Source organism: Manihot esculenta, chromosome 9, assembly GCF_001659605.2.
Source record: "Manihot esculenta cultivar AM560-2 chromosome 9, M.esculenta_v8, whole genome shotgun sequence".
In the NCBI taxonomy this organism is placed as follows: Eukaryota; Viridiplantae; Streptophyta; class Magnoliopsida; order Malpighiales; family Euphorbiaceae; genus Manihot; species Manihot esculenta.
The window spans coordinates 2,822,539-2,944,434 of NC_035169.2; the positions used below are offsets into that span (position 1 = coordinate 2,822,539).

The window sequence follows — 121,896 nt, forward strand, 5'->3', positions numbered from 1 at the left end:
GCTCCTCAGAATCCACCTCCTCATCTCACTAGACCGCTCCATGGGCAAAGGAGAATAAACACTATCCTCATCTCTCAAAGGTGAAACTCCCGCCCAACCTGAGTCCGTAGGAGGACGGCTACCACTCATCTCTACTCTACTCTACAAGCTGAAAAGAACACATAAAACACACACTTAGCACATAGCATATCAAGCATAACAATAATGCACATGCTTAAAATCATGGCATTCCACATCATCCTCAAAACTGGACTTGTACTTCCTATCTTAGTGGACATGTTTTTCCTATTGTGCTTGACCTCTCTATGACAACCTCTTTCCGATGTGAGATACCCTGCTCAACACACCGTACTCAAGAGGCCCTATGCTCTGATACCATTCTGAAGGTCCGATCACAACCTAGGGCTCCCATACCCTATAGGTCCGATCATATGAACCAACTGCTCTGATACCACTCTGTAACAGCCCGAAAACCGGCCTGGAATTCGGACCGCTACCGGCGCTAGGATCCAGTTCGGCTTAAGGCCGCCGGGACCCGTAGCAAGCCAAAAGACATGCTAAACCTGCTGAACCCATGGAATAATCCCAAACATGGTCAAAACGTACATGCATAAAACTGACTGTAAAACTTTTATTTCTTTTCTTGACTTAACTGTACTCACTCAAGGAGTGGATACCTGCTGTGGTATCGTACAGTAAACTGTAAACATGCTCATAAAACATACATCCTTAAAACAAAACCATGCACTTTGGGATAATCCATACTCTATACTCTAGGTCAAGCACATTACTATCATCCATAAGACAACTCATCATATGCATAACTTTTATACTTTACAATAGATTTACATGTCCACTACTAATCTCTATTACAATCACAACCTAACTATGCTATTACATTAACAATACCTTCATCTACCCATGACATCTCCTGGAAACTTCTAACCTGCAAAACTGTGAGGGGGAGAGGGGTGAGCTACTAGAGCCCAGTGAGTAGGAGCATAAAACAGTTCATAAATCATATGCTCTCATGAAATGCAACACATCACAAGTATTGCACAACACATGCCTCCCCGCTAAGGATATACCTCCTGTGGTATAGTGCTAGCAATGATCTCCTGTGATCTCTTTCCTTAGCGGGCCTTTTAGAGGGATCGTGCTTATCCTTTTCCCTCAGGGAGGACATGACCCCAAAAATACCCTCTGTCAATACAGTGCTCCCCAAAGAAGCATACTCAAGGCTTTCCGATATGTACTCGCCCATCTGACCTGACGCATTGACAGGCACCGAAGTGAGGCTAATGGGGTCGCCTGGGTCCACCCAATCTCTGATGTCATGATCACATAATCAACAAACTATGCAATGCGTCATCTTCGTGCTCTCTAGTGCAAACATCCTATCAATATCATGATGCATGAAGTATGCTGAAACATTTATTTAAAAATGTAAGGTTAGTCCCACTCACCTGTGGCTGCTGCTCAAAAGACTCTGACTCTGGCTCTGCTCAGAACCTCGGGTCCAAATCTACACAAATGGACACGAGTAAGGGTCTAAACTAGCTCATTAACATTCCTAAGAACTCCCCATAAACCCCCTAAAACATCCTAAAAATATCACATAAAGCATGCAAAGAAAGGCTGGACAGGGCACCTTCGGCGGCAGGTTCGGCGGCCGAAAGGCAGGTCCAGAGACGAAACTCGCCTACTTTCGGCGGCCGAACTTCATACCTTCGGCGGCCGAAAGTCCTTTCGGGGCAAGGTTCGGGGGCAAGCTTAGGCAGCCGAAACTGCCTATTTAGCAGGTTCGGCGGCCGAATCATCCTTCGGCAGCCGAACCTGGTTTCTGCCCTCGGGCAGAAACTAGGTCACTTGCACCAAAACCCTCCCAAAATCCTTCCTAACATGCAACACACACAACCAAACTTGCATATATGCCAATATATGCACCAAGGGGTCCAAATCTAACCTATAACCCCAACAAAACACACTCATATCATCAAATAGCACATAATCATCACAAAACCCTCAAAAACATAAACTTGCCAACTTTGCATAAAACCTCCAAGAATCCTTCAAAAACCATGAAAAGTTGTTAGGAATCTTCATAAACCTCATGTAAACAAAAGGATTGAAGTTCCTAACGTGAAGAACTTGGAGAAAAACTCTCCAAAACATCAAGTTTAGAAAAATTCAACCTTTTGCTTAAAACCATCAAAAACTAGCTTAAAACTCATCAAAAACTTGAAAAATTTGAAAAACAAGCATGAAAATCACATGGAGAGGGGGAGAGGCGTACCTGGAGTGGCTGAGGGTCGAGAAACTTCTAATTTTTCCCGACCTTCGGCCCCCTTAAATAGAAGCTGTCCAGACCACCTTCGGCAGCCGAACGAGCCCCCTAAACCATGCAATGTTCGGCGGCCGAAAGTCTAGTTTCGGCGGCCGAACCTGCAATTTTCCTCCATGCATTTTCTTGCCAAAACTCAAGTCCTTTAACCATTTAAATCATTTTAAAATACTATAAAATCTTTGAAAACATTTTAGAAAATTCTCTATACCCTTCCAGAGAAAACCGGCACCTGAGATTCCGTCGGACCACCGGAATTCCAGGCCCTATTCTGGCCGGGTATTACACTGTAAATCTTCTTTTTCTTCGAATGAAATTTTATTTTCGTTTACTTTGCCTGTTAAGCCCATCAGAACTAAAATTCTATCAACTGACTGGACTTTGGCTTATAAATTTATCTATTTTATTAAGGCATTCTTACTTGTAAGCTCTTTTAATTACTATGAGCTCAGGCACACAGCCTTTACTTATTAACAATAAGTCAGATCATGTACCTTTAAAGGTGATGGGCAGGGCTGGCCTTTTTGCTTTTGAGTTCTGTTTTGACAGGAACTGAAGCTAGGGTTTTATCTGCTTACGCCATTGGATTTCTTCTCGAGTTGCCCCTTTACCTCCTTAGTATTTATTACATGAGTGGTGAGGGGGTAAATCCTTATACTTTATTTGCAACAGCGCGACTTTATTTTAGATGATTTTACCTCTCTTGCTGGTTATAAGCTTGGATATCTGGTACCTCTAGAAGTGGCCCTTTGTCAGTCAGTGCGGTCTAGGCTGTATGCTCCACTGGGATGAGGAGTTCAGCTGTATTGTCGTTTTCCTCTCCCAGGGTCAGTTTTGCTAAGTATTTGTTTATTATGAGTTAATCTGAGCTGTGGGCGGGATCGTTTGCTTTTGTCGTGAGTTCGTCCCTTTAGCGGATTAAGGAGCTCGGATTTTTGTTCTTTGCTTGGGCTTTTGCCTTATAGCTTTTGCGCTGTCTGTGTGACGGGCTCGGGAGTTCAGAAATTCACCTTCCTCATTGTGGAGTCAATACTTAATTTCTTGCTTTCTTGGCGAGCCGTATACGGGCTGTGCTTCAGGGATCCTAGTCATTTTTACCCCGGGGAGGTCTTGGAGATCCTGCCGGCCGTTTTTGCTCCAGGAGATCTGACGAGATCCTGGCCGTTTTTGCTCCAGGAGATCCGACGAGATCCTGGCCGTTTTTGCTCCAGGAGATCCGACGAGATCCTGGCCGTTTTTGCTCCACAAGATTCAGGCTCATTGACCTTACTGTCGCTTCGTCATCTCAGCTGGTTTTGTGGTGCCGGGGGCCTTTTGGGAGCCGGCCACCTACCTGACTGAGGTCTTGGGCAAGATTCAGGCTCGTTGGCCTTACTGTCGCTTCGTCATCTCAGCCGGTTTTGTGGTGCCGAGGGCCTTTTGGGAGCCAGGCCACCTACCTGACTGAGGTCTTGGGCATTTATGCCTATTTCATTTTTCTTTTTTGTTTCTTTCATGAAAGCAATGTGAATAGAGACAAATAATGAATTAGGACGATAAGCACCGCCTATTTTATTATCATGCTTTAAGATACAATAGGTCTTTTACATTTGACGATACCTCAGGGGAAGTACCTTTTCAAGTGCTAGATATTCCAGGCATGGGGCTCAGGGTTTCCCTGCATATCTTCAATTCGGTATACTCCTGGGCTGACCACTTTTGCTATTCTGAAGGGACCCTCCCAGGTTGGTGCCAACTTGCCTACTGCCACTCTTTTTCCCGTAGCCTCCAAGTTCCTTAGGGCTAGGTCTCCCACCTTTAGGCTTCTTTCCCTGATCTTTTGGTTGTAGTAGAGGGCTGCCCGTTGTTGGTAAGCGGCAGTTCAGATTTGGGCTTCCTCCCTAACCTCTTCGAGAGCATCCAGGTTGCTCCTTAACTTGTCATCGTTAGTGCTCTCGTTAGCAAATTGGACTCGATGAGTGGGGATTTGCAGCTCGACTGGGACTACGGCCTCTGTGCCAAAAGCGAGTGCAAAGGGCGTTTCTTTAATGGACGTTCTGGGGGTAGTTCGGAATGCCCACAGGATGCTGTTGAGCTCTTCCGCCCAGTTTGCCTTTGCCCCATCTAGCCGTTTCTTCAATCCCTGGAGGATAGCTCTGTTTGGCCGTTGGTCTGAGGATGGGCCACCGAGGAGAACTTATGCCATATGCACATGTTGGCCGTAAATGCTCTGAAGGCGTTGCAGTCAAATTGCCTGCCGTTGTCTGAAATGAGCACCCTTGGTATGCCAAATCTGCAGATGATGTGCCCCCATATGAAATCTATCATCGGGCGGACTGTGATTGTGGGAATTGCCTCCGCCTCTGGCCATTTTGAGAAGTACTCCACAGCCACCACCACGAATTTCCTCTGCCCCGTGGTCTTGAGAAAGGGCCCCAGGATGTCTATTCCCCATTGTGAGAATGGCCACGGGCTGGACATGCTAGATTGAGGAGTGGCTGGGATATTGATGGCGTTGGCAAACCTCTGACATACATCGCATTTCCGGACGAACTCTTCGGCCTCTCTTTTAACAGTGGGCCAGTAGTACCCTTGCCTGAATATTTTATTGGCCAGTATTCCTGCTCCTTCGTGAGCTCCGCATATGCCCCTGTGTATCTCTTCCATCACCTTTATTGCCTCCTCTGGACTTACACACTGGAGCCATGGGCTGGACTTCCCCCTTCTGTTCAATGTCCCCCTTACTGCTTGGTAATTAGCAGCACGAGCTGCTATCTTTCTTGCTTCGTCCTTGTCTTCAGGGAGCTTTTCTTTTTCCAAATATTCTAGGTATGGGGTCATCCAGGTCTGGTCTTGTTCTACCTGCAACACAACGGCAGTTTTATTAAAAGCAGGTGTGTTGACATGCTGTATGTATACTTCATCAGGGAGCTGTTCTAATTCTTCCTTGGACAACCGACTAAGCAGGTCTGCTTCCTCATTTTCCTCTCGAGGTATTCTTTGGTATCTGATGGTGACTCCCCGACCATTGAGCTCAGCTTCTATGGCTTTTACCTTTGCCAGGTAATTCTGCATGGTTGGGTCTCTGGCTTGATATATCCCAGTTACCTGATTGATTACCAGCTGAGAGTCACTATTCACTTCGAGGTTGGTTGCCCCTACCTCCATTGCTATCAGCATTCCGTTTATTAAGGCTTCATACTCTGCCACGTTATTGGAGGCCTTGAATTCTAGTCATAGAGCGTAGCAGACCTTGAATTCTCCAGGTCCCCTAAGCATTATTCCAGCGCCACTCCCCCCGACGCCTGATGTCCCGTCTACATATAACTTCCAGTTGAATTCTTGGAGGGGTTCTCCTTTTCTCTTGCCCACCGACGCTTTTGAAGATGACTCTTCCCGCTCTTTATTGAATGAGCACTCTACTATGAAGTCAGTAAGGGCCTGAGATTTTATAGCAGTCCGAGATCGATACTCTAGGCAGTAAGGACTAATTTCAACGGACCAAGCAAGCATCCGAACTGAGGTTTCTGGTCTGTGCAGAATTTTCTTCAGAGGTTGGTCTGTCATCACCACACCCTGATGGCTTTTCAAGTAGATCCTAAACTTTTGGACTGCTAGCAACAGAGCATATGCCACCTTAAGCACCTTGTTGACGTAAAACACCAGCTTTTGTTCTCCTTCATCTACTCTCACCAATACTGCACTGATCGCTTGTTCAGAGGCTGCCAAGTATATCAGAAGTTCTTCTCCTTCCAAGGGGCTACTGAGCACATGGGGCGAGCTGAGGTAGCCTTTAAGCTCTTTGAAAGCTTCTCGGCAGTCTTCCGTCCATTCGAAGTTTGGTACTTTCCTCAACTTCTTGAAGAATGGCAAACATTTCTCTGCCGACCTGGACATGAAGCGGTTTAACGCTACCACTCTCCCTGCCAGTCTCTGGACATCCCTTACACAGGCCGGTTCTGGCATATTCAGTATAGCTTCCACTTTCTCTGGGTTGGGCTCGATGCCCTTTCCACTCACCATGTATCCCAGGAACTTTCCTCCTCTGATGAAAAAGGCACACTTTGCTGGGTTCAGCCTCATTCTGTACTGTTCTAACACCCCGAATACCTCCCTCAGATCTTCCATGTGCTGCTGGAAAGTTGGGCTTTTGACCACCATATCATCTACATAAACTTCTACATTTCTGCCGATCTGATTTTTGAAGATTTTGTTCATCAGTCTTTGGTATGTTGCTTCGGCGTTTTTTAACCCGAAGGGCATAGCTTTATAGCAGTAGGTCCCATATTCTGTTATGAACGAGGTCTTTTTTTCGTCTGACCTGTCCATTGGGATTTGATGATAACCAAACATAGCATCCAAAGAAGACATGTAATTGAAACCGGCCGTAGAGTCGACCATTTTATTAATATCAGGGAGGGGATAACAATCTTTAGGACAGACTTGATTCAGATTAGGGATGTCAGGCGGGCGGGTTTTCACGGGTACCCGATCCGCCCAAATCCTATTAGAACGGATTTGGGTTTTTATAAAACGGATTTGGGCGGATTCGGGTTTAAAAAATTTTACTCGTCTCGGTGTAACGCCCCGGAAATCCGGACCGCTACCGGCGCTAGGATCCAGATCGGCGTAAGGCCGCCGGGACCCGTAGCAAGCCTAACATACATCCTGTAAACATGTGTAATCCCATACATGATCAAACATAAGCATAACCTGTACACTTTTCTCATATATCAACCAAGCTCAACCTGTGCATACTCATAATCATGAACATATCTATACATTAATCCTCTAGGGATCTCGTCATTGTCCCAATGGACAACATACATGCGTTGAGCTGGTTTACATTCATATCATGAAACATTTAAGATCATGTAATAAAAGGGGATATAAATCTCATATGGTCAAGCACAATCTCTAATCCTCCATACATAATACATACCATGTCTAAACCTAACGTTACATCATTAATCAAATTATCATGTCCACATTCTATCTATTACATAGACTTGACTTTACTCTTGCTGGTCTCCTGGTCTACCCTGTACCTGCATACCTGGGGGTTAAGGGAGTGGGGTGAGCTAAAGAGCCCAGTGAGCAGAATAGTAAAAACAGTTCATTTTACTTCATGCTTTCATGAAATGCAACATAACACAAACAAGTCACATCAAGGATGGTATTGTCACCAATAGTCCTCAACATATCCAATAGTGCCAGGGGCGTAGAATGGGCCTCGACCTGGTCTTTCTCTTACCATAACATAACATACATAACATTCCAATAGTGCCAGGGGCGTAGAATGGGCCTCGACCTGGACTTTCTCTTACATAATGCCAGGGGCGTAGAATGGGCCTCGACCTGGACTTCCATACCATACCATACCATAATCATATCATACCATGGCATCATACATATCATGTCATAAGAGGACTATGAGATCATCCAATATCCATCCACATCATCATCATAAAATGCAATGCAACATATTCGTGATTTCTAATGCAAGCAACCTATTATATCTCATGGCATTTATGATGCATGATTCATGCTCAAAATTCTTATTTCATTTATTTAAAAACATAAGGTTTATTCCACTCACCTCTGGCTGAAGCTCTATAAACTCTGAAGCAGTTATCTCACTGCTGGGGTCCTCGGTTCCTCGGGTCCGAACCTACACAGGTGGACTTAAATGAGGGACCAAACATACATAAACATGACTCTATAACACTCCCCAAAAGCCCCCTAAAACATCATGAAAACATCACATAAAAATATGCATGAAATGGCTGAACAGGGCACTTTCGGCGGCACCTTCGGCGGCCGAAAGTCCTGGACAGATCCGAAAGTCAGGCACTTTCGGCGGCACCTTCGGCGGCCGAAAGTCCCAGACAGAGACGAAAGTCTCTTTTCGGGGGCAACTTCGGCAGCCGAATGCTGCCTCCACAAAGGGGGTTCGACGGCCGAAACTTCCTTCGGCTGCCGAACCTGGTTTCTCCCAAATGGGCAGAAACTTGGTTCAAACGAACCTCTTGCCTCCCAAAGCCTCAAATCATGCATAAACTTGGTTTACAACATGCATACTTCACATACATTACACCTAGGGGTCTCAAACTAGCATATACCCCAACTACAACACTTCAAACACACAGAAATCAATATACATTGCTCAAAGTTCATCAAAAACCCATAAACTCAACTTAAGCTTACTCATGCATTCTACCCCATAGATCTTGCATAAAACTTACTTAAAATACATAATGAGCTCAAGATCGGCTCTTACCTCTTGAAGATCGAGAGGAAAACGTCCTTAGCTCGGAAATGGGGGAGATTGAGTTCTTGAACCTCAAAACTCCAAACTTGCTCAAAACTCAAAAATCTTCAAAACCAAAGTTATAAACGTGTAAAAATCATGGAAAAATGGAGGAAAAACTCAAGATTGATGAAGGATGGCGGAATGCTCACCTTGGCCGAAATGGGGAGAAAAAGCTCGCCCGTTTTCGGCTAAGGGACCCTTTTATAGTGGCTGGCCAGGCCACGTTCGGGGGCCGAATGTGCCTCCGCATCCATGCAATGTTCGGCGGCCAAACATGAGCTTCGGCGGCCGAACCTGAACTTCCCTCACTCATGCTTTCGGGGGCCTAACGTGCCTCCAAAACGCATGCATGTTTGGCGGCCGAACTTGACTTTCGGCGGCCGAACCTGGGTTTTCCTCCAAGGACTTTTCATGTAAAACTCATTTAAAAATCATACTTAAAATCATTTAAAACCATGAAAACATTTCATAAAAACATACTTTTACTCTTCTAGAGGTCTCCGTCGTCGGGGATTCCACCGGACGGTAGGAATTTCGATACCGGAGTCTAGTCGGGTATTACACTCGGATTCGGGTAGATTCGGAATTAAGTGATCGGATACCCATTACCCGAACCCGATTGCCTATATTAACAAACTAACCCTAATTCCTCATTCCATTTTCCATTTTACTGATTCCATTTTTCATTTTACCTCTCTCTCTCCGTCGGCGGCGCCTCTCTCCCCTGCTTCCCTTCCCTCTCTCCCCACTTCACTGACTGCCGGCACCCCAATCGGCATCGGCACCGGCGACATTTCCTTACTCTCCTCGGCGACGTCTCCTTTCTCTCCAGTCAGCGATATCTCCTCTCTCCGGTCGGTGACATCTCCCACAGTCCCACTTTCCACGGGTCCCTCTCTCCCCACTTCACTGACTGCTAGCACGCCAATCGGCATCGGCACCGGCGACGTCTCCTTTCTCTCCCCGGCGACATCTCCTTTCTCTCCAGTCAGCGATATCTCCTCTCTCCGGTCGGTGACATCTCCCACAGTCCCACTTTCCATGGGTAACCACATCTCCCACACATCTGACATCTCCCACAGTGTTCTCAAAAAGAAAAAGAAAAGAAAAAAAGAGTGGGTCTTATTATTTTCTACCCTGCTCCCCTGTGTCTGACGGGTGTCGAATCCGTCAATTTAAAATTTACTTCCCTTTTCTCAATTGACAAGAACTTGTAGATAGGGTAAGTGAGTATCGATCCCACAGAGACCTTAATCTTGTTTAATTTAGATGACCAATTTGAAATAGAAGAATAGTTTAATTCAAAAAGTGAGAAGAAGTGAATTTTTTGATGAGAGGGGTTTTACCTTGGGCAAGCCTGTAAAAATAAACTTAAAAGAAAAAATAAATAAATAATGTAATTGAAAATTGAGAAACAAATAATTAATTAAAACTTTCAGCTGAAGGTAATCAAATTGAGGTATTTTGCAGTTGATCATTGGTTAGAAAAAAAATATTTCATATTATTATCTATTGTTTGGTTATAGTGGTCAAACACGCGAATCCCACCAATTCTTCCTTATGAAAAAATTAATCCGCTTCGCGCTTAAATTAATTCCTAGTTAACTAACAATCCCAACACGCGTGTAGATTTAATTAGTCAATTGCATTAAGAGAGAAGAACCCAAACTTGATCAATAAAAACACGCGTTTTATTTAAATCAAATCTATTAATTTCTTAATATAAACTAATATATTAAGTGCTACTTATTATTAACCCAATTAAATAATTACGGATTTAATTAAATTAATTAGCAATATGTTGTCTTCCCAAGAGATTCAATGGGCCCTTGAATTCTCAAGAAAATAACAATGGAGGTGGTGTTCCTCGAATTCAGAAATTAAAAGAAAATAGAAATAAGATGAAGAGAATTAAAGTGCATAACCTCACAACTTGAACAAACCTCAAATTAATTTAACCTTCAACTGAAAAATAAATGTTTAACCACTCATGGCCATAATAAAATTATAAAAATTAAGTAAAAGAAGAGAAAAAGAAAATGGAGAAGAAGGTGGAGGACAACAAGAGAGGAAATGAGAGTGAGAGGTAGAATGTGCCTAGGTTGAATGCTAGGAGCCTTTATATAGGCACAAAAAGATAAAACTTAATAATTAAAATAAAATATATTATTCCTATATTATCTCTATCGTAATCTTATCTCTATCATCATCTTATCTCTATCCTCATCTGATTGAGTTTGTTTCAACTTGACCCATTTGAATCTGATCTTATCATTGCTTAGGTGGTAAAATCTATCTTTATCTTCCCATTGATTGTAGCTTCCCAGTATAAAAATTCTTTAATTTTCAGCCTTTTTTTTCTTCATTTTCTCAACTTCTGCTCACTAACTTGTTCAAAATCAAATTCAAATTAAAATTTAAATATTTATATCAAAATTACAGTAAAATCAAGAAATTAAATGAGGAAAAAAAATGTGAATTTTACAACTCATCAGTTGTAACAGCCCGGCCCTCCTCTGTGACCGGCACTGTTACCACTCACGGCCCAGGGCTATCCCTCGCCTGGCCTCTGCCACCTCGGGCTTTCCACTGGCGTCGTGAGCAGCTCTTAACATCCCTTCACCCTCACGGGTTCCAGGCAGGATTTGTCCCCTTGGGTTCTCGACAAACGCATCCTTCCCCAAGTGGATTTGGCCCAAATTTCCCTTTGGAAATTAGGTCGCCTCCCCCACTGCTCGAACCCTTGACCTCCCACTTTAAGGGAATAGTCTGGTGAGAGTGAGTGGGAGGTCAAGGGTTCGAGCAGTGGGGGAGGCGACCTAATTTCCAAAGGGAAATTTGGGCCAAATCCACTTGGGGAAGGATGCGTTTGACGAGAACCCAAGGGGACAAATCCTGCCCGGATCCCGTGAGGGTGAGGGGATGTTAAGAGCTGCTCACGACGCCAGTGGAAAGCCCGAGGTGGCAAGAGGCCAGGCGAGGGATAGCCCTGGGCCGTGAGTGGTAACAGTGCCGGTCACAGAGGAGGGCCGGGCTGTTACATCAGTGTCCGTCCTCTGATCCGTCGTCTCTTCTTTGCTTCCTTTCCTCCGGTAACCACATGAACATTGAAAATAATAATAATAATAATAAGCATTCATTTTTTTTTAAATATTCTGGTTGTTTTTCTTTTTCTTTCTTTCTTTTTTTTTCTTAATTTTTAGTATGAATTGCTATATTCTTCATTACTTTGGATTTTCAAATTTCTCTTGAATGTCAGTTGTGGGTTTTGGATATTGCTGATAACAGTTTTTGCTTCATTCTTTTTTAATATGTATAATGATGGTTGTGGAATTAAATTCATGTGGTGCATAAGAAAAGGAAGATGAGTATCCAGATCTTTAAATTTTTTATCATTGAATTGAATTAAAAAAAATCGGGTTCGGTTGGATTCGGGTATTATGCGGGTATTGTTAAACGGATTTGGAAGGGGTACGGGTAATAAAATTAAAATACTAAACGGATTTGGGACGGATTCGGAAATTTTATATATAATCAGGTTCGGATTTGGGTACCCTCAATTTCACGGGTACCCTACCCGTTTACATCCTTAATTCAGATCGGTAAAATCTATGCACATCCTATATTTGCCATTGGCTTTTTTTACTAATACAGGATTTGCTAACCACTGCGGGTACATAACTTCCCTGATAAAGCTTGCCTCTTCCAACTTCTGTACTTCCTCCCTGGTGGCCTGTTGCTTCTCTTTTCCTACCACCCTCTTTTTTTGCTGTACCGGTCTGGCACTAGGGAGGACGTTTAGCTTATGGGTCATCACCTCGGGGTCAATCCCAGGCATGTCAGCGGGCTTCTAGGCGAAGCTCGATGCGTGACCTCGGATCAGGGCCATGACTTCGGTTTTTTGTTCTTCAGTAAGGCCGGCATTGAGACTGAAGACCTTATCTGTCTCTGCCTCTGATAAAGGAAAAGTCCCCAATTCTCCGACCGGCTCTGTTCGGGCCTCTTTCTTCTCGTCCCTGACCTTTAGCACTTCTGAATCGAGCCTCTCTGCAGCCGAGCCCGGTTCCGCCACTGTGGCTAAATACACTGCCCTTGCCTCTTCTTGGCTTCCCTGGACTACTCCCACTCCTGCCTCTGTTGGGAACTTTAACGCCAAATATCTGATGCTGGTGACGGCCTCGAAGTCAAACAAGGCAGGTCTCCCCAGGATTGCGTTGTAGCTCAACGGGAGTTTGACCACTAAAAACATCGCATAATGGGTGCCAGTTCTCGGCGCTTCGCCTAAGGTGAGAGCAAGCTTCACTTTCCCCTCTACAGGCACTGGTATTCCTCCAATCCCCTTGACCGGTGCCTGATCCCGGACTAGCTATTCCTCGGGGATTCCCATCTGCTGGAAAACCCGGTAGGGTAATAGGTTCACCTTGCTCCCATCATCCACCAAAATCTTCTTGACTCGGTAGTTGTGAATGAAAGCTTCAATGACAAGGGCGTCGTCATGGGGCATCTGAACACCCTGGGCATCTTCCGGAGAGAAGGTTGTAATACCCGGCTAGACTCCGGTATCGGAATTCCAACCGTCCGGTGGAATCTCGGATGTCGGAAACCTCTAGAAGGGTAAAACCAGGTTTTTATAAAATGTTTTAATGTATTTTATGGTTTTAAGTATGAAATAAAATGAGGTTTTGCATGAAAACTTATTTGGAGGAAAACCCAGGTTCGGCCGCCGAAACACAAGTTCGGCCGCCGAACTTGCATGGCACTTCGGGAGTGCTTTAGGCCCCCGAAAGCATGAGTGAGGGAAGCCCAGGTTCGGCCGCCGAACCCTATGTTCGGCCGCCGAACTTGCATGTGTTGCGGAGGCACGTTCGGCCCCCAAATGTGGCCTGGCCAGCCACCTATAAAAGGGACCCTTAGCCGAAATGGGCGAGCTTTCTCCCATTTTCGGCCACAGCAAGCTTCCGACCTCCCTTTCACAAATCTTGTGTCCTTCCTCCAAATCCCCACCATTTTCTTGAGTTTTTAACCTTGCATTGAAGGTTTTGAGCATTTAAAACAAGTTTTGGAGCTTGGGATACTCAGGAGCTCATTTCCTTGGATCTCCAAGTTTAGGTCGTCTCTCTCTCGATCTTGAAGAGGTAAGAGCCGATCTTAAGCTCAATGTATGTTTTTAACAAGTTTTAAGTTGATTCATTGGGTAGAAATGTATGTTTAAGTTAGTTGAGCATTGTTAGGTTTTATGTGATTATATGAGCAATGTATGTTGTATGAGTATGTTTGAAGTGTTGTAGTTGGGGTATATGATAGTTTGAGACCCCTAGGTGTGATGTATGAATGTATGCATGTTTTGGTTGAGTAGAATGCATGATTTGAGGTTTTGGGAGGCAAGAGGTGCATGAGAGCCAAGTTTCTGTCACTTGGGAGAAACTCAGGTTTGGCAGCCGAAGGAACTTTCGGCCGCCGAACCCTCTTGTGGAGGCAGCTTTCGGCTGCCGAAGCCTGCCCCCGAAAGAAGACTTTCGTCTCTGTCTGGGAGTTTCGGCCGCCGAAGGTGCCGCCGAACCTGCCTGACTTTCGACTTTGGAGGGACTTTCGGCCGCCGAACCTGCCGCCGAAAGTGCCTTGTTCAGCCTTCCTTTGCATGTTTTTGCATGATTGTTTTGAGGTGTTTTAGGGGGTTTTTGGGGGATGTTTTTAGAGTTATGTTCTAGTTGTTTGGTCCCTCATTTGAGTCCACCTGTGTAGGTTCGGACCCGAGGAACCGAGGACCCCAGCAGTGAGACAGCTGCTTCAGTCATAGTCAGAGCTAGCCAGAGGTGAGTAGAATAAACTTTTAAATTTTCAATTTATGAAATATAAGTTTGAGCATGTTCATGCATCATGAATACCATGTGCTATATTAGGTTGTTTGCATTAGAATTCACGAATATGTTGCATTGCATTTGTGATGTTGATGTGGATTGGTTATTGGGTGATCCTTTAGTCCTCGTATGATAGGATGAGGTTACGGCATGATATGGTATGGAAGTCCAGGTTGTACCCATTCTACGTCCCTGGCACAATTGGACCATGTTATGATATGTTATGTTTAAGGGAAAGTCCGGTTGACCCACTCTACGTCCCGGCACAGTTGGACCATGTAGAGGACTATTGGTGACAATACCATCCTTGATGTGATATGTTTGTGATGTGTTGCATTTCATGAAAGCATGAACTAAAATATACTGTTTTTACTATTCTGCTCACTGGGCTCTAGTAGCTCACCCCTTTCCCTAATCCCCCAGGATTGCAGGTACGGGCTAGACAGAGGAGTCAAGAAGAGTAAAGTCATGGGTTTGTAATAGATAGAAAGTGGACATGATAAAATTGTAATATGATGTAAAGTTATGAATAGTCATGTAATGTAACGATATTGAGGATTAGAGATTGTGCTTGACCCTATGTGTAAGGTATCCCTTTTTATACATGATCCTAGTTCTTTTATGATGTTTTGTAAACCAACTCAACACATATATGTTGCCCCCTTTGGGGCATTGATGTGATCCCAAAGAGGGGTCCATGTTTATAGTTATGCTTATGTTCAGTGCATGCACAGGTTGAGTTGGTGTATGAGAGAATGTATGAAAGAAAGAGTTTTAATTTTTATGTATGTTGTTGATCATGTATGGGATTTGACAGGTTTACAGGAGGTATGTCAGGCTTGCTACGGGTCCCGGCGACCTTATGTCGATCTGGATCCTAGCGCCGGTAGCGGTCCGGATTTCCGGGTCGTTACAGAGTGGTATCAGAGCCCTAGGTTCATATGGTCGGACCTAGAGTGTAGGGCTCATAGGTGTTATAGAAGGTCAAGCACAATAGGAAAGATCATGTCCACTAGGATAGGATGTGCAGTCCTGTCTTGTATGATGATGTGAAATGCCATGATTATAAGCATGTGCATTAATGCTATGATATGATATGTGATGTATGTGATGCGGGTTCATATGTTCCCACATGAACCATATGATGCTAATGTTTGTGCTATGTGTGCTGTCTTTCAGAAAACAGGATGAGAGGAACTCGTCGATCTGCAAGATTGACTGGAGTGCCACCTGAGGATGAGGGCATGAGCGCCCGTCCTCCAGCATTGCCTAGGGCAATGTCTAGTAGGTCAAACAGAGAAAGAGCAGCAAGAGACCCTAGAAGGTCTCTGGATCTGGGTAGAAGCAGATCAGTGAGGGGAACAGTTCAGGGAGGAATGTCAGAAGGCATGGGGGATGATATGGATGTAGAGCAGAGAAGGGATGGCAGTTTGGGAGTTAGTATGTCAGAGGAAGGTGTGGGAGAGTCCCAAGGAGGCACTCAGGCCTCGGGATTTGTTCAGCCGCCCCACTACCCACACTTCTCACAACATCCCGGGTATTCGATGGGAGGTACATCGGATTACCCTAGCTTTACCCCTTATCCCACACATATGCCCTACCCACCTTACTACCCACCATACTCACAGTACCCGATGTATCCACCTCCTCCCTACCATCCAAATCCAGCACACCCTACCTCAGGGGATGCTGCACCTTCTCCTCCACCAACAGAACCCCCAATTCCAGAAAACCCAATACCTAAACCTAGCTCATCTGGAAGTAGTAAGGTCAAGATGACCGACTACATGAAGCTGGGTGCTCCCCAGTATGAAAAAGGGGATGACCCGTTTGTGTATCTTGAAAGGGTAAAGGTGATCACATATGAGATTGGGGCAGATGACAGTAGAGCCATTCAAATGGCTGGGTTCACACTCAAATGCAAGAAGGCCCGTGAGTGGTTTAAGAATTATGTGAACCCGAGGGTGGACAGTATGTCTTGGGAAGAGTTTGCAAACGAGTTTGCAGGATGGGCTTTTCCCGACAGTTCGAGGGAATTGAAAATGATTGAGTTTGAACAGTTGAGGCAGACAGATGAGATGAGTGTGGATGAGTATACAGACAGGTTCTTGGAGCTGTTGCCATTTGCAGGGCAAAACCTTGACACAGACCAGAAGAAGTCAAGGAGGTATATCATGAAACTCCATTCCAGGTATTCCTCCTTGATACAGTCAGCGGATAGGGAGAGCTTCCATGCCATAGTGGATATGGCCAGGAAAATGGAGGCCAGTGCCATCATTCAGGGGACAGTCAAACAGTCAGTGGCACAGTCTTCTGGTTCTAAGACCCCGGGTGGGGGAAGGCTAGATCCCTCATCCTTGAGTGCAGCAGCTTCAGGCAGCAAAAAGTGGAACAACACCACTAGAAAGTCAAAGAAGAACAAGTTTTGGAATAAAGTCAAGTCCAGTCTGGGATTAGGGAGTGGCTCAAGCTCTGGTGCGGAGAATACAGTATGTGCAAGGTGTGGTAGGCCACACAAGGGAGTTTGTCGGTTTGGGACGACAGCCTGTTACAGATGTGGTCAGGAGGGGCATATGTCTCGAGAATGTCCAAGAGCAGTCCCGATGGCTTAGTCCCAGCAGACAGCTTCAGGCAGTGTAGCGCAGCCAGTAGCTCCAGCCATGACACAGGCCAGTGGCAGAGGCAGAGGGAGAGGGACAGCCTCTTCTCCAGCGGGTTTCAGAGGTGAAGGTCCATCTGCACCAGCACGGATCTTCACAATGACACAGCAGGAGGCAGATGCATCTAACACCGTGGTGGCAGGTAACTTAGTCATTGGGTGTTCTGATGTGTATGCATTAATGGACCCTGGTGCATCTCATTCTTTTATTGCTCCGAGGGCCGTCCAGAGGTTGGGATTAATGGTCTCTGGGTTAGAGTGTCCCCTATGGGTCAGTGGACCCAAGTGTGACCCGTGAGTGGCAGAGTCAGTCTGCAAGTGTAGTCCAGTTTTTGTTGAGGGAAGATGCATGTCCGCCGACCTTGTGGTTCTAGAGTTGACCGATTTTGACGTCATTCTAGGGATGGACTGGCTATCTACCCATGGTGCTACCTTGGACTGCAGGGACAAGGTAGTCAGGTTCAGATGTCAGGATGGGTCAGAGATTGTCTTTAGAGGAGACAGGAGGGGTACACCTAGAGGTCTGATCTCAGCTCTTCAGGCTCATAGGTTGCTTAGGAGGGGATGTCAGGGGTATTTGGCTCATGTGAGAGAGCTAGACAGTCAGGTTAGAGAGCCCGCCTCAGTGCTAGTGGTCAGAGAGTTCTTAAATGTCTTTCCAGACGAGCTGCCAGGTTTACCACCTGCTAGGGAGATAGAGTTTGAAATAGAGCTGATGCCTGGAACTAGGCCTATCTCTATCCCTCCCTACAGGATGGCACCAGCAGAATTGAAAGAGTTGAAGGAACAGTTGCAAGAGTTGGTAGATAAGGGCTTCATCCGACCGAGTACCTCACCTTGGGGTGCTCCAGTGCTATTCGTGAAAAAGAAGGATGGATCCCTTAGACTTTGTATCGACTACAGGCAGTTGAACAAAGTCACTACCAAGAACAAGTATCCGTTGCCGAGGATCGATGATCTATTTGACCAGCTAGCAGGAGCAGGTTGTTTCTCCAAAATAGATCTGAGGTCCGGGTATCACCAGCTAAGGATAAGGGAAGAGGATGTACCGAAGACAACATTCAGGACCAGATATGGGCATTATGAGTTCCTTGTGATGCCATTCGGGTTAACAAACGCCCCTGCAGCATTCATGGATCTCATGAACAGGGTTTTCAGACAGTATCTAGATCACTTCATTATTGTCTTCATAGACGATATCCTAGTGTATTCCAGAAATGCAGAGGAGCATGCCCATCATCTGAGGATAGTTTTGCAGACCTTGAGGGAACATGGCTTGTATGCCAAGTTCTCCAAGTGTGAGTTCTGGTTAAGGAGCATCTCGTTCTTGGGGCATATTGTATCAGAAAATGGGATTGAGGTAGACCCCAAGAAGGTAGAAGCTGTAGCTAACTGGCCTAGACCCACCACAGTGACAGAGATCAGAAGCTTCTTGGGTTTGGCAGGTTACTACAGGAGGTTCGTTCAGGACTTCTCGAAAATAGCAGCTCCTATGACCAGACTGACTAGAAAGAATCAGAAGTTTGTATGGACAGACCAGTGCGAAGAGAGTTTCGAAGAGCTTAAGAAGATGTTGACGTCGGCACCAGTGTTAGCTCTGCCAACCAGCAATGAGGACTTCACAGTGTTCTATGATGCATCCAGAGTGGGTTTAGGTTGTGTGTTGATGCAGAACGGAAGGGTGATAGCTTATGCTTCTAGATAGCTGAAGAGGCATGAGTTGAATTACCCTACACACGGTCTTGAGATGGCAGCAGTTATCTTTGCTCTCAAGATGTGGAGGCATTACCTCTATGGGGTAAAATGTGAGATCTTCACAGATCATAAGAGCCTGCAGCATATCTTGAGTCAGAGAGAGCTGAATTTGAGACAGAGAAGGTGGGTGGAATTGCTCAGTGACTATGATTGCAAAATCCAGTACAATCCAGGTAAGGCGAATGTTGTGGCAGACGCCCTAAGCCGGAAATCACTAGGCAGTCTATCCCACATCACGGCAGAGAGAAGACCAGTGGTGAGAGAACTTTACAAACTCATTGATGAAGGTATACAGATGGAGTTGTCTGGTACAGGTGCTTTGATAGCCCAAATGAGAGTGACACCTGTGTTTCTAGAGCAGGTGGCTCAGAAACAGCACGAGGACCCAGAGTTAGTGAAGATTGCCAGGACTGTTCAGTCAGGCAAGAGTGAAGAGTTCAGATTTGATGATAAGGGGATCCTCCGCTATGGGAACAGATTATGTGTACCAGATGACGTGGGCTTGAAAGGAGACATTATGAGAGAGGCTCATAATGCCAGATACAGTGTTCACTCTGGAGCCACCAAGATGTATCAGAATCTGAAGAGAGAAGTGGCACAGTTTGTGTCAGCCTGCGAAGTATGTCAAAGGGTGAAGCTGGAACATCAGAAGCCGGCTGGAATGCTTAACCCACTGCCTATTCCAGAGTGGAAATGGGAGAACATAGCTATGGACTTCGTAGTGGGATTACCGGCAACATCCAACAGATTAGACTCCATATGGGTGATTGTGGATAGACTGACCAAATCTGCTCACTTCATCCCTGTTAGGAGCAACTACTCTGTGGATAAATTAGCGCAGGTGTATGTGGATGAAGTGGTCAAGCTGCATGGGGTTCCTGTTTCAATAGTGTCTGATAGAGGGCCCCAGTTCACCTCCAGGTTTTGGCGGAGTCTGCAGAGTGCTATGGGTACCAGGTTGGAGTTCAGTACTGCCTTCCACCCCCAGACTGATGGACAGTCAGAAAGGACCATCCAGACTATAGAAGATATGCTCAGAATGTGTGTACTAGATTTTGGCGGTTCTTGGAGGCAACATCTACCTTTAGTGGAGTTTGCCTACAATAACAGCCATCATGCTAGCATAGGGATGGCTCCTTATGAAGCTTTGTATGGGAGGAAGTGCAGATCACCCGTCTGTTGGGAAGAAGTTGGAGAGAGGTCCTTAGCAGGGCCTGAGCTTGTTGAGATCACCAGCAGGGTAGTACCCATTATCAGAGAGAGGATCAAGACTGCTATGAGTAGGCAGAAGAGTTATGCAGACATCCGCAGGAGGCAAGTAGAGTTCCAGGAGGGGGATCTGGTATTGCTCAAGGTGTCTCCTATGAAAGGAGTGGTTCGCTTCGGGAAGAAAGGTAAACTAGCCCCACGATACATCGGACCCTTCGAGATCATGCAAAAGATTGGGAATGTGTCGTATAAGCTGGATTTACCTGTTTCAATGGAAAGAATCCATCCGGTTTTCCATGTTTCCATGTTGAGGAAGTTTGTGTCAGATCCGGGCAAGGTTCTTAGTGAGCCTGATGTGGAGATCCTGGAGGATCTCACTTATGTTGAGCAGGCAGTGCGGATTCTTGACACTCAAATCAGAAAGCTAAGGAACAAGGAAATCCCAATGGTGAAAGTCCTTTGGAACCACCACAATATGGAAGAATGTACCTGGGAGACACGGGAGTCTATGCTCCAGCAGTACCCTCATCTCTTTTAAGGTTAGGTCCCTATGAGTTTATGTGCTATGTATGTACGTTATGTTGTTTTGCTATGCATGTGTTAGTTGAGGAACATTCGGGGACGAATGTTCTTAAGGGGGGGAGAATGTAATACCCGGCTAGACTCCGGTATCGGAATTCCAACCGTCCGGTGGAATCTCGGATGTCGGAAACCTCTAGAAGGGTAAAACCAGGTTTTTATAAAATGTTTTAATGTATTTTATGGTTTTAAGTATGAAATAAAATGAGTTTTTGCATGAAAACTTATTTGGAGGAAAACCCAGGTTCGGCCGCCGAAACACAAGTTCGGCTGCCGAACTTGCATGGCACTTCGGGAGTGCTTTAGGCCCCCGAAATCATGAGTGAGGGAAGCCCAGGTTCGGCCGCCGAACCCTATGTTCGGCCGCCGAACTTGCATGTGTTGCGGAGGCACGTTCGGCCCCGAATGTGGCCTGGCCAGCCACCTATAAAAGGGACCCTTAGCCGAAATGGGCGAGCTTTCTCCCATTTTCGGCCACAGCAAGCTTCCGACCTCCCTTTCACAAATCTTGTGTCCTTCCTCCAAATCCCCACCATTTTCTTGAGTTTTTAACCTTGCATTGAAGGTTTTGAGCATTTAAAACAAGTTTTGGAGCTTGGGATACTCAGGAGCTCATTTCCTTGGATCTCCAAGTTTAGGTCGTCTCTCTCTCGATCTTGAAGAGGTAAGAGCCGATCTTAATCTCAATGTATGTTTTTAACAAGTTTTAAGTTGATTAATGGGGTAGAAATGTATGTTTAAGTTAGTTGAGCATTGTTAGGTTTTATGTGATTATATGAGCAATGTATGTTGTATGAGTATGTTTGAAGTGTTGTAGTTGGGGTATATGATAGTTTGAGACCCCTAGGTGTGATGTATGAATGTATGCATGTTTTGGTTGAGTAGAATGCATGATTTGAGGTTTTGGGAGGCAAGAGGTGCATGAGAGCCAAGTTTCTGTCACTTGGGAGAAACTCAGGTTCGGCAGCCGAAGGAACTTTCGGCCGCCGAACCCTCTTGTGGAGGCAGCTTTCGGCTGCCGAAGCCTGCCCCCGAAAGAAGACTTTCGTCTCTGTCTGGGAGTTTCGGCCCCGAAGGTGCCGCCGAACCTGCCTGACTTTCGGCTCTGGAGGGACTTTCGGCCGCCGAACCTGCCGCCGAAAGTGCCCTGTTCAGCCTTCCTTTGCATGTTTTTGCATGATTGTTTTGAGGTGTTTTAGGGGGTTTTTGGGGGATGTTTTTAGAGTTATGTTCTAGTTGTTTGGTCCCTCATTTGAGTCCACCTGTGTAGGTTCAGACCCGAGGAACCGAGGACCCCAGCAGTGAGACAGCTGCTTCAGTCATAGTCAGAGCTAGCCAGAGGTGAGTAGAATAAACTTTTAAATTTTCAATTAATGAAATATAAGTTTTGAGCATGTTCATGCATCATGAATACCATGTGCTATATTAGGTTGTTTGCATTAGAATTCACGAATATGTTGCATTGCATTTGTGATGTTGATGTGGATTGGTTATTGGGTGATCCTTTAGTCCTCGTATGATATGATGAGGTTACGGCATGATATGGTATGGAAGTCCAGGTTGTACCCATTCTACGTCCCTGGCACAGAGTAAGAGGAAGTCCAGGTTGTACCCATTCTACGTCCCTGGCACAGTTGGACCATGTTATGATATGTTATGTTTAAGGGAAAGTCCGGTTGACCCATTCTACGTCCCGGCACAGTTGGACCATGTAGAGGACTATTGGTGACAATACCATCCTTAATGTGATATGTTTGTGATGTGTTGCATTTCATAAAAGCATGAACTAAAATATACTGTTTTTACTATTCTGCTCACTGGGCTCTAGTAGCTCACCCCTTTCCCTAATCCCCCAGGATTGCAGGTACGGGCTAGACAGAGGAGTCAAGAAGAGTAAAGTCATGGGTTTGTAATAGATAGAAAGTGGACATGATAAAATTGTAATATGATGTAAAGTTATGAATAGTCATGTAATGTAACGATATTGAGGATTAGAGATTGTGCTTGACCCTATGTGTAAGGTATCCCTTTTTATACATGATCCTAGTTCTTTTATGATGTTTTGTAAACCAACTCAACACATGTATGTTGCCCCCTTTGGGGCATTGATGTGATCCCAAAGAGGGGTCCATGTTTATAGTTATGCTTATGTTCAGTGCATGCACAGGTTGAGTTGGTGTATGAGAGAATGTATGAAAGAAAGAGTTTTAATTTTTATGTATGTTGTTGATCATGTATGGGATTTGACAGGTTTACAGGAGGTATGTCAGGCTTGCTACGGGTCCCGGCGACCTTATGTCGATCTGGATCCTAGCGCCGGTAGCGGTCCGGATTTCCGGGTCGTTACAAAGGTGATGGCCATTGGAGAGTTCTCGACGACCTGCATGACCTCGACGCTTGCTTTCCCGTTCTCGACTCCTCTTCTTCCCCCTACGGCTCATCCGACCTCCAGTCCCCCCAACAATCATGTTGATGGTTCCGCTGGACCCATCGTTCACTGGTCCAGCTCCCGCTCTTCCTGGCACATGGGCTGCCGGATTGAACTGAGGCCTCTGTCCTTTCGATTTCTTCACGAAGTTCTTGAGGTGCCCTCTTTTTATCAGCCTCTCAATCTTCGTGATCAACTGGAAGCAGTTATTGGTATCATGGCCGTGCGTGCGGTGGACTGAAAATATTTGTCAGGATCTCGCTGGCTTGCCTCCGTTTTCATAGGCCTGGGCCATTGGAGGAACTCCTTGTCTTAGATAGCCATGAGCACTTCGGCTCTAGAGGCATTGAGTGAGGTCGGCTTCTCAGGGACCCACGGAGGGAGTGGCCTTTGGTCTCTTCGTTCCCAGGTTTGTCTGTAAGGCTTCGGCCTCTTGCCATGCTTTTTCTCGTGCCTTTCCGACCTCCCTTCCTCTGGTGTTTTTCCCTTATCTGTCGCTCCCCTGGCGAACCTGCTTGTCACCAAAGCATCGTCCTGCCTTATGTATTTTTCAGCCCGCTTCATCAGCTCTGCTAGCGAGGTAGGAGGCTTCCTGCTCAACGAGCCGAAAAACTCGGGCGAGGTCGTCCCTTTCTGCATTGCCTCCACCGCTCTGCCCTCATCTGTTTGTGTCATTTAATTTTACTATTCGTCTATAAATTTATTTATAGCCATTTAATTTTAATCTCACATTATAAGATACGAAGGAAAGTTGAAGGTCTCTCCATCCTTCAATATTAGTACGATTTTTATTATATTATAATATTTTTATATAGGGCAATGAGAAAATTTAAATATTTTAATTTTAAAATATTTTTATTTAATTTTATTTTTAAACTATTTCTAAATGTTTAATTGATAATCGAATTTGAATACAAGTTCATCTAGTGCCACACTCGAATTAAGTTCAAGTTCTTTAAATATTTCATGAATCGAATTTAAATTTATAAATTTTTTTAAATAACAAATTTAAACTTTAGAAATGTTGGTTGGATTCGATTATCTCTAAATTAGTCATTTGTATCATTAATAAACTTATAAATTGATAAGTTATTTAAATTACAAACAAATTTTTATAAATAGATTAACTATTTGTACGATAAACAAATGTATTTATAAGATTTGTATTATAAATGGATTTACAAATAAATTATCCGTAAATTATCTGTTTATATGTGAAAATTTATTTTTAAATAATAGATAATATGCAAATAAAAATTATAGAAATACAAATAATAGAGAATATGCGAACGTAAAATACAAATGGATATCAAATTTATTTAGATTATAAAATGATAATTCTGTTTGTGAATTCATTTGTAACATTCGTTTATGTTACAAATGAATTATGTAAATTCATTCGTCACATAAACAAATTATTTTTCGTTTAGGATAAAAGTCTATTTGATTTGTTTGTAAATTTAATTTTTTTTTATAGTGCTTGAGGTTTAGTAAGTTGGAGAGAGCAGAGCTCACAGTAGCCTCACTCTCTTGTAACCATTCGAATACTGGATTCATATCAGCGGCCTTAATAGCATCTTGATATGTTACCTCCCTAGAAAATTTGAACCCATCCTACAAAAAAGAATACATTCAAGCAAACCACAGCCCCCTCAGTCGCCGGAAGAGTGATATCACATCTATGAGTTGGCGATCTTTAAAATACTCTCACCATGAAGCTCCAAATCTAGAACTGCCCCAGCCCTAGAGACAAGGAGAGTAAACCCATATCCAAGACTCGAGGAAGCCATCCCTTACTTAAAAGGGATAAGGAAAGACTGCAGTACTAAACCACCAGTAGAGAAACAAGGTTTGCCCTCAGAAGTAAACAGGTAGAGCTCTAACTTTCACTGCTCTTATTCAAAAATTTGATTTCAAATTATAAAAATATGCTTTTATATTAGGGCAATTCTTATTTAAACCGGCTTAAAATTAACTTATACTATTAGAAGATTTTTAAAAGCAGTAAACTTTACTTTTTTTTGATACATATTAAATAGAATATATTAATAAACTAATAAATAAATCATCATATACAAGTTCATATAATTTAACATTACACTGCTGATTGCAACTACTTAGCTCCATAACACCATTCTCAAAAACCCCAACTCTCACACCCAACCCTCAGCAATAAACACAGAAGCAAAACCTTATCTCTCTCTCTCCCCTCAAAAGAAAATCAATATATAATATGTAAGTAATCAAGTGATTGATTATGGACATCATAGATCTAACAGAAAATTATACATGGCAATTCACCCCACAAAAATATTTTCCAGGCAAAGAACGATCATTCGAGCCGCTGTGTATTCGAGCTCTCCAATGACCACAGCTTCATTGTAATTCACATTAATTATAGTTAAATAATATATTTAGTTTTAAAAATAATAATAATTCAACGATTAAATATGATGCCTTGATAGATTTTGTTTTGTATTGATAATTATGAAAATTTTATAATAGTTACATTATTTTTAATTATTTTATATATACAATTATTTTAAATTAAATAATATATTTATTATAAAATATTTTATAATTATTACTGTTTAAATCGTGAACTACATATTTAACTATTAAATTGTTTATTTTAATCGGTTAAAATTATATCTAAATATAAAAGTTAAATCAATTTATTTAAAATTTAAACGTTCGGATTAAAATGCAAATGATACAAATATTAATTTTTTTAAAATTAATTAACTAATGGAAAAATTTACAAATAAGATAAAATTACACCAAAATATAAAAATTAAGTTAATTAAATTAAAATTAAAAAGTATGTGTAAATGTTAAATATTTTTGAGTCAATTAACCTATAATTTATTTTATACATGTCTAAATAATAGTGTTAGAATTCAATATATATAAAATAATAAATAATTAAGAACCTATTTATTATTTAAATTCCCAAAACTACATTTTGCATAGATTTAATAACTATATGGTTATTTTATTTTATTGTTATTTAAAATATTAAATTTGATTGGTTAATTATAAATTAAGTAATTAATAATAAAAAAATTATACTAAAATAAAGTTCTAAATGAAGTAATTAATAATAAAAAATTATATAAAGTTACTCATTTTAAATTTCTAATTATATTAGAGTAAAATTAAACAATAAACTATTTATTTTTTCTGTAATACCCGGCTAGACTCCGGTATCGGAATTCCTACGTTCCGGCGGATTTTTCGTTGGAATCCGGGATTCGAGGATGTCGGAGTTTGCCCTAAGGGTATAAGAAAGGTTTTTAAGATGTTTTTAAAGTGTTTTTATCATGTTAGCATGTTTTGAGTTAAGAAAATTGAGTTTTGGCATGAAAAGACCAAGGGGACAAAAGCCAGGTTCGGCCGCCGAAGGTGAAGTTCGGCCGCCGAAAGTTGCATGGTTTCGCATGCACGTTAGGCCGCCGAAGGAGAGTCGGTTGGCCACTACAAAAGGGTCTTTGACCGAAAATTTGGGGGTAAAACACTCTGTTTTTGGGTCAAAGGTGAGTTCAAGTCCCCTTTGGCATGATTTCTCATGATTTCCTCAAATCTTGCATGTTTTAACATGATTTTAGTTTTGTTTTAGTGTTTTGAGCAAAAAGAAGCAAAGTTGAGCAACTTGGAGACTTTGATTAGTTTTCCACCACATCTCCAAGCTTGGACCATCAATCCTCTAGTTCTTCAAGAGGTAAGCATGGATCCTCACCTCCCCTTATGTTTAAAGTAAGTTTTAAGAGTTTTTTAGAGAGTTTTAAGTTATAGTTGTTGGTGGAGCTTTGAGTTGAGTATATGTTAATCATATGCTATTTGATGTTGTTTGTGGGGTTTGAGCTAGTTTATAGACCCTTTTATGCATGAGATATGTTATGTGTTAGTTGAGAAGTGTTGGTATGCATGTTATGGGTGTTTTATAGGTTTTTGGAGGCTGAGAGCATGAGTTGTGCTCGGATTCTGCCTTTCTGGAGAATCCAGGTTCGGCCGCCGAAGCAAGGTTCGGCCGCCGAACCCCTTGTGGAGGCAGTTTCGGCTGCCAAACCTTGCCCCCGAAAGATGGGACTTTCGTCTCTGGAGGGGAGGTTCGGCCGCCGAACATGCCGCCGAAAGTGCCCGAATTTCGTCTCTGGAGCTGACTTTCGGCCGCCGAAAGTGCCGCCGAAGGTGCCCTGTCCAGCCTTCTTTTGCCCATTTTTCCATGCATGCTTATGATGTTTTAGAGGGGTTTTGGGGAGATATTAAGAGTTATGTTTAAGTAAGTTTGGTCCTCATATTGAGTCCACCTGTGTAGGTGCGGACCCAAGAGACCAAGGAGGCCCACAGAGTTAGAGTTACAGCGACTGCCCAGCAGTGACAGAGGTGAGTGGAACAGAACTTTGTTTTTAAGTTAATGAATGTTTTAGCATGATTCACGCATCATTAATGCCATGATATGTAGGATGCTTTGCATTGCACTAGTATACACGAAGTTGATGCATTTGCATAATTTGATGTTTATGTGGATTGGACCGAGGCGACCCCAATAGCCCTATGGAAAGACCTGGCTGGGCCAGGCATAATGAAAGACCTGTGTGAGCTCCTTTAGGGGGGCCGGGCACTATACTTGGGTGAGTCCTGTGTGAGCCCTTTCAGGGTCGGGCACCATGAGCTTAGGGAGTTTTGGTGGTCATGTCCAATCTTTGATGTGATATGTTTGTGCTATGCCGCATTTCATGATAGCATATTTTAAATGTTTTTATGGTTTCCGCTCACTGGGCTTTAGAAGCTCATCCCTCTCCCTAACCCCATTTTTCAGGGCCTCAGAGAAGAGAAAGAGAAAGAGAAAGCAAGGGTAAAAGTATATGTAATAGCATAGAGTAGTGGACATGATGATTAGTATGATGATAATGTACAGTACCGAGTTTATGTTATGTGTAGAAATGATGTAATAGTAAGTTATGTATTTGAGATATAGAACTGTGCTTGACCCTAGTGTATGTTTATCCCTTTGCACATGATCATTGTATGTTTAAGTTTTATGTTTGAGATTATGTTGAGATAATGATGAGAGCTAGGCTTGGTGCATGGTAGTATAACCCATCTAGGGTATTTTTAAAGGACTCTAATAAGGGGTTTCTATCTCTGTAGTTACTGATTGGTACCACAGCAGGTATCACTCTCTGAGTGCATACAGACAGGGCATGCATAGTCCAAGCTTAGTGTATGAGAAAAGTTTCAAGTTTTATAGAAAAGCAAAGTATAAAAGAAAAAGAGTACAGTTTTAAGCTTAAGTATGATCATGTATGGGATTTATCAGGTACACAGTGTAACAGCCCGGTCACAGAGGAGGGCCGGGCTGTTACATAAAAAGGCGCCTTTTTATGTAACAGCCCGGCCCTCCTCTGTGACCGGCACTGTTACCACTCACGGCCCAGGGCTATCCCTCGCCTGGCCTCTTGCCACCTCGGGCTTTCCACTGGCCCCGTGAGCAGCTCTTAACATCCCCTCACCCTCACGGGTTCCGGGCAGGATTTGTCCCCTTGGGTTCTCGTCAAACGCATCCTTCCCCAAGTGGATTTGGCCCAAATTTCCCTTTGGAAATTAGGTCGCCTCCCCCACTGCTCGAACCCTGGGGAGGCGACCTAATTTCCAAATCCACATCCACTTGGGGAAGGATGCGTTTGACGAGAACCCAAGGGGACAAATCCTGCCCGGAACCCGTGAGGGTGAGGGGATGTTAAGAGCTGCTCACGACGCCAGTGGAAAGCCCGAGGTGGCAAGAGGCCAGGCGAGGGATAGCCCTGGGCCGTGAGTGGTAACAGTGCCGGTCACAGAGGAGGGCCGGGCTGTTACATAGAACAATTGGTACTCACTCTCACCAGACTATTCCCTTAAAGTGGGAGGTCAAGGGTTCGAGCAGTGGGGGAGGCGACCTAATTTCCAAAGGGAAATTTGGGCCAAATCCACTTGGGGAAGGATGCGTTTGTCGAGAACCCAAGGGGACAAATCCTGCCCGGATCCCGTGAGGGTGAGGGGATGTTAAGAGCTGCTCACGACGCCAGTGGAAAGCCCGAGGTGGCAAGAGGCCAGGCGAGGGATAGCCCTGGGCCGTGAGTGGTAACAGTGCCGGTCACAGAGGAGGGCCGGGCTGTTACACACAGAGTTTACAGTAGGCTTACTACGGGTCCCGGCGGCCTTAAGCCGATCTGGATCCTAGTGCCGGTGGCGGTCCGGTAAGCGGGCTGTTACAGATTGGTATCAGAGCATAGGGCCTCTAGAGTACGGTGTGCTGAGCTAAGATGCTCAGGGATTAGAGATATCTCACATCGGAAAGAGGTTGTCTTAGAGGGCAAGCACAATAGGAAAGATCATGTCCACTAGGATAGGATGTTGAGTCCTGTCTTGATAATGTGTAATGCCATGATTTTATACATGTGCATTTTATGTTATGATATGCTATGCTATGAGTTGAGGGTTCATGTTTTTACATGGATCATATGATGCTAAAGTTTATGTTTATGTTATGTTTTCAGAAGTTAAGATGAGAGGAACCCGTCGATCAGCTAGATTGACTGGAGCTCCGCCCGAGAATGAGGGTATGGAAGGGCGTCTCCCTGCTTTGCCAAGAGCTATGTCCCAAAGGGCAAGCAGAGAAAGATCATCAAGGGACCCTAGAAGGTCTTTTGATGAAGGCAGGAGGGAAACCGAACAGAGAAGAAGATCTAGTGATACAAGGGAAGAGATGGATGTGGATCCAAGAGCAAGAAGGGATGGAGGGTTAGGTGTTGGCACTACAGAGGAGGATGTGGGATCATCACAGGGAGGCAGTCAGGCCTCGGGGTATGGTTATCCACCCCACTATCAGCCCTACCCACAGGGCCCAGGATATTCGATGGGAGGTACATCGGAGTATCCTCGTTTTCACCCATATCCCACATATATGCCTTATCCACCTTATTATCCACCATATCCCATGTATCCACCCTCACCTTTTTACCCCAGTCCAGCATACCCTACACCAGGGAGTTCTGCACCTCCCCCACCACCAGTAGAAGAACCAGTAGCCCCAGTTGTCCAAACATCTCAACCTGGCCCATCTGAGAGGAGCAGGGTAAAGATGACTGATTACCTGAAGTTAGATGCTCCTAAGTACCAAACTGGAGATGATCCATTTGAGTACATCAAAGCAGTAAAGATGATAGCAGATGAGCTAGGGGCAGATGATACCAGAGCCATTCAGATGGCAGGGTTCACGTTAAAATGTAAGAAGGCAAAGGAGTGGTTTAGCGAGTATGTGGACCCCAGGTTGGATGACATGTCATGGGAGGAGTTTGCGAACGAGTTTGCCGGTTGGGCGTTTCCAGATAGCTCGAGAGAGCTAAAGATGATAGAGTTTGAGCAGCTCAGACAGACAGATGACATGAGTATAGATGAGTTTACTGACAGGTTTTTGGAGTTGCTGCGGCATGCAGGACAGGCCTATGATACTGATCGGAAAAAGGCTCGGAGGTATGCTATGAAACTTCATTCCAGGTATTCCTCCTTGATCCATGCAGCCGAGAGGGAAAGTTTCCACACAGTGGTGGATTTAGCACGGAAAATGGAGGCTAGTGCCATTATACAGGGTACAGTGAAACAGCAGACGGCACAGTCTTCTGGTTCTAAGACCCCAGGCAGGGGTAAATCAGATCCCTCTTCACAGGGTACAGCAACTTCCGGTGGTAAGAAGTGGAGTGGTTCCACTCAGAAGCAGAAGAAGAGTAAATTCTGGAACAAAGTTAAAGCAGGTCTGGGATTGGGCAGTGGCACGAGTTCAGGCTCAGAGTTTTCAGCACCAGTATGTATGAGGTGCGGTAAGGCGCACAGGGGAGTTTGTCGGGCTGGGATGACAGGATGTTATAGGTGTGGCCAGGAGGGACACATGGCTCGTGAGTGCCCTCAGGCATCTTTCACGGCACCATCCCATCAGACAGCTCCAGCTAGTATGCCACAGCCACCAGCTTCAGTTATGACACAGGGCAGAGGCAGAGGGAGAGGGTCAGCCTCTTCATCTGCGGGTCCCAGAGGTGGAGGTCTGTCAGCTCCGGCGCGGATTTTCACGATGACACAGCAGGAGGCAAACACTTCTAACACCGTGGTGTCAGGTAATCTCCTCATTGGGTGTTCTGAGGTGTATGCTTTGTTAGACCCTGGTGCTTCGCATTCCTTTATTGCTCCCAGAGCCATAGAGAGAGTGGGTTTGATGACGTCTGGGTTAGAGTGTCCCCTATGGGTCAGTGGCCCTAAGTGTGATCCATCGTTGGCAGAGACAGTCTGTCGACATAGTCCAGTGTTTATAGATGGCAGATGCCTTCCAGCTGACCTTGTGGTTCTAGAGTTGACAGATTTTGACGTCATTCTAGGGATGGATTGGCTATCTGCATATGGTGCTACCTTGGACTGCAGAGACAAGGTAGTCAGATTCAGAGATGAGGATGGATCTGAGTTTGTCTTCAGAGGAGACAGGAAGGGCACGCCTAGAGGTCTGATATCAGCCCTACAGGCTCGTAGGTTGCTCAGGAAGGGATGTCAGGGGTATCTGGCTCATGTGAGAGAGCTAGGTAGTCAGGTTAGGGACCCCAGTTCAGTGCCTGTTGTCAGAGAGTTCCCAGATGTGTTTCCAGATGAGCTTCCAGGACTACCACCTGATAGGGAAATAGAGTTCGAGATAGAGTTAGTGCCTGGTACCAGACCGATCTCTATTCCTCCCTACAGGATGGCACCAGCAGAGCTTAAAGAGTTGAAAGAGCAGCTACAGGAGTTGGTAGATAAGGGTTTCATCCGCCCGAGTACCTCACCCTGGGGTGCTCCAGTGCTGTTTGTTAGAAAGAAGGATGGATCCCTTAGACTTTGTATCGACTACAGGCAGTTGAACAAAGTCACTATTAAGAATAAGTATCCTCTACCCAGGATCGACGATCTATTCGACCAGCTAGCAGGAGCAGGTTGTTTTTCTAAGATAGATCTGAGATCGGGTTATCACCAGCTAAAAATCAGAGAAGAGGATGTACCTAAGACAGCTTTCAGGACCAGATATGGGCATTATGAGTTCTTAGTGATGCCGTTCGGGTTGACTAACGCCCCTGCAGCATTCATGGATCTCATGAATAGAGTTTTCAGAGAGTACCTAGATCACTTTGTTATTGTCTTCATAGACGATATCTTGGTGTATTCCAGGAATGCAGAGGAGCATGCCCATCATCTGAGGATAGTCCTGCAAACACTGAGAGAGCATCGCTTGTATGCTAAGTTCTCCAAGTGTGAGTTCTGGCTAAGGAGCATTTCATTCTTGGGGCATGTAGTGACAGATCAAGGTATAGCAGCAGACCCCAAGAAGATAGAAGCTGTAGCCAACTGGCCTAGACCCACTACAGTGACAGAGGTCAAGAGTTTCTTGGGTTTGGCAGGCTACTACAGGAGGTTCGTTCAGGACTTCTCTAAGATAGCGGCTCCTATGACCAGATTAACCAGAAAGAACCAGAGATTCACATGGTCTGACCAGTGTGAAGAGAGCTTTGAAGAGCTAAAGAGAAGATTAACTTCAGCACCGGTGTTAGCTCTGCCTAAGAGTAATGAAGATTTCACAGTGTTCTGTGATGCATCCCGAGTGGGATTAGGTTGTGTGTTAATGCAGAATGACAGAGTAATAGCTTATGCTTCTAGACAGCTGAAGAAGCACGAGCTGAACTATCCTACACACGATCTTGAGATGGCAGCTGTTATTTTTGCACTCAAGATGTGGAGGCATTACCTCTATGGGGTGAAATGTGAGATCTTTACAGATCATAAGAGCCTACAGCACATCCTGAGTCAGAGAGAGTTAAACTTGAGGCAGAGGCGGTGGGTAGAACTGCTCAGCGATTATGATTGTAAGATCCAGTATCATCCGGGAAAGGCAAATGTTGTAGCCGATGCTTTGAGCCGGAAATCACTAGGCAGTTTATCCCACATTACAGCAGAGAGAAGGCCGGTGGTGAGGGACTTCTACAGGTTAGTTGAAGAAGGACTACAGTTAGAATTATCTGGTACAGGTGCTCTGATTGCACAGATGAGAGTTACACCCGTGTTTCTGGAGCAAGTGGCTCAGAAACAGTATGAGGATCCAGAGTTGGTCAAGATTGCCAGGACTGTTCAGTCAGGCAAGAACGAAGAGTTCAGATTCGACGACCAAGGGATTCTCCACTACGGGAACAGATTATGTGTACCAGATGACATCAGTTTAAAGGGAGACATTATGAGGGAAGCTCATAATGCAAGATATAGCATTCACCCTGGAGCCACCAAGATGTATCAAGATTTGAAGAAAGTGTATTGGTGGCCAGCAATGAAGAGAGAAGTGGCACAGTTTGTGTCAGCCTGCGAGATATGTCAAAGGGTGAAACTAGAGCACCAGAAGCCGGCTGGAATGCTTAACCCACTGCCGATTCCAGAGTGGAAATGGGAGAACATAGCCATGGATTTTGTAGTGGGGTTACCGACGACGTCTAACAGACTAGACTCCATATGGGTGATAGTGGACAGATTGACTAAATCCGCTCATTTCATCCCTGTCAGGAGCAACTATTCTGTAGACAATTGGTACTCACTCTCAGCCAGACCGTCCCTTAAAGTGGGAGGTCAAGGGTTCGAGTAGTGGGGGAGGCGACTTATGGTGGAAAAGTGTCATAAGCCAAAACCCTTGGGCCAGGGTGGGCCGTAGTGGCTCCCCCGAGGGACAAATCCTGCCCCAAGAGCCCGTGAGGGTGAGGGGATGTTAAGAGCTGTAGCAGGGCCGGGAAAAAAGCCCGGACTGCTACGGTAACAGTGCCGGTGGAAAAGGGCCGGGCTGTTACATTTTCCTCATCTATATTATTTACAATTAGACTATAATAATATTTTTAAAAATATACATTGATAATTATTTATTAAATAAGGAATATTATTTAATAAAATAAAAAAATCAATATTCTACAATTATATTTATAATATTTTATTTAAAAAAATAAAATTAACAAAATTAATTAATTTTTAACTAAATTTAATTAAATATAAGGTACGGTTATAATAATTTAATATCATAATAATATAAAAGAAAATTTATTTAGTTATTCAAAATGATGTATAATTTTAATATGATATTGTATACAAAAATTCATTTTTATTTAGAGTCAAATAAATTCAATTTAAAATTTTAGGTTAATTAAACTATGTAATTTTATTGAGAGCTAAATAGATTCTAACTTAATATTATTTTTTAATTATAAAATATTGTTTTTATAATTTAAAACATTAAAAATTTAGTAGTTTAATTATCATAAAAAAATTTAAAAAATATATAAATATAATAAATAATTTTTAAAATTATAAAAATAAAGTTTCATCATATAAAAAATAATTTTATTATTAAAAAATAATATTATGTTAAATTATAACTTAATTGATTCAAAATTTTGAATTAAAATTATTTGACCCTTAAATAAAGGTAAAGACTTAATTGAATTTATATTTAAAAAATTATTATTATAAAATGATAAATTTAATTTGTTATTAAATAATATTCTTAGATGAAAAATTAATAAAAAAAAATTACAAAAAAATAACAACAAATAGAGAGAAAAGTCATATAAACAACTAGTAATGCATTTCCTTTCCCAATTTCCTTTTGTTATCCTTACCACTTTAACAGCTGGCAGAGAGCCTTCCTTTTCCGATTCTCTATTTCCTTTCCTCATTCCCAATCTCCGATCCATCCCTAAAAACAACTGACGAGAGATCCATGATGATGAAGATGCCTTGGAGGAGGAAGAGCAGGAGCTTCCATCTTCAGCTACAAGGGGCAATTGGTACCATTCAATCTCCATTCCTATTCTTATTTACCAATTATTGCCATTCTTCTACTTCCACACTTGAAGATGCACGCTTCTTGACAAATAACTTCAAATCTGCTGCTTTTACCCGCCTTGATGATGCCATTGCTTCCTTTAATCATGTAATTCATATGAATCCTCTGCCTTCTAGGGTTCATTTTAATAGATTCTTATCTGCCCTTGTGAAAATGAAACAATATCACACTGTCCTTTCCATGTCCAAAACAATTGCCTTTCCATGTCCAAAACAATTGAATTGCTAGGAATCTCTCACGATGTTTATTCTCTTAGCATTTTAATTAATTGCTTCTGCCACTTACACCTTGTGGATTTTGGTTTCTCTGTTTTTGGTAAGATGCTCAAATTGGGATTGGAGCCTGACATTGTGACATTTACTACCTTAATTAATGGGCTTTGTATGGAGAGTAAAATCGACAAAGCAGTGGAATTTTTCGATGATATGGTTGCACGTGGTTATCAACCTAACGTTCGAACTTTCAATGTGATAGTAAACGGATTGTGTAAATTTGGGAAAACAAATGTGGCTATTGGGCTACTAAAGGGAATGGCTGATAGAGGTTGTGAGCCAAATGTTGTGACATACAATGCAATCATTGACACCCTTTGCAAAGATGAGCTAGTTGGTGAGGCTTTAGAGCTCTTCTCTCAAATGAGGAATAAGGGCATTTCACCTCATGTCATCACTTACAATAGTTTAATTCACGGTGTTTGCAAATTAGGCCAAAAGAACCAAGCTTTGGCCTTGATGAATGAAATGGTGGAGCAGAACATATTACCAGATGTTTATACCTTCAATGTATTGATTGATGCTCTTTGTAAGGATGGAATGGTTTCAGAGGCTCAAAATACATTCAATGTAATGATTCAAAGAGGTGTAGAGCCTGATGTGGTCACCTACAGTTCCTTAATTGATGGTCTTTGCATTTCAGACCAATTCAAGGAAGCTTTGGCCTTGTTGAAAGAAATGGTGGGGAGGGACATATCCCCTGATGTTTTTACCTTCAATATATTGATCGACATTCTTTGTAAGAAAGGACTGGTTTCAAATGCACAGAATATAATCAAGATAATGATTCAAAGAGGTGTGGAACCTGATGTTGTCAATTATAATTCATTGATGGATGGATATTGTCTGTGCAAGCAAATTGATAAGGCTAGAAAGCTATTTGATCTGATGGTGACCAATGAAATAGCTGACTTTTTTAGCTACAGCATTTTGATCAATGGATATTGTAAGTGCAAAATGATAGATGATGCAAAGGAACTTTTTGATGAAATGTCTGATAAAGGTTTAGTTCCTGATGTTGTTACTTATTCTACTCTTATAGAGGGTATGTTTCAAGCAGGGAGGCCCCAAACTGCACAAGAGCTCTTTAAGAATATGTGCTCTCATGGTCAACTGCCAAATATAGTAACCTTCTCAATTATGATTGATGGCTTTTGTAGACGGGAATCTCGATGAGGCACTTACACTATTGAAAGAAATGGAGAAAAGTCAGTTGAAGCCTGATCTTGTGACCTATTGCATTCTGATCAATGGTTTGTGCAAAGCTGGCAAGATTAATGATGCCAAGGAACTGTTTTCTAGTCTTTTTGAAAATGGTTTACAACCTAATGTTCATATATATTGTGCAATTATGAAAGGACTCTGCCGAGAAGGCTTAATAGACGAAGCATATAAGATTTTTAGAGACATGGAAAAGGAAGGATGTTTACCGAATAATTGGTGTTATAATATCATCATTCAAGGGTTTCTCAAGCATAAGGATTTACCAAAAGCATCACAACTAATCAACGAAATGGTTGATAAGGGGTTCTCTGCTGATAATGCTACCACAAAATTGGTAGTACATTTATCACGGAATAATGATCTCATTCTGAGCCTTTTAAAGGTGCGCAATGAGGGATCAGCAAACTAAAGTTGTTATATCTTGACCATTCAAGTGTGTCTTGAAGCGCAACTTGGTAATTACCTTTTTCAAATGCAATAGATATGTAATTTAACTAACTTCTTCAAATATCATTTTTAATTTCAATCAGCTGTGATTCTCTTCCACAAAATGAAAATTTCTAACATTGCAAATGACCTGTGGTGGAAACCATGATATGTGTGTGCCTTTCGCTTGAATTCAGACATGGACTTGATCTCTTTGATATAAGATTTTTGATGAATGGAGGTCATGGATTTCTAATGATGAAGTTGCTTGTAAACCCACCATCTCCTTAGAAATTTTTTTTTGGCTGCTTCTACAGCCTTAACTGGAGAGCCCAGTCCTAAAATTGAGTTGAGAACTAAAACTAATTGGTTCCATGATACAATGCTTAAGAATCTTTATCTATTTTTATTTTGGTGCTCAATGACCTTTTAAAATGCTATCATTTCTCTTGTAGATATTTGCAAGGATATGATTTGAACTTCACCTTTCTAACAATAAAGGTATAGGCAATTCTTTTTTGCTTAATTATTAAATTTTTAATAATAATGAAAATAAGGATTATAAATCAGTGTGCTTTAATTGAGAATTGATTTAACAATTAGACTACACTATAAATGCAGGGTGCACGATATACAGTCTCAGAATACAAAGTAAGAAAATCACTAGATTTTTACAGCTGTTGGTTGGATGAAATGTAACTAAAATTATAGACAACAGAAAATGTTATGGGAATTTAGGGAAAAGCAAAAAAAGACTATGAAAATCAGACATATGCAGCCACTGAGACAAGCAACTGCAATTGGTCCTACTAGCGATTGGAATGCTAGTTTAGCTTCAGCTATTTAACAGGACTTTTTGTCCAAATTTATTTATGAACAAGTTCATAAAAGGCAGGTTAGCTCTATGTATAACACAGGTATAATCAAAGAAGGTGGCAGGAAAAAAGGCAGGAAAAATGTCAATACAAAGAAACTTCATCTGATTAAATGGAATACTCTTTCGTTGCCTAAAAAGAAAGGAGGCTTAGGCATGAAAGAGATCTCTCTTCAAATTCAAGCTCTTTCCTTCAAATGGCTTTGGAGATTTGAAAATCATAGGGATTCACTCTAAGTTCAACTTCTTCTGTCCAAATATTCTTTCAATTTGGAGAAGGATATCTCTCTTGCTCCAGGAAATTGCATTTCTTCCCTTCAGAAAGACATTCGAGGCTATGCTACTTTCGATGAACTCTTCCTTCTCTCCTTTAATTCATATCAGATTTGCTGTGGGGAATGAGATGAAAATGAAATTTTGGAATGAGAGAAGATCGGTTGGTAATATTGCTCTCAAATTCTCCTTTAGCAGACTATTAAATTTAGCAGCTAATCTAGATGTGTTGATGTTAAACATGAGCTGTTGGGTGAAGAACAAATGGGAATGGGAAATAATTGAATTGTCAAAATTATACTTAATCTTTTATATTATGATATATTTTATTATTTAAATTATTTTTATGAATTTAAAATTTTAAGTTCCATAAATAAATGTGGTAATATTTATGTGAGATTGTGAATTCATTATTTTTTAAAAAGGTAGTTTTAGAAAAAATAAAATCGATTTTGTAAACAACTTTTAAAAAATGGAAAACCCAATTGCTTTAAAAATATCCATTTCCATATAAATTTAATTAAAAAATAGATATTTGCTTTTTTTTTTTTTTTTTTAACTTTCATTCCCCATTATTATTTATAAATACTAATAGTTACGTCGTAAAATTTATAATTTATTTTTATTAATATAATTTATTTAATTAATTTATGATATAATATTTTAATTTGCATATAAAATCCACATGTTCACTACTATTTTAATGGATTAAAAAACTATATAAATATACATTATTTAAAATATTTGAATTTGATTTGTTCAATTAATTTATGTTCTATTAACAAATATAATACTAAAATTTTAATAGATTGAGTATTTTATTAAAACTATTACATGCTTTAATAATTTACTTATATTAAGACTATTATTAATTATTAAAATTCTAATACTATTAAAATAAAAATTTTTATTTTTTTTAATAAGAGTACAGTTTTGTGAATAATATTTTTTATGTATTAAAATCAAATTATAAATAAAATAATTAATAATAAATATTATACATGTTAAAAAATTAATAATTATTAAAATTTTAATAATTAATATTAAAATGATAATAAAAATAATAATATTAATATTTAAATAATAACAATAGTAATATAATATATATTATACACAACTCTCCATAAGAATATTTTATTATTTTATGTAGTTATTAATTATATAATTTTAATTAAAAAATAAATATAATTAATATATAAACTATATTATATTATTAATACGTAATTTACTCATATAATTAATATGTATTATATTAATAATACATAATTTTATTCTCTACTATAAGAATTTATTAAAATACAAATGGAATTTATAAAAAATTAATTAAGTGTGAATATTTCATATAATTTGTGATAATCTCTCCCATTTCAAACTCCTAACAAAAAATCTATTGACCTATAAACTAATTCTGCCATCTTAAGAAACTTAAAACCATAAAATCGAAGAAATTTTATTTATTCTCGAAATTATAAACTCAAGCATCACTTAATTACCATATTTACCAATTACCATTAATAAATTAAAATAAAATAATTAGATAATTAATAAATATTCTTCTTCACTGATTCAATTTACAGCTTTTTTTAAACCAATTTATAAATTAATCTAGTTAAAAAATTTTATTTAATACTGAAAATCTAAATTTTATTAGAAAAATTTACTCGTTATCCATATATATATAAATTAAATTTTCTTTCGAATTTTCTCACTCTCAAACATTTCCTTAATTTAGAAAAATTTAATCAATAATGCTATCGTGAAGATGTTCTAAATAGGGGTGAGCAGTATTCAGTTTAAACTGAAAAAACTGATCGAACCGAATCGATTTGAAAATTTGATTTGATTTTTTATATATTTTGGTTCGATTCGATTTTGATCAGAAAAAAATCGAAAAAATCGAACCGAATCGATTAGTGATAATAATATGTTTTTTTAATAATATAGAGAAATTAAATCATATTAAGATTAAAATATTTTAATTAAATTTTAAAATACTAAAAATAAAGTGTAAAAAATAAAAAAAATTATTAAAAATCAAAATCAATCAAACCAAATCGAATCAAACCGAATCAGACTGAAACTTTTAACGTTTGACATGTGAAACTTTAGAGAGTTTTAAATAATTATTTTTTATATATTTAAATTACTAATAAATTCTTATATTTTATCAAAATTAACTATTTAATCTCTATTTTCAAATCATTCAATTAAAATATTTTGAATTTTATAAAGTCAAACTCTTTGATATTCTTATCGAATAAAATATTAGTAAATATATTTTTAATTTTAATTAGAAAAATTAAATTATATATATATAATTAAAAAATAAATAAATAATATAAAAATTTATTTTAATGAAATAACATAAAAATAAAAAATTAAATAGTCAATTTTGATAAAATATAAGAACCAAATAATAATTCAGACCCTTCATGGCAATTTCTCAGTAATTTTACCGATTATATCTACCATTTATATACTTCCTTTTTCAAGTTTTATTTTTTCTATCATTCATTTTTATCAATTTTTTTATTATTTTATCCGATTTAAATAAGTATCTTCTATTTTATTAATTTTTTTATTATTATTTTAAAGTTATTGTTCACTTTCTTTCATTATAATAATATATAATTGACTATCATAATTCTATTTAATTTTATATTATTTTTAAATTAATCTATCATTAATTATTATTTTTTCAAATAAGTATTCAAAATATTTTTTAATATTTAATAAAATTTAATATTTTTAAGATAGTATAATTAAAAAATTAATAAAATAAATTATTTTTTAATATGTATAAAAAATTTATATTCAGAAAATAAATTTTTATAAAAAATAAATAAACTATTATAATTAAATCATTACTATTTTCATCTATTTTTCACTCATTAAAATATATTTTTAATAATATCATTATCAATATTTATAAATATATTTTTCGATATAAATTATCTATTAATTATTTATGATTTATTATTGTAGAGTTGATTTTTAATAATATTTACTGTAAAAAAAATCTTTTCACTATTGTTAAAACATGTAAATTTATAAAAAAATTATTAAAATAATATAATATTTTAATACAGGATTTACTATTAAAATTTATTTTTTTAAAAAAAAATTTAACTCATTAAAAATTATTTTTGTATAATTTTAATTTTATAAATAGATTAATAACAAAGTAAGATAAATAAAAAAAATTTACAACTTAATAATAAAAATAGTATTATAAAAATAAATTAAATAATGAGTAAATAACTTAAAAAAAATTTTAAGTGGAGATTTGAATTTAAAATCTTAAAAATGAAAAGTAAATTTTTTGAATTGAAAAATAATATAGAAGATGAGAGATTAAATAATAATTTTTTTTTGATAAATAGATTAAATAATTTAAAATTATAAAATATAATTATAATTTAATTAAATAATTATGAAATAAGGTTGAGTTTTGGTAAATTTTTTAAATATACAAAAATTTAATAATAATTTTTCATATTTTAAGAAAAATTATCTATACACCTTTGAAAAATTTCAAAAATTTCAGAAGACTCAGGAGTCTGTCAATGTGCACTGATATATATATATATATATATATATATATATATATATCTTGCTATTCGTTTGACACCAAACCCTTAAATAAAGATAATATAAAAATTAAGACTTTATTTATTTCATAAAAAATATTTTATAAAAAATATTACTCACTCCCAAATCTTTCATAAAAAATAAAAAATATTTTATAAAAAATATAAATATTTATTTTATAAAAAATAAAAATATTTCATAAAAAATATTTTATAAAAAATATTTTATAAAAAATATAAAAAATATTTTATAAAATATTTTATATATATATTTTATAAGAATTTCTCACTCCCAAATCTTTTATTAACTTAGAAAAATTTGATCAATAATATCAAGGTGGGAGCTTTTAACAGGAAAATGAAATCTCTTTTTTAAAATTTTAGATCAACATTATACAATTAAGTCATATTTTTTCAACAAATTACTCTCCAATTTGACTGATTAGAAAGCTAAAATTCCACAAATTTAAAGAGACTATGTAGCCATATACGTGAATGTCGAGAGCGAGAGATATCAAATTTCAGTAGTGAATCTGAAGTTTCCAGCATTACAATAACTGATTAAACAGTCTTAGAACAGTGATTTCGACTCCAAGATTGATGACCAATCGTATTTACTTGCACTACTGACAAATTTAATGAACTACTCAAATTTGTAGGAATTGTCATATGAAATTTTAGAGAGTTTTGAATAATTCTTTTTTATATGTTTAAATTATTAATAAGTCCTTATATTTTATTGAAATTAATCATTCAATCTCTATTTCTAAATTATTCAATTAAAATATTTTAAATTGTATAAACTCAAATTCTTTAATATTTTTATCGAATAAAATATAAGTAAATATATTTTTAGCATTAATTAGAAAAAATTAAATTATATATAATATAAAATTTTATTTTAACCGAATGACAAAATTAAAAAATTAAATGGTCAATTTTGACATAATATAAAAATTAAATAATAATCCATTATAAAGATTAAATAATAAAATATTTAATAATTACAATTAATAAAATTACTAATTAATATATCTTTTAAAATTTTTTGTTGATTTTTTATTTTATTTTTTAAAATTAAAAATCAATTAATAAATTTTTTTATGTTAAATAATATTTTTTATAATAATAAAATAAAAATATATTTTATAAATTAATTAAATAAATATTTATTTAATAATATGAATTTGACTGATGAAATAAAATTTTAAAATTTTTAACGATAATTTAATAAAAGTTATATTCTTAACTTTTCTCGTTAATGGCACGTATATAACTATTAATAATGTAAGTTATTAAAGTGAAAATACATATTTTCTCCAAATGTCGTATAGGAAAAAGAATAAATGAAATATCACTTAAAATTATTATAAATTAATAAATAATATAACTTATAAATTATATAAATTTACTGTGAGCAGAAATTGACCTTCTCATTTTTATTGAAAATGTTATGTATTTAATTATTATTAATATTTAATTATTATCATATTTTAAATTTATTATATAAGAAAGTAATAATTTTTTATTTAAATTATAATAATAACTTTTATTGTTATTAAAATTTTTTTATCACTATATTAATTGTTGTTAATAAAAAATAAATTTATCGATATTATTATTATTTTAACAATCAATTATAACGAGCAATGCATTTCCTTTACCAGCAGGCAGAGAGCCTTCCTTTTCCGTTTCTCTATTTCCTTTCCTCATTCCCAATCTCCGATCCATCCCTAAAAACAACTGACGAGAGATCGATGATGATGATGATGATGATGAAGATGCCTTGGAGGAGGAAGAGCAGGAGCTTCCATCTTCAGCTACAAGGGGCAATTGGTACCATTCAATCTCCATTCCTATTCTTATTTACCAATTATTGCCATTCTTCTACTTCCACACTTGAAGATGCACGCTTCTTCACAAATAACTTCAAATCTGCTTCTTTTACCCACCTTGATGATGCCATTGCTTCCTTCAATCATGTAATTCATAAGCATCCTCTGCCTTCTAGGTTTCCATTTAATAGATTCTTATCTGCCCTTGTGAAAATGAAACAATACCACACTGTCCTTTCCATGTCCAAAACAATTGAATTGCTAGGAATCTCTCACGATGTTTATTCTATTAACATCTTAATTAATTGCTTCTGCCTTTTACATCTTGTGGATTTTGGCTTCTCTGTTTTCGGGAAGATGTTCAAATTCGGATTGGAGCCTACCACTGTGACATTTACTACCTTAATTAATGGGCTTTGTATAGAGAGTAAAATGGACAAAGCAGTGGAATTTTTCGATGATATGGTTGCACGTGGTTATCAACCTGATGTTTATACTTACAGTACGATAATAAAGGGAATGTGTAAATTTGGGAAAACAAATGTGGCTATTGGGCTACTAAAGGGAATGGCTGATAGAGGTTGTGAGCCAAATGTTGTGACATACGGAGCAATCATTGACGCCCTTTGCAAGGATGAGCTAGTTGGTGAGGCTTTAGAGCTCTTCTCTCAAATGAGGAATAAGGGCATTTCACCTAATGTCATCACTTACAATAGTTTAATTCACGGTGTTTGCAAATTAGGCCAAAAGAACCAAGCTTTGGCCTTGATGAATGAAATGGTGGAGCAAAACATATCACCTAGTGTTTATACCTTCAGTGTATTGATTGATGCTCTTTGTAAGGATGGAATGGTTGCAGAGGCTCAAAATACATTCAATGTAATGATTCAAAGAGGTGTAGAGCCTGATGTGGTCACCTACAATTCCTTAATTGATGGTCTTTGCATTTCAGACCAATTCAAGGAAGCTTTGGCCTTGTTGAAAGAAATGGTGGGGAGGAACATATCCCCTAGTGTTTTTACCTTCAATATATTGATCGACACTCTTTGTAAGAAAGGACTGGTTTCAAATGCACAAAATATAATCAAAATAATGATTCAAAGAGGTGTGGAACCTACCATTGTCACTTATAGTTCATTGATGGATGGATATTGTCTAGGCAACCAAATTGGTAAGGCTAGAAAGCTATTTGATCTGATGGTGACCAATGAAACAGCTGACATTTTTAGCTACAACATTTTGATCAATGGATATTGTAAGTGCAACATGATAGATGATGCAAAGGAGCTTTTTGATGAAATGTCCCATAAAGGTTTAGTTCCTGATGCTGTTACTTATTCTACTCTTATAAAGGGTATGTTTCAAGCAGGGAGGCCCCAAAATGCAAAGGAGCTCTTTAAGGATATGTGCTCTCATGGTCAACAGCCAGATATAGTAACCTTCTCAACTATGATTGATGGCTTGTGCAGACAAGGGAATCTCGATGAGGCACTCACACTACTGAAAGCAATGGAGAAAAGTCAGTTGAAGCCTAATCTTGTGATCTATAGCAGTCTCATCAATGGTATGTGCAAAGTTGGGAAGCTTAATGATGCCAAGGAACTTTTTTCTAGTCTTTTTGAAATTGGTTTACAACCTGATGTTTATGTATATAGTGCAATTATGAAAGGACTCTGCCAACAAGGATTAATGGATGAAGCGTATAAGGTATTTAAAGACATGGAAAAGGTAGGATGTTTACCAAATAATTTTTGTTATAATATCATCATTCAAGGGTTTCTCAAGCATGAGGATTTACCAAAAGCATTAGAACTAATCAATGAAATGGTTAATAAGGGGTTCTCTGCTGATGCTACTACCACAGAATTGGTATTACATTTATCGCAGAATAATGATCTCATTCTAAGCAAACTACGAAATCGTTCTGAGGCTTCTAAAGCTGTGCAATGAGGGATCAGCAAACTAAAGTTGTTATATCTTGACCGTTCAATGGTGTCTTGGAGAGAAACTTGGTAATTACCTTCTTCAAATGTAGTAAATATGTAATTTAACTAACTTCAAATTTCATTTTTAATTTCAATCAGCTGTGATTATCTTCCACAAAACAAAAATTTCTAACACTGTAAATTACCTGTAGTGGAAACCATGATATGTGTGTGCCTTTCGCTTGAACTCAGACATGGACTAGATCTCTTTGGATATAAGATTGTTGATGAATGGAGGTCATAGATTTCAAATGATCAAGTTGCTGGTAAACCCACCATCTTCCTTACAACTTTTTTTTGGGCTGCTACTACAGCCTTAACTCGAGAGCTCAGTCAATGAGTTGAGAACTAAAACTAATTGATTCCATGCTACAATGCTTAAGAATCTTTATCTATTTTACTTTTGTACTCAATGACCTTTTAAGATGCTATCATTTTTCTTGTAGCTACTTGCCAGGATATGATTACAAGTTCACCTTTCTAACCATAAAGGCATAAGCAATTCATTTTTGCTTAATTATTATATTTTTAAGAATAATGAAAGTAATAATTATAAAGGGCTTTAGTTAAGAATTGATTTAGCAATTAGACTATGCTATAAATGCAGGGTGCAGGATATACAGCCCCAGGATACAAGTGTAGTGGTTGAGAAATCTAGCATTTTTCTTTTTCGATTTCTTGGTTGACAGAAATCTACCAATTTTAGTTGTTGAGATTGTTGAATCAACACGTGATCAGCAGGTACAAGAGAACTTTGTTATATTGCGAGTTATAATTACTTCAATCTGTTTCACATCCTGCAGTTAGTTGTCTTTGCTCTTTACAAGAAATGTTTTAGGGTTAGCACTAAACTCATGTTTCTAGGCTGTACAAGCAGCTTAACTTTGCTGAATCCGTTGCAATGTTACATTGGTCTGCAATAACTAAAATAAAAAAACTCCAGACTTCGGTTTTGTGTATACAATCAGAAAATGTTGGTTGTTCTTTTATGTATGCCAATTTTCTCCCACTTTGAAATTCAATTTTCTGGTATAACAATCTATAATTATATCTAGTTTTTTAAGTGTCAGATCATCTATTGTCACATGTGAAAAATATCTAAAGACAAGAGCAGCAATTTTTTTTCTTATTTTTGTGTATGCTCAACTTAAAAGGGCTTTTTTTTTTTTCATTATTGGTCTGGCTATGTGAAGTAAGTGTGCAACAAAATGGTAGAGGTGTCTTTACCACATTCTGGTTGTTATATCTTGACCATTCAAGGTGTCTTGGAGTGCAACTTGGTAATTACCTTCTTCAAATGTAGTAGATGTGTAATTTAATTAACTTATTCAAATGTCATGTTTAATTTCAGTCAGCTGTGATTCTCTGCCACAAAAAGAAAATTTCGAACACTTGGTAAATTGCTGGCAGTGGAAACCATGATATGTGTGTGCCTTTCGCTTGAACTCAGGTATGGACTAGATCTCCTGGATATAAGATCTCTTGAACTCAGATATTTGCTCAATGACCTTTTAAGATGCTATCAATTCTCTTGTAGGTACTTGCAAGGATATGATTACAACTTCACCTTTCTAACCATAAAGGTATAAGCAATTATTTTTTGCTTAATTATTATATTTTTAATAATAATGAAAATAATGATTATAAACAAGTGGGGCTATAATTGAGAATTGATTTAACAATTAGACTACACTATAAATGCAGGGTGCAGGATATACAGCCCCAGGATACAAGATAAGAGAATCACTAGACTTCTAGCTGTTGGTTGGATGAAAAGTCACTAAAATTGTAGACAACAAAAATTGTTATGAGAATTGAGGAAAAAGCAAAACATCCTCTTTGTCACCTTTTTTTTTTCCCCTAGTCATCCAGTTGGGTATATATATAGATATAGATCCTTAATTTCTTTTATTTTCCTACGAATCAAATTAGTGAAATCATTGCATTAGCATCTAATACTATGAAGTTCACAATCTTTTCCTTTAAAATCAATTTTTTAACTCATGGAAATTTGAATTTTAGAAATGCTTGTGGAAGGTATATATATTCTTCCCTTTGAGATTCTTTACTTTGGCGGAGTTGATGGCATGTGTAATTAGTCCATTTTAAGGATAGTTAATTGCAATAGCTATCAAATATAGTTAGTCCATTTTAAGGATATGAGTAAAATCACTGCCCTTGCTTTGGCCTAATGCAACTATTTTCCAACTGCTTCCTAAATTATAGATCCAGGATTATATATTATTCAAAGAAATATGATGTATATTGGGCCAAGGAGAAAAGGGTTTTGCCTGCTTCTTTTAAGTTATTTATGGGTACTGCTTCTTTCAACTTTATATCACAAGGTCACTTAACTTCACTTTTCTAATTTGATTATTCCATTGTGGATCTATCATTCTAAAAATTTGTTAGATTTTTATTAAGATTGCTTTATGTTCTCTTCATGCCTTTCTCTATGAATTAATGGAATCATCTACCAAACAATTCAAAACGTGAGTAGCTTATGTTCAGACAGTAAAACATTTTCAGCTAAATAGACTGCACTTCTTATATGGGAAGTTGATGCATGGAGATGGTTAAGGAAGATGTCATCCATGTTTTTCTTATTCTTCGTTATGCTAGCATATCACAGATCTTGGTTAAAAGCTAAAAAAAAAAAAACAAGTTTTGTCAATTGAAATTTGACACTGGCTATGCAACTAAATCTCTCTCTCTCTCTCTCTCTCTCTCTCCCCTTGAGAAATCGTATTACTTTATTTATTATAACACGTTAACACGCTTCATTGCTTCATCCATCGTATTAAAAGTACAGGAAAATTTTTCCATGCTATATTTGTCTAACACATTTAACCTGGGCCATAAACTATAACAAAAAGAATTATTGTATGATGCTATGCTTATATGACCATATCGTTGTTGGTTGGCCTACGAAATAGTACATTGAACTTATGTGGGACTAATGTCCAAAACAATAAAAATTTGTATTTTTTATTTTGAAGTATAGCCAGACTTAGACGTATTGTATTCCTGTGTACTCCAGTGAGTTTCCTTGTCCTAGCTTTCTGGTGGAAACCAACCGCTAGTCTTGAACATTCTCTGTGGGTATGCTAACCAATTTTTTTTAGTACACAAATTATTTGCACATGCAAGTTCATTTAGGAGTCTTCTACATCAATCATAAACGTGGGAAAATTAGTTTAATATAATGGTCATGCTTTTCCTTGTTCATGAAGGATAAAAATCATTTATTCATCGCTATTTTGTCGCTAATTTATAGTAATCAAAAAAGATTTTTGATCATTATATACGATTTGATTGCTAATTGTGGATGATTAGTCACTAATTGGCAGCTGATTATTGCAACTAAAGCTAATTTATTTCTTTTTTTCCTAATTCACAATTTTACAACTTAAAATATCAAAAACACTAATGTAATCGAACGCTAAAAGACATGAATACTAAAAATACATGATATATTTAAATAGTATTAATAAGCTCAAATACTTAAATAATAAATTTTTTTAGCATAATGTGATTCAAAAATTATATCAATAAGCATTCGCAATGCATTTAAGTAAATAGGTTTTAAATTTTATTCTCTAATTTTCAATCATGGATTTCAAAAAAAAAAAATACAACCGTACTAAAAGGGCAATTTATTATGTATAAAAAAATTTTCAAATATTTTTAACATTTTCTCTTTTTTGTCTTCGACCATTTAGTTCAAATTGTTTCTCATTTTTTCTCTTAAACTTTCCCCCAATCATTTACCACCCTTAGTAGAACCAGAACCACTTTCATGAGACAATATTAATATATATTTAATAACTATTCATAAATATAAAAAAATATCAAATATCAAATACATGAAAGATAAATATTTTTTTCATAACTAATATTTTAATTTTATCCTAACTCCATAATCCATACTAGCCTTTTCTTCATCCAAAATTGCTTTTCTTTTTAATTACTAACATCAATAAACAATTTGTAAAATTAATTAATACAAATGGCACCAAGTTTTAATCTATCTAAGCATATCAACAGAAGAATAAGAAGAAGCTGGAGTGGCTAGGTGATTTTTCAATTCTAAATTATTTATCACAGGTGTCTATAATATTTATTTCCTCAATCTCTTTAAAAAACCGTTCACAAAATTTCTATAACCTCTTGAGCTGAATCTATAAATAAATTTTTTCAAATTATTGATTCATCGCCAGAAATGGCTTAAAACCAATAGTCCATTATCTAATGGATTCTGTAAAAGAGAAATATTACTCTCTAAACTAATGGCACCAAAAACTTTTACAGCCTACAAAGAAACAACACAATTTGCATTTGGATCTTAAATACTTATTTATAAAAGAGAAAATAGAGACTAAAATTTAGTAAAAGAAATTTTAATAGAAGAAGAATGAAGACACATGTGTCAAATAGGCTGGAAGCAAATTCTAATGAGAGAATATTGCTTTGTTAGGATTAGGGTTTATAAGGTGAATATGTTATTAAGGGTATTTTTTATTTTTCTATATCAATTAACGGAATTCGTTAAGATAATTTAATAGAAGAACTAGATTATTGTATTTATAAATAATGAAAAGTATTTTACTTAGTTTTAAGAATTATAGAAATTAATTAATAAATTTTTTAAAAATTTAGAAATTAAATAATAATTTTCCTAATTTTTATATGAAAATTTAATAAAAAAATTAATGCAAATAAACAACGAGTAATGCATTTCCTTTCCCAATTTCCTTTCGTTATCCTTACCACTTTACCGGCAGGCAGAGAGCCTTTCTTTTCCGATTCTCTATTTCCTTTCCTCATTCCCAATCTCCGATCCATCCCTAAAAACAACTGACGAGAGATCCATGATGATGATGATGAAGATGCCTTGGGGGAGGAAGAGCAGGAGCTTCCATCTTCAGCTACAAGGGGCAATTGGTACCATTCAATCTCCATTCCTATTCTTATTTACCAATTATTGCCATTTTTCTACTTCCACACTTGAAGATGCACGCATCTTGACAAATAATTTCAAATCTGCTTCTTTTACCCACCTTGATGATGCCATTGCTTCCTTCAATCATGTAATTCATAAACATCCTCTGCCTTCTAGGGTTCCATTTAATAGATTCTTATATGCCCTTGTGAAAATGAAACAATATCATACTGTCCTTTCCATGTCCAAAACAATTGAATTGCTAGGAATTTCTCACAATATTTATTCTCTTAACATCTTAATTAATTGCTTTTGCCGTTTACATCTTGTGGATTTTGGCTTCTCTGTTTTCGGGAAGATTTTCAAATTCGGATTGGAGCCTGACGTTGTCACGTTTACTACCTTAATTAATGGGCTTTCTATAGAGAGTAAAATGGACAAAGCATTGGAATTTTTCAATGATATGCTTGCTGGAGGTTGTCAACCTAATGTTTATACTTTCAATGTGATAGTAAATGGATTGTGTAAATTTGGGAAAACAAATGTGGCTATTGAGCTACTAAAGGAAATGGCTGATAGAGGTTGTGAGCCAGATGTTGTGACATACAATGCAATCATTGACACACTTTGCAAAGATGAGCTAGTTGGTGAGGCTTTAGAGCTCTTCTATCAAATGAGGAATAAGGGCATTTCACCTAATGTCATCACTTACACTGGTTTAATTCATGGTTTTTGCAAATTAGGCCAAAAGAACCAAGCTTTGGCTTTGATGAATGAAATGGTGGAGCAAAACGTATTACCAAATGATTATACCTTCAATGTATTGATTGATGCTCTTTGTAAGGATGGAATGGTTTCAGAGGCTCAAAATACATTCAATGTAATGATTCAAAGAGGTGGAGAGCCTAATCTGATCACATACAATTCCTTAATTGATGGTCTTTGCATTTCAGACCAATTCAAGGAAGCTTTGGCCTTATTGAAAGAAATGGTGGGGAGGAACATATCCCCTGATGTTTTTACCTTCAATATATTGATTGACACTCTTTGTAAGAAAGGACTGGTTTCAAATGCACAAAATATATTCAGAATAATGATTCAAAGAGGTGTGGAACCTACCGTTGTCACTTATAGTTCATTGTTGGATGGATATTGTCTAGGCAACCAAATTGATAAGGCTAGAAAGCTATTTGATGTGATGGTGACCAATGAAATAGCTGACATTTTTAGCTACAACATTTTGATCAATGGATATTGTAAGTGCAACATGATAGATGATGCAAAGGAGCTTTTTGATGAAATGTCCCATAAAGGTTTAGTTCCTGATGCTGTTACTTATTCTACTCTTATAAAGGGTATGTTTCAAGCAGGGAGGCCCCAAAATGCAAAGGAGCTCTTTAAGGATATGTGCTCTCATGGTCAACAGCCAGATATAGTAACCTTCTCAACTATGATTGATGGCTTGTGCAGACAAGGGAATCTAGATGAGGCACTCACACTATTGAAAGCAATGGAGAAAAGTCAGTTGAAGCCTAATCTTGTGATATGTAGCAGTCTGATCAATGGTATGTGCAAAGTTGGGAAGATTAATGATGCCAAGGAACTTTTTTCTAGTCTTTTTGAAATTGGTTTACAACCTGATGTTTATGTATATAATGCAATTATGAAAGGACTCTGCCAACAAGGATTAATGGATGAAGCGTATAAGGTATTTAAAGACATGGAAAAGGTAGGATGTTTACCAAATAATTATTGTTATAATATCATCATTCAAGGGTTTCTCAAGCATGAGGATTTACCAAAAGCATCAAAACTAATCAACGAAATGGTTGATAAGGGGTTCTCTGCTGATGATGCTACCACAGAATTGGTAGTACATTTATCGCGGAATAATGATCTCATTCTAAGCAAACTACGAAATCGTTTTGAGTCTTCTAAAGCTGTGCAATGAGGGATCAGCAAACTAAAGTTGTTATATCTTGACCATTCAATGGTGTCTTGGAGAGAAACTTGGTAATTACCTTCTTCAAATGTAGTAAATATGTAATTTAACTAACTTCAAATTTCGTTTTTAATTTCAATCAGCTGTGATTCTCTTCCATAAAACAAAAATTTCTAACACTGTAAATTTGTAAATTACCTGCAGCGGAAACCATGATATGTGTGCGCCTTTCGCTTGAATCAGACATGGAATAGATCTCTTTGGATATATGATTGTTGATGAATGGAGGTCATAGATTTCTAATGATCAAGTAGCTGGTAAACCCACCATCTTCCTTACAATTCTTTTTTTGGGCTGCTACTACAGCCTTAACTCGAGAGCTCAGTCCTAAAAATGAGTTGAAAACTAAAACTAATTGATTCCATGCTATAATGCTCAAGAATCTTTATCTATTTTACTTTTGTGCTCAATGACCTTTTAAGATGCTATCATTTTTCTTATGGCTACTTGCCAGGATATGATTACAACTTGACTTTCTAACCATAAAGGTATATGCAATTTGTTTTTGGTTAATTATTATATTTTTAATAATAATGAAAATAATGATTGTAAACAAGTGGGGCTTTAATTAAGAATTGATTTAGCCATTAGACTACGCTATAAATGCAGGGTGCAGGATATACAGCCCCATAATACAAGTGTAGTGGTTGAGAAATCTACCATTTTTCTTTTTGGTTTCTTGGTTGACAGAAATCTACAATTTTAGTTGTTGAGATTGTTGAATCATATGATAGTAAATTAGTTACAATGGCTGTATATTAAGGAAAAATACTTAGGAAATCATCTCTGTATGATATATTTTTATTATATAATAATAATACAATCAAGTATGATCATTTTGTCAATATGGTATATAACAAATATGCAAAATGATTCAGATCCTTTGAGACTTCAAAACTCAAATAATCCAGGTATGATCTTTATATCTGCACCTTTAAGTGGACTAAATTATTTGAGTTGGAGTATATCTATGACACTTGCTTTAAGAGCAAAAGACAAGTTAGGATTTGTAAATTGTAGTGTGCAAATTCCTCCTGTTGGCTCCACTGGTTTTGAGAAGTGGATGAGAGTTGATAGCATGGTGAGTTAGATTTTGAATTCCATCTCTAAGGATCTAGTGGAAGTTTTTTGTATGCATATAGTGCAAAGGATTTATGGGAGGAAATTAGAAGTAAGATTTAAGCGACTTATTTACCAATTAAAGAAAGAATTTAAGTAGTTTCAGTCGAGGAACTATATTAGTTGTTTGTTTACAAAATTGAAGAAACTATGGGATAAACTTGGTATTTTAAAGCATCATCTAACTATTTGTGAATGTGGTGTTTTGATTCTAGGCAGGTTAGGTGAAATGGATTTCTTTGGTTTTGCAGGTAACTCTATACATAACACAAGTATAATCTTGTAATAGACTTAATTTGACAAAGTAAATATGAGTAAAATTTAATTTTTTTTAATATTATGATAACTAAATACAGAAATAAAAATTTTCTATCGGATTTTTACTTTAATAATACAAATATTATATAATTAGTAAACTTAAACATATTCATATTTTAATAATTTTATATTTTTATAATTAGGTCAACTAATTAATTCAAAATTTTTAATATAAAATTTACTATATATTCATATAAATAAAAATTCATAGTCATAACTCGACTTAATATCTTTCTTTTTACATTTTTATGAATTATATATATAAATATACACACAATATTTTTAAAAATAATTACTTATAAATGACGTATATTAAATACATAATAAAAAATTATATATTTTAATTTTTGTTCATAAATCATAAAATAAAAGAATAATTCAAATTAAAAATGCAAGACATATTTAGATAATTTAAGCATTTCAAATTAGTTTCAAGTAATTTTAATATATTAATTTTTTACTTATAATAATTAAATTTCTAATACTATTAATATAAAATATCAAAATAAAAAGTTTTAAACTTTTTAATAAGAGTACAATTTTGTATATAATATTTTGTATTATATTAAAATCAAATTATAAATAAAATAATTAACAATAAATGTTATATGTGCTAAAAATATTATTAGTATCTTTTAAATTATAAATGTCTAAATATAATTTATTATTAAATTTTCATAGTTTTATGTAAAATAAAAATATTAAAGTATTAAAACTTTAGTCATATCTTTCAAATTATAAATCACCAAATTTAATTTATTATTGAAAATTAATAATTTTAAATAAAATAAAAATATATTATATTAATTTTGCAATTGTTATTGTATTAGGATAATTTTTTTTTTACTTATGATTTATATATAATTGGGCTATAATAATTTTTTTTAATATATGTTATTGATAATTTCATTGAATATTAGATATCAGCAAATAAATAAATAAAAAATTAATATTTCATTTATAATAATAAAATCAACTAAAATAATGTATTTTTTTAATTTAATTTTATTACAATCTTTCTAGATAACTTTAATTAAATATTTTCATATAATAATGTAATATTATGATAATAAGGAACCAAATTTAATTCGTTATTTAAAATAATAATAATAACAATAATTGTTATTATTATATTATATATAAAAATTAAAAAATATAAAAAAATAATAATAAAATACTGTTTAGTCTTTGAAGTATACTAAAATCTCCACTTTAGTTCATGTATTTTGAATGTTCAGCTCTACATATTATGTGAAAGTCAATACAGTGAGAAACTTTAATACTCAGATTATTTATAGTAATCGAAGAGGGAAGTGAGAGCATTTTCCTTTATTATCTTTGTTCATATAAAATACATTATCACCTCTCCAAAGAGAGTGGGTCAAAGCAATGTCAGAAAACATCCATTTCTAAAGTGTTAAATTTGGTCGCACAAAGCTTTTGGATCTAGAAGAACCCATTTTTTTGGAGGGCAAAAGATATCTAAACGTTAATTAGACTAAGAGACCTATTAGAAGTTTTTATATTCTATTTCTGATTAGATTCGTAGAAGAAAGAGAAACAACTTCGCTTTAGGAGGTGGTTTGTTTAGAGATCACATAGCCAATTAGGTACAAGGTTTTCTGTCGCTTTTGTTAAATCGCTAGTTTTAGTAATCACATACATTTTCTCTATTGGTAATAGAGACCTTAAAAACTTTTAGATCCAATCGAGCTGCTCAACTTTTAATTTTAGTCTAATAACTCTATATTTAACAGTGTTAATTAAATCAAATAAATAAATAAAGTAAATCTTTAAGGAATTAAATGTTAGTTTTATATTTTAAGTAATTAAAATAAAACTATATAAATCATTTATAAAAAAAATAAATACATAAAATCTCACCCAATCAACTTCTTACTTTAATTAAAACTCACCCTATGATCAAAAGCTAAAGAAACAACCATATATTGAAGGAATTGAAGAAGAAAAGTTTAGGGTTCCATATGCACTAAGCTTGAAAATCAAAGGTGAGTTTAGAAATGTGTAGGAAATAACATCTTTTCATTTCTTCATGCATGAATTTGAATTATAAAGCTTTAATTTATAATTTATTTAATCATTTCCTAAAATATAAATTGACCTAGGTGAAGGAACATCAAAGGAAAAGGAGATAGCTAGAGAATAGAAGAGGAAAAGAAAGAGAAATTCAAGAAAGGTTTGGTGTTTCTATGATTTTCTATTTTCCTTTGATTTTCTCATGGATATGTGAAGTTAGGGATTGATTTTACTTGATGGAAATGTTTCTTTGATTGTATAAATATGTTATATGAAAGTTAAAATGGTGTTTGAAAGGCTTAAAGTAAAGAAACCTAATATGAGAGCTAAAAGTGCAAATCTGACTGAATAGGTTGTAACAGGGCAACTTGTGTTAACAACTTCATAACTTATTGTGAATTTATTGAAATTAGGCCTAAGATATACCAAATGAAAGCTGAAACAAAGAGCTAAAACTTTCATGAATTGACCAAATTCTGAATTTGTAGGTAAGATGATGTAAATTGCAAGTAAACCTAAACTGGACACAGAGATAGTGCATCCGGAACAGTGTGTATTGATTATACCATAACTAATTATGTACTCAGTGAAATTTGCTAAGACCATTGCCAAATGAATCTTAAGAAGTATACCTAAAACTTTGTAGAAGACACTTAAGCTTGAATATGTATGAAAATGCATGAATTTGATATGTTTTGTAATACTATAAACAAGTACCAATACTGGACTGATTAAGACTTTGTTGTACAACTTGTAAAGAAAAATTCATAACTTAAGCTAGAATGATCAGATTTGCATGAACTATACCTTGTTGGAAAGATAAGGCATAAATGTATATTTGTTATGAGGAAACTGAAGTCAAATTGTAACTCTAAACTGCTTGAAAAGTTTATGCAATATATGGTAGAGTGCAATTTTCTATATTGGAATACTAAGTCAATAAAGTTTTGCACTATTTGCCATGAGTTTCTCATCTTGTAAACCTTGGCATATGATATATGAACTTTGGAAATGAATTCAAATAGTTTCAAATGACATGCATTTCATTAATATATTGAATTAAAGATACTTGACCCTGATAAACTTAATAGGAGTCGAGGTTAGTTTAAGGGTATGACATACCATATAAACATACAGAGTTCGCAGTACTGCTACCGATACATAATCTATATTTGAGGTTACATATCAGATACCTCATAAGCACGGCCACAGAGCCTTGCTATCACAGTTTTGGCCTCTGAGCCTATCATTCGGCGCCCTGTGCCTACCGTTATAACTCCTTATCTACCTAGTTGACCTTACTATGTGTTTATAAGGGCTAAGAACTTAATTAAGATTGATACTCGATTTTGTGAAATCATTAGTGAATATTAACATGTCTGCATCTATTACATGCATTAAGCTATGGTGATTTACTATAAATGTAAAATGTGCAATAAAGGCAAAAGAATATGTTTTTATTGAATGTGAAGGAAATTCTTGTTATGCACAAGGATACATATGGCATTTATATTTTATACTAAGAAGATTGACAAGTATGTTTTGTATCATGTTATCAACATTTGACTAGCTTGTAATTGTTTACTTAATTATTTATATACATGAATATGTTTTCTCTATTTTGTTATTTGTTTGCAATCACCCACTGAGCATTAGCTCGTATTGATTTTTACCTCACGCAGGTTGTAGATAAAGTAAGCACCGCACAGGTCATCAGAGGTCTACATTAGATATCAAAGCCATTAAATAGAGTGAGTTATGAAGGTCATGTAAATCAAGGAATAGTAAGATGTCAAATGACAATTGATAATTTTACATGTGTTTTTTTATATATGTGTTACAGGTTGAAATGTTGATGAAACAGAGGAGATTCTGTCAAAATTTTGGTTTAAAATCTTACATTTACTTTAATCACTTTATAAAACTTATTTGGACTACTTAAAAACTTAATATTTACAGATAAAGGAAATTGTTTAATCTTGATATATCTAAAAAGATATAGTTTGTGACGTTCCTTGTTCTTTCTACACTTTGATAGGGTAAGGGGTGTTACAACTACTTTCATATTAATTGAAAATACTAATTATACTATGGTCAAGGATGTTGTGTGGGTTTGTGAATTTATGTTTGATGACGTTGTGGATCTTTCTTCCATGACAGTTCGTGGAGGTGAAATGATAAATATATGTGAAATAAGTATCAACTTCCAAGATGAATGGCATGAAAACATTACTTTTCAAAGTCATTGCTAATTAAGAAAATATGTTTAGATATTCATGTTTGGATATTTTAGGTTAGTTTTGGAGATAAGTGTTACTGCAGTTTTGGAGATAATATTCTTGATTTTTTAATTTTAGAAATTTAAAAATATTTTAATGGATGAATATTTAATAGAGTTATAGTTCAATTATTGATTTGGATTTCATTTGTTTAAAATTATAATATACAAGATAATTAGATCAAAATTGAAAGTTAAAGGGTTCGATTAGATTCAAAAAATCTTTAAGAACTTAATTGATATTGACTAATAGTTAAGGGGTTAAAATGAACTTTTTACCTTCAAAAAATTGAGCAGATTTGTTCTCTTAGAATTGGAGCAGGCATTTAGAGGGAGAATTACAATTTATTCCTCCAGCAATTATGAACAAACAAATGTGTAGAGTAAATATGTGAGATAGAGGAATGAATTGATAAGAAGTGTATTTGAAATGAATCATTGAGTTTAAAGGATTAAGAGTTTCGCTATGAGTAAATAGAAGAGGTATAATCTAAACTCTATTTTTTTTTATGAAAGATAATATTTATTAGTTTAACTTCCAACTTGAGGAGAATAAGAGGTGAGTTTTTGAGAATAGACGGTATATCTTTAATAAAAAACACCCTTAATTTTTATACAAGAAAAGCTGATGTTGAGAATAGATAGCACGATAAAAATTATAAAGTGGGTTATGCAACTCTCAGGATTGCCTTGGAAATTCTGAAATGTAGAGATACTGAGTAGAATAGGTAGCACGATGGAAACTGTGAAGAGAACAAAGTGGGTTATGCAAGAATGTTAGTAAAAATGGACTTGTTAAGGGGTGTTTCTTGAAGCTGTTATTCTAGAAGGTGAGAGTAGCCATCAATTCTCTCCGCATGTGATTTATGAATAGAGGCCTGCTAAATTCCAGGAGTGTAGAAACTTTGGACATCATGAAGATTCCAGGAGTGTAGAAACTTTGGATATCATGAATCTCAGTGTAAGAGAAGACAGAAGAGATAAATTTGACAACTTAAAGAATAAAAAAAAAGGATGGTAATAAGGGTGACAATGTTGAAGAGGTGGTAATGGTGGTAGGAAATATAAATGAAGGAAAATGGAAGAGGAGAGAGGTGGGAAGTGGGAAAGGAAAAGAGAAAATATACAGTGGCACGACAATTATGGAGATCGAAGAGTATTTTGGTTTCTTTTTTCCTTTATATATATAGTTATATAGTTTAAGCGAATTCTGTTTACATGTATTTATATTTTAATTTAAATACTTTAATTTTAATTTAATTGTTCAACTTTCACATTTTAATATAATTTTAATTAATTTATCAATTTTTTAATGGTCTATATATCAATTTAATAGTTTAGCAGATTAATTATTATTACTATTTTTTATATAAATTAATAATTAAATTATTAAAAAAATTTAATGTTTATATTTTAATTTAAATGTTTAAAATTTAATTTAATTGGTCCAACATTTATATTTTAATATAATTTTAATTAATTTTAAAAAATTAAAATATAAAAATTAGAATATCAAATATAACATTTTATTATTTTTTAAATATAAATTAACTCTATATATAAAAATAATATCAGCTTACACTTAACTATAATCAAATGATATATATAATTTTAAAAAAATAATAATCCACCGATTAAATATGCAGTCTACTGGTTCAATGATAGATAAATTTTATTTTGTATTATAATTAATAAAATTTTATAATAGATATATTATTTTTAATTATTTTACATATACTGTTATTTTATATTAAATAATATATCTACTATAAAATATTTATAATTATTACTTTAAAATAAAATTTATTACTATTGAATATGTGAACTATGTATTTAATGATTAAATTATTTAATTTTAATTTTAATTTTAATTTTAAAAATTAATTAAAATTATATCTAAATATAAATATAAATGTTAGAATTTAAATGTTTAGATTAAAATGTAAAATTATACAAATCGATAGATTTTTTTTTGTCAATTTACTAATTAAAAAAATAATTATAATAATATGTGTTGCTAAATAATTAAATTTAAAAATTTACAGATTAAATAAAATTACATTAAAATGTAAAAATTGAGGTAATTAAATTAATATTAAAAAATTTAAATTAAAATATAAAGAATTATTTTTAAGACAATTAACTTATAATTTATTTTATACATTTCTATAAATGATAGTGTTAGAATTCAAGATATATAAAATGATAAATAATTAAGAATCTATTTATTATTTAAATTGCCAAAACGATATTTTCTTAGATTTAATCATTACGTGGTTATTTTATTTTATTATATTATTATGTAAAATATTTAATTTAATTGATTAATTATATTAATTTTTTATTTAAATTCAAATTAAATTTTATTATAATATGATATAAAGAACTAACTAAAATTTAAAACTTCCTAATTAAATGATCATTAAAAGATCATCAAAAGTATGAATATTTTTAAAGCTGAATATTTGAATATTATATAATATATTGTATATTAAATACATAGAAATAATTTATATATTATAAATTTACGTTAATATTATTAATGATAAAATAAATTAACAAATAAAATTTAAAATGCAAAATGTAACAGCCCGCTTACCGGACCGCCACCGGCACTAGGATCCAGATCGGTTTAAGGCCGCCGGGACCCGTAGTAAGCCTACTGTAAACTCTGTGTACCTGATAAATCCCATACATGATCATACTTAAGCTTAAAACTGTACTTTTTTTTTTCTTTTATACTTTGCTTTTCTATTCTTTTCTTTTCTGTAAACCTTGAAAACTTTTCTCATACACTAAGCTTGGACTATGCATGCCCTGTCTGTATGCACTCAGAGAGTGATACCTGCTGTGGTACCATACAGTAACTACAGAGATAGAAACCCCTCACTAGAGTCCTCATCAAAACTCTACATGGGTTATCTACCATGCACCAAGCCTAGCTCTCATCATTATCTCAACATAATCTCATGCATAAAACTTAAACATAAATGATCATGTGCAAAGGGATAAACATACACTAGGGCCAAGCACAATTCTATAACTCATTACATAACTTACTATTACATCATTTCTATACATTACATAAACTCTATACTGTACAACATCATCATCATGTCCACTATTCTATGCTATTACATATACTTTTACCCTTGCTTACTCTTTCTCTTTCTCTTCTCTGAGGCCCTGAAAAATGGGGTTAGGGAGAGGGATGAGCTACTAAAGTCCAATGAGCGGAAACCATAAAAACATTTAAAACATGCTATCATGAAATGCGGCATAGCACAAACATATCATATCAAAGATTGGACATGACCACCAAAACTCCCTAAGCTCATGGTGCCCGACCCTGAAAGGGCTCACACAGGACTCACCCAAGTATAGTGCCCGGCCCCCCTAAAGGAGCTCACACAGGTCTTTCATTATGCCTGGCCCAGCCAGGTCTTTCCATAGGGCTATTGGGGTCGCCTCGGTCCAATCCACATAAACATCAAATTATGCAATGCATCAACTTCGTGTGTACTAGTGAAATGCAAAGCATCCTACATATCATGGCATTTATGATGCGTGAATCATGCTAAAACATTCATTAACTTAAAAACAAAGCTCTGTTCCACTCACCTCTGCCAACTGCTGACAGTCTCTGTAACTCTAACTCTGTGGGCCTTCTGGGTTCCTCGGGTCCGCACCTACACAGGTGGACACAAATGAGGACCAAACTTACTTAAACATAACTCTTAACATCTCCCCCAAACCCCCTAAAAACATCATAAGCATGCATGGAAAAATGGGCAAAAGAAGGCTGGACAGGGCACCTTCGGCGGCACTTTCGGCGGCCGAAAGTCGGCTCCAGAGACGAAACTCAGGCACTTTCGGCGGCACTTTCGGCTGCCGAAAGTCCTTCTCCAGAGACGAAACTCACCCTCTTTCGGCGGCATGTTCGGCGGCCGAACCTCCCCTCCAGAGACGAAAGTCCCAACTTTCGGGGGCAAGGTTTGGCAGCCGAAACTGCCTCCACAAGGGGTTCGGCGGCCGAACCTTACTTCGGCGGCCGAACCTGGGTCCTCCAGAAAGGCAGAACCCGAGCACAACTCATGCTCTCAGCCTCCAAAAACCTATAAAACACCCATAACATGCATACCAACACTTCTCAACTAACATATAACATATCTCATGCATAAAGGGGTCTATAAACTAACTCAAACCCCAAAAGCAACATCAAAACTCATATGATCAACATATGCTCAACTCCAAGCTCCACCAACAACTATAGCTTAAAACTCTCTAAAAACTCTTAAAACTTGCTTTAAACATAAGGAGAAGTGAGGATCCATGCTTACCTCTTGAAGAACTAGAGGACTGATGGTCCAAGCTTGGAGATGTGGTGGAAAAACTAATCAAAGTCTCCAAGTTGCTCAACTTGCTTCTTTTTGCTCAAAACACTAAAATAAAACTAAAATCATGTTAAAACATGCAAGATTTGAGGAAATCATGAGAAATCATGCCAAAGGGGACTTGAACTCACCTTTGACCCAAAACTGAGTGTTTTACCCCCAAATTTTCGGTCAAAGGGCTTTTGTAGTGGCCAACCGACTCTCCTTCGGCGGCCTAACGTGCATGCGAAACCATGCAACTTTCGGCGGCCGAACTTCACCTTCGGCGGCCGAACCTGGCTTTTGTTCCCTTGGTCTTTTCATGCCAAAACTCAATTTTCTTAGCTCAAAAACATGCAATATGATAAAAATATTTTAAAAACATCTTAAAAACCTTTCTTATACCCTTAGGGCCAACTCCGACATCCTTGAATCCCGGATTCCAACGAAAAATCCGCCGGAACGTTGGAATTCCGATACTGGGGTCTAGCCGGGTATTACATTCTCCCCCCCTTAAGAACATTCGTCCCCGAATGTTCCTCTCTAACTCATGCATACTAAAACATAACATAAAGCACATACAGAACAAAAACTAAAACTAACCTCAAAAGAGATGGGGGTACTGTTGGAGCATAGACTCCCGTGTTTCCCAGGTGCATTCTTCTAGGTTATGGTGGTTCCAGAGGACTTTCACCATCGGGATCTCCTTGTTCCTTAGCTTTCTGATCTGGGTGTCAATGATCCGCACTGGCTGCTCCACATAGGTGAGATCTCCTAGGATCTCCACATCTGGTTCACTAAGAACCTTACTCGGATCTGACACAAACTTCCTTAGCATAGAAACATGGAAGACCGGATGGATTCTTTCCATAGAAGTAGGCAAATCTAGCTTATACGACACATTTCCGACCTTCTGCAAAATCTCAAAAGGCCCTATGTACCGCGGAGCTAGCTTACCTTTCCTCCCAAAACGAACCACCCCTTTCATTGGAGACACCTTCAGCAAGACTAGATCCCCCTCCTCAAACTCTATGTGCTTCCTGCGAACGTCTGCATAGCTCTTCTGCCGGCTAACAGCAGTCTTGAGTCTCTCTCTGATGATGGGCACTACTCTATTGGTGATCTCTACTAACTCAGGCCCTGCTAGGGACCTCTCTCCAACCTCTTCCCAACAAACAGGTGACCTGCACTTCCTCCCATACAGAGCTTCGTATGGAGCCATCCCTATGCTAGCATGATGGCTGTTATTGTAGGCAAACTCCACTAAGGGTAGATGCTGCCTCCAAGAACCGCCAAAATCTAGCACATACATTCTGAGCATATCTTCTATGGTCTGGATGGTCCTCTCTGACTGTCCGTCAGTCTGTGGATGGAAAGCAGTGCTAAAGTCTAGCCTTGTTCCCATAGCCTCTTGCAGACTTCGCCAAAACCTGGAGGTAAACTGGGGTCCTCTGTCAGACACTATCGAAACAGGAGCCCCATGCAACCTCACAACTTCCTCAACATATACCTGCGCTAGCTTGCCCACAGAATAGCTACTCCTGACAGGAATGAAGTGAGCAGATTTCGTCAGTCTATCCACAATCACCCATATGGAGTCTAGTCTGTTGGACGTCACCGGTAACCCCACTACAAAATCCATGGCTATATTCTCCCATTTCCACTCTGGAATCGGCAGTGGGTTAAGCATTCCAGCCGGCTTCTGATGTTCTAGCTTCACCCTTTGACATATCTCGCAGGCTGACACAAACTGTGCCACTTCTCTCTTCATTGCTGGCCACCAATACACTTTCTTCAGATCTTGATACATCTTGGTGGCTCCAGGGTGAATGCTATATCTTGCATTATGAGCTTCTCTCATAATGTCTCCTTTCAAACTGATGTCATCTGGTACACATAGTCTATTCCCGTAGCGAAGAATCCCTTGGTCGTCGAATCTAAACTCTTCATTCTTGCCTGACTGAACAGTCCTGGCAATCTTGACCAACTCTGGATCCTCATGCTGTTTCTGAGCCACCTGCTCCAGAAACACGGGTGTAACTCTCATCTGTGCAATCAAAGCACCTGTACCAGATAACTCTAACTATAGCCCTTCTTCAACTAACTTGTAGAAGTCCTTCACCACCGGCCTCCTCTCTGCTGTAATGTGAGATAAACTGCCTAGTGATTTCCAGCTTAAGGCATCGGCTACAACATTTGCCTTGCCCGGATGATACTGGATCTTACAATCATAATCACTGAGCAGTTCTACCCACCGTCTCTGCCTCAAGTTTAACTCTCTCTGACTCAGGATGTGCTGTAGGCTCTTATGATCTGTAAAGATCTCACATTTCACCCCATAAAGGTAATGCCTCCACATCTTGAGTGCAAAGATAACAGCTGTAACAGCCCGGCCCTCCTCTGTGACCGGCACTGTTACCACTCACGGCCCAGGGCAAGGTTTGGCAGCCGAAACTGCCTCCACAAGGGGTTCGGCGGCCGAACCTTACTTCGGCGGCCGAACCTGGGTCCTCCAGAAAGGCAGAACCCGAGCACAACTCATGCTCTCAGCCTCCAAAAACCTATAAAACACCCATAACATGCATACCAACACTTCTCAACTAACATATAACATATCTCATGCATAAAGGGGTCTATAAACTAACTCAAACGCCAAAAGCAACATCAAAACTCATATGATCAACATATGCTCAACTCCAAGCTCCACCAACAACTATAGCTTAAAACTCTCTAAAAACTCTTAAAACTTGCTTTAAACATAAGGAGAAATGAGGATCCATGCTTACCTCTTGAAGAACTAGAGGATTGATGGTCCAAGCTTGGAGATGTGGTGGAAAAACTAATCAAAGTCTCCAAGTTGCTCAACTTGCTTCTTTTTGCTCAAAACACTAAAATAAAACTAAAATCATGTTAAAACATGCAAGATTTGAGGAAATCATGAGAAATCATGCCAAAGGGGACTTGAACTCACCTTTGACCCAAAACTGAGTGTTTTACCCCCAAATTTTCGGTCAAAGGGCTTTTGTAGTGGCCAACCGACTCTCCTTCGGCGGCCTAACGTGCATGCGAAACCATGCAACTTTCGGCGGCCGAACTTCACCTTCGGCGGCCGAACCTGGCTTTTGTCCCCTTGGTCTTTTCATGCCAAAACTCAATTTTCTTAGCTCAAAAACATGCAATATGATAAAAATATTTTAAAAACATCTTAAAAACCTTTCTTATACCCTTAGGGCCAACTCCGACATCCTTGAATCCCGGATTCCAACGGAAAATCCGCCAGAACGTTGGAATTCCGATACCGGGGTCTAGCCGGGTATTACACAAAATATATTTAGTGAGTTTAACATTTCAAAATTTTATTATTTTGAAATAATTTTATATATTAATTAAAATTAGACTATAATAATATTTTTAAAATTATATATTGATAATTATTTATTAAATAAAGTTAAGCTTTGTAAAAAAAATTAATTTTTATTATACTAAAATAAAGTTATAAATAAAGTAATTAATAATAAAAAATTATATAAAGTTACTCATTTTAAATTTCTAATTATATTAGAATAAAATTAAACAATAAACTATTTATTTTTCCCTCATCTATATTATATATAATTAGACTATAATAATATTTTTAAAAATATATTTTGATAATTATTTATTAAATAAGGAATATTATTTAATAAAATAAAAAATCAATATTCTACAATTATATTTATAATATTTTATTTAAAAAAATAAAATTAACAAAATTAATTAATTTTTAACTAAATTTAATTAAATATAAGGTACGGTTATAATAATTTAATATTATAATAATATGAAAGAAAATTTATTTAGTTATTCAAAATGAATTTAATACAATATATATATATATATATATATATATATATATATATATATATATATATATATATAGCATACACAATGTCTAGAAATATCAAGTAGGTTAAAAAAATTATGAAAATAAATTTTATTCGAGAGTCAAATAAATTTAATTTAAAATTTTTAAAATTTTAAGTTAATTAAACCCCGTATTTTTGTTGAAGCTCAAATAAATTTTTTATTTATTTTTTAATAAATAAAATATTATTTTTTAATAATAAAATATTAAAAATATTATTTTTAATTTAATATTATTTTTTATAATTTAAAATATTAAAAATTTAGTATTTTAATTATTATAAAATTTTAAAAATATAAAAATATAAAAAATAATTTTTAAAATTATAAAAATAAAATTTATCATATAAAAAATATCTTCATTATTAAAAATAATATTATACTTAAAAAATAATATTATATTATTAAAATGTAATATTATATTTAAAAAATAATATTATGTTAAATCAGAATTTATTTAAGCTTTTATGTAACAGTATAGAAATTTAATTAATCTAAAATTTTGAATTAAAATTATTTAGCCGTTGAGTAAAACTGAAGATTTATATTTAAAAAATTATTATATTATAAAATGATAAATTTAATTTGTTATTAAATAATATTTTTATATGAAAAATTAATTAAAAAATTACAAAATGTGGTGCATATAAACAACTAGTAATGCATTGCCTTTCCCAATTTCCTTTTGTTATCCTTACCACTTTACCAGCTGGCAGAGAGCCTTCCTTTTCCGATTCTCTATTTCCTTTCCTCATTCCCAATCTCCGATCCATCCCTAAAAACAACTGACGGGAGATCGATGATGATGAAGATGCCTTGGAGGAGGAAGAGCAGGAGCTTCCATCTTCAGCTACAAGGGGCAATTGGTACCATTCAATCTCCATTCCTATTCTTATTTACCAATTATTGCCATTCTTCTACTTCCACACTTGAAGATGCACGTTTCTTCACAAATAACTTCAAATCTGCTTCTTTTACCCGCCTTGATGATGCCATTGCTTCCTTTAATCATGTAATTCATAAGCATCCTCTGCCTTCTAGGTTTCATTTTAATAGATTCTTATCTGCCCTCGTGAAAATTAAACAATATCACACTGTCCTTTCCATGTCCAAAACAATTGAATTGCTAGGAATCTCTCACGATCTTTATTCTCTTAACATCTTAATTAATTGCTTCTGCCGCTTACACCTTGTGGATTTTGGCTTCTCTGTTTTTGGTAAGATGCTCAAATTCGGATTGGAGCCTGACGTTGTCACGTTTAATACCTTAATTAATGGGCTTTCTATAGAGAGTAAAATGGACAAAGCATTGGAATTTTTCGATGATATGGTTGCACGTGGTTATCAACCTGATGTTTATACTTACAATACCATAATAAACGGAATGTGTAAATTTGGGAAAACAAATGTGGCTATTGGGCTACTAAAGCGGATGGCTGATAGAGGTTGTGAGCCAAATGTTGTGACATACAGTGCAATCATTGATGCCCTTTGCAAGGATGAGCTAGTTGGTGAGGCTTTAGAGCTCTTCTCTCAAATGAGGAATAAGGGCATTTCACCTGATGTCATCACTTACACTGGTTTAATTCACGGCGTTTGCAAATTAGGCCAAAAGAACCAAGCTTTGGCCTTGATGAATGAAATGGTGGAGCAGAACATATCACCTGATGTTTATACCTTCAATGTATTGATTGACGCTCTTTGTAAGGATGGGATGGTTTCAGAGGCTCAAAATACATTCAATGTAATGATTCAAAGAGGTGTAGAGCCTGATGTGGTCACCTACAATTCCTTAATTGATGGTCTTTGCATTTCAGACCAATTCAAGGAAGCTTTGACCTTGTTGAAAGAAATGGTGGGGAGGAACATATCCCCTAGTGTTTTTACCTTCAATATATTGATCGACACTCTTTGTAAGAAAGGACTGGTTTCAAATGCACAGAAAATAATCAAGATAATGATTCAAAGAGGTGTGGAACCTGATGTTGTCACTTATAATTCATTGATGGATGGATATTGTCTGTGCAAGCAAATTGATAAGGCTAGAAAGGTATTTGATCTGATGGTGACCAATGAAATAGCTGACATTTTAGGCTACAACATTTTGATCAATGGATATTGTAAGTGCAAAATGATAGATGATGCAGAGGAACTTTTTGATGAAATGTCTCATAAAGGTTTAGTTCCTAATGTTGTTACTTATCATACTCTTATAAAGGGTATGTTTCAAGCAGGGAGGCCCCAAAATGCAAAAGAGCTTTTTAAGGATATGTGCTCTCATGGTCAACAGCCAGATATAGTAACCTTCTCAATTATGATTGATGGCTTGTGTAGACAGGGGAATCTCGATGAGGCACTCACACTATTGAAAGCAATGGAGAAAAGTCAGTTGAAGCCTAATGTTGTGATCTATAGCAGTCTGATCAATGGTATGTGCAAAGTTGGGAAGATTAATGATGCCAAGGAACTTTTTTCTAGTCTTTTTGAAATTGGTTTACAACCTGATGTTTATGTATATAACGCAATTATGAAAGGACTCTGCCAACAAGGATTAATGGATGAAGCGTATAAGGTATTTAAAGACATGGAAAAGGTAGGATGTTTACCAGATAATTGTTGTTATAATATCATCATTCAAGGGTTTCTCAAGCATGAGGATTTACCAAAAGCATCAGAACTAATCAACGAAATGGTTGATAAGGGGTTCTCTGCTGATGATGCTACCACAGAATTGGTAGTATATTTATCGCGGAATAATAATCTCATTCTGAGGCTTTTAAAGGTGCGCAATGAGGGATCAGCAAACTAAAGTTGTTATATCTTGACCATTCATGTGTATCTTGGAGCGCAACTTGGTAATTACCTTTTTCAAATATAATAGATATGTAATTTAACTAACTTCTTCAAATATCATTTTTAATTTCAATCAGCTGTGATTCTCTTCCACAAAACGAAAATTTCTAACACTGCAAATTACCTGTGGTGGAAACCATGATTTGTGTGTGCCTTTCGCTTGAATTCAGACATGGACTAGATCTCTTTGATATAAGATTGTTGATGAATGGAGGTCATGGATTTCTAATCATCAAGTTGCTGGTAAACCCACCATCTCCATTACAATTTTTTTCGGCTGCTGCTACAGCCTTTACTCGAGAGCTCAGTCCTAAAATTGAGTTGAGAACTAAAACTAATTGGTTCCATACTACAATGCCTAAGAATCTTTATCTATTTTTATTTTTGTGCTCAATGACCTTTCAAAATGCTATCATTTCTCTTGTAGGTACTTGCAAGGATATGACTACAACTTCACCTTTCTAACTATAAAGGTATAAGCAATTCATTTTTGCTTAGTTATTATAATTTTTAATAATAATGAAACTAATGATTATAAACCAGTGTGCTTTAATTGAGAATTGTTTTAACAATTATACTACACTATAAATGCAGGGCGCAGGATATACAGTCCCAGAATACAAGGTAAGAGAATCACTAGACTTCTACAGCTGTTGGTTGGATGAAATGTCACTAAAATTATAGACAACAGAAAATGTTATGGGAATTGAGGGAAAAGCAAACATCCTCTTTGTTACCTTTTTTTTTTCTAGTCATCAAATTGGGTATATATATATATATATATATATATATATATCCTTAATTTCTTTTATTTTCCTTCAAGTCAAATCAGTGAAATCATTGCATTAGCGTCTAATAATATGAAGTTCACAATCTTTTCCAATGAAATCAATTTTTTAACATGAAAATTTGAATTTTAGAAATGCTTGTGGAAGGTATATATATATTCTTCCCTTTGAGATTCTTTACTTTGTGCCAAGTTGATTGGATGTACTGTTTGAGACGTTAGTTAAGTTAGGCAAGAAAAGTTGTTTTGGTTGTTTCTTTTCTCCTTTCAGCAGTATATAATGAGACATCTTATGTTTTTTTACCACTTTCTAAACCTTGTAATATACTCAATAAAATTTTCTTTGGGCTCTTGTTTGTACATGGTATTTTTCTTTTTGCAAGATGCATCTTTCATGAAGTTTTTGTGACTGCTTCCATGGGAAATGGTTTGTTAGAGAAGGTGGGGCTGACAGGGTATATATTGAGAGGTAGGAAACCAATTGCAAAATGATTCAGATGCTTCTACTCTTCAAAACTCACATAATCCAAGTAGGATTCTCATATCTATCTGCACCGTTAAATTTAGTAAATTATTCAACTTGGAGTATGTCTATGACTATGACAGTTGCTTTAAAGAAAGATTTGGGCAACTTATACACCAATTAAAGAAAGAAATAGTAGTTTTCATTCAAGAATGTATATCAGTTGTTGTTTACTTTACAAAATTGAAGAAAGTATGGGATAAACTTGGTGTTTTAAAGCATCATTAAAGAGTAGGTTGAATATGAGTTTGTTTTTAGTATAATTCTATGTTCAGCCTCCTCATTCTTAAAAGAAAAGTTAGGAAGTTAGAAAGTTGGGAGTGGAGGAAAGAGTTTCATATAGATTTTGTGACTTTTGGAAAGCTTTTGGGCATGTTAGAGATACTTGCTGATTGGTTTAGAAATTATAAGCAAAAGAAGAGGATGAAAATCAGACATACGCAGCCGCTGAGACAAGCAACTGCAATTGGTCTGTTTTTCAAGTTTTATTTTTTCTATTTATGCATTGATTTTTATTTCTTATGAGAATTGCTGGCAAAATAATATTGTATTGTAGGATGCTTTATGAACGGTAGATGTTAAAAGTATAAAATAAAAACTAGTTTATTAATTGCTGATAAGCCTATTTAAAAATATCAATTTACCAATAAGCAAATTAATTTCTTAATTCACTTTCTACACAATTGCACTCACATATATATATATATATATATATATTTATTCGTTTGACACCAAATCCTTGAAATAAAGATAATATAAAAAATATTACACTAAGAAATATAGTTTAATAATATAAAATAAGGACTAATTTAGGGTACATTCAATATCACTTCATGATTTTTGTTTTTTATTTTCTCAAAAATTGATTATATAAAAATAAGTATAAATTTTTATATAATGGTAAGAAATAATATAATTTGTTAAAATATTATTTTATAAATGGTTATACATAAAAATATTATTTTATAAATGGTTATATATAAAAATAGTATAAATAATTTTATAAATGGTTATACATAAAAATATTAATAAATTATGTTTACACCATATATGATATTATAACAAAAAATTATTATTTGATTATTGGTAATATAGAAAAATTTATTAGTTAGTCTATTTTGAAAAAATAGATTTAAAGTTTTCAAAAATTTTAAAAAGTCTACTTACTAGTCCGTTATGTTAATTTTAGCTTTTAAGTATTTTAAAAATAAAAATTACTATTTAGTTTATGTAATATAAGAAAGTTCACTAATTAATTTATTAATTTTAAAAAATATATTAAAACATTTCTCAAATTTTAAAAAATCTACTTATTAATTTCTCCATCAATTTTATCTATTAAATTTTTACAAAAAAAAAATTTAAATGTCTTCAAGGAAAGAACTAATTAGGAAATATTTTTATAAAAATAAGAAACCAACTAATTAGTAAATATTTTTATAAAAATAAAAAATCAACTAATAAATTTTCTTTTCTACGGACACTAAATAGTAAAATAATAATAAAATATGTAATAGGTAAAATTAATGAAATGATTAATTAATATATTTTTAATACTTTAAGGATGTTTAATGTATTTTTCAAAATAAAGAAACTAATTAATGTATTTTTTTATATTATAGAGAATAAATAGTAAATTTTACTTATAAACAAGTCTAAAATGTCTTTGATATGGATAGACTAATTAATAGGCATTTTTACAAAACTAAAGAACTAACTAATGAATTTTTAATATTATATGGATTAAATAGTAAAATATTTAATAATTAATTAGTATATTTTTTAAAATTTAATTTTTTTTTTAAATCGAGAAATTAATTAATAAGTTTTTGTATATCACAAGAAATTAGGATTTATAAATAGTAGAGTGCAAATTCCTCTAATTGCCCCACCGGTTTTGAATGAGAGTTGATAGCATGGTGAGTTAGATTTTAAATTCCATCTCTAAGAATCTAGTGGAAGTTGGTGGAAGTTTTTTGTATGCATATAGTGCAAAGGATTTATGGGAGGAAATTAGAAGAAAGATTTAAGCGACTTATATACCAATTAAAGAAAGAATTAAGTAGTTTCAGTCAAGGATCTATATTAGTTGTTGTTTTCTTTACAAAATTGAAGAAACTATTGGATGAACTTGGTGTTTCAAAGCATCATTTAATTATTTGTGAATGTGGTGCTTTTGAAGTATAGCTTGAGAGAGAGAGAGAGAATTAATGAGTTGTAAAGCTATTGTAAAGAGTTTAAGATAGATTATGTGGCATTTGTAAAGCTTTTGGGCACATAGATACCCTGGTTGGTTTAAAAATTATAAGCAAAAGAAGATTGGTTTTAACAATGAAAATCATATTTATGAAATCACTGAGGACCTTCGGAACTCACATCAGTTGTAGAGTGTGCGTGTATAGGATTTAGATGAAATTAAGGACTTTGTCAAATATATTTTTGATTCTAGGTCGGTTAGGTGAAATGGATTTCTCTGCAAAGAAGGTAACTTTATATATAACACTTGATTAGAGTAAAATTTTGTATTATATTAAAATCAAATTATAAATAAAATAATTAACGATAAATGTTATATATACTAAAAATATTATTAGTATCTTTTAAATTATAAATGTCTAAATATAATTTATTATCACCAAATGTAATTTATTATTGAAAATTAATAATTTTAAATAAAATAAAAATATATTATATTAATTTTGCAATGGTTATTGTATTAGGATAATTTTTTTTTTAACTTATGATTTATATATAATTGGGCTATAATAATTTTTTTTTTAATATATGTTATTGATAATTTCATTGAATATCAGATATCAGCAAATAAATAAATAAAATTTAAATATTTCATTTATAATAATAAAATCAACTAAAATAATGTATTTTCTTAATTTAATTTTATTACAATCTTTCTAAATGACTTTAAATAAATATTTTCATATAATAATGTGATATTTTGATAATAAGAGATTAAATTTAATTTGTTATTTAAAATAATAATAATAATAATAATAATAATTATTATTATTATTATTATTATTATATTATATAAAACACATCATCATCTGTCCAAAGAGGGTGAGTTAGAGCAAGGTTAGAAAACATCCATTTATAAAGGGTTAAATTTAGTTGTGCAAAATTAGGGTGGAGTTTTTGAAACTAGAGGAACACATATTTTTTGGAGGGCAAACTCAAAGCAGCAATATAGTGACTCATCTAATTTTGAGAAAAAAAGATATTTGAACGTCAATCAGACTAAGAGTCATATTAGAGGTTTTTATATCCTATTTTTTATTAGATTCATAGGAGAAGGAGAAACAGGTTTTTATACTCTATTTCTGATTAGATTCATAGGAGAAGGAGAAACAGTTTGGCTTTGGGAGATTGTTTGTTCAGAGATTCCATAAGCAACTAGTTACAAGATTTTGCTCAAGCTTTTATCAAATTGCTAGTTTTAGAACTGCTTATAAAAAATCAAATATAAAAAAAAACGCTTCTGGTTAGTAATCACATAGCATTTTCTCTATGCTACAAAATCTCAGTATCATACAATACATCCTTAAAAGAATATACTACTTTAATGATTTAAGCGAGATAGAGAGGCAAAATGCTAAAAGGAAAAGCTATGGTGAAGGAAGTATATGTCTATAAAGATATATACTTACGGTTAACTTTTTCATATTCAATTTAATTCTCTAGTTATAAACATGATAAATCAAAAAAATTTGATTTAATTATTCAAAATTTAAAATTTTGAATATAAATATAAATTATTGTAAATGTTTGGAATATTTATCCAATCATGATAAGTGGATTAAAATAAATTTTGATCAAAATTAATTAAGACTAATGGCTAAAATTGAGGTAAATGTGAAAAGATCGATTTTATTGTCTAAAATTTTAAGTTTAGAATATAAATGCAAAAATTCGTACATTTTTTAATTTTTTTGTAACATAATCAAATAGAGAGTGTATACACCGGTAATCAACTAAGTTTTTATGAAACCTCGAATAATTCATAAATAACTATTTTCTTATATTTTAGAATATATTTTATAAGATTATATTGAAATTATAAATTAAATGAGATATAAATCATATTATTGCAACTATATAATATAACTAACTAAAATCATTATATATATATATATATATATATATATATATATATATGGAATTAATTTTTAGTATGATTTTGGTTACGATTTGATTTTTTAGTAAAGAACTAAAATTAAAATTAAATAACTAAATTTTTTGTTTGATTCTTACAATATATATATATATATATTTTAGATTTTGATACGGTTTATAACCCTAAAAGCCATGTATAATCCTAGTAGAAGGTGACAGATGATAGTAGAGGTCTTGTAATTCTCTTAGGATGGATGTCGAAGTAAAAAAAAAATAATTTATTTAAATTTAATAAATATAAATTATGTATAGGTGAATAGGATCGTACTCGGAGAATTAACAATAAAAATCTCTAATGAAAGAGACAATAAAAATAAAGTGAGATTTTATCAAAGAATGAAATTAAAGTCAAATGAAGATAATTAAAAAAATAATAATTAAGTGAAATTCTAATAATAAACTTGAGAAAAAATTAATGTAAATTTATTTTAATTAAAAAATAAATTGAATCAAAAAGATCTTTATTTATTCCAATAAATTGAATTTAGTAATGGGAGATGCTCTTCACAACAATCTTTGTTTAGATATAAATTAATTAGAAAATATTGGCTAATTAATTTTAACTAACAAACAATTCAAAAAAGTTTATTGGGTTTAATATATTAATTGTCTTAAAAATTAGAGAGATTCAATTTTAATAAATAAATTAAACCACAGCGGATTAGGCTAATTGTTATATATAATTGAATAACAAAAGTAATTACAGACTCAAACATTCAAACTAACAATATATTATCTAACTATAATTTGAACAAGTTCTATTCATCAATCAATAAAGTAATAATAATAATAATAACTGAAATTGCATAATAATAATTAAGTTTAGATCTCACAATTCTTGAAAAAAAAATAAAATTCTGATCTATTTCCAATTAAAATAAGAGAAATCAGTCGCTCATAGCTGCTCTTGAACACTAGAAATAATGAAAAGTTTTGGCCAAAAGCAAAGGATATTTGTTCTTACAACAAAAAGAGAATCCTAGAGAACTACCCAAGATTATCTTCCTAAAAAGTTAAAATCATAGTATCTTAGTAAAATAGCTTTCTAATTTATTTCCCAGCGAGAGAGAATGTTTCCTAATTTTTTTTAACGAGAATCATATGATTTAGGGTTAAATCAAAAGTTTTTTAGATCTTCCGTCAATTACGTCTTTATTGCTATTTAGAGTCTTGCCCAAGGCTCTGGACAAGTCTATTCAGCCACTATACACAATCAGTTTCTTTTTCTTTGAACTTGACTTATTTTTATTATCATTTGCATTTATGTATAAAATCCATAAAAATTATTCAAAATAAATAGTATTTAAATCTCATTTAATTAAATATTAATTAAAATATATGTTGACTATGTGTATCATCATCCAGTCACTAAAGTTTCGGTCACTAAGTGCATAAAGAAGCTTGGAGCTAAAATGATTGACAGTTAAAAAACTCCATTTTATCAGCTTTGAAATGTCACTAGGATCTAGCATTTTTAATGACAAGGACGTCAGAAAACAAGAGAAATTGTTCAGTCTATTGCCAAAACTTGGTTTCCCTTTCATTCCTTAAAGAGTTTTCAAAAGCATAATTGATCGGTATAAAAAAAAAAAAAAAAAAGGTAAAAGGCCCATTTTAGTCCTTTAATTATTGGCAATAGTCATTTAAGACCTTAAAGACTTTTAAGTCCAATCGAACCCCTCAACTTTCAATTTTGATTTAGTAACTCTAAATTTAATAGTGTTAATTAACAGAATCAAATAAATAAGTAAAATAAGCTTTTAAATGAATCAAATATTAATTTTATATTTTAAGAAATTAAAATAAAACTAAATAAATCATTTATAAAAAATGAATACATAAAATCTAACCCCATTTCATTGCATCCTCATCTCTATCTTCATCACCAACAAATCCAAATCCCATCCAACCTCATCTCCACTTCCATCATCCTTTACTTACCCACTCAATCTCATAACAATATTACTCAACATCTTTCCTCTTGCATCTCTAGCATCTTTCCTCTTAATTCAGCTAACACAAATGGCTTAAAAGTGCTCTTGCTTCCTTTATATGCCACCGTCAATATACCCTCCAAACTCAAGAACTACTTTCATGTTAGTTGAAAATACTAATGATACTATGGTCATGATGTTGAGTGGGTTTGTGAATTTATGTTTGATGACGCTGTGAATCTTTCTTCCTTAACAGTTCATGAAAGTGAAATGATAAATATAGTGAAACGATAAGTATCAACTTCTAAGATGAATGGCATAAAAACATGACTCTCCATAGTCATCGCTAATTAAGAAAACAAGTTTAGATTTTTTAGGTTTTGAAGATAAGAGGTTGCTGCAGTTTTGGAGATAATATTCTTGATTTTTCAATTTTAAAAATTTTAAAATATTTTAATGGATAAATATTTAATAGAGTTATGTTGCAATTATTGATTTGGATTTAATTTGCTTAAAATTATAATATGTAGGATAATTAGGCCAATATTAAAGTTAAGAGGCTTGATTCACTACTAAAAAACAGTGATTTAGCGACCAAAATTTTGATCGCTAAAAGGCAGAATTTGGTCGCTATTATGAAATAGCGACCATTTAGCGACCAAAATGAAATGGTCGGTGTTTGGCCCGTCGCTAAATTTTTGGCGACAATATGGAAATTGGTCGCTAAAATAGCGACCAATCAGCAACCATTTTTTGGTCGCTAATTTGGTGTCATGGCAAATTTTGTATTAGAAATATTAGTCGCTGTTTGGTCGCTAAATTTTGGTCGCTAAATGGTCGCTATTTTGGTCGCTAATTTGATCGCTATTTCGTTGTTATTTGATCGCCTCAAGGAAGAGCATTTGGTCGCTATGTGGAAGTAAATTGGTCATCAAATTTTGGTCGCTAAATGGTCGCTGTTTTTGTCGCTAATTTGGTCGCTATTTGATCGCCTCAGGGAAAAGCATTTGGTCGTTATGTGGAAGTACATTGGTCGTTAAATTTTGGTCGCGAAATGGTCGCTGTTTTTGTCGTTAATTTGGTCGCTATTTAGTCGCTATTTGATCGCATCAGATAAGAGCAATTAGTCGCTATTTCGTCGCAAATTAATAATAAAATTAAAAAAATATTTATTATTTAATTTGTTTTTGTAGCTGATTAGTCACTAATAAATGCATTTAAATCTGATTCATATCATTTTTTCAATAAATTCATAAACCTGCTATAATATCAATATTTACACACATTCCAATACATAAAACATCAAAGACAATATATACACATAAACTTCATTTCATAATTCTGCAATCTAAAAGTTCAAAACATTACTATAGTTCAACACTAAGAAACTTAAAATATCTCAAAATATATAATGAATCCAAATAGTATCAAATTCATATCATAAAATATATTATTTAAGTACGTGAGAAATGACATTATGCTAATCCATATGTGAATCAACAAGGGATCTATGAGCTGGAGGAATATTAGACGATGATGGCATCAATGAGGAAGACTGCTGTCCCATCTTCGCTGTCTGTAGTTCATCACGCATTTTAGCTATCAGCTATTTTGGTATTCTACAAGTTTTTGCAAACTATTATACTTCTTTTCAAACTTTGCTTCAATTTCCTTCTTCCATTCTGGTGATTGGGATGATGGAACATTTGTTGATGTTCCCCCAGTTCCTGTTTGAGAGAAGGCAGAAGAGGCAGCACTACCTAAACCATAAACTCGACTTCCTTGCCATCCTCCTGCTGCAGTAATGAACAATTGATCCTCAGTAATGAACAATTGATCCTCAACAATTGATCCTAAACCATAAACTCGACTTCTTTGCCATCCTCCTGCTGCAGTAATGAACAATTGTTCCTCCATCTCCTTCCACATGATCTGATCCTACATACTGGCTTGAATGTTGTTCTTTTAGCTTCAGATAATTTTTCTAGAAAATCACAGAATAACAGTTCAATTTGAATACTAAAGTAAGAAAAAAGGCTAACACCTACAAGATATGACAATTATAATACCTGCAAGATATCACATTTACAATACTTGCAAGATATCATAATAGAAAAATCAATCACAAAACTGAGAATCATAACAATTTCCTTGTGAGAGTCACCTAGATATCAGAATCATACTTGCAACTGAAGATCAATCACACAACTCAAAATCAATCAACAACTCAAAATCAATCACACAACTGAGAATCATAAACAATTTTCTTGTGAGAATCACCTACATATCAGAATCATACTTGCAACTGAAAATCAATCACACAACTCAAAATCAATCAACAACTCAAAATCAATCTCACAACTCAAAATCAATATTGTAGAGAGTTATGAAATATAATATAATAAAAAATATAATATAAAAAATTTATTATAATAAAAAATATAATATAAAAAATTTAATTATTATATAAAAAATATAATATAAATAAAATTATTAAATTAACATTATATAAAAATAATATATTAATTAATTAATATAATTATAATATTTTAATAATAAAAAATTAAATCATGACCTCACCTCTTACAAATAAAATAAAAAAATAAATAATGAAAAAAATAAATAATAGCTTAGAGTGGCGCAATGTATTTATTTTTTTAATTATTAATATATTACAATAAAATAATTATATTATATTAATTTAATAATACTTGTGATTAAATAGTATTAGTAATTTTTTAATCACATAATAATATTGTTTTATAACTCTACGAGAATACTGGAAACTTCAATTAGTAAATAAAAACAAGTGAGAGAAAATTATTACCTTCTAAGTCTTAAGGAAGGAATGCAATATTAGGAGTAAAGAATTCCAAACTTTGGCCAAGAAATGTATGCAACCTTCAAGATGAGATTTAAGAGATTAGTGAATTTATATTTGGAGAATCATCGAAGAACTAATAACTAAGAAATAAAATAGATCAATTATGGAATTTTTTTAGGCTCAAATAATGACTCTTTGTGCATTTCATAAGCTAGAGAATAACACCAATATAAGGCATCATAGTATAAAAGAAACAGAAAAAGAAGAGTTGCAAACTCACGTTTTCCTTTGATTAGTGAAGAACCAGGTAGGGAATTCTGCCTAACTTTCAAGCATGATGCCAATTCCCGGAGTTTTGATTTGATTTCTTTCCTGATTTCAGCAGTTCCATCTCTTTGGAAAGGAATCTGTTCTGTCTGAGGCTCCCAATAATAAGATTTCAACCAATGAATTGCCAAATAACTTGTATTCATCGAGAGGAAGATACTTTATCATCCAGTATCCTCTCTCCTCTTTTTTGGTTGGGGGGGGGGGGGGGTTGAGGAGGTGGTTTTCATTTCTGTAATAAACTCTCCCTTTTATCCAAAGAAACAAATGAAAAATCTTTGCAGCAACATCAAGCATATACCCGGACAGGGAAATCCATTTGTGGCCTCCTGGTAGACCAATTGATGTTATCCCAATTCACTGATGGGGGAAACATTTTGTAGTCTTTTTGCATAAAGAAGCCCTAAAGACAATGATGTAAAATACAGCGACATGATATCATGGATTGAAAAAGAGTGGAGAGAGGAGAAAAGGAAAAAAGAAGTGAAGTTAATTTAAGATATAGTGTAGTTATTTTCACAGCACAGATCACTCTATCCATGCCCTGGGACATGCAGCCGTTAAGCTGTGGAAAGAAGCCACAACTAAAAAATAAAAATAAAAAATAGAGTGTTCTTCTTTACCTGACATTCTTCTGCAATTATGTTAATGGAATCCAACCATTTGACAGAACGTGCACCTATAACACCAGGAACAACCACTCGCAGCGGATAACCATGATCTCTCTTTAGAGGCTTTGGCATGATAACAAGGAAATGAACTGATGTCAGAATAATTCATGATAAAATTATTTCACTGGAAAAAAAAGTTTACCAAACAGAATAATAAAGATTAAGTACATTAACAAATTATGATCTCAAGGTTAAAAATTAAAAAAAAAAAAAAAAACAATAAAAATGTCTTTATTGACCTGTGATACTGTTCACATGGAAATGACTCAATACTGCTCTAAAAAGCCTTTTCTGGGAAGTGAGGAAAAAAAAAAAAAAAAACCGGCTGATAAGAACCTATACACTGCAGTTTAACATGTAACCAACTAGGCATTGCAGATGCATGGTGTCTGAAATTACTATTAATATGATAGGACCAAGTATTACTTTTCCCCTCTCTTTAATCAATTTCTAAAGTATGTACAATGGAAACATCATTATGACCGCAATGAGACCAATACATTTAGAGATATTGAATAAATTAAATTAGAATAACATTCCATTCAGTGATGGACAGTTTCCTGACCTCCCCATTCATCTCATAAGCAAGTAAAACATCAGCTTCAGGACTCGTAGCATGATTCAGCCGTATTGATGCCTTGTAAGGGCCCCCATTCTCCTCCTACATTTTTATAATCACATAACACATAAAGGAGATTATGTAACAATCATCAACTGAAACACAAAGATTAGCAAGAAAAATATAAAAGCTTTAAAAGGTGCTTCAAAGGGCCAGTTTTAATACCTTACACTTATCAATGCTCACAAATTCAACATGTTTTCCACCTGATTTTGTGGTACTTGTCCACTTGGCTATCCCAACAAGTTCAAGAACATCTGCCAATTTGGCACCACCCCAGACAGCTGAAAGACAATACCTACATCAGAGATACTGTAAACTAATTTCCATAAAATTATGGTCCCTCAAGGACACAAAATGTGAATATTATGGTACATGGAACCAGAGTAATACTAAACAAAATATGCTCAGGTGAACGTCATGCAGAGAAATATGAAACTCAATCTGATCAGGCGAATGTCTTTTGCTGCAGTGCAGACAATCAAAATTAAAAGAGTTGCTTATTTAGACAGAGAGAGGACAAGGAAAAATGCACCATTTGAAACAAAGTTAACCCCACGACTAATTTGCTTTCCATATGGAAAGATTAGGAAAAAGGAGGAAAAACAGAGGATACCAAATAATCCCAAAATCTCCTCTTGCTCTCACCATTTCAATCTCTTTAATTTGGGAAAAAAAAAAAGAAAAGAAAAATGCACAACATTTGTGACAAAGTTACTTATTCACCCTTGAGAATCAAACAACAAGCGTGCTGAATTAACATGGCTACATTTTACATACATTGTGATTAATGCATTAACCGCACTAACATCCGTTTCAAACCCAAATCTAATCACATGACAATGAATTTCTCTTCCTCTTACGAAATCATGTGCCCCACCACAGCTCCTCAAAACACAAGGGAAAGTATATATATATCAGGCTTTATGCAAACCCACAACATCCTGTGATACAAACACAAAGCCTCATCTAAATTCCAATTTCTTTTTGGAACCTGATCTTTGGCATTTGAGAATTTCTTTTTGGTACCTGTTCCAGGACTTGTTTGGGCTGGTTTGCTTTTGAGCCTGAATGGTATGACATGAACAATGTGAATTTTGCACAAAGTGAGGCTCAGTTTGTCTCTCTATTTGTTCACTATCTTTCAAATGTGAAGCAGACACGTACTTGATCAAAAGTACCAGTCACAGAAAAGAAGCAAGCAATGTTTTTTAAGGTTGCAAGAGAATCTAACCGCTCACTTAGTTCAGCTACGAAAAAGCAAAGACAAGTTTCACAGATCTATATAGGACTAGTCACTTAAACCTCCTTCACCTGAAAATTCCCAAAATTGCATCCTAAGCTAAAACCCCACCGAACAAACAAAGAGGAGAAAATAAGAAATGAATCACACAATTAAAAAAGCTTGAGTTTAATTATTGACTCATTATTGACTTAAACTAATTATTGACTTAAACCAATCACCAGAACCCATTCCTGATATCAGCTGAGTTTAACCAATTTATCATGAACCTGATAGCATTATCAATACAACCAACATTAGCATTCTGCACAAGTTCCCAAAGCTAAAATGTTTTTACAGACTAATAAGCGCATAAATTATATTGTTAAGCAATTTTTCTTTCCTTTTCTGATCTATCAAAAAGATGCTGAGCAATAAAATTTTTAACCAAATGAACCACAAATCATAAATAATAAAATAATTGGAAAGAGATTACAATTTCTATCAGAAGCAACTCAATTGCAGAGCTGAAAATTTTAATATCAGCATATAATTAGACTTCAACCAATTGAAAATGGAAAATAACTACCGATTTGTGAAATACAGCCATCTTTGACCATTCCATTCTCTTACACCAATCCCAATTCTACCTTTTTCCCTCAAACAACAAAAGAGAAATTCTCTCTCTCTCAAAAAAAAAAAAAAAACAAAAAAAACAAAACAAAACAAAAGGGTACTCCAGAAGAAATTCGCTCTATCAAATAATGAAATATAGAACACGTCAAAAGCAATTGAACTGCAATACCCAGAAGAAAAATTTTGCATATCAAACAAGAAACTGTATTTCAATACTAAATTCCTTATATTGCAGACCAATCAGATAGATTGAAACTACTTCACTAATCATTACAGCACCCAGATCTTCCCAATATCTCTTACTAAAATCAGACTACTGAGTCCAACAATGAAGTGAAGAACACGTAAAATTTAGAAATCCACTCAATTATATCAAGGGGACCAAAAAAGAAAACGAAAGAAGAAGAAAAGAAAATCTGGGTAAGTAAGACATACCAGAGAAAGAGTAGCAAAAGGTCGAGTAGGATCTTTTCAAGAAATGGGCACTCAAAATCGTGGAAAAACAAAAGGTGTCGACAACAGTAGTTGAAGTAAGGAAAAGAAAAGCCTGAAAAAAACAAATAAACGAAAAGAATAAAAGAGGAGAAACTGAGGAGAAGCCATAAACAGATAATAGAGGAGAAACTGAACAAAGCGAAGACAGAGACAAAAACTGAGCAAACCTGAAGAGAGTTCCAGTCAAAGGAAATGTCGCCGACGCCGATTGGGGAGAGGCAAGGGTTGTCTCCAGTGAAGTGGGGGAAGAGAGGCGTTGACTGGAAATTATGGGAAGGGAATCGGGGGAGAGAGGTGCCGACGGAGAGAGGGAAGTGTGACTCTAGCAAAATGGAAAAATAAATGAGGGGATTAGGGTTAGTTTTGTTAGAATAGCTAATTAGGGATTAGGGATTAAGAATTAGGGATTAGGGTTAGTTTTGTTAGGGATTAGGGATTAAAGATTAGGAATTAGGGATTAGAGATTAAAATTAGGGATTAGGGTTAGGGATTAGGAATTAGAGATTAGGGATTAGGGATTAGGAATTAGAGATTAGGGTTAATTTTATTATGAATTAGGGATTAATTAAGAATTAGGGTTAGGGATTACAAATTAGGGATTAGGAATTAGGGTTAATTTTATTAGGGATTAGGGATTAATTAGATATTAGGGATTAGAGATTATGATTAGGAATTAGGTTAGAGTAGCTATGTAAACGGATCGAGTATTTTCGAGTATCCGATCCGACCGAACTCTAATAGGACGGATTTGGGTAGTTATAATTGGGTTTGGATAGTTATAATTGGGTTTGAATTTTAAAAATAATATCCGTTGTGGATTCGGATCGGATTCGGGTTTTATGTACAGCCACTATCCGAATCCATTTATATAAATAATTAATCTAATATAAAAAAATATATTTTATAATAATATTTATAAATTTTTTTATATTTTTTTATTTAAAAATTTAAATTTAAATATTCTTTAGAAATATTATATTTTTTAAATGAAAATTATTAATGAAAAATATTTTTTATATAAATTATTAATTAAAGTATATAAGATTAAACGGGTTCGAGTTTTATTCGGATAATAATAATCGGGTTTGGGACGGATTCGGATAGTTTAAATTAATTTTTAATCGGGTTCGAAACAGGTTCAGATATTACTAATATAAATTAATTCCATTGGCCAATAATAATTAAGCGGCTAAAATGAGCCTTTTGTCTAAAAAAAATTAGGCAGGTTTGTTCTCTTAGAATAGGAGCAAGTATTCGGAGGAGGAATTACGATTTATTCCTCCAGCAATTATGAATGGATAGAAGATTATAAAATTCAAAGCCACAGATGCGTAGAGTGAATATGTGAGATAGAGAAATCGATTGATTAGGAGTGTATTTGAAATGAATCATTGAGTTCAAGGAATTGAGAGTTTCGGTATGAACAAATAGAAGAGGTGTAGTCTAAATTCTATTTTTTTTATGAAAGATAATATTTACTAGTTTAACTTTTAATTTGAGGAGATTAACTGGAGGAGAGTAAGATATCATTTATATAAAAAAAACCCTTAATTTTGATGCAATGGAAGTTAATGTTGAGAATTGACTTGAAATCAATCCAAAAAATATATATAAGTACAACTCCTAGGATTGCCTTGGAAATTCTAGAATGTAGAGATGCTGAGTAGAATAGGTAGCACGATGAGAAACTGTGAAGAGGGGTATAGAGGGTTATGCAAGAATATTAGTAAAAATGGACTTGTTAAGGGGGTGTTCCTTGAAGAATAGCCATCAATTCTCTCAACATGTGATTTATAAATGGAGATTTGCTAGATGCTACGAGTGTAGAAACTTGGACATCATGAATCTTAGTGTAAGAAAAGCCACAAGAGATAAATCTGACAACTTAAGAATAAAAAAATGGATGATAATAAGGGTGACAATGTTGAAGAGGTGGTAATGGTGGCAGAGAATATAAATGAAGGACAATGAAAGAGGAGAGGTAGGAAGCGGGAAAGGAAGGGAGAAAATATACAGTGGCACATGAAAAAAATCATTAATTATATAATATTATAACATGGAGATTGAAGAGCATTTTTGTTTCTATAGAGTTTAGGCGAATTGATTTAAAAAGTTGTTTGCCTATATTTATATTTTAATTTTAATTTATTAATTTTTATATTTTAATGTAATTTTAATTAATCTGTCAATTTAAAAATTTCCCACATATCACTTATATTATTATTTTTTATATAAATTAATGATTAAATTATTAAAAAATTTAATGTTTATATCATTTTATATTTTAATTTTAATTTTTAAATTTTAATTTAATTAATTTAATATTAATATTTGAATGTGATTTTAATTAATTTTAAATAATTAAAATATAAAAATTCAAATAAAATGTCAAAAATAATATTTTATTATTTTTTAAATATAAATTAATTTTATATATAAAAATAATATTAACTCATACGTAATTATAATTAAATAATGTATTTAATTTCAAATATAATAATAATTCATCTGTTAAATATAAATAAATTTTATTTTACATCTATAATTATAAAGATTTTATAATAAATTTATTATTTTTAATTATTTTGTGTATATTATTATTTTAAATTAAATAATATATTTACAATAAATAATTTATAATTATAACTGTAAAATAAAATTTATCACTATTAAAGATGTGAAATATTTATTTAATAATTAAATTATTTATTTTAATTAATTAAAATTACTCTAAATATAAATTATGGATTAATTTATCTAAAATTTAAATATTTAGATTAAAATATAAATAATATAAATGTTAAATTTTTTTCGGTTAATTCAATTGATCAATTAGAAAAATAATTATAATAATAGATCTGACTAGACAATTAAATTTAAAAATTTATGATGGAATAAAATTATACTAAAATTATAGAGATTAAATCAATTAAATTAAAATTAAAAAATTAAAATTAAAATATAAATAAGTAAACCTTGGATATTTTTAATCAATTAACCTATAGCTTATTTTATAATATTAGATTAGATCGAAATTAAAAGTAAAGATTTAATTAGGTTTATATATAAAATATTATTATTATAAAATGATAAATTTAATTTGTTATTAAATAATATTTTTAAATTAATAAAAAATCACAAAATGTGGCGCATATAAACAATTCCCAATTTCCTTTTGTTATCCTTACCACTTTACCAGCAGGCAGAGAGAGAGAGAGCCTTCCTTTCCGGATTCTCTATTTCCTTTCCTCATTCCCAATCTTCGATCCTTCCCTAAAAACAACTGACGAGAGATCGATGATGATGAAGATGCCTTGGAGAAGGAAGAGCAGGAGCTTCTATCTTCAGCTACAAGGGGCAATTGGTACCATTCAATCTCCATTCCTATTCTTATTTACCAATTATTGCCATTCTTCTACTTCCACACTTGAAGATGCACGCTTCTTGACAAATAATTTCAAATCTGCTTCTTTTACCCACCTTGATGATGCCATTGCTTCCTTCAATCATGTAATTCATAAGCATCCTCTGCCTTCTAGGTTTCCATTTAATAGATTCTTATCTGCCCTTGTGAAAATGAAACAATACCACACTGTCCTTTCCATGTCCAAAACAATTGAATTGCTAGGAATCTCACACGATGTTTATTCTCTTAGCATTTTAATTAATTGCTTCTGCCACTTACACCTTGTGGATTTTGGCTTCTCTGTTTTTGGTAAGATGCTCAAATTTGGATTGGAGCCTAACGTTGTGACATTTACTACCTTAATTAATGGGCTTTGTACGGAGAGTAAAATCGATAAAGCAGTAGAATTTTTCGATGATATGGTTGCATGTGGTTGTCAACCTGATGTTTATACTTACAATACCATAATAAACGGATTGTGTAAATTTGGGAAGACAAATGTGGCAATTGGGCTACTAAAGGGAATGGCTGATAGAGGTTGTGAGCCAGATGTTGTGACATACAATGCAATCATTGACACCCTTTGCAAAGATGAGCTAGTTGGTGAGGCTTTAGAGCTCTTCTCTCAAATGAGGAATAAGGGCATTTCACCAAGTATCATCACTTACACTAGTTTAATTCATGGTGTTTGCAAATTAGGCCAAAAGAACCAAGCTTTGGCCTTGATGAATGAAATGGTGGAGCAGAACATATCACCTAATGTTTATACCTTCAGTGTATTGATTGACGCTCTTTGTAAGGATGGAATGGTTTCAGAGGCTCAAAATACTTTCAATGTAATGATTCAAAGAGGTGTAGAGCCTAATGTGGTTACCTACAATTCCTTAATCGATGGTCTTTGCATTTCAGACCAATTGAAGGAAGCTTTGGCCTTGTTGAAAGGAATGATGGGGAGGAACATATCCCCTGATGTTTTTACCTTCAATATATTGATTGACACTCTTTGTAAGAAAGGACTAGTTTCAATTGCACAGAATGTAATCAAAATAATGATTCAAAGAGGTGTGGAACCTAATGTTGTCACTTATAATTCATTGATGGATGGATATTGTCTGTGCAAGCAAATTGATAAGGCTAGAAAGGTATTTGATCTTATGGTGACCAATGAAATAGCTGACATTTTTAATTCCATTGGCCAATAATAATTAAGCGGCTAAAATGAGCCTTTTGTCTAAAAAAAATTAGGCAGGTTTGTTCTCTTAGAATAGGAGCAAGTATTCGGAGGAGGAATTACGATTTATTCCTCCAGCAATTATGAATGGATAGAAGATTATAAAATTCAAAGCCACAGATGCGTAGAGTGAATATGTGAGATAGAGAAATCGATTGATTAGGAGTGTATTTGAAATGAATCATTGAGTTCAAGGAATTGAGAGTTTCGGTATGAACAAATAGAAGAGGTGTAGTCTAAATTCTATTTTTTTTATGAAAGATAATATTTACTAGTTTAACTTTTAATTTGAGGAGATTAACTGGAGGAGAGTAAGATATCATTTATATAAAAAAAACCCTTAATTTTGATGCAATGGAAGTTAATGTTGAGAATTGACTTGAAATCAATCCAAAAAATATATATAAGTACAACTCCTAGGATTGCCTTGGAAATTCTAGAATGTAGAGATGCTGAGTAGAATAGGTAGCACGATGAGAAACTGTGAAGAGGGGTATAGAGGGTTATGCAAGAATATTAGTAAAAATGGACTTGTTAAGGGGGTGTTCCTTGAAGAATAGCCATCAATTCTCTCAACATGTGATTTATAAATGGAGATTTGCTAGATGCTACGAGTGTAGAAACTTGGACATCATGAATCTTAGTGTAAGAAAAGCCACAAGAGATAAATCTGACAACTTAAGAATAAAAAAATGGATGATAATAAGGGTGACAATGTTGAAGAGGTGGTAATGGTGGCAGAGAATATAAATGAAGGACAATGAAAGAGGAGAGGTAGGAACCGGAAAAGGAAGGGAGAAAATATACAGTGGCACATGAAAAAAATCATTAATTATATAATATTATAACATGGAGATTGAAGAGCATGGATTTAAATTGTCAAAACTACATTTGCATGGATTTAATAATTCTATGGTTATTTTATTTTATTATTATTTAAAATTTAAAACTTCCTACTTAAAAGATCATCAAAATATGAATATTTTTAATATTATACATAGAAATAATTTATATATTATTAAATTTAAGTTAATATTATTAATAAATAAATAAATAACAAATAAAAGTTAAAATGCAAAATACATTTAGTGAGTTTAACATTTCAAAATTTTATTATTTTGAAATAATTTAATTTGTTATTAAATAATATTTTTATATGAAAAATTAATAAAAAAAAATTACAAAATGTGGCGCATATAAACAATTCCCAATTTCCTTTTGTTATCCTTACCACTTTACCAGCTGGCAGAGAGCCTTCCTTTTCCGATTCTCTATTTCCTTTCCTCATTCCCAATCTCCGATCCATCCTCAAAACAACTGACGAGAGATCGATGATGATGAAGATGCCTTGGAGGAGAAAGAGCAGGAGCTTCTATCTTCAGCTACAAGGGGCAATTGGTACCATTCAATCTCCATTCCTATTCTTATTTACCAATTATTGCCATTCTTCTACTTCCACACTTGAAGATGCACGCTTCTTGACAAATAACTTCAAATCTGCTTCTTTTACCCGCCTTGATGATGCCATTGCTTCCTTCAATCATGTAATTCATATGCATCCTCTGCCTTCTAGGGTTCCATTTAATAGATTCTTATCTGCCCTTGTGAAAATGAAACAATATCACACTGTCCTTTCCATGTCCAAAACAATTGAATTGCTAGGAATCTCTCACGATGTTTATTCTCTTAGCATCTTAATTAATTGCTTCTGCCATTTACACCTTGTGGATTTTGGTTTCTCTGTTTTTGGTAAGATGCTCAAATTTGGATTGGAGCCTGACGTTGTGACATTTACTACCTTAATTAATGGGCTTTGTATAGAGTGTAAAATGGACAAAGCAGTGGAATTTTTTTATGATATGGTTGCTGGAGGTTATCAACCTAATGTTTATACTTTCAATGTGATAGCAAACGGATTGTGTAAATTTGGGAAAACAAATGAGGCTATTGGGCTACTAAAGGGAATGGCTGATAGAGGTTGTGAGCCAGATGTTGTGACATACAGTGCAATCATTGATGCCCTTTGCAAAGATGAGCTAGTTGGTAAGGCTTTAGAGCTCTTCTCTCAAATGAGGAATAAGGGCATTTCACCTGATGTCATCACTTACACTGGTTTAATTCACGGTGTTTGCAAATTAGGCCAAAAGAACCAAGCTTTGGCCTTGATGAATGAAATGGTGGAGCAGAACATATCACCTGATGTTTATACCTTCAATGTATTGATTGACGCTCTTTGTAAGGATGGAATGGTTTCAGAGGCTCAAAATACATTCAATATAATGATTCAAAGAGGTGTAGAGCCTAATGTGGTCACCTACACTTCTTTAATTGATGGTCTTTGCATTTCAGACCAATTCAAGGAAGCTTTGGCCTTGTTGAAAGAAATGGTGGGGAGGAACATATCCCCTAATGTTTTTACCTTCAATATATTGATCGACAATATTTGTAAGAAAGGACTGGTTTCAAATGCACAGATTATAATCAAAATAATGATTCAAAGAGGTGTGGAACCTGATGTTGTCACTTATAATTTATTGATGGATGGATATTGTCTGTGCAAGCAAATTGATAAGGCTAGAAAGGTATTTGATCTTATGGTGACCAATGAAATAGCTGACATTTTTAGCTACAACATTTTGATCAATGGATATTGTAAGTGCAAAATGATAGATGATGCAAAGGAACTTTTTGATGAAATGTCTCATAAAGGTTTAGTTCCTGATGTTGTTACTTATTCTACTCTTATAGAGGGTATGTTTCAAGCAGGGAGGCCCCAAACTGCACAAGAGCTCTTTAAGAATCTGTGCTCTCATGGTCAACAGCCAAATATAGTAACTTTCTCAATTATGATTGATGGCTTGTGTAGACAGGGGAATCTCGATGAGGCACTCACACTATTGAAAGAAATGGAGAAAAGTCAGTTGAAGCCTAATTTTGTAATCTATAGCAGTCTGATCAATGGTATGTGCAAAGTTGGGAAGATTAATGATGCCAAGGAACTTTTTTCTAGTCTTTTTGAAATGGGTTTACAACCTGATGTTTATGTATATAGTGCAATTATGAAAGGACTCTGCCAACAAGGATTAATGGATGACGCGTATAAGGTATTTAAAGACATGGAAAAGGTAGGATGTTTACCAAATAATTGCTGTTATAATATCATCATTCAAGGGTTTCTCAAGCATGAGGATTTACCAAAAGCATCAGAACTAATCAACGAAATGGTTGATAAGGGGTTCTCTGCTGATGCTGCTACCACAGAATTGGTAGTACATTTATCGCTGAATAATGATCTCATTCTAAGCAAACTACGAAATCGTTCTAAGGCTTCTAATGGGGTGCAATGAGGGATTAGCAAATTAAAGTTGTTATATCTTGACCGTTCAAGGGTGTCTTGGAGAGAAACTTGGTAATTTGCCTTCTTCAAATGTAGTAGGTATGTAATTTAACTAACTTCTTCAAATTTCATTTTTAATTTCAGTCAGCTATGATTCTCTTCCACAAAATGAAAATTTCTAACACCGTAAATTACCTGCAGTGGAAACCATGATATGTGTGTTCCTTTCGCTTGAACTGAGACATGGACTAGATCTCTTTGGATATAAGGTTGTTGATGACTGGAGGTCATAGATTTCTAATGATCAAGTTGCTGGTAAACCCACCATCTTCCTTACAATTTTTTTTGGGCTGCTACTACAGCCTAAACTCGAGAGCTCAGTCCTAAGAATGAGTTGAGAACTAAAACTAATTGATTCCATGCTACAATGCTTAAGAATCTTTATCTATTTTACTTTTGTGCTCAATGACCTTTTAAAATGCTATCAATTTTCTTGTAGCTACTTGCTAGGATATGATTACAACTTCACCTTTCTAAACATAAAGGTATAAGCAATTCGTTTTTGCTTGATTATTATATTTTTAATAATAATGAAAATAGTGATTATAAACAAGTGGAGCTTTAATGGAGAATTGATTTAGCAACTAGACTACCCTATAAATGCAGGGTGCAGGATATGCAGCCCCATAATACAAGTGTAGTGGTTGAGAAATCTACCATTTTTCTTTATCGGTTTCTTGGTTGACAGAAATCTAGCAATTATAGTTGTTGAGATTGTTGAATCATGTGATAGTAAATTAGTTACAATGGCTGTATATTAAGGAAAAATACTTAGGAAATCATCTCTGTATGATATATCTTTATGATATAATAATAATACAATCAAGTATGATCATTTTGTCAATATGGTATATAACAAATATATTTTAGACCACCTATTGAGTTATTTATATGGTGCATTTTGTGATACGTTTGTATGGTGTTATGAAGGGGAAACACATTGTTTCTTACTGTTTGAGAAAAGTTAGGCAAGAAAAGTTGCTTTGGTTGTTTCTTTTCTCCTTTCAGCTGTACATTAAGCGAGATTTTGTGTTTAGCACATTGTAAACTTTGTAATATACTCAATAAAATTTTCTTTGAGCTTTTGTTTGGACATGGTATTTTTCTTTTTGCTTGCTGGTAATTGTTGAAGTTTTTTTATTCTGCATCCATGGCAAATGGAAGTGTTAGTTTTATCAGAGAAGATAAGGTCTGACAGGGTACATATTGAGAGGTAGGAAACCAATTGCAAAATGATTCAGATCCTTTGAGTCTTCAAAACACAGATAATCCAGGTATGATCTTTATATCTGCACCTTTAAATGGACTAAATTATTTGCGTTGGAGTATATCTATGACACTTGCTTTAAGAGCAAAGCCAAGTTAGGATTTGTAAATCGATGTGTGCAAATTCCTCCTGTTGGCTCCACTGGTTTTGAGAAGTGGATGAGAATTGATAGCATGATGAGTTAGATTTTGAATTCCATCTCTAAGGATCTAGTGGAAGTTTTTTGTATGCATATAGTGCAAAGGATTTATGGGAGGAAATTAGAAGAAAGATTAAAGGACCTATGTTAGTTGGTGTTTTCTTTACAAAATTGAAGAAACTATGGGATAAACTTGGTGTTTGAAAGCATCATCTAACTATTTGTGAATGTGGTGCTTTTGAAGTATAGCTTGAGAGAGAGAATTAATGAGTTGTAAAGCTTTTGTAAAGATTTCAGGTAGATTATGTGGCATTTGTAAAGCTTTTGGGCACATAGATACCCTGTTGGTTTAAAAATTATAAGCAAAAGAAGATTGGCTTTAACAATGAAAATCATACTTATGGAACCACTGAGGACCTTCGGAACTCACATTAGTTGTAGAGTGTGCGTGTATAGGATTTAGATGAAACTAAGGACTTTGTCAAATATATTTTTGATACTGTATAAACACAATTATAATTTATTCCGATCTTCCTAGATGACTTTGATTAAATATTTTCATATAATAATGTGATATTATGATAATAAGAGACCAAATTTAATTTGCTATTTAAAATGATAATAATAATAATTGTTATTTTTATATTATATATAAAAATATTAAAAAATATAAAAAAATAATAGTAAAATATTGTTTAGTCTTTGAAGTATACTAAAATCTCCACTTTAGTCCATGTATTTTGAATGTTCAGCCCTACAGATTATGTGAAAGTCAATATAATGAGAAACTTTAATACCTAGATTACTTATGGTAATCGGAGAGAGAAGTAAAAGCTCTCTAAAGAGAGTGGATTAGAGCAATGTCAGAAAACATTCATTTATAAAGTGTTAAATAATGTTTTCTAAAGTGTTAAATTTGGTTGCACAAAAATAGGGTGGAGGTTTTGGAACTAGAGGAACACATATATTTTGGAGGGTAAACTCAAAGTGGCAATACGGTGATTCAGGGGAGATATCTGAAGGTCAATCAGACTAAGAGTCTGGTTAGATTCGTAGGAGGAGAGACAGTTTGGCTTCGGGAGGTTGTTTGTTTAGAGATTACATGGACAACTAGGGTTTTTCTGTCGCTTTTGTCAAATTATTAGTTTTAGTAATCACATATATTTTTTCTATCGCTAATAGTCATTTAAAACTTTAAAGACTTTTAGGTTTAATTGAGCTCTCAACTTTCAATTTGAGTCTAATAACTCTAAATTTAACGGTGTTAATTAACAAAGTCAAATAAATAAGTAAATAAGTAAAGTAAGTTTTTAAGGAATAAAAATTAATTTTATATTTAAAGTAATTAAAATAAAACTAATAAATCATTTATAAAAAGTGAATATATAAAATCTAACCCTGTTTCATTCTATCCTCATCTGTTACTTCATTATCCACAAATCCATATCTCATTTAACCTCATTTTCTCTACCACTATGGTTTACTTACCCACCCAATCTCAAAGCATTATTAGTCAGTATCTTTCTTCTTGCATCTCTAGCATCTCTTCTCTTAATTCAGCTAACACAAGTGACTTAGAAGTGCTCTTTAAGCTTCCTTTATATGCCGCTGTCAATGTACCCTTTAAACTCAAGAACTACTTTCATGTTAGTTGAAAATACTAATAATACTACTATGGTCACATCTACTATGGTCAAGATGTGAGTAGGTTTGTGAATTTATGTTTGATGACGCTGTGGATCTTTCTTTCATGGCGGTTTGTGAAGGTGAAATGATAAATATGGTGAAACGATAAAGTTTATCAACTTCCAAGATGAATGGCCTGAAAATATGACTCTCTATAGTCATCACTAATTAAGAAAACATGTTTAGATTTTTTAGGTTAGTTTTGAAGATAAGAGGTTACTGCTGTTTTGGAGATAATGTTTTTGATTTTTCAATTTTAAAAATTTAAAAATATTTTAATGGATTAACATTTAATAGAGTTATGTTTCAATTATTGATTTGGATTTAATTTGCTTAAAATAATAATATATATAGGATAATTAGGTCAAAATTGAAAGTTAAAGGGGTTCGGTTGAATCTAAAAAATATTTAAAAACTTAATTTACTATTGACTAATAGTTAAGGGGCTAAAATGAGTCTGTTGTCTAAAAAAATCAGGCAGGTTTATTCTCTTAGAATAGGAGCAGACATCTAAAAGGGAATTACAATTTATTCTTCCAGCAGAAGATTATTCCTCCAGTATTTATGAATGGATAGAAAATTGTAAAATTCAATGAGATAGAGGAATGGGTTAATAAGGAGTGTATTTGAAATGAATCATTGAGTTCAATAGATTGAGAGTTTCACTATGAGCAAATAGAAGAAGTATAATTTAAACTCTCGCTCTTTTATAAAAGATAATATTTACTAGTTTAATTTCTAACTTGAGGAGATTAAGATGAGTTTTTGAGAATGGATTCTATACTTTTGATAAAAAAAAAAACCCTTAATTTTGATGGGAAGGTAATGTTGAGAATTGACTTGAAGCTAATTTAAAAAATGTTTATATAAGTACAACTTCTAGGGTTGCCTTGGAAATTGTGAAGAGGGTAAAGTGGGTTATGTGAATGTTAGTAAAAATAGACTTGTTAAGAGGTGTTCCTTGAAACTCTTATTCTAGAAGATGAGAGTAACCATCAATTCTCTCAACACGTGATTTATGAATGGAGGGGTACTAGTTGCCAGGAGTGTAGAAACTTTGAATATCATGAATTTCAGTGTAAGAAAAGGCACAAGAATAAATCTGGCAACTTAAAAATAAAAAAGTGGATGGGAATAAGGGTGACAATATTAAGAGGTGGTAATCGTGGCTGGGAATATAAATGAAGGAAAATGGAAGAGAGTGGTGGAAAGTGGGAAAGGAAAAGAGAAAATATATAGTGGCACAAGAGAAAATTATTAATTATATAATATTGTAATATGGAGATTGAAGAGTATTTTTTGTGTTTTTTTCATATATATAGTTTACGCGAATTGATTGAAAAATCGATTAAATATGCCAGTAGATATATTATATATTTTATTTTATATCGATAATTATGAAAATTTTATAATAAATATATTATTTTTAATTATTTTATATATAATATTATTTTAAAATAAATGATATATTTATTATAAAATATTTATAATTATTACTGTAAAATAAATTTAAAGATGTGAACTATATATTTAATAATTAAATTATTTATTTTTAATTTTAATTTTAAAAATTTATTAAAATTATATCTAAATATAAATATTAAATCAATTTATCTAAAATTTAAATATTTGAATTAAAATATAAATTAGATAAATATTATATTTTTTCAATTAATTGATCAATTAAAAAAATAATTATAATAATACACATGACATGCCAATTAAATAATCAAAATAAAATTACATTAAAATGTAAAGATGAGATCAATTAAATTAAAATTAAAAAATTTATATTTATTATTTAAATTGTCATGGATTTAATAATTATATGGTTATTTTATTTTATTATTATTTAAAATTTAAAACTTCCTACTTAAAAGATCATCAAAATATGAATATTTTGAATATTATACATAGAAATAATTTATATATTATAAATTTAAATTAATATTATTAATAATAAAATAAAATAACAAATAAAAGTTAAAATGCAAAATACAGTTAGTGAGTTTAACATTTCAAAATTTTATTATTTTGAAATAATTTTATATATTAATTTTTTACTGATATTAATTAAAATTGTCATATTATTCAAATAAAATGTCAAAATAAAATTTTGCCAAACAGGTCTTATGAGAGTTAAGCTTTGTAAAAAAAATTAATTTTTATTATACTAAAATAAAGTAATTAATAATAAAAAATTATATAACGTTACTCATTTTAAATTTCTAATTATATTAGAGTAAAATTAAACAATAAACTATTTATTTTTTCCTCATCTATATTATATACAATTAGACTATAATAATATTTTTAAAAATATACATTGATAATTATTTATTCAATAAGGAATATTATTTAATAAAATAAAAAATCAACATTCTACAATTATATTTATAATATTTTATTAAAAAAAATAAAATTAACAAAATTAATTAATTTTTAACTAAATTTAATTAAATATACGGTTATAATAAAACATTATTTTTACGAAAATAAATTTAATTAAGTCTTTATTTTTATTAAGAGTCAAATAAATTTAATTTAAATTTTCTAAAATTTTAAGTTAATTAAACTATATAATTTTATTAAGAGCTAAATAGATTCTAACTTAATATTATTTTTTAACAGTAAAATATTATTTTTATAATTTAAAATATTAAAATTTTAATATTTTAATTATCATAAAAATTTTAAAAAATATATAAAATATAATAAATAATTTTTAAAACTATAAAAATAAAGTTTTATTATATAAGAATTTTTATTATTATAAAATAATATTATATAATATTATATTAAATTATGACTTATTTGACTATTATATAATAGTATAGAGATTTAATTTATTCAAAATTTTAAATTAAAATTATTTGACTCTTAAATAAAAGTGGAGACTTAATTGGATTTATATTTAAAAAATTATTATTATAAAATGATAAATTTAATTTGTTATTAAATAATATTTTTATATGAAAAATTAATAAAAAAAAAATTACAAAATGTGGCGCATATAAACAATTCCCAATTTCCTTTTGTTATCCTTACCACTTTACCAGCTGGCAGAGAGCCTTCCCTTTCCGATTCTCTATTTCCTTTCCTCATTCCCTGGCAGAGATCGATGATGATGAAGATGCCTTGGAGGAGAAAGAGCAGGAGCTTCCATCTTCAGCTACAAGGGGCAATTGGTACCATTCAATCTCCATTCCTATTCTTATTTACCAATTATTCCCATTCTTCTACTTCCACACTTGAAGATGCACGCTTCTTCACAAATAACTTCAAATCTGCTTCTTTTACCCGCCTTCACGATGCCATTGCTTCCTTTAATCATGTAATTCATATGAATCCTCTGCCTTCTAGGGTTCATTTTAATAGATTCTTATCTGCCCTTGTGAAAATGAAACAATATCACAGTGTCCTTTCCATGTCCAAAACAATTGAATTGCTAGGAATCTCTCACGATGTTTATTCTCTTAGCATCTTAATTAATTGCTTCTGCCATTTACACCTTGTGGATTTTGGCTTCTCTGTTTTTGGTAAGATGCTCAAATTCGGATTGGAGCCTACCACTGTGACATTTAATAGCTTAATTAATGGGCTTTGTATGGAGAGTAAAATCGATAAAGCAGTGGAAGTTTTCGATGATATGGTTGCACGTGGTTATCAACCTGATGTTTATACTTACAGTACGATAATAAAGGGAATGTGTAAGTTTGGGAAAACAAATGTGGCTATTGGGCTACTAAAGGGAATGGCTGATAGAGGTTGTGAGCCAAATGTTGTGACATACGGAGCAATCATTGACGCCCTTTGCAAGGATGAGCTAGTTGGTGAGGCTTTAGAGCTCTTCTCTCAAATGAGGAATAAGGGCATTTCACCTGATGTCATCACTTACACTGGTTTAATTCATGGTGTTTGCAAATTAGGCCAAAAGAACCAAGCTTTGGCCTTGATGAATGAAATGGTGGAGCAGAAAGGTATAAGCAATTCATTTTTGCTTAGTTATTATAATTTTTAATAATAATGAAACTAATGATTATAAACCAGTGTGCTTTAATTGAGAATTGATTTAACAATTATACTACACTATAAATGCAGGGCGCAGGATATACAGTCCCAGAATACAAGGTAGGAAAATCACTAGACTTCTACAGCTGTTGGTTGTATGAAATGTCACTAAAATTATAAACAGAAAATTTTATGGGAATTGAGGGAAAAGCAAACGTCCTCTTTGTCAATATAACGGATATATTTTAGTGTTGGACCACCATTTGAGTTATTTATATGGTGCATTTTGCGATACATTTGTGTGGTGTTATGAATGTGAAACACATTGTTTGTTACTGTTTGAGATGTTAGTTAAGTTAGGCAAGAAAAGTTGTTTTTGTTGTTTCTTTTCTCCTTTCAGCAGTATATAATGAGACATTTTATGTTTTTACCACTTTCTAAACCTTGTAATATACTTTTTCTTTTTGCTTGATGCATCTTTGTTGAAGTTTTTGTGATTCTGCATCCATGGGAAATGGTTTGTTAGAGAAGGTGGGTTTGACAGGTTACATATTGAGAGGTAGGAAACCGATTGCAAAAAAGATTCAGAATTCAAGAATCTATATCAGTTGTTGTTTACTTTACAAAATTAAATTTAGATCTTTCTTCTCTCCTTTTAATCATATCAGATTGGTGTGGGGAATGAGATGAAAATAAAATCTTGGAATGATAGACGATCGGTTGGTAATGTTGCTCTCAAATTCTCCTTTAGCAGGCAGACTATTAAATTTAGCAGCTAACCTAGATGTGTTGATGTTAAATATTTTTTAAAAAGAAAAAAATAAAATAAATTTTGTAAACAAATTTTTTAAAAATATCCATTTCCATATAAATTTAATTAAAAAATAAATATTTACTCTTTTTTTTTTAACTTTCAGACCTCGTTATTATTTATAAATACTAATAATTACATTGTAAAATTTATAATTTATTTTTATTAATATAATTTATTTAATTAATTTATAATATAATATTCTAATTTACATATAAAATCCACATGTTCACGTCTATTTTAATGGATTAAAAAACTATACAAATATACATTATTTAAAATATTTTAATTTGATTCGTTTGATTAATTTACTATTTTAATTTAATTTATGTTCTATTAACAAAAATAATATTAAAATTTTAATAGATTGAATATTTTATTACAACTATTATATGTTTTAATAATTTACTTATATTAAGACTATCATTAATAATTAAAATTCTAATACTATTAAACTAACATATCAAAATAAAAAGTTTTGAATTTTTTTAGTAAGAGTACAGTTTTGTGAATAATATTTTTTTATTATATTAAAATCAAATTATAAATAAAATAATTAATAATAAATATTATACTTGTTAAAAAATTAGTTATACCTTTCAAATTATAAATGTTTAAATATAATTTATTATTGAATATATATAATTTTACGTAGAATAAAAATATAAAATTATTTAAAATTTATTCGTATTTTTCAAATTATAAATTACTAAGTATAATTTATTACTGAAAATTACTAATTTTAAATAAAATAAAAATATATTATTATTATTATTATTATTAATTTTGAAATTCATATTGTATTAGGATAAAGTTTTGTTTAATTATAATTTATATATAATTGGACTATAATAATTTTTTTTAAAAAATATATGTTAATGATAATTTTATTAAATAACAGATATTAGCAAATAAAAAGTTGAATATTTCAATTGTAATAAAAAAATTAACTAAAATGATATATTTTCTTAATTTTATTTATTATAATTTGTTTAGATAACTTTGATTAAATATATTCATATAATAATGTGATATTAAGATAATAGGAGCCCAAATTTAATTGCCTATTTGCAATAATAATAATATATTATATAAAAAATTAATAAAGAGATAAAATAAAAATAACAATAAAATATTATTTAATTTGTGAAAGTGTGAAATATGGTTGTAGAAAAATAGAGTGGTTTACTTGAGTTTTTGGAATCAGAGCATTTATATTTTTTGGAAGGCAAACTCAAAGCCACTATAAATTCTACTAGAGGTTCTTATGTCCCATTTCTGATTATCTGATTAGATTAATAGAAGAAGGAGAGATAGTTGGAGAAGGAGAGATAGTTGGATTTCAGGAGATAGTTTGTTCAGAAATTATGAAAATAATCAGTTACAAAATTTTGCAGTCGATTTTATCAAAATGTCTAAAACATTTTAGAACTACTCATAGATATTTTTTCTATGCCATAAAATTTCAGTATCATACAATACATTATTAAGGAATATACTACTTTAATGGTTCAAGCAAGATAGTGGGCAACGTGAGGACTAAACCAAATTTCTAATATTTTAATGTTTAGAACTATATTTGAAACTAAATTTCAGTACAGTACTCAATTTGAGTACAACCTCAATTTGAATTCAGTTCTTTTTTTGTTTCACTTTAATTTTAGTTTTATTTCAGTTTAAATTTTAATTGTTCACTTTTTCATCGTTCACCACGACAATTTATTAAAATGCAAACTGGACCTGTCACGCCGCTAGCCATATCTTTTCCAACCGGACCTGACTCACCCGAAGTACGCCACGTGTCGGACCACCAAGGGAACCTCAGTGACACCATCGACCATCTTAGAGCTGCTATGGAGCCAATCGATTCGACAAGCGAGGAATTCATGGCCAAGGCGCCCATTCTTATTGACCCGAAGACACAATCACAGATGCTCCTCACCTAAGATTTGCATTGGTTGCAACCTCCACCCCTGTTCCAGATTTTTCATAGATCCATTTTGGTTTATTGGGGTTTGATCTTTGATGAAATTTCTATTCCTCTAGGTTGTTTAGATGTTCCATTGATTGATTCAGTTGAGATGCTTGTGTTTGGATGTTACATAGTTTGAACCAATTCTTATGACCTCCTCAATTTTACCTGTAAGAGCTGCTAGGAGTTTTATTTCCTTGAAAATTGATTAATTCCTCAAGACCCACCAACTCAAGAAACTCCGGAATCGCAAGCTTTATTATCCTTCTTTCAAGGTTCATCCCTTTAGAATCTCACCAAAATTACTTAGCATTTTGTCTTTTCAAATTAGTTGTTTCTTTTTAATTTACTAAAAATTGTTTCTTCTCTGCAATCTGCATTTTATATGTGTTTTTAGCTATTTACTAAGAATTGGATACAAGTAGAAGTTTAATCAAGTTTCAGTAATATAGTTTTAATTGCTTCTATTAATAGCTTCCATTAATAGCATTAGTTTGTTAGATTTCTGTTATAAGTTTGTTAGCTGTGAAGTTAGCTTTTAGTAAGAAGCTAAATTAATTTTTCCACCAATGTTAGATGATGGGCTGACAACTCAATTCTTTACTTGTATAAATACCTCACTTATAAATTTTTCCATTCATGAATTGAATATATAAATTTTCTCTTAATATGGTATCAAAGCAATCAAGGCTCCTGATCGAGAACTTTCTTTATTGACAATTATTTTTCTTCTTTTTTCTTCCTAAATTTCTCTACAATTTCTTTGGATCTTTTTCATTTTTCATACTGATCCTATGAAGATGATTACTAATCCTACTGCTGAAGTTGTTGAATCATCTAATACAGATCTAATTACATCTAAATCTAAGATAGACACGGTTATTTTTCTTCTTCCTTCTTCCTAAATTTCTTTGCAATTTCCTTGATCTTCTTCATTTTTTATCATTTTTCATACTGATCCTACGAAGATGACTACTAATCCTACTGCTGAAGTTGTTGAATCATCTAATATAGATCTAATTACATCTAAATCTAAGATAGACACAGTTATTTTTCTTCTTTCTTCTTCCTAAATTTCTCTGCAATTTCCTTGATCTTTTTCATTTTTCATCATTTTTCATACTGATCCTACAAAGATGACTAGCCCAAGTTGTTGAATCATCTAATACAGATCTAATTACATCTAAAATTTGAGATTGACCTGCTGAATTCTGATTCCCTAAGCCAGATTCTAGTAAGTACTCCTTTGATTGAATTCAATTACCTCTCTTGGAATAGATCTATGATAATTGCTTTGACCGCAAAAGATAAAATAGGATTCATAGATGGAACATGTAAGAATTTAATTTTCCATATCGTCTACTACGAAAATTTATTAAAATGCAAATAGAATTTACGAATAGGTATAAATTCATTTATAAATGTTATTTCACAAAATCCACAATGAGTTTTTAATGGTTTAATAAATAGATTAAATGGTCCATGCGGTTAATATGTTAATTGAATATTTAGCATTACAAATTACCTGAAAGCTAATATAATGAAAAACTCTAATACCCAAAATACTTATGGCACTTGGAGAGAGAATAGCATTTCCCTACATCATTATCTGTCCAAAGAGAGTGCGACAGAGCAATGAGAGAAAACATCAATTTCTTTGAAAGTATTAAATTTGGTTGCACAAAAATAGGATGGAGCTTTGGAATTAGAGGAACACTTATATTTTGGAGGGCAAACTCAAAGCGGCAATATGGTGATTAATCTGGCTTTGAAAAGGAGATATCTCAACGTCAATTAGACTATATATGAGTCTTACTAAAGGTTTTTATGTTCTACTTCTGATTAGATTGTAAAGGAGAGACAGTTTGGCTTCAAGAAGTGGTTTATTTAGAGATCACGTAGGCAACTAGTTATAGGGTTTTGCCATTGCTTTTCACGTACAAAATTAAATATAAAAGAAAACTTCTTGTTAATAATCACAAATATAATTAAATATAAAAGAAAGTTTCTTGTTAATAATCACAAATATTTTCTCTATGCTATAAAATCCCAGTATCATATAATACATCATCAAGGAACATGCTACTTTAACGATTCAAGCGGAGTAGGTAGCGAAATGCTAAAAGGAAAAGCTATGGTGTAGTACATGCCCATAAAAATATACACTTCTCCATATTCAGTTTAGTACTCTAGTTATAAATGTTTTATCAAAAAAATTTGATTTTATTATTCAAAATTTAAAATTTTAAATATAAATATAAACGTAAATATTTGGATTATTTATCATTGTCCGAACCATTCTGCTTCCATTTAATTTTACAAACAGATTCTATATCCGTTTACAATTCCAAACATGTCCATTTAATTTTACTAGCGGATTACTTATCCTTTTACGAATTAGTTTGTATCTATTTAATTTTACAAACGGATTAAAATCCATTTGCCAATCAATTTGTATCCATTTAATTTTACAAATTATACATTCCTTTGTGATCATTTTATATCCATTTAATTTTATAAATACATTCTATATTTATTTGTATTCATTTAATTTTATAAACGGATTATATAGTCATTTGCGAATTAGTTTGTATTTATTTAATTTTACAAACAGATTATGCGTTCATTTGCAAATCACTGTGTTCATTTAATTTTATTAACGGATTACATGTTTATTTGTGAATCAGTTTGTATCAATTTAATTTTATAAATAGGTTATATATCCGTTTGAAAATCAGTTTGTTTCCTTTAATTTTATAAACGGATCAAACATTTTTTTATGAAGCAATTTGTATTCATTTAATTTTACAAATGGATTATAGGTTCCTTAACGAATATCTTAGTGTCTATTTAACTTACAAACAAATTATATATCTATTTAAAAATTAATTTGTATTTATTTATTTTTAAAACGGAGTGTACATCTATTTACACATCCATCAGTGTCGGTTTATAAAATTTTTACAAATAAATTACACATCTATTTATAAATCAATTTGTGATGAGTTGCAAAACTTATTATTTTCTTTATATTAAATTTCATAATTTTGCTATGATTTTAATGTAAAAATTTAATTTTTATTTGAAATTTGATTTTGGACGGATTTTGAGCTAAAAATGAAGAAAATAACTAAAAAAAAGACTGTTTTTAGAGGTTTTTTTATGATTGCAAGGTACAGCCTGCTCAAGGCTGTAACCCAAGCCAACAAACAGATTCCATGATTACTGTTTTACCAGCTGTACAGAATTCAAAATTGATTTAAATATATGCAAATAAAATCATATCAAGATTATGATAAAAGTCATCATAAGAGTAGTAAATTTATTTTACTTTTTCTGTTAAATTATGAATAATTATTTTTTATTTAGAAAAAACTTGTATAAAGGTTGCTCTAGAAGTAGAATTTACCATCTCTTCTCATCATCTCCTCTCTTTTTCGGTTCCTTCTTAGCCAAATTCTTATTATTCTTCTTCTTCTTTCAATTTTTTACAATTTTATTATAACCTTTATAGGCTAAACTCTCTTATTCAGTTAAAAGTTAATCAAATTGAAATTCATTTAAAATTATGAGATTATGTTCTTAATATTTGTTTATTTTATTTTTATTTTTAATTAATTTCTATTTTTGAGGAATACCACCCCATGATTATTCTTTTAGAATTCAAAAAGACTATTGAATCTCCTAGGAAGACATCGTATTGTTATTTAATCCAAGTAAATTTAATTGGGTTAATACAAGTAGCAATTAACATATTCTTTATGTTAAGTAATTAATTAATTTGGTTTAAATAATTTGCTTGCTATTATTGATCAAGTTTGAGTTATTCTCTTCTTACAGCAGTTAATTAATTAAATCTACACGTTTAATGGAGTTATTAATTAACTAAAAATTAATTTAAGCGTTATGTGGATTAATTTAGAAAGAATTAATGAGATTCGTTTGTCTAAACACTATAACCAATAACTATCTTTTTAATCAATGATGAACTGCAAACCTTTTAATTTTGATTATTTTCAGCTGAATTTTAATTTGATTATTTATTTCATCATTTTAATTGTGTTATTTTCTTCTTTAAGTTTTCTTTTTAAATCAATTTCTCCGATAACGATTTTATTCTTTTTTTTTATTTAAACTATTCTTTTATCCTCCTTGTCATCTAATTCAAATGAAGTTAAGGTATATTTAGATCAAAACCCTATCTGCATATTTTTTTTAAATTAAGTAAAAGGAAATCAGTTTTAATTAACGGATGTAACGTCTGTTTGTATTCATTGAATTTTACAAATAGATTTTATACTTGTTTACAAATCCATTTACATCTATTTAATTTTACAAACATATTATATATCCATTTATAAATTAAATTGTGTTTATTTAATTTTATAAATATATCACTCGAATACATATATGTCTAATGCTAAATATGTAAAAAAAAATAATATATCAATTCTATATTTAATCTTTATGTTAATTTATATTTTAATTGAATTTATTTATTTTTTTAATTTCAATTTAATACTTGATAAGTTGTAAAATTCACCATTTTTTTCATATTAAATTCCATTTTGTTATGATTTTGATATAAGCAATTGATTTTTACTTAATTTTGATTTTGGATTGGTTTTGAGCCGAAAATAAGAAAATGAATTAAAAAATACTGTTTTAAAACTTTTTCTGATTACAAGGTACAACTTTACCCAAAATTATGACCTAATTTTGGTGGATAGATTGCAATATTTCTGGTTTGCCAATTGTAGAGAGTTCAAAACTGTTTTCAGATGCAAATATAATCAGATCAAAATTAAGATAAAAATTATCATAAGAGTAATAGTTTTATTTTACTTTTTCTTTTAAATGGTGAATAATTATCTTTTTATTTAGGAAAATCCTATATAAAGGCTGGTTTAGAAGTAGATCTCTCATATATTCTCCTTCTCCACACCCTCTTTTTAGTTTCTCTTCAGCTAAGCGCTCCTTCCCCCTTCTTTTATTTTTTGCAATTTTGTTATAGTCCTTAAAGGCTAAACTCCTTCATTCAGTTAATCAAGTTCAGATTTAATTAAGTTGTGAGATTTTATTTTTAATTTCTATTCATCTCAATTTCTTTTTTCAATTAATTTCTATTTTCGAGTAATACCACCTCCTTTAAAAATTTAAGAGGTCTATTAAATCAGAAGAAAATATATTATTAATTAACCCAAGTAAATACGAAATTATTTAATTGTGTTAATACAAGTAGTAATTAGTATATTCTTTTATGTTAAAAAACTAATTGATTTAGTTGAAATATTTCGCTTGCTATCATTGATCAAATTTAGATTCATTTTCTTAAAATTGTTAATTAATTAAATCTATACGCTTAATACAATTATTAATTAATTAGAAATTAATTTAAACATTATGTGAATTAATTTAATTTTAAAAAATAATTGATGAAATTTACTTATTTAAATACTATAACTAAATACAATTGAGTGAATATTTTTTTAAATTAATGAATTCGTCGACGTCGGTTAATAAAATTTAATTTTTATTTTTATTTTATTTATATTCATTTAAATTAATGGTTAAATTTTAAATTTTATAAATTCACCCTCTAATTTAACCTTTAATATTTATAAACTTAAACTTACTATTAAAATTTTATCTCAATCTTTTCAATTGTAATTAAATTTATTTATAAATTAATTTTTAATTAAAAACACATAAAAAATAAATAATGAAAAACTGGAGAAACCTCAATTACCTTCCATCACCCATAAATTCTGAAGTTTTATCGCATGCACAGCCATTATAACTTCCATTTCAATCATTAAGATTAAGATTTCTGAAACATAATAAGGTTAAGATTTTTACAAATTTTAATCAATTATGTATTTATTTCAACATATTTTAATCGATTTTTTTTTAATTAGTTAAATTTTCTTGTGAAATATTAATTTTTTTCAGTGAAATTATTAATCGTTTTTTAATTTAAAAGAAATTTTAACTTTAATTTTAATTTTAAAAAATTAAAAGAAAGCTAGGTCCAAAACATCCTATGTACTGTTTATGCAGTTTAACCACTTATCCATTCATCCTTCTCTATCGACTTCCCAGAAACCATAACCCATCCCCGCTCTACACTATTATAAGGTACTAGTAATGCATTCCTCTACCAGCTGGCAGAGAGCCTTCCTTTTCCGATTCTCTATTTCCTTTCCTCATTCCCAATCTCCGATCCATCCCTAAAAACAACTGACTAGAGATCGATGATGATGAAGATGGCTTGGAGGAGGAAGAGCAGGAGCTTCCATCTTCAGCTACAAGGGGCAATTGGTACCATTCAATCTCCATTCCTATTCTTATTTACCAATTATTGCCATTCTTCTACTTCCACACTTGAAGATGCACGCTTCTTGACAAATAACTTCAAATCTGCTTCTTTTACCCGCCTTGATGATGCCATTGCTTCCTTTAATCATGTAATTCATAAGCATCCTCTGCCTTCTAGGGTTCATTTTAATAGATTCTTATCTGCCCTTGTGAAAATGAAACAATATCACAGTGTCCTTTCCATGTCCAAAACAATTGAATTGCTAGGAATCTCTCACGATGTTTGTTCTCTTAGCATCTTAATTAATTGCTTCTGCCACTTACACCTTGTGGATTTTGGCTTCTCTGTTTTTGGTAAGATGCTCAAATTCGGATTGGAGCCTGACATTGTGACATTTACGACCTTAATTAATGGGCTTTGTATAGAGAGTAAAATCGACAAAGCAGTGGAATTTTTCGATGATATGGTTGCACGTGGTTATCAACCTAATGTTTATACTTACAGTGTGATAATAAACGGAATGTGTAAATTTGGGAAAACAAGTGTGGCCATTAGGCTACTAAAGGGAATGGCTGATAGAGGTTGTGAGCCAAATGTTGTGACATACAGTGCAATCATTGACGCCCTTTGCAAAGATGAGCTAGTTGGTGAGGCTTTAGAGCTCTTCTCTCAAATGAGGAATAAGGGTATTTCATCTAATGTCATCACTTACACTAGTTTAATTCATGGTGTTTGCAAATTAGGCCAAAAGAACCAAGCTTTGGCCTTGATGAATGAAATGGTGGAGCAGAACATATTACCAAATGTTTATACCTTCAATGTATTGATTGATGCTCTTTGTAAGGATGGAATGGTTTCAGAGGCTCAAAATACATTCAATGTAATGATTCAAAGAGGTGTAGAGCCTGATGTGGTCACCTACAATTCCTTAATTGATGGTCTTTGCATTTCCGACCAATTCAAGGAAGCTTTGGCCTTGTTGAAAGAAATGGTGGGGAGGAACATATCCCCTGATGTTTTTACCTTCAATATATTGATCGACACTCTTTGTAAGAAAGGACTGGTTTCAAATGCAGAGAATATAATCAAAATAATGATTCAAAGAGGTGTGGAACCTACCGTTGTCACTTATAGTTCATTGATGGATGGATATTGTCTGTGCAAGCAAATTGATAAGGCTAGAAAGGTATTTGATCTGATGGTGACCAATGAAATAGCTGGCATTTTTAGCTACACCATTTTGATCAATGGATATTGTAAGTGCAAAATGATAGATGATGCAAAGGAACTTTTTGATGAAATGTCTCATAAAGGTTTAGTTCCTAATGTTGTTACTTATTCTACTCTTATAGAGGGTATGTTTCAAGCAGGGAGGCCCCAAACTGCACAGGAGCTCTTTAAGAATATGTGCTCTCATGGTCAACAGCCAAATATGGTAACCTTCTCAATTATGATTGATGGCTTTTGTAGACAGGGGAATCTCGATGAGGCACTTACACTATTGAAAGAAATGGAGAAAAGTCAGTTGAAGCCTGATCTTGTGACCTATTGCATTCTGATCAATGGTATGTGCAAAGCTGGCAAGATTAATGATGCCAAGGAACTGTTTTCTAGTCTTTTTGAAAATGGTTTACAACCTAATGTTCATATATATTGTGCAATTATGAAAGGACTCTGCCGAGAGGGATTAATAGATGAAGCATATAAGATTTTTAGAGACATGGAAAAGGGAGGATGTTTACCGAATAATTGGTGTTATAATATCATCATTCAAGGGTTTCTCAAGCATGAGGATTTACCAAAAGCATCAGAACTAATCAATGAAATGGTTGACAAGGGATTCTCTGCCGATGCTACTACCACCGAATTAGTAGTACGTTTATTGTGCAATGATGATCTCATTGAGGCTTTTAAAGGTGCGCAATGAGGGATCAGCAAACTAAAGTTGTTAGATCTTGACCATTCAAGTGTATCTTGGAGTGCAACTTGGTAATTACCTTTTTCAAATATAATAGATATGTAATTTAACTAACTTCTTCAAATATCATTTTAAATTTCAATCAGCTGTGATTCTCTTCCACAAAACGAAAATTTCTAACACTGCAAATTACCTGTGATGGAAACCATGATATGTGTGTGCCTTTCGCTTGAATTCAGACATGGACTAGATCTCTTTGATATAAGATTGTTGATGAATGGAGGTCATGGATTTCTAATCATCAAGTTGCTGCGTGGTAAACCCACCATCTCCATTACAATTTTTTTTTTGGCTGCTACTACAGCCTTTACTCGAGAGCTCAGTCCTAAAATTGAGTTGAGAACTAAAACTAATTGGTTCCATACTACAATGCCTAAGAATCTTTTATCTATTTTTATTTTTGTGCTCAATGACCTTTCAAAATGCTATCATTTCTCTTTTAGGTACTTGCAAGGATATGACTACAACTTCACCTTTCTAACCAGAAAGGAATAAGCAATTCATTTTTGCTTAGTTATTATAATTTTTAATAATAATGAAACTAATGATTATAAACCAGTGTGCTTTATATACAGTCCCAGAATACAAGGTAAGAGAATCACTATGGGATAAACTTGGTGCTTTAAAGCATCATCTAACTATTTGTGAATGTGGTGCTTCTGAAGTATAGCTTGAGAGAGAGAGAGAGAGTGAGAATAAACTGATGGCAATTTTTAATGAGTTGTTTGACCATATAAGAAATCAAATCTTGATTTTGGATCTGTTACCAACACTCAATAAAGTCTATAAGTCTATATGCAGCCAGTGAGTGTGTTGATGGACAAGCAACTGCAATTGGTCCTACTAGCGATTGGAATGCTAGTTTAGCTTCAGCTATTTAACAGGACTTTTTGTCCAAATCTATTTAAGAACAAGTTCATAAAAGGCAGGATAGCTCTATATATAACACAAGTATAATCTTGCAATATACTTCATAAAATTTTCTTTGAGCTGTTATTTACTCACCACCTGCAGTAGTTATCAAGTCTTAAATTAGTTAGATATTCAATAAAAAGACATTATTCTCTACATAATATGCTTCTTAAAACAAAATTTGATTCAATTTATTTTAACACCATAATTCTTTATAAAAAAAATACCTACAAAATTTCTTACAGTTAGTAATTTACAGTTAGTAATTTAATGGTCATGGTCAGTAAACGGTCAGTAACTTATTTTACAAATCTCTTTTTCCATAATTTGATCAGTTAACATGATTTCCTCTGGTGCCTTATTATTTATAAATACTAATAATTACATTGTAAAATTTATAATTTATTTTTATTAATATAATTTATTTAATTAATTTATAATATAATATTTTAATTTACATATAAAATCCACATGTTCACGTCTATTATAATGGATTAAAAAATTATACAAATATACATTATTTAAAATATTTCAATTTGATTTGTTCGATTAATTTATTATTTTAATTTAATTTATGTTCTATTAACAAATATAATATTAAAATTTTAATAGATTAAATATTTTATTAAAACTATTATATGTTTTAATAATTTAATTATATTAAGATTAGTACGTAATTAGATATATTTGTCTATGCTATAAAATCTCAATATCATACAATACATTGTTAAGAAATATACTACATAATTAATTCAGACGAGAAAGTAGGCAATATGTTAAAAAAGAAAAAAATATAATTCTTGTTAAGAACCAGAATTAAATTAAATTTTTAATACTTTAATATAAAGAAAAACTATAGTTCTTATTAAGAATTAGAACCAAATTAAATTTCTAATACTTTAATGCATTTGAAATTAAATTTTGGTATAATTCTGATACGATTATAAGTAATTCCAGTACTGCTTCAATTTGATTTTAAATTTTTTTATTTTATTTTAGTTTTATTTCAATTTAAATTTTAATTTTTACAAATAAAATCATAATAGCTTTTACGTATATTTTAAAATAGTAAATAATTAATATTAAAATAATAATACAAATATTTAAATAATAACAGTAGTAATATAATATATATATATATATACACAACGCTCGATGAGATAATTTTATTATTTTATGTAGTTATTAATTATATAATTTTTAATTAAAATTATATAAAATTAATATATAAATATATATTATATTACTAATACGTAATTTACTCATATAATTAAAAAATTATAAAATAATTAATACATTTATGATTGATATAAAAAAATACACACATGGATATATATAATTGGATTATAATAATTTTTTTTAAAAAAATATATGTTAATGATAATTTTATTAAATAACATATATTAGCAAATATAATAAAAATTTGAATATTTCAATTACAATAAAAAAATCAACTAAAATGATATATTTTCTTAATTTTATTTTATTATAATTTTTTTGATAACTTTGATTAAATATATTCATATAATAATGTGATATTAAGATAATAGGAGCTGAAGCAATAATAATAATAATATATAAAAAATTAATAAAAAGATGAAAAAATAATGGTAAAATATTATTTAGTTTGTGAAAGTGTTAAATTTGGTCGTAGAGAAATAGAGTGGTTTATTGGAGATTTTGAAATCAAAGGAATATTTATATTTTTTGGAAGGCAAACTCAAAGCGGCAATATAATAATATATCTGGCTTTAAAGAGAGATAAATCAATGTTAATCAGACTACTACCGGATGTTTTTATACTCAATTTCTGATTAGATTGATAGGAGAGTGAGAGAAAGCTCAGTTTCAAGAGATGATTTGTTCAGAGATCAGTCTCTTTTATCAAAATGTCAGTTTTAGAGCTACTCATACAAAACTAAATATAAAATGAAGTTTCTTGTTAGAAATTTGATATATTTTTCTATGCTACAAAATCTCAATATAAGCGAGATAGTGGGCAACATGCTGAAAGGAAATAATTCTGATACTTTTATCAATAGATTTTACTAATAAAATCTCAGTATCATGCAATACATCGTTTTAATGGTTCAACCAAGATAGTGGGCAACATACTAAAAGGAAAAGCTATAGTTATGATACTTTTATCATTAGATTTTACTACAATATACTTTAATCTATTAGTAATTTTAACAAATTTATTAAAAAATTTGAAAATCCTAAAAATAATTTTTAATATAAAAAGTTGTATAAAAATTCACCAACATTTGAAATCTGTTGGTAATCTATTGGTATTACTAACAAATTTAAAAATTTATTGAAAATTTATAAATTTATAAAATAATTGGTGTTGGAATTGACTAACAGATTTAAAATCTATAAGTAAATTAGTAACAATTTTAATTTGTTAGTAAATTTAGGGGTGTAAATGATATAAACCGTTTGTGAGTTATTCGATATTCGACTCGATAAAAATTTGACCGAGCTCGACTCGATTTTTAAACGATCCAAACTCGGACTTAATTTTTAGGCTTGTTTAGTAAATGAGGCACATTTAAACTCCATAATATTCATCTCGTTAAGACTCGTGAGTTCGGCTCGCATTCGAATTTATGAGCAGACTCTGAATAGTCTCATTAAGCAGATTAAGATTAATATATCATAAGAGAAATAAATTTAAATCATGCATATAATTTCATGCGCCAAATCTAAATTTTATAAAGTTTAATTCTATATTGTTTAATTGTACTATTAAAACTTGCATATATTTGAAACGTTAAGAGCTCATCTTTATAAGTTTACGAGCTAATTTATATATATGAAAGTCAGCTACTTGCTTGATGTGGGACGTCCCATATCGGCGAAGTACGGAAAATCAAAATTGTATATAATAGATAGTACAAAACTACTAAATAACTTTGAATTAACCAGGTCAGGTAGAAAATGGATCCATAAGTTATTTGGGTCAATTTGGGTCGGACTGTTTCAATTGAATCAGAGCCGCCCTGGGTTAGAGCTAATGGGCTTGCGAGGAAAGAGCTACCCGTATGAGATGAAATGAAACTGTCCGAGACACTAGCGAATCATAATACCAAAGTTGAGATTATTAATACTTAACTCGTCTAAATTCAGTTCGAGTTCGAAATGAGTAAAACTCGAGTTCGGCTTGAATTTAAAAAAATTTTAATAAACTAAATTTGAACTCTTCAAAACTCAGCTCTACTCTTCGTTTACGCTCTAAGTGACAGATTTAAAAATTCATTACTAAATTTTATCATCAAATTAATAAGTATTAAATTTATCAACAGATGTTATCCGCTAGTAAATCCTTTGATAAATTTAAAATAAAATCCTATATAAAATTTCTGCATTTTTTTTTACAACTCATATTTTTCAGTTACAAACTGATTTACTAACAGATTTTAAATCCATTGGTAATTTTTGGAGAGAAAAATATTGTTTTTTTTTATAAAAAAGAATTTAATATCAAATTGTAAAATCATTAGTAATTCGTGTTTATAAATGTAATACCAACTCCTCTGTATTTATTATTCATTCATTTTATCATATGCCTTTCTTTCATTTTTTTCCCTTTCTCTCATTTTCTTTTCTTTTTTCTATTACTTTCTTTCATTTCAATTTTTTTATCTCATAAGACTTTTTTATTTTTTCTATTATTTTTCTCTCTCTTATCCTATTGTCTATCATTCTCTTTTTCTCTTCTATTATTTTTTTCATTCTTCATAATTTTCCTTTTATTTTCTCCCTTTTCTTTTCCATCTTTTTCTTTCATTTCCTTTTATCTTCTTTGTTTTCTCTATACTTTTCATTTATATTAATTTTTTTAATATTATTTTCTTCTATCATTTTCTTCTATCATTTTCTTTCGATTTACATTTTTTCTATTATTTTCTCTTTATTTATTTTCTTATCTAATCATTTGTTCACTTTTTTCATTTCTCTAATAATTTTTTACTCAACTCTCATTCATTCTTCTTTTTCATAATTTTTATTTTTCTATTATTTTCTTTATTTTTCTCTTTTTTCTTTCTTTTTTATTATTTTCTCTCATTTTATACCATTTACTTTTTTTTTTTAATTTTCACTTTTTTGGATATAAATTAAAAACTTGGTAACAATAATAATATAATTTTAAATCTTATTATATTAATAAAAATTATTTAAACTCTCAATAGATTTACTAATAAATTGCAATTCGTTGATAATTTACTAATGGATTTCACGTCTGTTAATAAATTATTTTTCTCTTATACTAACGGATTTAAAATTTGTTAATAATTTAAAATCTGTTAGTAGTAATAGCGGAAACTCCGTTAATAAATTCACTAGTTTACTAACGAACTTGAAAACCATTAGTAAAAATTTAACACCGAACTTTTTAACAACGGATCGTAATATGTTAGTAATTCATTGTTAATTTTAATTCATTTACCAACGGATTTTTATTAGATTGCCAGTGGAAAAATCACTGCATTATTAATACAAATTAAGAAGTTGTTGATTCTTATCTTTACAATAAGATGTCTTTGAAACTCTTAAGACTTTTGAAGCTAAAATTGAAGAAACATTTATGATGTTGTATTTCTCCTTTGGTTGAAACGGTTATTCATGCAAGATGATTTTTTCTGTTATAACACTTTGGAATGATATCTATTATTGGAATGCATATGATTGTTTGACTGATATGAAATAAGTATAAGGAGTATATAATTAAAAAGATAATTATAGTTATCGATCCATTCATGTCATTTAATTTTAGGGCTGTGCAATTGGTCGGTTCGGTTCCGAACCGAACCGAACCGATAAAACCAAAAATCGACATGTTAAAATTTTAAAAACCGAAAAAATCGATTATGAAGATATAATCTAACCGAATCGAACCGATAAAAATTGGTTCAGTTCGGTTCGGTTCAAACCGAAATCTGTTGGGTTGGGCTTAGGCCCGAAAGGGAAGGAGGGGTTGGGGTGCTGGGTTGAATATGAGAGGCCAAAGGGAGGGCTTGGGCTCGGGTTTGGGCTTGGGTCTAGCTACTAAATCGGTTTTTTGGTTTGATCGGTTATTTAACATGTTTAAACCGAACCGAACTGAAAACCGAATAATTTTAAATATAATAACCGAACTGAAAAACCGAAATCAACCGGTTCGGTTCGATTTTTCAGTTTAGACCGAAATCTGCTCTCCCCTATTTAATTTTACTATCCGTTAATAAATTCATTTATATCTATTTAATTTTAATCTTATATCAGTAAATTATAAAAGATGAAAGTTCTTTTTCCCTATTAAAAGAGAAGATCTCTCCTCCCTTTAATATTAGTACCTGATTTTTTATAATTTATAATACAATATACTGTATATTAAATGTATAGAAATAATTTAATTATTATAAATTTAAGTTAATATTATTAATAATTAATTAAAATAACAAATACAAATTTAAAATGCAAAATATATTTAGTGAGTTTAACATTTAAAAATTTTATTATTTTAAAATAATTTTATATATTAATTTTTTACTGATATTAATTAAAATTATAATATTATTCAAATAAAATGTCAAAATAAAAATATATCAAACTATTTTTATTAGGGTGAGCATTCGGTCGATTCAGTTTAAAATCAAATTAAATCGTATAAAATAAAAATAAAAATTTTAGTATTTATAAAAATCAGAACGAACTGATTTTGATCAGAAACCGAATTGAATCGAACCGATTTAATTCGATTCGATTAGATCGATTTAAATTTTTAATAAATTTTTTCTTTTTTAGCTTTATCTTTAATATTTTAAAATTTAATTTAAATATTTTAACCTCAATATAATTTAATCTCTCTATATTATTGAAAATAATATATTATTATCATTAAATCGATTCAGTTTATCTATTCAGTTTAGATTTTTTAATTTTTTTATCAAAATCAAACCAAATCAAAATAATCGAAATTTTTAAAATTAAAAATTAAACCAAATCAAAATGAATAAAAAATTAAATTAAAATTTTAAATTAATTCAATTCAATCAATTTTTTCGATTTGAACTCAATACTACTCACCTCTAATTCTTATGAGAGTTAAGCTTTGTAAAAAGAAATTAATTTTTATTATATTAAAATAAAGTAATTAATAATAAAAAATTATATAACGTTACTCATTTTAAATTTCTAATTATATTAGAGTAAAATTAAACAATAAACTATTTATTTTTTCCTCATCTATATTATATACAATTAGACTATAATAATATTTTTAAAAATATACATTGATAATTATTTATTAAATAAAAAATATTATTTAATAAAATAAAAAATCAATATACTACAATTATATTTATAATATTTTATTTAAAAATATAAAGTTAACAAAATTAATTAATTTTCAAATAAATTTAATTAAATATAAGGTACGGTTATAATAAAATATTATTTTTATGAAAATAAATTTAATTAAGTCTCTATATTTTTATTAAGAATCAAATAAATTTAATTTAAAATTTTTAAAATTTTAAGCTAATTAAACTATGTAATTTTATTAAAGACTAAATAGATTCTAACTTAATATTATTTTTTAATAATAAAATATTATTTTTATAATTTAAAATATTAAAATTTAATATTTTAATTATCATAAAAAATTTTAAAAATATATAAATATAATAAATAATTTTTAAAATTATAAAAATAAAGTTTTATCATATAAAAATTTTTATTATTAAAAAATAATATTAAGTTAGATTATGATTTATTTGACTTTTGAGTAATAATATAGAGATTTAATTTATCTAAAATTTTGAATTTATATTTATAAAATTATTATTATAAAATGATAAATTTAATTTGTTATTAAATAATATTTTTATATGAAAAATTAATAAAAAAAATTACAAAATGTGGCGCATATAAACAATTCCCAATTTCCTTTTGTTATCCTTACCACTTTACCAGCAGGCAGAGAGCCTTCCTTTCCGGATTCTCTTTTTCCTTTCCTCATTCCCAATCTTCGATCCTTCCCTAAAAACAACTGACGAGAGATCGATGATGATGAAGATGCCTTGGAGGAGGAAGAGCAGGAGCTTCCATCTTCAGCTACAAGGGGCAATTGGTACCATTCAATCTCCATTCCTATTCTTATTTACCAATTATTGCCATTCTTCTACTTCCACACTTGAAGATGCACGCTTCTTCACAAATAACTTCAAATCTGCTTCTTTTACCCACCTTGATGATGCCATTGCTTCCTTTAATCATGTAATTCATATGAATCCTCTGCCTTCTAGGGTTCATTTTAATAGATTCTTATCTGCCCTTGTGAAAATGAAACAATATCACACTGTCCTTTCCATGTCCAAAACAATTGAATTGGTAGGAATCTCTCACGATGTTTATTCTCTTAGCATCTTAATTAATTGCTTCTGCCACTTACACCTTGTGGATTTTGGCTTCTCTGTTTTTGGTAAGATGCTCAAATTCGGATTGGAGCCTACCACTGTGACATTTAATACCTTAATTAATGGGCTTTGTATGGAGGGTAAAATCGATAAAGCAGTGGAATTTTTCGATGATATGGTTGCACGTGGTTATCAACCTGATGTTCGTACTTTCACTGTGATAGTAAACGGAATGTGTAAATTTGGGAATACAAATGTGGCTTTTGGGCTACTAAAGGGAATGGCTGATAGAGGTTGTGAGCCAAATGTTGTGACATACAATGCAATCATTGACGCCCTTTGCAAAGATGAGCTAGTTGGTGAGGCTTTAGAGCTCTTCTCTCAAATGAGGAATAAGGGCATTTCACCTGATGTCATCACTTACACTGGTTTAATTTACGGTGTTTGCAAATTAGGCCAAAAGAACCAAGCTTTGGCCTTGATGAATGAAATGGTGGAGCAGAACATATCACCTGATGTTTATACCTTCAATGTATTGATTGACGCTCTTTGTAAGGATGGAATGGTTTCAGAGGCTCAAAATACATTCAATATAATGATTCAAAGAGGTGTAGAGCCTAATGTGGTCACCTACACTTCCTTAATTGATGGTCTTTGCATTTCAGACCAATTCAAGGAAGCTTTTGCCTTGTTGAAAGAAATGGTGGGGAGGAACATATCCCCTAATGTTTTTACCTTCAATATATTGATCGACACTCTTTGTAAGAAAGGACTGGTTTCAAATGCACAGATTATAATCAAAATAATGATTCAAAGAGGTGTGGAGCCTAATACTGTCAATTATAATTCATTGATGGATGGTTATTGTCTTTGCAAGCAAATTGATAAGGCTAGAAAGCTATTTGATCTGATGGTGACCAATGAAATAGCTGACATTTTTAGCTACAGCATTTTGATCAATGGATATTGTAAGTGCAAAATGATAGATGATGCAAAGGATATTTTTGTTGAAATGTCTCATAAAGGTTTAGTTCCTGATGCTGTTACTTATCATACTCTTATAAAGGGTATGTTTCAAGCAGGAAGGCCCCAAAATGCAAAAGAGCTCTTTAGGAATATGTGCTCTCATGGTCAACAGCCAAATATAGTAACCTTCTCAATTATGATTAATGGCTTGTGTAGTCAGGGGAATCTGGATGAAGCACTCACCCTATTGAAAGAAATGGAGGAAAGTCGGTTGAAGCCTGATCTTGTGACCTATTGCATTCTGATCAATGGTATGTGCAAAGTTGGGAAGATTAATGATGCCAAGGAACTTTTTTCTAGTCTTTTTGAAATTGGTTTACAACCTGATGTTTATGTATATAATGCAATTATGAAAGGACTCTGCCAACAAGGACTAATGGACGAAGCGTATAAGGTATTTAGAGACATGGAAAAGGGAGGATGTTTACCGAATAATTGTTGTTATAATATCATCATTCAAGGGTTTCTCAAGCATGAGGATTTACCAAAAGCATCAGAACTAATCAACGAAATGGTTGATAAGGGGTTCTCTGCTGATGATGCTAACACAGCATTGGTAGTACATTTATCGCGGAATAATGATCTCATTCTGAGGCTTTTAAAGGTGCGCAATGAGGGATCAGCAAACTAAAGTTGTTATATCTTGACCATTCAAGTTGTCTTGGAGCGCAACTTGGTAATTACCTTTTTCAAATATAATAGATATGTAATTTAACTAACTTCTTCAAATATCATTTTTAATTTCAATCAGCTGTGATTCTCTTCCACAAAATAAAAATTTCTAACACGGCAAATGACCTGTGGTGGAAACCATGACATGTGTGTGCCTTTCGCTTGAATTCAGACATGGACTTGATCTCTTTGAGATAAGATTGTTGATGAATGGAGGTCATGGATTTCTAATGATCAAGTTGCTGGTAAACCCACCATCTCCTTACAATTTTTTATTGGCTGCTACTACAGCCTCAACTGGAGAGCTCAGTCCTAAAATTGAGTTGAGAACTAAAACTAATTGGTTCCATACTACAATGCTTAAGAATCTTTATCTATTTTTATTTTTGTGCTCAATGACCTTTTAAAATGCTATCATTTCTCTTGTAGGTACTTGCAAGGATATGATTACAACTTCACCTTTCTAACAATAAAAAAGGTCTAAGCAATTCTTTTTTGCTTAATTATTATTCTATTTTTAATAATTTTGAAAATAATGATTATAAATCAGTGTGCTTTAATTGAGAATTGATTTAACAATTAGACTACACTATAAATGCAGGGTGCAGGATATACGGTCCCAGAGTACAAGGTAAGAGAATCACTACACATCTACAGCTGTTGGTTGGATGAAATGTCACTAAAATTATACACAACCGAAAATGTTATGGGAATTGGGGAAAGGCAAACATCCTCTTTGTCACCTTTTTTTTTTTTTTTTTTTTTTTTTTTTTTTTCTAGTCATCAAGTTGGGTATATATATATATATATATATATATATATATATATAGATCCTTAATTTCTTTTATTTTCCTTCAAGTCAAATTAGTGAAATCATTGCATTAGCATCTAATAATATGAAGTTCACAATCTTTTCCAATGAAATCAATTTTTTAACATGAAAATTTGAATTTTAGAAATGTTTGTGGAAGGTATATATATTCTTCCCTTCGAGATTCTTTATTTTGTGCCAAGTTGATTGGATGTACTGTTTGAAATGTTAGTTAAGTTAGGCAAGAAAAGTTGTTTTGGTTGTTTCTTTTCTCCTTTCAGCAGTATATAATGAGACATCTTATGTTTTTACCACTTTCTAATATACTACTCAATAAAATTTTCTTTGGGCTCTTGTTTGTACATGGTATTTTTCTTTTTGCTTGATGATTCTTGAAGTTTTTGTGACTGCATCCATGGGAATTGGTTTGTTAGGGAAGGTGGGGCTGACAGGGTACATATTGAGAGGTAGGAAACCAATTGCAAAATGATTCAGATCCTTTTACTCTTCAAAACTCAGATAATCCAAGTAGAATTCTCATATCTGCACCGTTAAATTAAGTATAAAGAATATATAGTTAAAAAGATAAATCTATTTATATCCATTTAATTTTAATTTTTTTTTATCCGTTTGTAAATTTATTTTTTTTATAGTGCTAGAGGTTTAATAAGTTGGAGAGAGCAGGGCTCACAGCAGCCTCACTCTCTTGTAACCATTCAAAGACTCGAGTCATATCAGTGGCGTTAATAGCATCTCTTGATATGTCACCTCTCTAGAAAATTTGAACCCATCCTAAAAAAAAAAGCAAGCAAACCACCGCACTTTCAGTGGCCGGAAGAGTGATATCACATCTATGAATTGACTTAAACCAAGACTGGTCTTTAAAATACTCTCACCATGAAGCTCTAAATTTACAACTGCAAAAGTAAAAATAGAAAAACACAATATTTTCACCCCAGCCATAGAGACAAGGAGAGTAAACCCATATCCAAGACTCGAGGAAGCCATCCCTTAAAAGGAACAGGGAACGGTTGCAGGACTAACCATTAGTAGAGAAACAAGGTTTGCCCTCAGAAGTAAACAGGCAGAGATAAAGCACTCTCTCTTTAACTTTCACGGCTCTTATTCAAAAATTTGATTTCAAATTATAAAAATATGCTTTTATATTATAGCAATTCTTATCTAAACCAGCTTAACATTAACTTAAAATATAAATATATAAGATTTTTCTTACATTAGGTTTACATAACTATTTTTTTATATATTAAATAT

At 33.0% G+C, this 121,896-nt stretch overlaps 8 protein-coding genes and 1 long non-coding RNA gene across 9 annotated transcripts; 8 read left to right on the forward strand and 1 right to left on the reverse strand.

The window, feature by feature from the left end:
* The first annotated feature begins 34,804 nt into the window (after positions 1–34,804).
* LOC110607255 (pentatricopeptide repeat-containing protein At1g63080, mitochondrial-like) lies at positions 34,805–36,498 on the forward strand. Its single transcript, XM_043959845.1, has 2 exons — positions 34,805–34,991; positions 35,371–36,498. The coding sequence occupies exon 2, from the start codon at positions 35,371–35,373 to the stop codon at positions 36,496–36,498; it is 1,128 nt and encodes a 375-aa protein (XP_043815780.1). The 5' UTR covers positions 34,805–34,991.
* A 22-nt stretch (positions 36,499–36,520) lies between these two features.
* On the forward strand, positions 36,521–36,955 carry LOC122724558 (pentatricopeptide repeat-containing protein At1g62930, chloroplastic-like). Its single transcript, XM_043959846.1, has one exon. It carries the CDS (start codon positions 36,521–36,523, stop codon positions 36,953–36,955), a length of 435 nt encoding a protein of 144 aa, XP_043815781.1.
* A 6,403-nt stretch (positions 36,956–43,358) lies between these two features.
* Positions 43,359–52,422, forward strand: LOC110607263 (putative pentatricopeptide repeat-containing protein At5g59900). The gene is made up of 2 exons (XM_043959847.1): positions 43,359–45,485; positions 50,830–52,422. The coding sequence occupies exons 1-2, from the start codon at positions 43,359–43,361 to the stop codon at positions 52,420–52,422; spliced, it is 3,720 nt and encodes a 1,239-aa protein (XP_043815782.1).
* LOC122724540 lies at positions 46,741–47,389 on the forward strand. Its single transcript, XR_006351994.1, has 3 exons — positions 46,741–46,979; positions 47,067–47,112; positions 47,234–47,389. It is a non-coding gene; the product is annotated as an uncharacterized LOC122724540 (long non-coding RNA).
* Positions 52,423–53,443: 1,021 nt separating the features above from the next.
* LOC122724559 (pentatricopeptide repeat-containing protein At1g63330-like) lies at positions 53,444–70,501 on the forward strand. Its single transcript, XM_043959848.1, has 6 exons — positions 53,444–53,554; positions 53,738–53,843; positions 67,437–69,356; positions 69,525–69,597; positions 69,782–69,827; positions 69,949–70,501. The coding sequence occupies exons 1-3, from the start codon at positions 53,444–53,446 to the stop codon at positions 69,308–69,310; spliced, it is 2,091 nt and encodes a 696-aa protein (XP_043815783.1). The 3' UTR covers positions 69,311–69,356; positions 69,525–69,597; positions 69,782–69,827; positions 69,949–70,501.
* A 9,713-nt stretch (positions 70,502–80,214) lies between these two features.
* LOC122724560 (sulfite oxidase-like) lies at positions 80,215–83,062 on the reverse strand. The gene is made up of 7 exons (XM_043959849.1): positions 83,042–83,062; positions 82,695–82,777; positions 82,165–82,297; positions 81,396–81,533; positions 81,177–81,272; positions 80,564–80,674; positions 80,215–80,343 (listed from the first exon to the last, which is right to left on the reverse strand). The coding sequence occupies exons 1-7, from the start codon at positions 83,060–83,062 to the stop codon at positions 80,230–80,232; spliced, it is 696 nt and encodes a 231-aa protein (XP_043815784.1). The 3' UTR covers positions 80,215–80,229.
* A 3,717-nt stretch (positions 83,063–86,779) lies between these two features.
* LOC122724561 (pentatricopeptide repeat-containing protein At1g62670, mitochondrial-like) lies at positions 86,780–92,707 on the forward strand. Its single transcript, XM_043959850.1, has 3 exons — positions 86,780–88,183; positions 89,463–91,656; positions 91,759–92,707. Exons 1-2 carry the CDS (start codon positions 86,881–86,883, stop codon positions 91,565–91,567), a joined length of 3,408 nt encoding a protein of 1,135 aa, XP_043815785.1. The 5' UTR covers positions 86,780–86,880; the 3' UTR covers positions 91,568–91,656; positions 91,759–92,707.
* A 5,402-nt stretch (positions 92,708–98,109) lies between these two features.
* LOC122724562 (putative pentatricopeptide repeat-containing protein At1g12700, mitochondrial) lies at positions 98,110–98,881 on the forward strand. The gene is made up of 2 exons (XM_043959851.1): positions 98,110–98,689; positions 98,811–98,881. The coding sequence occupies exons 1-2, from the start codon at positions 98,110–98,112 to the stop codon at positions 98,879–98,881; spliced, it is 651 nt and encodes a 216-aa protein (XP_043815786.1).
* An 8,788-nt stretch (positions 98,882–107,669) lies between these two features.
* On the forward strand, positions 107,670–120,266 carry LOC110622804 (putative pentatricopeptide repeat-containing protein At1g12700, mitochondrial). Its single transcript, XM_043959757.1, has 2 exons — positions 107,670–109,579; positions 120,008–120,266. Exons 1-2 carry the CDS (start codon positions 107,758–107,760, stop codon positions 120,127–120,129), a joined length of 1,944 nt encoding a protein of 647 aa, XP_043815692.1. The 5' UTR covers positions 107,670–107,757; the 3' UTR covers positions 120,130–120,266.
* Positions 120,267–121,896: the final 1,630 nt, after the last annotated feature.

What these genes read in the sequence shown, in the direction of transcription:
- LOC110607255 (XM_043959845.1), top strand. Translation starts at nt 35,371, where the DNA reads ATGCTCAAATTGGGATTGGAGCCTGACATTGTGACATTTACTACCTTA.
- LOC122724558 (XM_043959846.1), top strand. Translation starts at nt 36,521, where the DNA reads ATGGAGAAAAGTCAGTTGAAGCCTGATCTTGTGACCTATTGCATTCTG.
- LOC110607263 (XM_043959847.1), top strand. Translation starts at nt 43,359, where the DNA reads ATGCATTTCCTTTACCAGCAGGCAGAGAGCCTTCCTTTTCCGTTTCTC. An exon ending in GTTCTGAGGCTTCTAAAGCT is followed by an intron (nt 45,486 to 50,829) that starts GTGCAATGAGGG and finishes GTTTTCGGGAAG; the next exon opens with ATTTTCAAATTCGGATTGGA.
- LOC122724559 (XM_043959848.1), top strand. Translation starts at nt 53,444, where the DNA reads ATGACACTTGCTTTAAGAGCAAAAGACAAGTTAGGATTTGTAAATTGT. An exon ending in GGATGAGAGTTGATAGCATG is followed by an intron (nt 53,555 to 53,737) that starts GTGAGTTAGATT and finishes ACAAAATTGAAG; the next exon opens with AAACTATGGGATAAACTTGG. An exon ending in GGATTTCTTTGGTTTTGCAG is followed by an intron (nt 53,844 to 67,436) that starts GTAACTCTATAC and finishes CCACACTTGAAG; the next exon opens with ATGCACGTTTCTTCACAAAT.
- LOC122724560 (XM_043959849.1), bottom strand. Translation starts at nt 83,062, where the DNA reads ATGGCTGTATTTCACAAATCG. An exon ending in TGTATCACAGGATGTTGTGG is followed by an intron (nt 81,534 to 82,164) that starts GTTTGCATAAAG and finishes CAGTATCTCTGA; the next exon opens with TGTAGGTATTGTCTTTCAGC. An exon ending in TGAGCATTGATAAGTGTAAG is followed by an intron (nt 81,273 to 81,395) that starts GTATTAAAACTG and finishes ATAAAAATGTAG; the next exon opens with GAGGAGAATGGGGGCCCTTA.
- LOC122724561 (XM_043959850.1), top strand. Translation starts at nt 86,881, where the DNA reads ATGATGATGAAGATGCCTTGGAGAAGGAAGAGCAGGAGCTTCTATCTT. An exon ending in TGACATTTTTAATTCCATTG is followed by an intron (nt 88,184 to 89,462) that starts GCCAATAATAAT and finishes CCACTTTACCAG; the next exon opens with CTGGCAGAGAGCCTTCCTTT.
- LOC122724562 (XM_043959851.1), top strand. Translation starts at nt 98,110, where the DNA reads ATGAAACAATATCACAGTGTCCTTTCCATGTCCAAAACAATTGAATTG. An exon ending in TGAAATGGTGGAGCAGAAAG is followed by an intron (nt 98,690 to 98,810) that starts GTATAAGCAATT and finishes CTATAAATGCAG; the next exon opens with GGCGCAGGATATACAGTCCC.
- LOC110622804 (XM_043959757.1), top strand. Translation starts at nt 107,758, where the DNA reads ATGATGATGAAGATGGCTTGGAGGAGGAAGAGCAGGAGCTTCCATCTT. An exon ending in TTTACCGAATAATTGGTGTT is followed by an intron (nt 109,580 to 120,007) that starts ATAATATCATCA and finishes GATCTCTTTGAG; the next exon opens with ATAAGATTGTTGATGAATGG.